This window comes from Nycticebus coucang, chromosome 3 (assembly GCF_027406575.1).
Source record: "Nycticebus coucang isolate mNycCou1 chromosome 3, mNycCou1.pri, whole genome shotgun sequence".
Taxonomy (NCBI): Eukaryota; Metazoa; Chordata; class Mammalia; order Primates; family Lorisidae; genus Nycticebus; species Nycticebus coucang.
Window position 1 is genome coordinate 6,675,873 of NC_069782.1, and position 102,531 is coordinate 6,778,403.

General features: G+C 46.6%; 3 protein-coding genes across 14 annotated transcripts; all 3 read right to left on the reverse strand.

Annotated features, from left to right (window-relative positions):
* Window positions 1-21,567: 21,567 nt before the first annotated feature.
* Window positions 21,568-51,782, reverse strand: WBP2NL (WBP2 N-terminal like; the record flags this gene model as incomplete). Its single annotated transcript, XM_053583341.1, has 7 exons — window positions 51,721-51,782; window positions 42,223-42,331; window positions 41,838-41,979; window positions 41,559-41,651; window positions 38,735-38,842; window positions 28,170-28,172; window positions 21,568-21,920 (listed from the first exon to the last, which is right to left on the reverse strand). Coding segments are annotated over exons 1-7 (870 nt in total), but the record flags the coding sequence as incomplete, so codon positions are not given.
* A 2,918-nt stretch (window positions 51,783-54,700) lies between these two features.
* On the reverse strand, window positions 54,701-77,795 carry SEPTIN3 (septin 3). 7 transcript variants are annotated; one of them, XM_053584790.1, is made up of 11 exons: window positions 76,328-77,795; window positions 69,691-69,882; window positions 66,055-66,183; window positions 65,552-65,633; window positions 65,072-65,209; window positions 63,461-63,578; window positions 62,540-62,635; window positions 60,014-60,113; window positions 58,477-58,528; window positions 58,090-58,183; window positions 54,701-56,005 (listed from the first exon to the last, which is right to left on the reverse strand). In XM_053584790.1, the coding sequence occupies exons 1-11, from the start codon at window positions 77,793-77,795 to the stop codon at window positions 55,940-55,942; spliced, it is 2,535 nt and encodes an 844-aa protein (XP_053440765.1). In that variant the 3' UTR covers window positions 54,701-55,939. The 7 variants fall into 7 exon arrangements, with proteins under 7 accessions (XP_053440765.1, XP_053440770.1, XP_053440769.1 ...); XM_053584795.1 differs by lacking the exon at window positions 76,328-77,795 and adding an exon at window positions 73,946-74,377 and having other exon boundaries at window positions 60,014-60,110; XM_053584794.1 differs by lacking the exon at window positions 76,328-77,795 and adding an exon at window positions 73,946-74,331.
* Window positions 77,796-89,558: 11,763 nt separating this feature from the next.
* SMIM45 (small integral membrane protein 45) lies at window positions 89,559-93,732 on the reverse strand. 6 transcript variants are annotated; one of them, XM_053584830.1, is made up of 4 exons: window positions 93,422-93,732; window positions 92,516-92,613; window positions 91,005-91,087; window positions 89,559-90,757 (listed from the first exon to the last, which is right to left on the reverse strand). In XM_053584830.1, exon 4 carries the CDS (start codon window positions 90,741-90,743, stop codon window positions 90,537-90,539), a length of 207 nt encoding a protein of 68 aa, XP_053440805.1. In that variant the 5' UTR covers window positions 90,744-90,757; window positions 91,005-91,087; window positions 92,516-92,613; window positions 93,422-93,732; the 3' UTR covers window positions 89,559-90,536. The 6 variants fall into 6 exon arrangements, with proteins under 6 accessions (XP_053440805.1, XP_053440801.1, XP_053440800.1 ...); XM_053584826.1 differs by lacking the exon at window positions 91,005-91,087 and adding an exon at window positions 93,207-93,260; XM_053584825.1 differs by lacking the exon at window positions 91,005-91,087 and adding an exon at window positions 93,207-93,260 and having other exon boundaries at window positions 93,410-93,732.
* Window positions 93,733-102,531: the final 8,799 nt, after the last annotated feature.

Sequence of the window (102,531 nt, forward strand, 5' to 3'; positions counted from 1 at the left end):
CAGCAGTGGCTCCTGGCCCAGCGGCACAACCCATTCTCTGGGGGCTCCATCCTCACCCCCACTTCTCTCCCTTTATTTTCTCTCAACCTGGCCACAGAGGTTCAAATTCCCCAGCTGTGTCTACAGACAAATCCAAGGGTTCATTGTGTCTTAAAATCTACTTCCCACTCCTCCCAAGGTAAAGGGTAATAGGCAAAGTGAAAGAACAACAGGTTCTTTACTTTGGCTCCTACTTCCCAAGCCCTTCTCATCCAGCCAAACCACAGGGCACCTGTCTTCCCTGGGCGCTTTCCCATCCAGAAAGCTGGTGGCAGAGCAGGCTTGAATGTGGGAGCGTCCAATGCCCCAGGCCTTACACTGTCCTGTCCTATGGGATCTCTTCTGGGTGGATCTCCCTTCCTCCCTCAGAGTTTTTAAGTCTTTCATTTATTTATTTTATTTATTTTTACTTTTGCGACAGTCTCACTCTGTTGCCCAGGCTGCAGTGCCATGGCATTAGCCTAGTTCACAGCAACCTCAAACTCCTGGGTTCAAGCACCCCTCCTGCCTCAGCCTCCTGAGTAGCTGGGACTCTAGGTACTCATCACAAAGACCAGCTAATTTTGTTTTGTGTTTAGTAGAGACAGGGTCTTACGCTTGGTCAGGCTGGTCTCGAACTCCTGAGCTTAAGTAATCTGCCTGCCTTGGCCTCCCAGAGTGCTGGGATTATGGGCATAAGCCCTATGTCTTTGCATTTAGAGGATAGTCTGAAGAACTTACAGTTGCACACTTTATAATGCTATTTAAGATTACTGGAGCTTCGCTGATTAAGTCTAGAGTCAGCAGAGAAAGCTTCCCTTCCCCAGTTGATGTCCTGAGGCTGTTGAGTGCAAGGACAGCTTATCTCATCCCTGGCACCCTGTACGTAGCTCCTGCTTTGGGTCTCACTCCTAGCACGTTTAAACTAAATGGAATAGGATGGGAAAATCTTTTCTCTTACCAGCGCCAAGAAAGAGGTCTTTCTCACCACCCTGGGATGGCGACGGAATATAAGGGTTGAGACTGTGAACTTAGGTCCATGGTTGAGCTTGGACTTAACCAATCAATGCTCTTGCTTTTTTTTGTTTGTCTGTTTTTTGAGACAGGGTCTCACTGTCATCCAGGCTTTAGCAGTAGCATCACAGCTCACTGTAACCTTGAACTCCTGGGCTTAAGCAGTTTTCCCATCTAAGTCTCCCTAGTAGCTGGGACTACGGGTGCACACCACAATGCCTGGCTAATCTCTTGCCTTTCAGACTGGGATGGCTACCATCGTTTACTTGCTATATAACTTGTCCTGGGGGTGCCCAGTGGATTCTCTCTCTTCACCTTTCATTCTTTCAACACATATGCTGCCTATCTTCCTGGGCATTGGTTAATTCCCTTCTACTAAAGGCCACATAGGAATTTAATTGATTTTTTGCCCCAGTTCAAGGCAACCTTGTTTGGACCCAAGGGTACCCCATCTCTTCTTAAATTTTTTTTTTTTTTTTGAGAGAGAATGTTATTTCGTCGCCCTCGGTAGAGTGCTGTGGCATCACAGCTCACAGCAACCTCCAGCTCTTGGGCTTAGGCGATTCTCTTGCCTCAGCCTCCCGAGTAGCTGGGACTATAGGCGCCCGCCACAACGCCTGGCTATTTTTTTGTTGCAGTTCGGCCAGGGCTGGGTTTGAACCCGCTACTCTCAGTATATGGGGCCGGCGCCCTGCTCACTGAGCCACAGGCACCACCCCTTAAAAATTTTTTGATTATAGCGGCGCCTGTGGCTCAAAGGAATAGGGCGCTGGCCTCATATGCCAGGTTCAAACCCAGCCCTGGCGAAAAACTGCAAAACAAAATTTTTTTTTAATATAAAATTTTTCAAGCACAAAAATAAAATTGTACATTGAACTTTCATGTACCCATCATCCAGTTCCAATGACCATTAATTTATGCCCTTATTTCATCTCTCTCACACACACGTTTCTGGTATGTGAGCAAGAGTATTTGAAAGCAGCTCTCAGAAAACCCCAAATGCTACTACCGGTATGTATCTCTAACAGATAAGGACTTTAAATATATATGACCTTCATGCAAATTTTCTACCAAACAATTTCAAAATAATGAATAACCAGCCTGTGTTCAGTTTTTGCCACCTGTCTCAAAAATACCTATTGTTTATTTGAATCAAGATCCAAGCAAGGGGTCAGCAAAAATGGGTCCGGTAACAATGACTAAAAGTCATGAAAAACCTGGTCCACATTATTAGAGTCAGCTTCCACAGAACTCGGGAAATTAACCAAAGGCTTGTAGCAGCCCAGACAGCTTTCAGTAGAGAAAAACAATTAAACTGCAGTAAGAACAATAAGCTTTAAATCTACTGTTTAAAATACATGCAAAGAACTAAGGGAAGCCATGTTTAAAGAAATACAGGTAAGAATAAGAATGATGTCTCAACAAATAGAGAATGACAAAGAAGAGGTAGAAATATATATATATTTTTGAGACACAGTCTCACTATGTCACCCTCAGTAGAGTGCTATGGTGTCCCAGCTCACAGCAACCTCCAACTCTTGGGCTTAAGTGATTCTCTTGCCTCAGGCCCCCAAGTAGCTGAGACTACAGGGGCCCCCCAAAATGCCTGGCTATTTTTTGTTGCAGTTGTCATTGTTCAGGTGGCTGGGGCCGCGTTCGAACCCACCAACCTTGGCGTATGTGGCTGGCACCGTAACCACTGTGCTACGGGCGCTGAGCCAAGAAGAGGTACAAATTATTTTTTAAAAAAGAAATTCTGGAGTTGGAAAGTATAATAACTGAGAAAAAATTCACTAGCAAGGTTCAATAGGAGATCTGACCGGGCAGAAAAAGCATCAGCAAACTTGAAGGTAGGTCTGTTGAAATTAATCTATCTGAGGAACAGAAAGAAACAAGAATGAAGAATAATGAACAAAACCTCAAAGACCTTTGGGATACCATCAAGTGTGTCAATATATACATAAAAAGAAGAGAAAAAGACAGGATATTTGAAAAAATAATGGTTGGAAACCTTCCACATTTGGTATATTAATCTAATGTCTAAGAAGCTCAACAAACTCCAAGTAGGATAAATTGAAAGAGCTCCATACCTAGACACATCATAAACTCAAAAACCAGAGACAGAGAATTTTTTTTTTTTGAGACAGAGTCTTACTTTGTCACCCTCGGTAGAGTACTGTGCTGTCATAGCTCACAGCAACCTCAAACTCTTAGGCTCAAGTAATCCTCTTGCCTCAGCCCCTCGAGTAGCTGGGACTACAGGCGCCTGCCACAACACCTGGCTAATTTTTAGAGATGGGGTTTCGCTCTTGCTCAGGTGATTCTCCAACTCCTGAGCTCAAGCAATCCACCTGCCTTGGCCTCCCAGAGTGCTGGGATTATAGGCCTGAGTCACCACACCTGGCAAAGACAAAGAATTTTAAAAGCACCAACACAAAAGCAGCTCTGCATGTAAAGTTCCAGCCAGAACTAGAGTGAGACCCCATCTCTAAAAACAGCTGGGCGTTGTGGCGGGCGCCTGTAGTCCCAGCTACTCGGGAGGCTGAGGCAAGAGAATCACTTGAGCCCAAGAGTTTAAAGTTGCTATGAGCTATGATGCCACAGCACTTTACTAAGGGTGACAAAGTGAGTCTCAAAAACAGAAAAAGAAAACTGTGCATATAAGGGATTCTCAGTAAGATTAACCAGGAACCTCTCATCAGAAACCACAGAAGCAGCCAGATGTAGTAGTTCGCTGCAGCCTAGACCTCCTAGGCTCAGGTGATCCTCCTGCCTCAACCTCTTGAGTAACTGGGGCTATAGATATGATGTGCTACCACGCCCAGCTAATTTTTTATTCTTTATTTATTTTTGCAGATATGGGAATCTATGTTGTTCAAGCTGCTCTTGAGCATCAGCCTTCATGCATTAGCCTCCGAAAGTGCTGAGATTACAGATGTGAGCCACCAGGCCCAGTCTGGACACATACTTTCAATTTCAAAACCTGCCCCAAAACTATAGTAATAAAAACTGTGGTACTGCCATAATGACAGACATATAGATCAATGGAATATAGTTAAGAATCCAGAAGTAGCCTCTGTGCCTACTTGTCCTGGTAGTGGAGGCCTGTTCACTGTCTATGGCCAACATATCCTGCTTTGTAAACTTTCTTACCCTGTAAGCCTATCTTTTGCATCCTCAATCTTGTTTTCATGCTTGCCTTAAAAAAAAAGAAATCCAGGAGCGGTGCCTGTGGCTCAGTGAGTAGGGCGCCGGCCCCATATGCCAAGGATGGCGGGTTCAAACCCAGCCCCGGCCAAACTGCAACAAAAAAATAGCCAGGAGTTGGGGCGGCGCCTGTGGCTCAGTGAGTGGGGCGCCGGCCCCATATGCCGAGGGTGGTGGGTTCAAACCCAGCCCCGGCCAAACTGCAACAAAAAATAGCCGGGCGTTGTGGCGGGCGCCTGTAGTCCCCGCTGCTCGGGAGGCTGAGGCAGGAGAATCGCGTAAGCCCAGGAGCTGGAGGTTGCTGTGAGCTGTGTGACACCACGGCACTCTACCGAGGGTGGTACAGTGAGACTCTGTCTCTACAAAAAAAACAAACAAACAAACAAACAAAAAAAAAAATAGCCAGGAGTTGTGGCAGGCACCTGTAGTCCCAGCTGCTCCAGAGGCTGAGGCTGGAGAATCGCGTAAGCCCAAGAGTTAGAGGTTGCTGTGAGCCGTGTGATGTCATGGCACTCTATCCGAGGGCGGTACAGTGAGACTCTGTCTCTAAAAAAAAAAAGAAAGCCAGGCTTGGCGCCTGTGGCTCAAGCGGCTAAGGCGCCAGCCACATACACCTGAGCTGGCGGGTTCGAATCCAGCCCAGGCCTGCCAAACAACAATGACGGCTGCAACCAAAAAATAGCCAGGCATTGTGGCGGGCGCCTGTAGTCCCAGCTACTTGGGAGGCTGAGGCAAGAGAATAACTTTAGCCCAAGAGTTGGAGGTTGCTGTGAGCTGTGAAGCAACGGAACTCTACCCAGGGCAACAGCTTGAGGCTCTGTCTCAAAAAAAAAAAAAAAAAAAAAGAGAAATTCAGAAGTAAACCCACATATCTATAGTTAATTGATTTTGTTCAGAAGATACTAAGTCCATTCAATGAAGAAATAGCCTTTTCAATAAATGGTGCTGGGCCAACTATATATCTACATATAAAAGAATGAATGTGAACTCCTACTTAAGCTATATTCAAAAATTTACTCAAAATGGTTAGAAAACTTAAGTGTGAGACCTAGAACCATAAAACTAAGAGAAGAAAAACACTGATGTAAATCTCAGTGACCCTGGATTATGCAAAAGTTTCTTAGATGTTACACTAAAATCACAAGCAACCAGAGAAAAAATAGATAAGTTGGATTTTATCAAAATTAAAAACTTTTGCATGCCAAAGGGCACTATCAAGAAAAAAGAGGCTTGGGGAGAGCAGAGAGAGAAAGAAAGAGGGAGGAGTGGGGGAAAGGAAGAGCAGAGAGAGGGAAGGAAGGAGGGGGGTGGGGCCTTGGTGTGTGCCACACCTTTTGGGGGCAAGACAAGATTGTAAGAGGGACTTTACCTAACAAATGCAATCAGTGTAACCTGGTTTCTTGTACCCTCAATGAATCCCCAACAATAATAAATAAATAAATATCGCTAAAAAAAAAAGAGGTTTGGCGCCTTAGGGCACCAACCACAGACACCAGTGCTGGTGGGCTAAAACCTGGCCAGGGCCTGCTAAACAACAATGACAACTACATAATCTTCGATAAACCAAACAAGAACATACCTTGGGGGAAAGACTCCCTATTCAATAAATGGTGTTGGGAGAACTGGATGTCTACATGTAAAAGACTGAAACTGGACCCACACCTTTCCCCACTCACAAAAATTGATTCAAGATGGATAAAGGACTTAAACTTAAGGCATGAAACAATAAAAATCCTCAAAGAAAGCATAGGAAAAACACTGGAAGATATTGGCCTGGGGGAAGACTTCATGAAGAAGACTGCCATGGTAATCGCAACAACAACAATAAACAAGTGGGACTTCATTAAACTGAAAAGCTTCTGTACAGCCAAGGAGACAACAACCAAAGCAAAGAGACAACCTACACAATGGGCAAGGATATTTGCATATTTTCAATCAGACAAAAGCTTGATTACTAGGATCTATAGAGAACTCAAATTAATCCACATGAAAAAAGCCAATAATCCCATGTATCAATGGGCAAGAGACATGAATAGAACCTTCTCTAAAGATGACAGACGAATGGCTAACAAACATATGAAAAAATGTTCATCATCCCTATCTATTAGAGAAATGCAAATCAAAACAACCCTGAGATATCATCTAACCCCAGTGAGAATGGCCCACATGACAAAATCTCAAAACTGCAGATGCTGGCGTGGATGTGGAGAGAAGGGAACACTTTTACACTGCTGGTGGGACTGCAAACTAGTACAACCTTTCTGGAAGGAAGTATGGAGAAACCTCAAAGCGCTCAAGCTAGACCTCCCATTTGATCCTGCAATCCCATTACTGGGCATCTACCCAGAAGGAAAAAAATCCTTTTATCATAAGGGCACTTGCACTAGACTGTTTATTACAGCTCAATTTACAATCGCCAAAATGTGGAAACAGCCTAAATGCCCACCAACCCAGGAATGGATTAACAAGATGTGGTATATGTATACCATGGAATACTATTCAGCTATTAAAAAAAGTAGAGACTTTACATCCTTCATATTAACCCGGATGGAAGTGGAAGACATTATTCTTAGTAAAGCATCACAAGAATGGAGAAGCATGAATCCTATGTACTCAATTTTGATATGAGGACAATTAAGGTTATGGGGGGGAGGAAAAGCAGAAAGAGGGACGGAGGGACGGGGGTGGGGCCTTGGTGTGTGTCACACTTTATGGGGGCAAGACATGATTGCAAGAGGGACTTTACCTAACAATTGCAATCAGTATAACCTGGCTTATTGTACCCTCAATGAATCCCCAACAATAAAAAAAAAACAAACAATGACAACTACAACAAAAAATAGCCGGGTGTTGTGGCAGGTACCTGTAGTCCCAGCTACTTGGAAGGCTGAGGCAAGAGAATCGCTTAAGCCCAAGAGTTGGAGGTTGCTGTGAGCTGTGACGCCACAGCACTCTACCAAGGATGACATAGTGCAACTCTTTCTCAAAAAAAAAACAAAACAAAAAAGAAGGGTGGTGCCTGTGGCTCAGTGAGTGGGGTGCTGGCCCCATATACTGAGGTTGGTGAGTTCAAACCCAACCCCGGCCAAACTGCAACAATAAAAAAATTAAAAAGACAAAACAAAACAAAACAAAAAAAAACAATTTTTTAAAAAAGAAAGTTAAAAGAAAACCCACAGGATGGGAGACAGCATTCACAAATCATATACTCTAATAGGGTCTAGTATGTAAAATATATAAAGAACTTGTATTGCTCAACAATAAAATGACAAAGGACCCAATTAAGAATGGGCAACAAATGAATAGATATATCTCAAAAATGATGTGTGAGTGGTCAATAAGCTCATGAAAAGATGCTCGACGTCATTGGTCACCAGTCACTGTGGAAAACTGGCAGATTTTCAGAATGTTAAACAGTTATTATATGACCCAGCAAGTCCACTCTTAGGTATATACCTAAGAGAAATGAGTAAATATGTCAATAGGAAGACTTCTATGTGAATGTTCACAGCATTTTTCGTAATAGCCAAAAAGTGGAATCAGCCCAAGTGTCTATCAATTGATAAATGGATAAATAAAATGTTTATATCCCCACAATCCACATAGTCTGTGCATACTGACACATGGGGCTATGTATTACACTAAAAGAAGGCAGACACAGAATGGCACATTGTTTCTTGTGATTTTAGTGTAATGTCTAAAAAACTGTTGCATAATCCAGTCATTATTCCATTTATATGAAATGTGTGGAGCAGGCAGCACAACAGAAACAGGCAGTGAATAAATGGTTGCGAGGGGATGGGGGAGGAGGGAATAGAAGTGATTGCTAATAGGGCGGCGCCTGTGGCTCAGTGAGTAGGGCGCCGGCCCCATATGCCGAGGGTGGCGGGTTCAAACCCAGCCCCGGCCAAACTGCAACAAAAAAATAGCCGGGCGTTGTGGCGGGCGCCTGTAGTCCCAGCTGCTCGGGAGGCTGAGGCAAGAGAATCTCTTGAGCCCAAGAGTTTGAGGTTACTGTGAGCTACGTCGCCATGGCACTCCACCGAGGGTGACAAAGTGAGACTGTCTCAAAAAAAAAAGAAGAACATGTGCTTACAGTTGCACAACTATCTCTCTCTTCCAATAACTAGTGTGGTTTCTGTCCCCTGAACAGACTCTTTTGGGTGTACAAGGAGTCTGGAACTAGCTGTTTAAGGGTCAGTGTGAGAGACAGGGAGGTGGGAACAGGGCCTGAGTGGCTGGAGGAGGGGCTGCAGAGGCAGTATGCACAGGTCAAAGACACATTGGCAAAACTAAGACAACAGTGTTGAGAGGGAGGTGTGCAAAAATACCTATTTTGCTATTGTGTCTCTAGCAACACCCTGGAGTTTCTGGAATCTCCTGGGGAAAAAAGTGGGTTCCCATTTAAAGAAACTCAGTGGCAGTTCTCAGAAACTACCACCAAGACAGTCCATGGAGAGGCTTCGCGGAGGAGTCCTGCAAAGAGAGATTTTCCAACTAAAAGAGACACTACCTCTTTTGTTCCTTTGTTGGAACAAAGCCATCTTGGGGTGTGCAGTATCATAAGACTGGATGATTTTTCTCATTAAATAAAAGACTGCCCAGTTTACAGAATGAGAATTGTAAGATGGTGACGTGTATATATACTAATACCTAAATCCCAACTCCACTGCAACTGTGCAATCTCAAGCAACCCACTTCATCTCTCTGGGTGTCTCCCTCCTCTATAAAGTGGGGGTAGGGCGATGCCTGTGGCTCAAAGGAGTAGGGCACCAGCCCCATATGCTGGAGGTGGTGGGTTCAAACCCAGCCCCGGGCAAAAACTGCAAAAAAAAAAAAAAAAAAAAGTGGGGGTAATGATATCTCCTGCTTCATAGGCTTATTGCTCAGAGATTAACTAAGCTAATTTATATAAAGCACTTAGAATGGCACCTGAGTAATTATTCAGGCCCAGGCTTTTTCTACATGGTGGTTTTTGCCACTAAGCCTGGGAGCTCTTAGGCATCTAAAGAGTAGTGAGAAATCACAGGCTCTGCCCCCAGATGGGGTCCCAGCTCTTATCCCCCACTCTAGCCTTTTGAAGAGCAGTTTTAGGTTTTCTAAACAAGCGAGCAGAAAATACAGTTCCCAGATACCTTCTCTTTCCTCTAGACCTCCTCCACTGTTTCTCCATTAACATCTTGCAGTAGGGTGGAAATTTTGTTATAATTGATGGTAATATTGATATGTTACTACTAGCTAAAGGCTGTAATTCACATTAGGGTTCACTCTTGGTGTCGTAGAGCCTATTGGTTTTCTCCAGTGTGCAATGATGTATATTCACGGTATCCTTTTTTTTTTTTTTGCAGACAGAGTCTCACTTGTCACCTTTGGTAGAGTACCGTGGTGACATAGCTCACAGCAACCTCAAATTCCTACATTTAAGTGATTCTCTTGCCTTAGCCTCCCAAGTAGCTGGGACTACAGGCGCCCACCACAACGCCCAGCTATTTTCAGAGATGAGGTCTTGCTCTGTTTCAAGCTGGTCTCAAATCTGTGAACTCAGGCAATCCACCTGCCTCAGACACCCAAGGACTGCGATTACAGGCGTGAGCCACTGCATCCAACCCCTAGTCACTGCATCCAATAGAACAGTTTATCTCCCCTAAGAATCCTCCATCCCTCTTTCTCCTCCTCCTCCTGGAAACCACTGATCTTTTCACTGTCTTCATAGTTTTGCCTTTTCCAGAATGTCAGAGAGTTTGAAACATACAGTAGATACCCTTTTTACATTGGCTTCTTTCACTTAGCAAGATGCATTTACGATTTCTCCATATCTTTTCATGGTTTGAGAATGCATTACTTTTTAAGGTGAATAATCTTCCATTGTATAGATGTATCACTGTTTATCCACTCAACTGTTCAAGGACATCTTTGTTGCTTCCGGGTTTGGGCAATTACGAATAAAGCTACTATAAACATTTGAGTGCAGATTTTTTTATGAACATAGATTTTTCAACTCATTTGGATACATAGCAAGGAGCACAATTGCTGGAGCATATGGTGAGAGTATATTTAGTTTAGTAAGAAACTGCCAGACTGTCTTCCACAGTGGCTGGACCCTTTTGTACTCCCATCAGCAATGAATGAGAGTTCCTGTTGCTCCGCATCCTCACCAGAATTTGGTGTTGTCTACTTTTGTGTTTTACCCATTCCAACAGGGGTATCTGTTGGAATCCCAGTATCTCACTGTTTTAATTTGCCATTCTCTAATGATACATGATGCTGATCAGCTTTTAATCTGATTATTTGCTATCTCTTTGTCTTCTTTAGTAATGCGTCTGTTTAGTTCTGTTGTCCATTTTTTACTTAGGTTGTTTTCTTATTGTTGAGTTGTAAGATTCTTCCTGTATTTTGAATATGAAAGGTAGCAGGACATCCCACTCTAAATATGCCGTAAGAATTAATTCAAGCTAAAGGCAACTTGAAAAACAGCACATGTAAGGAGGGAATTCTAATTTTCTCCTTTTCTTTCTGAAAACAGGAGATAAAAACCACCATATAGGGGGCAACGCCTGTGGCTCAGTCGGTAAGGTGCTGGCCCCATATACCGAGGGTGGCGGGTTCAAGCCCAGCCCCGGCCAAACTGCAACCAAAAAATAGCCGGGCGTTGTGGCGGGCGCCTGTAGTCCCAGCTGCTCGGGAGGCTGAGGCAGGAGAATCGCTTAAGCCCAGGAATTGAAGGTTGCTGTGAGCTGCGTGAGGCCACAGCACTCTACCGAGGGCCATAAAGTGAGACTCTGTCTCTACAAAAAAAAAAAAAGTTCTCCGAGAACTTTAAAAAAAAAACAACAAAAAACCATCATATAAAAAATGCCCTTCTTGGGCAGCGCCTATGGCTCAAGGAGTAGGGCGCCGGTCCCATATGCCAGAGGTGGCGGGTTCAATCCCAGCCCCGGCCAAGAAAAAAAAAAAAAGAAATATCAAGATACATTGTACCCCATGATTGCATTAATGTACAGAGCTATGATCTAATAAAAAAAATTTAAAAAAAAAATGCCCTTCTTGGCTTGGTGCCTGTAGCTCAAGCGGCTAAGGCGCCATCCACATACACCAGAGGTGGCAGGTTACAGCCTAGGCCTGCCAAACAACAATGACAACTACAACCAAAAAAATAGCTGGGCGTTGTGGCAGACGCCTGTAGTCCCAGCTACTTGAGAGGCTGAAGCAAAAGAATCACTTAAGCCCAGGAGTTGGAGGTTGCTGGGAGCTGTGATGCCACGGCATCTACCAAGGGCGACAGCTTGAGGCTCTGTCTCAAAAAAAAAAAAAAAAATGCCCTTCCAGGGCAGCGACTGTGGCTCAGCGGGTAGGGCGCCAGCCCCATATACCGAGGGTGGCGGGTTCGAACCCGGCCCCGGCCAATCTGCAACTAAAAAAATAGCCAGGTGTTGTGGCAGGCTCCTGTAGTTCCAGCTACTCAGGAGGCTGAGGCAAGAGAATCACTTAAACACAAGAGTTGGAGGTTGCTGCGAGCTGTGACACCACAGCACTCTACCAAGGGTGACATAGTGAGATTCTGTCTCTAAAAAAAAAAAAAAAGAAGAAAACCCCAACATTTGTGAGAACATGGATAAAGCCAGAGGACATTATGCTAAGTAAATGAGCAAGACACAGAGAAATACAGCATGATCTCCCTCATATGTGACATCAAAACAGTCAACCTCATAGAAGCAGAGAGTAGGATGGCATTGCCAGGGCCTGGGAAGAGGGGGAAATACAGTGATATTGGTCAAAGGGTACAAAAATGGTAACTATGCACAGGTGATAGGTTAATTAGCTAGAATATGACAGGCATTTCACACTGTATATCAAAACACCAAGTTGTACACCTTAAATCTAGGCAAGTTTCATATATCATAAAAATTAAATTGTCACAAGAAAAAGAATTTAAAAGACAAAAAGTGAATTGACTGTGCTCAATATTAACAGCTACTTATTAATATTCAATTAAATTAATATCCTATTTTACTATTTATAATAAATTCTAATTACTGAAAATATGTCAGTTTTTTATATTAGCTACTAAGTATACATCTAGATTAATCAAACTGCTGGTCATATCTATAGACCCCTTTTCCTTAGACAGAATCCCTTCTCCTTGATCCATTTAGGAAGCTTCAAAAGAAAAGTTTATTATCCAGCAGTCCATGGTCGAGTCTGCCCCACCATCTCCATTCTCCTCCAGAAGACACTCAAGGTAAAGGCCAGGATAGATGTCACATGTTTCACTTCCTACCCGGTGGCTAGGTGACCTGTGCAGCAGAATAATTTTTTGCAGTATTAATTTGGATTGGGTATCTACATTTTACATGTATACACACATGATTTTCAAGCAATCAACCAGGCACTGGGTAAGGAGAACCAACTCCATGTGAAGGCAAAGGCTTTCCATTATCTTTTGTAGGAACCTAAATCCTGGATTAGAGTTAGGACAGGTGCTCGAGATGGAGAGGATGCAGATCAACAGCCCAGAAGAGAGAGCAGAATCTGGGAATTTGGGAAAGGAACTATAAGTCTCTGAAGTAGGCACTGGGGTCTGCTCCCTAGCCCTCAAGGACAACGTGGCACATAGAGTTGGATCTGTGACACCCAGGTTGTGAGGTCACAGAAAAACAATCAAGCTCTTAGACTTGATGGGACTGCCAGGACTGGACAGTGGCTGCTTCAAACGCAGTCTGATCTTAGAATTTGGCAGGAGTTTGTCAACAAGGCAGATGATGGTTGGAGAGGGGTGGGAGGGTCTTGGTAACAGAATTATATTTAAAGAAAATGAAGCTCTGCAATACTTTTTGCACATATTTTTTTGTTGTTGTTGTAGTTTTTGGCCAGGGCCGGGTTTGAACCCATCACCTCCTGTATATGGGGCCATAGCCCTACTCCTTGAGCCACAGGTGCCACCCGACTTTTTGCACCTATTAATCTATGGACTGAAAAATCACACCAGCTGTATGGTTTCCTCCTGACACATCAGGGGAGTTAAACCAGTATAGGTCTGCTCCAGCAGGCTGGTGAGCACCCACTTACCCATGCAAAGGAGTATTTGGAGACTTACTTTGTGGGTCCACTAGCAGATAGTGCAGGACTAAAAGGCCGTCTTTCTATCCCTTTGTATTTCTAATAGGAAATAAGAAGACAGTAGACAACAGAGCACAGTTTTTATACTGCAGCTGTGAACAGACGGGAAGAAAGGTGGAATCTACCAGCTCAAGGAATGAGTCAGGAAGGAAGTTCTCAACGTGTCAGTGGGGAGCTGAGGAACTCTGTAAATGAGAGCTTTGCACATGTGGCAGGCCTGAGTAAATTCTCCTGGGATTTGATCTTGGCAAGGCAGAAACCAGGTTCCTTTGAACACACAGAACACAAAGCAGTTCTTCTAGGAAGTACTTCTTATAGCAAGAATCTGAGTCTTTAGGGGAACAGGAAGTGGGAGCTAATAGTAGGTTTGCCCCACATTGCCCTGGGAGTCCCAACTGTGGTTCTGCTTGGTCTTATCCCTATATGGTCACAGCCTTTGGTTATGTTGGGGCAGTGTGTGGACTAGGTAAACAGATACCTGTTGCAGGGGAGAACATCATGAAATTCCACTTTTGAGAGACTTGGACCTGCTACCAATTTAGGTAATTGGACCTTATCTCAAATCCATATGGTATAAGTATAACTAGAATGAAAAGTAGAAGAGAAAGCCTAGTTTCTACCCTTTAGGAGTCTAATCCCAGAATGTGTGCTAGGTAAGTTATTTACAAAACTATTCCAGTGTGAAAAAGATCTCACCTGTTGACCGTGTTCCAACTCACCGACACATTCCAGCAGACACAGAAATGCTGAATGAGGGAACCTTATTTCTGCTCTGGTTTGGAGAGACTCTCTCTTCTCTTCCTCTGCTTGTCACTTTTGTACACATACTGTGGTTTGGAAGCAAGAAAAGAAGAAAATCTCATAAGAAAAAAAATCTTGGGCGGCGCCTGTGGCTCAAGGAGTAGGGCGCCTGTCCCATACGCCAGAGGTGGCGGGTTCAAACCTAGCCTGGACCAAAAACCAAAAGAAAAAAAATCTTAGCATTTTCCTCCAAATATTTTGGAGAAAATAGCCAGATCTTGTGACCTATGTTTAAGATCCAGTATGGTATAAATTCCCTGTTTGAAATTTTTAAAAAAGTTTACATCTACATTTTACCTTTCTTTCTTTCATGCTAGTTGCTGGGGCAAGGGACCATCTCTGTGTTTTGACATTCCAGCTTCCTCTTTTTATTTTTTGAGACAGAGTCTTACTCTGTCACCCTGGGTAGAGTGTCGTGGCGTCATAGTTCAAAGCAACCTCAAGTTCTTGAGCTCAAGTGATTCTCTTGCCTTAAGCCTCCCAAGTAGCTGGGACTATAGGCACCCGCCACAACACCCATCTCGTTTTTCTATTTTTGGTAAAGAAGGGGACTCACTCTCGTTTAGCCTGGTCTTGAATTCGCGAACTTGAGTAATCCACCTGCTCTCTGCCTCCCAAAGTCCTAGGATTACAGGTGTGAGACATCACACCTAGCCAACAGTACCTACTTTCTATATTATCATATATCTTTTTCACAAAGATCTCCCATTTTCTATAAACTGGACAAAAGCTTTTGTTCTTAGAATGAGAGGAAGAATGGTCTTTAACTTGTCTTCATTTTTGGAAAGAGCTTTAAGATCTAGCATACTGCAGACACCCAAGTCCATTCTAATTCTAATATGCCATGGTTCCAAGAAGTGTTTCCCAAAGTTTATTCCACTGAATAATAGTTGGTTTCCCCAAAATGTTTACTGAATAAAATATTGTAAGATAAAACAATTTTTTAAAAGACTATGTTTTGTACCATAAGGGCATTCACACTAGAATGTTTATCGCAGCTCAATTCACAATCACCAAGATGTGGAAACAACCCAAGGTCCCATCAACTCCTGAATGGATAAATAAACTATGGTGTATATAAGCCATGGAATACTATTTAGTCATAAGGAAAGATGGAGACTTTACATCCTTTGTATTTACCTGGATGGATTTGGATAACATCCTCTTAAGTAAAGTATCACAAGACTGGAAAAGCAAGTATCCAATGTACTCAAAACCAATATGAAACCAGTAGTCACTACATACCCATATGAGAGAAAAACATAAATAAATTAAAAGTGGGGGAAGGAGGAAGGAGTTAGAGGAGAAGGGGAGGAAAGAGGAGGTCTGGTAAGCTCTCACCTAACAGGCACCATGCAGGGATCTATGGCACACCTCCAAGGGGAAGGGTCAAATACAACTTGAACTTTACCTAACAAATGCAAACAATGGAACCTAATTGTTTGTACCCTTATATTAATTTGAAATTTTACAAAAACTATATTTTAAAAATCTTTCCCTCTTAGAGATTTATGATGTTCATTAATATATTCAAGGCCCTAAGAAGTAGTAAGGTAAAGAAACCAGTTTCTTTGTTTTTTTAAATGTTATCTGACCCAGGCAGTGCCTGTACCATAGTAGGCAGGGTGCCAGCCATATATACCGAGGCTGGTGGGTTTGAACCTGGCCTAGGCCAGCTAAAACAACAATGACAAGTGCAACAAAAAATAGCCAGGCTTTGTGGTGGGCACCTACTTGGGAGGCTGAGGCAAGAGAATCCCATAAGCCCAAGAGTTAGAGGTTACTGTGAGCTGTGATGCCACGGCATTCTACCAAGGGTGACAAAGTGAGACTCTGTCTCAAAAAAAAAAAAAAAAAAAAATAGGCTCGGCCCCTGTGGCTCAAGTGGCTAAGGTGCCAGCCACATACACCTGAGCTGGCGGGTTCGAATCCAGCCTGGGCCCACCAAACAACAATGACAAATGCAACCAAAAAATAGCCGGACATTGTGGAGGGTGCCTGTAGTCCCAGCTACTTGGGAGGCTGAGGCAGGAGAATCGCTTGAGCCCAGGAGTTGAGGTTGCTGTGAGCTGTGATGCCACAGCACTCTACCCAGGGCAACAGCTTGAGGCTCTGTCTCAAAATAAATAAATAAATAAATGATATCTGACCCAGTAACTTCCTTTTCACATAACATCCATTAATATACACCTGACTTCCTTAGGAAAGGCTGTCCTTGAGAACATAGGAGTATCCGCCTTCCTCATTTTTATAATGAGAATTAATCAAAGATTCCAGCCTGTTTTAAGGAAATCATTTGACTTTTTTTTTTTTTGTTTGAGACAGAGTCTCACTTTGTTGCCCCTGGTGGAGTGCCATGGCATCATAACTCACAGCAACCTCAAACTCTTGAGTTCAAGTGATCCTCTTGCCTCACCTCCCAAGTAGTTGGGACTACAGGTGCCCACCACAACACCTGGCTATTTTTTTTTTTTTTTTTGGATTTTTGGCTGGGGCTAGGTTTGAACCCGCCACCTCTGACATATGGGATCGGCACCCTACTCCTTGAGCCACAGGCGCCGCCCAACACCTGGCTATTTTTTAGAGATGGGTTCTCGCATTCATTAGCTCAAGCAATCCACCTGCCTCAGGTTGATTATAGGTGTGAGCCACCATGACTGGCCACATTTGACATTTTTAAAAAAATCCCTGTACAAAAAGAAGTTAACCACAAAGTTGTTTGAAATAATAAACCCTGGAAACAACCCAAATACCTTAAAATAAGGATTGAGAAAAAATATATTATGATGCAACTGTGTCATAGAATATTATGCAGTTGCTAAAAATACTTAGTGGAGATCTTCAAAATCTATGAAAATGTAAAATATCTATAAACAATACATAGCATGAGTTTCAACTACATACAAAATGTGCATAGAAAAAATATTGATTTTTTTCTGGTTGGGGGACAGAGTCTCACTTCATTGCCCTTGGTAGAGTACCCTGGCATCATAGCTTACAGCAACCTCAAACTTTTGGGCTCGAGCTATCCTCTTGCCTCAGCCTCCAGAGTAACTAGGACTACAAGAGCTCACCACAACGCCTAGCTATTTTTAGAGATGGGGTTTCACTCTTGCTCAGGCTGGTCTTGAATCCCTGAGTTCAAGCACTCCACCCGCCTAGGCCTCCCAGAGTGTTAGGATTACAGGCGTGAGCCACCGCATCCAGCCTACATATTGACTTAAATGTCTTCCGGGTCCATTAATACTGTGAACTTGGAGCTCCTGAAACTCTCCTGCTATATATATCTAAAAATGCTTGATAAACTATTTTTAAAGTCTTTTAGGTGGCTTGATAAGCTGTAGTTTTTATACCTATGATAAATCTACATATTCGGGGGTGAATACTTGTTTACTTCATTATGTCTCCTAGTGTGCTGAAATGTGATTTTATATATTAAAATATTTAAAACTTTACTATGAACTACTTTTATTTCCTCATATCACACTGATGGTATTATATTAATTTTGCTTGAAATGGTATGGAATCATATGCAATCATCTACAAATGTCATTAAAGTGAAATAAAGGTGACAGTCATTATAAAATATTTGTTATAAATATACAAATGTAAACATTTGTCATAAAATATAAATATCTGTTATAAACATAAATATTTGTTATAAAAAAGAGCATTTAATCTGATAAGGATGAAAATCACTATAGTGCAGCGGTTCTCAACCTGTAGGTCATGACCCACAGGAACTGTATTAAAGGGCTGCGGCATTAGGAAGGTTGAGAACCACTGCTTAGTGTATACTCCCTACAACTTGCTTTTCTCCTTTAACAATAAGTCTTAAAGGGCGGCGCCTGTGGCTCAGTCCGTGGGGCGCTGGCCCCATATGCCAAGGGCAGCGGGTTCAAACCCAGCTCTGGCCAAACTGCAACCAAAAAATAGCCGGGCGTTGTGGCGGGCGCCTGTAGTCCCAGCTGCTTGAGAGGCTGCGGCAAGAGAATCGCTTAAGCCCAGAAGTTGGAGGTTGCTGTGAGCCATGTGATGTCATGGCACTCTACCCGAGGGCGGTACAGTGAGACTCTGTCTCTACAAAAAAAAAAAAAAAGAAAGAAAAAAAATAAGTCTTAAAAATTTTTGTGGGGCAGTGCCTGTATCTCAGTGGGTAGGGCACCAGCCACATATACCAAGGCTGGAGGGTTCAAACCCGGCTGCACCAGCTAAAACTACGACAACTGCGACAAAAAAATAGCTGGGCATTGTGGTGGGCGCCTATAATCTCAGCTACTTGGGAAGCTGAGGCAAGAGAATCACGCAAGCCCAAAAGTTTGAGGTTGTCATGAGCTGTGACACTACAGCACTCTACCAAGGGCAACATAGTGAGACTCTGTCTCCAAAAAAAAAAAGTTTTAATATTTGTAAAACTTTGGAGACAAAATTATTTTCTCATTTCAAGTTGCATTTTCCTATACTAGTTAAGCTGAACCTCTTGTTTTGTTGCTATTTTATTTGTTTGAGACAGGGTCTCACTCTATCACCATGCTAGAGGGCAATGGCATCATCAGAGCTCACTGCACCACAGTGAGCACACTACAAACTCCTAGTTGGGGCTCAAGAGATTCTCCTGTGTCAGCCTCCCTAGTAGATAAGGCTACAGGCATGTGACACCACATGACAGCTTTTTCTACTTTTTGTAGAGATCAGGTCTTGCAATGTTGCCTAGGCTGGTCTTGAACTCCTGCCCTTGAGTGATCCTCCCATCTCAGCCTCCCAAATGGCATTACACATGTGAGCCACCACACCTGGCCAAGGTGAACATTTTTTAAAATGTTTCTTGTACATGCTATGGCCTTAGTTATTTGGCAATTCATAACTTTTGTCATTTCTTTTCTTTTGAGTCAATTTGTAGTTACCCATGTATTCTAACTATAAATTATTTGTTTTTGTTTTTGTTTTTTTGTAGAGACAGAGTCTCACTTTATTGCCCTCGGTAGAGTGCCGTGGCATCACACAGCTCACAGCAACCTCCAACTCCTGGGCTGAAGCGATTCTCTTGCCTCAGCCTCCCGAGCAGCTGGGACTACAGGCGCCTGCCACAACACCCAGCTATTTTTTGGTTGCAGTTCAGCCGGGGCCGGGTTTGAACCTGCCACCCTCGGTATATGGGGCTGGCGCCCCACCGACTGAGCCACAGGTGCCGCCCTATAAATTATTTGTTTAATATTGTTGTTGAAAATTACTTTCTCCTAATCTGTTGCATATCTTTTAACTTTTGTCATATAGAAGTTTTAAATTTTATTACAAATTTATCACCCCTTTCCTTTACTGCTTCGTTGTTTTTGGCCTTCTCAAAGTAGGCATTCTCTACCTCTAAAATAATTTTCAGTGGCTGCCCAATACTCTACTGTATAGATGCACTATACTTTATAAAATTCTCTCTCACGGAGGCGCCTGTGGCTCAGTCGGTAAGGCGCCGGCCCCATATACCGAGGGTGGCGGGTTCAAACCCGGCCCCGGCCAAACTGCAACCAAAAAATAGCCGGGCATTGTGGCGAGTGCCTGTAGTCCCAGCTGCTCGGGAGGCTGAGGCAGGAGAATCGCTTAAGCCCAGGAGTTGGAGGTTGCTGTGAGTCGCGTGAGGCCACGGCACTCTACCAAGGGCCATAAAGTGAGACTCTGTCTCTACAAAAAAAAAAAAAAAATTCTCTCTCACTATTGGAAGTTTAGGTTGTTCCATCCTTTCACTAACATAAATGTTATGAAAAACAGCTAAGTGTTCAACATGCTATCAGTATTTTTAGCACGTATCTTAGTGCCTAGCAAATGGAACATAATAAATGTTTCTTGAATGGGGATAGAAAAAAGGCAGGAAGGTTTTTCCACAGTTACATTCAAGATGGTTGTTTAAAAATGCTGCCTAATGGGCACCTGTGGCTCAAAGCAGTAGGGCGCCGGCCCCATATGCCAGAGGTGGTAGGTTCAAGCCCAGCCCCGGCCAAAAACTGCAAAAAAAAAAAAAATGCTACCTAACGTCAACAAAATTATTGGGAATAAGCTCTACAATGGGACTCTTCCTTTTAGCCTGCCTAATCAAGAATTGATTCTGCTTCTAAAATCTAGGTACTTTGGGAGGCTGAGGCAGGAGGATTGCCAGAGGCCAAGAACTCAAGATCACCCTGGGTGACATCTCTGCAAAAATCTTACAAATTAGCTGGGGGTAGTGGTGTGCACCTGTAGTCCCAGGTACTAGGAAGGCTGAGGCAGAAGGATCTCTTGAACCCAGGAGTTGGAGGTTGCATTGAGCTATGACTGCATCACTGCCCTCCTAGCCTGGGCCACAGAGTGAGAACTTGTCTCTTAAAAAAAAAAAAAATTCTAGACACCGAATTAAAACTCCATCTTCAGCTCGGCGCCTGTGGCTCAAGTGGCTAGGGTACCAGCCACATACACCTGAGCTGGCAGGTTCGAATCCAGACTGGGCCCACCAAACAACAATGACAAATGCAACCAAAAAATAGCCGGGTATTGTGGCGGGTGCCTGTAGTCCCAGCTACTTGGGAGGCAGAGGCAGGAGAATCGCTTGAGCCCAGGAGTTGGAGGTTGCTGTGAGCTGTGATGCCACAGCACAGCTTGAGACTCTGTCTCAAAAAAACAAACAAAAAGAACCTCCATCTTCCCCCTAAGATGCCCTTCCAAGGGGTAGAACAACTATCTGCCAAAGGCCAAGTGCGAGATTTTAAAGGCCCACCAAAGACATTAATTAATTAAAGCAAATTATAGGAGTCTTTATTAGGTTGACCAACTGACTGTCCCCCTGCGTGGATACAGAGGGAAAGCACAGGCCATGAGAAGGGAAGGATTTATATAGGGTAAAATCAGGGGCTACATGTAATTCAGCCAGCAAGCAAGCAACCGACTTTCGTCAACTGTTTGTTACAGAAGCAAAAAGCATTACAGCACTTGCAGTTACAGCAGTCACAGATCAACAGTCACAGATCACAAGCCTGGGTAGGAAGATCACAAGTCAGGGTAAAGAAACAATTTTACTCTGAACAATGTGTCAGGCAATAATTGTAGTATCATACTGGCGGGCTCCTATTGTTTCTCAATTTTTATATTTTAGCTACTTTACTTCCTTCTCCCAAGCAAGGGCAAGGGGTTATAGGGGGTTTCTTATCTACCTCAAGACCACATACCTGAGTCCTTATCCTGACTTCAATTAAACTGAGAATATCTTTTTGCTTGGTGAGACTTCAAGGTTTACATCTTAAGAACTGGAGGCAGGCCCTGGGAAGATAAGACAGAGGAAAGAGAAGCCTTATTTTCGAGAGTGTGTACAGCCACAACTCTTTGTCGCCCGGCTACCGACTGCGCAGGCGAGCCTTCAGTTTCCAGAAGTGGGGCTCCATATCCCACAGGCAGGGCCCCGTATCGTGGAGGCGGGGCTCCCTTGCCTGGAGGCGGGGCTCCATAGCCCGCAGGCGGGGCCCCATAACCCCTAGGCGGAGCTCCATAGCTTGTAGGTGGGGCGCTGTATCCTGGAGGCGGGGCTTCCTGTCCGGGTAGCGAGGTTCCATATCCCGCAGGCGGAATGACGTTTCCTGGAGGCGGGCCTCCATATTCTTCAGGCGGGACGGCGTAGCCTGGAGGCGGGGCTTGCTGTCCCGGAGGCGGGATTCCATATCCCGGAGGCGTTACGCCATAGCCTGGAGGCGGGGCTTGCTGTCCAGGAGGCGGGAATCCGGAACCCGCAGGCGGGGCTCTGTAGACTACTGCCGGGAATTACCATCAGGAGAAAAAATAAAAAAATAAAAAGATCAGTAACCCTGCAGTCAAGAAATATGTGAGAAGAAAGAGGACCTTTAAAAATAACGTTGAGGCCGGTGGCTGTGGCTCACGCCGGTAATCCTAGCACTCTGGGAGGCCGAAGCGGGTGGATTGCTTGAGCTCACGAGTACGACGAAACCAGCCTGAACAAAAGCAAGACTCCTTCTCTACTAAAGAAAAAAACGGAGGCAAGAGGATCGCTTGAGCCTAAGAGTTTGAGGTTGCAGTGAGCTATGACTTCACGGCACTCTACCCAGGGTAACAGCTTGAGAGAATGTCTCAAAAAAAAAAAAAAGTTGAAACAGGCTGGATGCAATGGCTTACACGTGTAATCCGGAGGATTGCTTGAGACCTAGAATTTGAGTTACAGTAAGCTATAATTGGCCACTGCACTCCAGCCTGGGCCTCAGAGAGAGACTGTTGGAGAAAGACGTGTTATGCTACTACTAATGAAAAGAAAGCTGGAATAGCTATATTAATCTCAGAAAATGCAAACGAAGAAAATATCAGAATAAGGAAAATTATCTTAGGTAAAAAAGGCACTACATGATGATAAAAGGGTCAATTTTTTCAAGAACACATAATCCTTAATGTGTATGTGTCTAGAACCAAAGCGTTAAAATCAATTATCCACGCATGTTGGCAGGTACCTGTAGTTTAAGCTACTTGGGAGACTGAGGCAGGAGGCTCACTTGAGCCCACAAGTTTGTGAAGTTGCAGTGAGGTACCATGCCACCACTACACTCTAGCCAGGGCAACATAGCAAGACTCTGTCTCAAAAGAAAAAAAAACCAACAACAACAACTGGAAGAACTACAAGGAAAAACAGATGGATATGTGAATCCATTACTAGAGTTGGAGACTTCAGCATCTATCTATAAGTAATTGACAGTCCAACAGACAGGCAATCAATGAGGACATGGTTGCTCCTAAACAAACCATTTATCAAGTTGATTTAACTGACATATTTAAAATATTCTCTCCAACAACAGCAGAATACACATTCTTCTCAAGGTTGCATGGAGCATTCACCCAAGACAGATCTCATTCTGGGCCATAAAACACAAATTAACAACAACAAAAAATGTTTAATTGACATTTAAAAGAATAGGCTCAATGCTTGCAATCCTAGCACTCTGGGAGGCTGAGGAAGGTGGATTGCTTGAGCTCAGGAATTTGAGACCAGCCTGAGCAAGAATGAGACCCTGTCTCTACTAAAAATAGAAAAACTAGCTGGGCATTGAGGTAGGTTTCTGCAGTCACAACTACTCAGGAGGCTGAGGCAAAAGGATTGCCTGAGCCCAAGAGTTTTAGTTTGCTATTAGCTGACATGATGCCATGACACTCTACCCAGGTCAACAGAGTGAGACTGTCTTACAAAAAAAATTTTTTTAAAGAATAGAAATCATACAAACAGGCTCTCAGACCACAATAGAATTAGTCTAGAAACCAGTAACAGAAAGATACCTGAATAGTCCAAAAATACTTCAAGATTAAACATACTTCCAGATAACACATGAATCAAATAAGAAGTCTCAACAGAAGAAATTTTAAGATACTTTAAACCAAATGAAAATGAAAATACAGCTCATCAAAATTTGTGGGAAGCAGTGAAATTCTACAAATTTATAACCGAATGCATATATAAGGAAGGAAGAAAGATCTTAAAAAAAAATCTAAATCAATATTCTAAGCTTTCACCTTAGGAAACTATAGAAAGAAAAGTAAGCCTAGAGGTAGTAGAAGAAAATAAATAATACACGTAGAATTAGGGCAGACAACAATGAAATGAAATTGAAAACATAGAAATAATCAACAAACTCAAAAGCTGTTTCTTTGAAAAGATCAGTGAAATAAATAAACTTCTATCCAGACTAAGAAACAGAGAAGGCATAGGTCAGGCATACTGGATCATGTCTGTAAACTCAGCACTTTGGAAGGCCAAGGGGGTAGAATCACTTGAGGCCAGGAATTCAAGACCAGCCTGGGCAACATAGTGAGACCCTGTTTCAAAAAAAAAAAAAAAGGAAAAGAAAAGAAAGAAAGAAAAGAAAGGCAGAGCCCAGAGGCTCACACTGCAATCCTAGCACTCTGGGAGGCCAAGGTGGGTGGATTGAGCTCAGGAATTAAAGACCAGCTGGAGCAAGAAGGAACCCTGTCTCTACTAAAAACAGAAAAAATAGCTGGGTATTGGTGGGGGGAGTCTGTAGCCATAGCTACTGAGGAGGCAGAGGAAAGATCGCTTGAGCCCAAGAGTCTGAGGTTGCTGTGAGCTATGATTCCATGGCACTATACCCAGGATAAGGAAATGAGACTCTGTCTCAAAAAAAAAGAAAAGAAAAGAAAATATTTATTATTATTATAAAGGGAGAAAGGTAAAGGGAAATAAGATATCTATACTTTACTTGAACTGATAAAATGACAATACCAGTAGACAGAAATAAGTTAAGTTATGCATATATAATGCATGATAGCTAAAGCAACAACTAAAATAGCTATAAAAGGGACAAACTCAAAATCATGATAAAAATTAAGATGTAATTCTAAGAAGTGTTTAAATAACACAAAGGAAACAGAGAAAGCACACAAAGAATCAAATAATGAAATGGTAGACCTAAGCCCTAACATACTAAGGGGTTCAGGGCTAGGGTCAGGAGGAAGGTTCATAAGAAGGAGAGTAGGCCATTCTAAGGATTGGAAAGCCTTTATTAGGAGAGAAAAAGAGCTGAGTGAAGTCTGACCAGGAACTTGCTGTTTTCACAGTTTCAAGAGGCTTTTATTATCCCCTATCAATAGGGTTGAATGTGGGAGGGGGTTCCCAGAGGAAGTCATCCCTTCTGCATAAAGACTACTTTTTGCACTCAGGGCAAATCTAAAAGTTACTCTCTTAATTGGCAGCCGGCCAGGGCCAAAGTAAAAGTTACTGTTCAATTATTTCTCAGAAACGATTGCCTTGAAGCATTTCACGCGGTAGGGAGGGGGTATCAGAGTATCAGGATTTCTTCCCCACACATAACAGTTCTGACAATTAAGTTAGCAAACTTGCCACCATGCTCTTCTATTGGTAGCACTGTACCAACAACTCAGTAAAGTTTCATTACCTTGGTATATCAGTGTCTCACAGTTCCGTTTGTGTCAACATGTGGCAGTGTCTTGCTGAGTGGTGTTCATTATTGTTGCAAGTTTTTGTGTGCCATCACAAGAATGTCAGAGCTTAAATTAGAGCAACATTCACAAATTTCTTGCTAAACTTGGCAAGAGTAGAAGTGAAATCAGGGACTTATTAGTCCAAGTTTATGGGAACAATGCCATAAAGAAAACAGCAGGGAGGATGGGCGGAGAGGGGGTGACTGGTGGGATTACACCTGCGGTGTATCTTACAAGGGTACATGTGAAACTTAGTAAATGTAGAATATAAATGCCTAACACAATAACTAAGAAAATGCCTGGAAGACTATGTTAACCAGTGTGATGAAAATGTGTCAACGGGTCTATAAAACCAGTGTTTGGTGCCCCATGATCGCATTAATGTACACAGCTATGATTTAATAAAAAAAAAAAAAAAGAAGAAAGAAAACAGCAGTGTACAAATGGATTAAATATTTTTCTGAGAGGAGATAAAGTATCACTGATGAAGAGAGGTCAGGGTGGCCAGTTATGAGTGAACTGATAAAAACATTGTAAAAATTCATTGAATTGTGCATAAAAATCATCAGGTAACTGTGAGAAGCATACCTGACTAAGTAAACATCAGTTGAGAAAAAGGAAAATATTCACTGAAAATCTTGGCCAGTAAGTCAGGGCTCTTGTATTACAACAATGCACAGCACTGTCTGTGAGGGAATTTTTAGTGTAAACAAATAACTATATTGGAACATTCTCCCTTATCACCTAATCTGGCCCCCAATGACTTTTTTTTCACTCAAACATAGAGGAAATATTGAAAGGAAGACATTTCAACAACATTCAGAACATCAAGGGTAATATGACAATAGCTTTGATGACCATTCCAGAGTTCCAAAAATGCTGGCTGGGTATGGTGCCCCACACCCCTTTTCACCCAAGATTCTTGACAATCTTTTTTTGAGACAGAGTCTCACTTTGTCATCCTTGGTAGAGTGCTGTGACATCACAACTCACAGCAACCTCAAACTCTTGGGCTTAAGAAATTCTCTTGCCTCAGCCTTCCAAGTAGCTCGTGCCCACCACAATGCCTGGCTACTTTTTTGTTGTAGTTGTCGTTGTTTTTTTGCAAGCCCAGGCTGGGTTTGAACACACCAGCCCTGGTGTATGTGCCCAGTGCCCTAACTGCTGAACTACAGGCTCCAAGCCCCTCTTGATAATCTGATGGGGAGGTACTCAGGGACTTGCCCCATTTTCAAGTGGTGGAGCCAGGCACTGTGGATCGTGTCTGTAATCCTACCACTGTGGGAAGCTGAGGTGGGTGGATTGCCTGAACTCAGGAGTGGGAGACCAGACTGAGCAAAAGCAACACCTCATCTCTACTGAATATAGAAAAACTTAGTTGGGTGTAGTGACAGACACCTATATTCCCAGCTACTCAGAGAGGCTGAGGCAGGATGATCGCTTGAGCCCAAGAATTTGAGGTTACCGTAAGCTATGATGCCACAGCACTCTACCCAGGGTGACAGCGTGAGACTCTTATCTCAAAAAAACAAACAAAAAATTACTTTGAAGAGTGGACTAGGCACTGGCATCAGTGCATAGCTTCCCAAGAGGAGTACTTCAAAAGTGACCACAGTGATAGTTAGCAAGGAGGTATATAGTACTTTTTCTAGGATGAGTTTGCAATCTTAATTGTTGAACTGCATAGTAATAATTACATTAAATATGAAAGGTATAAATACAACAATTAAAAGAGATTGGAAGAAATTTTACAAGTGATCCAATTATATGCCCTCTCACAGAAATGTACATATATACATACATATATTTTATTGTTGGGGATTCATTGAGGGTACAATAAGCCAGGTTACACTGATTGCAATTGCTAGGTAAAGTCCCTCTTGCAATCATGTCTTGCCCCCATAAAGTGTGACACACACCAAGGCCCCACCCCCCTCCCTCCATCCCTCTTTCTGCTTTTCCTCCCCCCCATAACCTTAATTGTCATTAATTGTCCTCATATCAAAATTGAGTACATAGGATACATGCTTCTCCATTCTTGTGATGCTTTACTAAGAATAATGTCTTCCACTTCCATCCGGGTTAATACGAAGGATGTAAAGTCTCCATTTTTTTTAATGGCTGAATAGTATTCCATGGTATACATACACCACAGCTTGTTAATCCATTCCTGGGTTGGTGGGCATTTAGGCTGTTTCCACATTTTGGCGACTGTAAATTGAGCTGCAATAAACAGTCTAGAGAAATGTACATATAATACATATACATCATATATGTAAATCAGAGTGCTATATTAATATCAGATAAAACAGACCTTATGAGCAAAGAAAACTGACAGAGAAAGAGAGGGATATTATTTAATTACCAAAAGGTAACTTTGCAAAGAAGACATGTATAGAACACAGGTGTAACAAATGTATACACAACAAACAGTTCTAAAATATGTGGAACAAAAACTAATAGAGCTGAAATGAGAAATAAACTCTCAATGGCAGTTGGAGACTTCAACTATGTTCTCTCAACAATCAATACAAGAAAATCATCAGGAGCTCAACAACCCTATCAACTAACAATATCTGATTGACATTTATAGAACTCTCCACACACAATAGCAGAATATATATTATTTTCAAGTGCCCACAAAACATATATGAAGTGGTCTTGCATGCCTAGGGTCCCAGCTGCTCCGAAGGCTGACACAGGAGTTTGAGATTACAGCAAGCTATGATGACATCACTGTACTTAGCTTGGGTGGCAGAGCAAGACCCTGTCTCAAAAAAGGAGGGGAAGAAGAGAAGGAGAGGACAGGAAGGGAGGACAGGAAGGAGAGGAGAGGAAAAAATCATAGAAGAAAATGTTCAGGATCTAGGGCTAGGCAGAGTTCTTAGATTTGACACAGACAGCATAATCTATAAAAGGAAAAATTGATAAGTTTTCATTGAAATTAGGCTGGGCACAGTGGCTCAGGCCAGAACTTTGGGAAGCCAAGGCAGGAGGATGGCTTGAGCCCAGGAGTTCAAGGTTATAGTGAACTGTGATCATGTGACTCACTGGGCAACTGAGTGAGACTCTGTCTCTCAAAAATTTAATTAATTAATGGATAGATAAAATATTGTCCTTTATAAAAGACTCTGTTAAGAGGATGAAACGACAAGCTACAGAATTGGAGAAAATATTTGTAACCCTCATATCCCACAAAGGATTAGTATCTTAAATATATTAAAAAATCTCGAGGGCGGTGGCAACGGCGGCGGCGGCGGGGGAAGGGCGCGGCGTCAGCGTGTCGCCGGCTGGGGCGCGCCGGTGGCCAGGAGGGAGGGTCAAGGAGGAGGAGGAGGAGAGAAATTAAGAATCAGAAGTTTTGGGCGGCGCCTGTGGCTCAAGGAGTAGGGCGCCGGTCCCATATGCCGGAGGTGGCGGGTTCAAACCTAGCCCTGGCCAAAAAAAAAAAAAAAAAGAATCAGAAGTTTTTGGAAGAGATGGACCAAGAGCTGAATAGAACTAGTTGCCTGAATTAAACACTTTAAATATGTAATTCAAACCTCCGCGATGGATATTCATATACAAAAGTGACACTGATGATAAAAATCCAAGAATTTAGATGTGTCATCTGCAGCAGGTTCAGATCTCTCAGCCATAAGACAAACGGGATACTTCCTACGGATTGTCATCTATTATGCACTGAGCCAAACTTCGTTACTGACATTGTCTGGGTGAGGGGCCTGCTGGGTCCAGTGATGCACTAGTAGACAAAGAAGTTGAAAAAGAAGTCTGGCATGTTCCTTGGATGACTGGCAGAGTGTGACACCAATATGGCATCAAGCTCTACTGTGATTCCAAGGACTTCATGGCTAAAAAAAAAAAAAGAAGAAATTAAAAAAAAACTCAAAATTCAACAGTAAAAATGACAGTAGCCAATAATCTATTTAGAAAGTAAGCAAACAACAAGAAGAGACATTTCACTAAAGACATCTCACTATATATATATACATATACACACACACACACACACACACACATATATAGATGGCAAATAAGCACATGAAAAGATGTTCAACATTATTAGCCATTAGGGAAATTAGAAATTAGGGAAATCAAAATCAATATCATATATTACTAAACATCAAAACAACTATAAATAGTGACAACACCAAATGCTGGAGAGGATGTAGAGGAACTGGATTGCTCAGACACTGCTGTGGGGAAAGTAAAATGACACAGCTACTGTAATACCCTTGGCAGTTTCTAAAAAAATCTAAGCATCGGGGCAGCGCCTGTGGCTCACAGGGGTAGGGCGCCGGCCCCATGTGCCAGCCCCTGCCAAAAGAAAAAAAAAAACTGCAAAAAAATCTAAGCATTAGGACAGCACCTGTGGCTCAGTGGGTAGGGCACCAGCCCCATATACAAAAGGTGGCAGGTGCGAACCCAGCCCCAGCCAAATTGCAACAAAAAATAGCCAGGCGTTATGGTGGGCACCTGTAGTCCCAGCTACTTGGAAGGCTGAGGTAAGAGAATTGCTTAAGCCCAGGAGTTGGAGGTTGCTGTGAGCTGTGACACCACAGTACTCTACTGAGGGTGACAAAATGAGACCCTGTCTCAAAAAAAAAAAAAAAAAAATCTAAGCATTAGACCAGATGTGGTGGCTCATGCCTGTAGTCCTAGAAGTCTGGGAGGCCGAGGTGGGTAGATTTCTTGAGCTCAGGAGTTTGAGACCAGCCTGAGGGAGAGCAAGACCTTGTCTCTAAAACTGGCTGGGCGTTGCAGTGGATGACTATAGTCCCAGATACTTGGGAGGCTGAGGCAAGAAGATCATTTGAGCCCAAAAGTTTGAGGTTGCTGTGAGCTATGATGCTACGGCACTCTACCTAGGGCTGCAAAGTGAGACTCTGTCTCAAAAAAAAAAAAAAATTAAAACTCTAAACATACAACTACCATATGATCCAGCTGTTGTACTCCTCAGCATTTATCTGAGAGAAATGAAAACTCATGCAAAAATCTGTACCTGAATGTTTATAGCAGTTTTATTCATAGTAACCACAAAACTAGAAGAAACTCAGGTATGCTTGCATTAATGAACGGTTAAACAAAATATTGCACATCTATACCATGAAATAATACTCAACAATAAATATGAACAAACTATTGATATACACAACACCTGGATTACTTGCAGAGAATTATGCTAAGTAATAAAAGCCTATTTCAAAAGGTTACATACAGTATGATTCTACTTACAGAACATTCTTGAAGTGGCAAAATTATAGAAATGGACACAGATTAGTGATTGTCATGGGTTAAGGAGGGGAAGGCTATGGGAAGGAAGTAGGTGTAACCATAAAAAGGGATCTTTCTGATGATGGAAAAGTTCTGTATTTGAATTGTAATAATGTCAATATCTTGGCTGTAATATTACACTAGAGTTCTGCAAAAGTTACTAATAGGAGAAACTGGATAAAATAACCAAGGGATCTCTCTGTATCATTTCTTTTTTTTGTAGAGACAGAGTCTCACTTTATGGCCCTCGGTAGAGTGCCGTGGCCTCACACAGCTCACAGCAACCTCCAACTCCTGGGCTTAAGCGATTCTCTTGCCTCAGCCTCCCGAGTAGCTGGGACTACAGGCGCCTGCCACAATGCCCGGCTATTTTTTGGTTGCAGTTTGGCCGGGGCCGCGTTTGAACCCACCACCCTCGGTATATGGGGCCAGCGCCCTACCGACTGAGCCACAGGCACCGCCCATCTGTATCATTTCTTAAAACTGCATGTGATTCCATAATTATCCCAAAATAATTTTAATTTTTTTTTCTGTTGTTGTTGTTATAGAGACAGAGTATCACCCTATTGCCCTCGGTAGAGTGCTGTGGTGTCACACAGCTCACAACAATCTCTAACTCCTGGGTCTAGGCAATTCTCCTGCCTCAGCCTCCCAAGTAGCTGGGACTACAGGTGGCTGCCACAACACCTGGCTATTCCTTTGGCCAGGGCTGGGCTCGAACCCACCACCCTCGGTATATGGGGCCGGTACAACAGGTGCTGCCCCAAAATTATTTAATTTTAAAAGCCCTAGTTCCAATAATAAATTCAAAAAGGAAATTAAGAAACACTTTCATCTATAATAACATCTAAAACAGCAGTTCTCAACCTGTGCGTCACGACCCACAGGAACTGTATTAAAGGGCCACAGCATTAGGAAGGTTGAGAACCACTGATCTAAAATAATAAAATACCTAGGAATAAATGAAACCATGAAGGTCCAATATTTGTTCACTGAAAACCACAAAATATTACTGAAAGAAATTAAAGAAGACAGAAATAAATGGGAAAAAATTCCATGTTCATGTATTGAAGGTTAAGATGGCACTATTTCCTGAAGTGAAATCTCTATCAAAATTCCAATAAACTTCTTCCCAGAAATGGAAAAGCTGATCCTCACAGTTATATGGAACCACAAGAAACCATGAATGGTCAAAACAATATTGAAAAAGAAATACAAAACAGAAGGACTCACACCTATTTCAAAACTTATTATAAAGGAACAGTAATCAAAACAGTACTGGCATAAGGATAGATTTAGAGACCAGTGAAATAGAATTGAGAAAACCTACACTTCTATGACTAATTGATTTTCTACAGATAGCAAGACCATTCAGTGGGAAAAAATCGAATCTTAAACATATGATTCTGGGACAACTAGATATCTGCATGCAATGGAATGAAGTTTTTCCCTAATCTCACTGCTCAGATAAAAATAAACTTGTAAAGAATCAATGACCTTAATATAACAGCTAAAACTATAAAACTATTAGAAGAAAAAACAAGAATAAATCATCATGACATTGGATTTGGCAATAGATTCTTAAATTTGATACCAAATGCATGGGCAACAAGAGAAAAAATAGGTAGATTTGATAAAAAATAAAACTTTTGTGCATCAAAGGACATTATCAAAAATGTAAAAGATAACCTAAAAATATTTGCAAATTCTATATCGGCTAAGGGTTTAATATCGAAAATATATAAAGCATGCTTATAACCAGCCTAACAAAAGCATGCACGGGGGAAAAGAATCCCTATTTAACAAATGGTGCTAGGAGAACTGGTTAGCCACATGTGGAAGACTGAAACTGGATCGACACCTCTTGTCCAGTTTGACAAAAATAGATTCTCACTGGATAAAAGATTTAAATTTAAGACATGAAGCAATAAAAATTCTAGAAGAAAGTATGGCAAAAACGCTTGAAAATGTTGGCCTGGGAAAGATTTTTTTTTTTTGAGACAGAGCCTCAAGCTGTCACGCTGGGTAGAGTGCGGTGGCATCACAGTTCACAGCAACCTCCAATTCCTGGGCTCAAGTGATTCTCTTGCCTCTGCCTCCCAAGTAGCTGGGACCACAACACCTGGCTGTTTTTATTTTTTCTTTGGTTGCAGCCATCATTGTTGTTTGGTGGGCCCGGGCTGGATTCAAACCCACCAGCTTAGGTGTATGTGGCTGGCGCCTTAGCTGCTTGAGCCACAGGCACTGAACCTGGCCTGGGAAAGATTTTATAAGGAAGACCTCCCTGGCAATTGTAACAACCACCAAAAATAAAATAACTGGGATTTGATCAAGCTAAAAAGCTTCTGCACAGCTTAGGGTACCACAAGCAAAACAAACAGACAGCCGTCAGAATGGGAGAAGATATTGGCATGTTATGAATCTGACAAAGGCCTGATAACTAGAATCTACAGAGAACACAAATTAATCAACAAGAAAAGAGCAACCGCCCCCATTTCTATGTGGGCAAGAGAATTGAACAGAAATTTCTCTGAAGATGACAGACAAATGACCAAAAAACACACGAAAAAAATGCTCATCAAAAAAAAAAAAAAAGAAAGAAAAAAATGCTCATCGTCTGTAATCATCGCAGAAATGCAAATCAAAACTACTCTGAGATATCACCTTACTCCAGTAAGATGAGCCCACATCACAAAGTCCCAAAACTGCAGATGCTGGCATGGATGAGAAGAGAAGGGAACACTTCTACACTGCTGATGGCACTGCAAACTGAAGAAACCTTTATGGAAAGAAATATAGAGAATTCTCAAAGAACTAAAAGTTGACCTTCCATTTGATCTTGAAATCCCATTACCAGGTATCTACCCAGAAGGACAAAAATCATTTTACCGGGTGGCGCCTGTGGCTCAGTGAGTAGGGCGCTGGCCCCATATGCAGAGGGTGGCGGGTTCAAACCCAGCCCCGGCCAAACTGCAACAAAAAATAGCCGGGCGTTGTGGCGGGCGCCTGTAGTCCCAGCTGCTCGGGAGGCTGAGGCAAGAGAATTGCGTAAGCCCAAGAGTTAGAGGTTGCTGTGAGCCGTGTGACGCCACGGCACTCTACCTGAGGGTGGTACAGTGAGACTCTGTCTCTACAAAAAAAAAAAAAAATAGCCGGGCACCTGTAGTCCCAGCTACTCGGGAGGCTGAGGCAAGAGAATCGCTTAAGCGCAGGAGTTGTAGGTTGCTATGAGCTGTGTGTGGCCACGGCACTCTACCGAGGGCCATAAAGTGAGACTCTGCCTCTACAAAAAAAAAAAAAAAAAAAATCATTTTACCACAAAGATGTTGTACCAGAATGTTCATTGCAGCTCAATTCATAATTGCCAAGTCATAGAAGCAATGCAAACACCCATCAACCTGTGAATGGATTAACAAACTGTGGTATATGTATACCATGGAATACTATTCAGCCACAAAAAGATAGAGACTTCACATCTTTTATGGGTTTTGATTTTTTTTTTGAGACAGTCTCACATTTCTGCCCTTGGTAGAGTGCTGTGCCATCACAGCTCACAGCAACCTCAAACTCTTGGGCTTAAGCAATTCTCTTGCCTCAGCCTCCCAAGTAGCTGGGACTACAAGCACCTGCCACAATGTCCAGTTATTTTTAGAGACCAGGTCTCACTCTGATTCAAGCTCATCTCGAACCCCTGAGCTCAGGCAATCCGCCCACCTTGGCCTCCCAGACTGCTAGGATTACAGGCATGAACCACTATACCTGGCCCATCTTTTATGTTTTATGGATGAAGTTGAAACACATTCTTCTTAATAAAGTATCTTAAGAATGGGGAAGAAAGTATCCAATGTACCCAATACTAATATGAAACCAATACATAAACAATTACATGCTCATACAAACAATAAAACACAAATATAGTCTAGTAAGGTCCCTCCTCACCCTTCTCTCTTGCTGGGAGGGAGGACAATTCCTGGAGAGGAAGTGCATTTGGCGGAATCTCGCCTACTGTGCACAATGTGAGGGTGTTCAGCATGCCCCCTGGGTGAGAGGCTCTTCTACAACTTGAACTTTACCTTGGAAGTGAGAACAATATAACCTACAAATTTGTACCCTCATATTAATTTGAAATAAAAAAGAATGCTTATAACTCAACAACAAAAAGACAAGAAACCCAATTTAAAAATGGGAAAAGGACTTGAGCAGAAAAAGCATTCAATAAAATTCAGCATCCGTTTCTAATTAGAACTTTGAAGAAAATAGGCATAGGTGGCACATTTTTTAAACTAATTAAAGCCATCTATGACAAACCCACAGCTAATATTATACTGAATGGAGTAAAACTGAGAGCTTTTCCACTTAGAACTGGAACCAGACAAGGCTGTCCTCTATCACCACAACCATTCAACATAGTGCTGGAAGTTCTAGCCAATACAATCAGACAAGAGAAGGAAATAAAAGGTATCCAAATGAGGTCAAACTCTCCCTCTTTGCTGACGATATGATCTTGGAGAACCCCAAAGACTCAACCACAAGACTCCTGGAAGTGATCAAAAAATACAGTAATAACTCAGGATATAAAATCATTGTCTACAAATCAGAAGCCTTGGTTGTATATGCCAATAACAACCAAGATGAGAAGCTAATCAAAGACACAATTCCCTTCACAGCAGCTTCAAAGAAAATTAAATACCTAAGAATATACCTAACAAAAGAGGTAAAGGACTCCTACAAAGAAAATTACAAAACCCTAAGAAAAGAAATAGCAGAAGATATTAACAAATGGAAGAACATGCCATGATCATGGCCGGAAAGAGTCAGCATTGTTGAAATGTCTATACTTCCCAAAGCAATCTACAGATTCAATGCAATCCTCATTAAAATACCAAAATCATACTTTCAAGATTTGGAAAAAATAATTCTTTGTTTTGTATGGAAGGAAAAAAACCCCTGTGGCTCGGCTCCCTGTAGTACAGTGGTTATGGCACCAGCCACATACAACGAGGGTGGCGGGCTTGAACCCAACTCAGGCTAGCTAAAAAACAATGACAACTGCAACACACAATAGCCAGTCATTTAATAAAAAAATAAATAAATAAAATAACAAAAAAAAAAAAAAAAAAGAAAGAAAAACCCCATATAGCAAAGGGAATTCTTAGTAATAAAAACAAAGCTGGGGGCATCAGCCTACCAGACTTTAGGCTGTACTACAAGGCCATAGTGATCAAAACAGCATGGTATTGGCACAAAAATAGAGACAGACATCTGGAACTGAAGAGAAAACCATGAAATGAAACTAACATCTTACATCCACCTAATCTTTGATAAACCAAACAAGAACATACACTGGGTCAAAGAATCCCTATTCAATAAATGGTGCTGGGAGAACTGGATGTAAAAGACTGAAACTGGACCCGCACCGTTCTTCCTTCCCTAAATTGATTCAAGATGGATAAAAGATCTAAATGTAAGGCTTGAAACAATAAAAATCCTCGAAGAAACTGTGGGGAAAACATTTGAAGTTATCAGACTGGGGAAAGACTTTATCAAGAAGATTTTAGTGGCAATTGCAACAAAATAAACAAATCGGATTTAATTAAATTGAATAGCTTCTGTACAGCTAAGGAGACAACAACCAAAGCAAATAAACAGACAACCATCAGAATGGGAAAAGATATTTGCATATTATGAATCAGACAAAAGCTTAATAACTAGGATCTACAGAGAACTCAAATTAAGCAACATAAAAAAGCCAACAATCCCTTATATCAGTGGGCAAGAGAGATAACTGAAACCTCTAAAGAAGATGATGAATGGCTAAAAAACATGTGAAAAAATGCTCATTGTCCCTAATTGTCAGAGAAATGTAAATCAAAACTACCCTAAGATATCACCTAACCCCACTGAGAACGGCCCATATCACAAAATCTCAAAGCTACACATGCTGATATAGATGTGGAGAGAAGGAAACATGTTTACACTGCTGGGGGACTGCAAACTAATACAACACTTTTGGAAGGAAGAATGGAGAATGCTTAAAGAACTCAAACTAGACCTTCCATTTGATCTTACAATCCCATTACTGAGCTACCCGTCTACCCAAAAGAAAAAAAAGTCATTTTACCATAAGGACATTTGCACTAGACTGTTTATCTCATCTCAATTTACAATTACCAAACTGTGGAAACAACCTAAATGCACACCAATCCAGGGATGGATTAACAAGCTGTGGTATATGTATACCATGGAATACTATTCAGCCACTAAAAAGGATGTAGACTTTACATCTTTTATATTAATCTAGATGGAGTTGAGATACATTCTTCTTAGTAAAACCTCACAAGAATGAAGAAGCAAGAATCCAATGTACTCAATTCTGATATGAGGACAATTGATGACCTAGTACATGGTGGGGGTTGGGGGAATGGAGAAGCAGAAAGAGGCAAGGAGGGATGCGGTTGGGGGGGTGTCACCGTGTGTGACACACCTCTCAGAGGTGGGACCCAATTAATTATAAGAAGGACTTTACCTAACAAATGCAATCAGTGTAACCTGGTTCTCTGTACCCTCAATGAATCCTCAATAATAATAATAAAAAAATCTGGAACAAAAAAATGGGAAAAGGACTTGAATAGACATTTCTCCAAAGAAGATATACGAAAGAGTGACAAGGACATGAAAAGATATTCAACATCATTAGTCATTAAGGAAATGCAAATTAAAATCACAATGAGCAAGAATCTGCCTCTACAGAAAATTTTAAAAATTAGCTGGGTGTAGTGGTGCACACCTGTAGGGCTATCTACTTGGGAGGCAGAGGCAGGAGCATCTCTTGAGCCCAGGAGTTTGATGTTTCAGTGAACTATGATGATGTGACTATATTTCAGCCTGAGTGACAAAGCAAAACCCTATCCCTAAACAAACAAACAAAAAACTACAATGAGATACCACTTCACACCCACCACTAGGATGGTCTTAATACATTATTTTAAAAAGGAAAATCAAAAGTGTTGGTGAGAATGCAGAGTAAGAGGAACATGTATAGTTACACAGGAATGTAAAATAGTGCAGAAAACAGTTGGCAGTTCTTCAGAAAGTTCAATAGAATTGCTATATGAGCCCATAATTCAACCCCTAGGTATACAACCAAAAGAAATGAAAACATCATGTCCATAGAGAAACTTACATATGAATATTTATAGCCATTATTATTTATAATAGCCAAAAGGTAGAAACAAGCCAAATCTCCATCAACTAATGAACAAATAAACAAATTATGGAACGTATGATCAATGGAGCACTGTTCAGCCTCAAAAGGAGTGAAGTACTGTTACATGTGACAACTTGGAGGGACCTTGGAAACATTATCGTAAATGACAGAAGCCAAATATAAAAAGTCGCATACTGTGTGATCCCTTTTATGTGACACAGTCAGAATAGGTGAGTCCCTAAAGATAGAAAATAGATTAGAGGGTACCAGAGGATAGGGGTAGGGAATGGTGAGAGTATAGGGTGATGAAAAAGTTTTGAAACTGAAGAGAACTGCTGGTTGCCTAACATTGTAAATACACCAAATGCTACTGAATTTGACACTAAATACCACTGAATTCTAACCACTTTAAAATGGTCAATTATATGTTATGGGAATTTCACACCAATACAAAATTTTTTAAGCCCTAGCAACATTTATTTTAGATTTGAATGTTAGATTTTAATAAACTTCACAAATCAAGGTAATTATTAAGGTTATAAGTAGCCTTTAGTTACATACAAAACTAAAAGCCCACAAGATACATGCTCATCACACTCCAAGGAGAATCCAATAAAGGGCCCATATTTTGGAGTCTTGGCCGCATTAGGAGACCTTTTGCAGCCCACCATTAGGCGGTGGAACACATTTGAGAATTGCGTCCCAGAAACCTCACTTAGTAGTAGTGGACAGGCACAGCTCTTCAAGGGTCCCGGGCTTGAGTTCTCAGTGGGGTGGAAAGGCATGGCACAGCATGATGGCTATGCTAGTGGGAAATAGGAATAGGGAAGTGGGCAAGAGAATACATTTCTGTTCAGGCTGTCAGCAGGAAGTGACCTTACCCACTAATAGGACTTGCCCATGTTTGTACATATTGTTAAAAGTAAGCCTGAAACCAAAGGCCAGTCACTTGCTGACTTGCTACTGGGTTTCAGTCTGGAGACAAAGTAATGGACTCGACCATTCTCCAACTGCTCAAGCTCTGCCTCTTCTTTTGCAGATGAGTTGAAGGCCAAGCCTTCAATGAGTAGATCTTTTAGCTGCTGGCATAATTTTCTACCTCCCAGGAAGAACCTCCCTCCCGTACCTTACCTGAACAAGGCATCTGTGGACTGCACATGTTCCCCTGACCACTAACGACATAAATATGTACAGGGCCGAAGAAGTCATTCAAGGTTCTAAGTGGAGTTCCTCGGGCAGCTGAGAAGACAAGTTTGGAAAATAGGAAATCTTTTAATTCTTTTAAGTCAGAAGCATAGTAGTTATCAACTGAACATTTTGCCAGAATATTAACCACCACTTTACATGTGTGTCTAACAATGTTCATAGGATACAAGATAAAAGATAAAGATAAAAGATAAATATGAACCTTGTCCTGAAACACATGCTTTTTTTTTTTTTTTTTTGATATAGAGTCTCACTTTGTGTGGCATCACAGAGCTCACAGGCACCTCAAACTTTTTGGCTTGAGTGATTCTCTTGCCTCAGCCTACCAAGTAGCTGGGACTACAGGCACCTGCCACAATACCCAGCTACTTTTAGAGATGAGGTCTTGATCTTGTTCAGGCTGCTCTTGAACTCATGAGCTCAAGCAATCCATCTGCCTCGGCTTCCCAGAGTGGTAGGATTACAGGCATGAGCTATCATGCCCGGCTAACACATGCTTCTTAAGGACAGAGACTAATGTCTTATTTGCCTATGCTTATTCCAGGCCAAGCACAGCACCCATATAGTGGTAATAGATATTCAGAAAGAACTTCTAAGTGAGGATTCTATCAAGTTGGCAGGATACATCTATAAAGACCAGTATAAGGACAGTGTAGTACAGAAGTGGCTGTCACCCTTTATACCTCTTTTAAAGGCACACTTGTGATGGCTTTTAGGAACCACCTAGATAACACAAGGCAACCTTGCAGTTTCAAAATCCTTAATTATATCTACAAAGATCCTTTTTACAAATAAGGTAGCATTCATGGATTCTAAGGATTAGGACATGGACATACCTTTGGGATCCATTATCAGCCTACCACACTGAGCTTGGGCCTACGGCATGTGTCCAGCCGTAATGTACACAGCTTCCAGGCCTACCCCACGAAAACATCCCAGATGTGCTTCCCCTTTTAGCTAGCTGTATAAAGAGGCCTTGGAGGCTAGTGTTAAGGATGACAAAGACTCTTTTACCCTGGGTCCCTAAATAACTGTGGAACAAAGCCCCCTCCTGCCTCTGCTGATTGGCCTTTCTGTAAGCAATAATATCTACATCCTTAAGTTTTGATAATTTAGGATTTGTTTGTTTTGGCAGCTAGCATTATCCCAACAAATTCACTGTAAATCTAAAAGTTGCCCTCCTAACACCATTACCTTCCTTTTCAATATCTTATCAGTGTTCTTTACTTTCTTTCCAAGTAAGTAATTATTTTATTCACTTAACATGTTTGCTTATTTTGTACATGACTCTCACTATAAGTTTAATAAAGGCAGGGATACATATGACTTGCTCACTATTGTGTTCCCCATGATCTCACTTATCATTTGCCACACAATAGGTACTCAACATATACGTATATGAATTAAAAACATGTATCAAAGAGCTTAAACATATCAACTCTGCAGAGAGTAAGGGACTCTTTCCTGGTCAAAGAATTGAATCATGAAGCATGACTGGTGGTTAACTCCAGGGGCTTCAAGGGAGTCTATCTCACAAGCACCAGCCTTTTGTGGGAGGGGAGGACTAGGTTCCTATCCCTAAGCCACGATATAATCAGAAGATGGAGGCAGTTCCAGACACTGGACCAAATTCATATAAATTGCCAACATCTTTTTCAAGCGGCTGTGCAAATGCTGAAATTGCTGATACCTTGAACCTAGCTTTGCAGGCCAAGAAGTATATCTTAATGAAAGTACAAAGAGGAACCCCTAAAGTTGTCTGACCCTTAGTCCATCATCCTAAAAAAGAAACTCTCCTCAGTAGTGTAAGTCAAAAAATAAGAGTGAATTCAAGACCCAGTATGCAACCATCCTGAGTTCCCCAGACATCTACAGCAAAGAAAGATTGGACTTCCAAGTGTACCCTGACCCTGGATTTCCCATAACAGTACTCCTCTGTCTTCCAGGATGTTTTGTTACCTGATTTCAGGCTTCCAGATGCTGTCTGCCCTTCAGACTACCAAAGAGCTGTGGGTTGCGTACAGCTTGTGAGTTTCTTGGCCTCTCTATCTTTACCATTAAGGGCAACTATGAGACATTTTCTTACTCTTCAACCTCCTGTAATACGGTTCTTCCACTACCTTTCTTCTCCAGCACTTCACTGCAATCTCTCTTGCTATTATCTACAAACTCTAATTACCACATGCAATGCACATTTTTCAGCCTTCATTTTACCAACTATTTCTAAAGCAGCTGACACAGATGACCACCCCATATCTGTGCAATTTTCTCCTCCTTTGACTTTTGAGATGATAAATTCACTTCTTGATTCTCTCTCTATTCACCTAAGTTAGCCTCTTCTCAATCTCTGCAGAGCGCTCATTCTTGTGTCCTCCCTTAAATGTTAAGGAGCCTGGAACTCTATCCTCAGTTGACAGAGGAAGCCTATCACTCACATGGCTCCAGAGATAATTTGTGTGCTAACGATTTTCAAGTCAGTCTCTAGAGACAGCTCGCTTCATAGCTCCAAGCTGCATGTCCAGTTGCCTCTAACATCCCCAAGTACCTCACACTTAAAATGGCACAGGGGTTAAGAGTGTATTTTCAGAAGAACACAACATCATTTATGTAGAATTCCTGACAAAATGCATGACCTGAATATAATCACGAGGAAACAGAGAAACTCAAATGAAGGGAAGTAGAAATCCTGCTTTAATTCCACAAGCCTTAAAATCCCAAAGTGCTTAATATCTTTAACAGCATCACTCACCAGCAGAGGCAGCTCTCATCATCAATTGGGCGAATTCAATGGCTCCTCCCCTTCTGAAGACTAGTTTAAAAATAGCCTGCCCTTCCCAGCCACCTGGGGGGAGAAATGGCACACACTCAGAGACTTGCACAGGTGGCAACAGAAGGACTACCTCAAACACTGAGGGTCACTACCCAAAGAAACAGGGCAGCTTTTTCAATTATGAGCCAAGTCTGAATTTTAAAACCTTCTAAAAGATTTTGAGATAAAACCCCCACACTTCTGAGGGGGAACACTTACCATATGGAGCTGACTGAATAGTTCCTTTAATGTAATTTGCACCAAAGACTGGTTGTTCAATGGTACAGTTAGTCATCAGGTCAAATGGCATCATAAAGGACAACATGGGATCATGAATGGAATGTGCAGTCAAGAAAATTACCTAAGCAAGGAAAGAAACTTTGGAAAAGGAATGCAGAATTTGAGACCTACAAGAGCAAGGTCAAGGATGCTTTGGCATCCAGGCCTAGTGGAGAAACATTACCCATTTTTTTCCACAGCTCCTCAACAAGGAAAATCTCAAAAATGTAAATGTTTTAAAGCACTTTGAAAGTCAATGTTTAACTTCCCTCCATTTTGAGGAAAACAAGTGCAAAGTTAAACAGTACATTAAAGTAGAAATTACCCGATATGAAGTGAGAAACAATGTTCCCCTCTTTGTACCACTAAAAAGGTTGGTGTCCCGTGGTTGGTGTGGGAAGGAGAGCTCCACATCTGAAGTCTGCATCAAGAGACTGTGGGAAAGGACAGGCAGACAGAACACAATTTAGAAGCTATATAAATGATACACATACAGCTCTTAGCATAGTTCTTATCCTAGGGTAAACACTCAATGGATGTTAGCTGCTGGTACTGCTACTATTATTACTACTGCACTATTTTATTGAAATAAAAAGGAATTCAGGCCAGATATGGTGGCTCACATCTGCAATCCTAGCACTTTGGCAGGCTGAGGCAGGATGATTGATTGAGGCCAGGAGTTTAAGACTAGCCTGGGCAACGTAGAGAGACCCTGTCCTACAACAAAATTTTAAAAATTAGCTGGGGGCCAGGCGCGGTGGCTCATGCCTATAATCTGAGCACTCTGGGAGGCTGAGGTGGGTGGATTGCCCTGAGCTCACAGGTTCGAGACCAGCCTGAGCAAGAGGGAGACCCCCATCTCTAAAAATAGCCAGGTGTTATGGCAGGCACCTGTAGTCCCAGCTACTTGGGAGCCTGAGGCAAGAGAATCTCTTGAGCCCAAGAGTTGGAGGATGCTGTGAGCTATGATGCCACAGCACTCTACTGAGGGTGACAAAGGGTGTAAGACTCTGTCTCAAATAAATAAATAAATAAAAAGAAATAAAAATTAGTTGGGTATGGTGGCATACACCTGTAGTACCACCTACTCAGGAGTGAGATCTTGTCTCAATAAATAAAGAATTAAAAAAAAGTTTTTTTTTTTTTTCTGACAGAGTCACGCTTTGTAGCCCTTGGTAGAGTGCTGTGGCATCACAGCTCACAGCAACCTCTAACTCTTGACCTTAAGCGATTCTCTTCCTTCAGCCTCCCAAGTAGTTGTGACTATAGGTGCCCACCACAACGCCCGGCTATTTTTAGAGATGAGGTCTTGCTCTGGCTCCGGCTGGTCTCAAATCTGTGAGCTCAGGCAATCCACCCATCTTGACCTCCCAAGTGCATGAGCCACCGTGCCTGGCAAAATCATTTTTAAAAAGGAATTCAAATAATCCTATTCTCTAATAGTTCGCTCTTCTTCTTCTCTCTCTTTATTATTGACTTTCTTTTTTCTTGTCACACCTACACTTATTCTCCAGGTTTGCTCATTAATTCTTATGCTTCTTGTGCAGTAGGTATAATGGAAATATTTCCTTGACTCTGGTAAGGCATGAAGACTGCCCTAGCACCCTCTGACATGTTCCCTCAGCCTGTTGTGTTTTCCCCTCACTCTTGGGCCCTGGAAAACTTGGACTCATTTTATTTTCAATCATAGAATTTTGTAGGGTTTTTTTTCTTTCTTAATAATGATATATATTTGTTCAATGTATTCCCTAATGATTATTATGGACATTTACTGCCTTCTTTGCTACTGTAGTCTTGGCAAATAGCATCCAATTCAGTGGGTTTTGCTGAATTATTTATTGAAAGCATAAATAAGGCCAGGCATGGGGATTCACACCTGTAGTCTCAGCTCCTTGGGAGGGTGAAGTTGGAAGATAACCTGAGTTCAATAGTTTGAGGGTACAGTGAGCTATGATTATGCCACTGCACTCCAACTTGGAAACAGAGTGAGACAGAGTCATATATTGCTTGCATTATGTTTTCATTTGAAAACAGAAAAAACATGTTTTTAAATGAAAACAGATCATAATGCAAGCAATATATGACATACATAATTTAAATAGTACAAAACTATCATAACAATTTAATGGAAGGAGAAATTAGTTTTGGTTGAAATAATTAGAAGTGACCTTCTTGGGAGGCGCCTGTGCCTCAAAGGAGTAGGGCGCCGGCCCCATATGCCGGAGGTGACAGGTTCAAACCCAGCCCTGGCCAGAAACTGCAAAAAAAAGAAGAAGTGACCTTCTAGAAAGGCTGTAATGTCAGCTGATTCTTAAGTGATGGGTGATACGGTCCAGCAGGCAGAGGTGAGGGCAGAGGACACTCCAGATGGGGAGCAAACACATTAATGGAGGTATAGCAGCAGATAATGGAAATCAAACTGAATACTTTCGAAAAGTCTATTGATGTGGCAATGTCAAAACATAGGGTGGGAGGTGGTGCCCGTAGCTCAGTGGGTAGGGTGCCGGCCACATACATCGAGGTTGGTGAGTTCAAACCTGGCCCAGGCCAGCTAAAACAACAATGACAACTGTAACAAAAAAAATAGCCAGGCATTGTGGCTGGTGCCTGTAGTCCCACCTACTTGGGAGGCTGAGGCAAGAGAATTGCTTAAGTCCAAGAGTTTGAGGTTGCTGTGAGCTGTGATACCATAGCACTCTACTGAGGGCAACATAGTAAAACTCTGTCTCGGAAAAAAAAAACAAAAACAAAAACAAAAAAAACAGTGTGGGAATGCGGTTAGGAGAGACAGTGAGATGAAGTTGGAAAGCCAAGCTGGGACTACAGCCAACATTTGATATGCAAGGAACTTTAGATAATGAACTTCAGATTTCTCAGCAGGGAAGTCACATGATTAAGAAAGTGGTGGTATACTGGAGAGATCAGTTTAAGAGTTGCTAAAATAGTCCTGATGTAAGGTAATAAGACTGGAACAGAGTGACAGTATGTAAATATAAAGGGAATGATTTTTTTTAAGACCATGAACATACAGGACATCACAAAAAATAGCAAAATAGGGAATTCTGTCACTCTAATAACAAAGCAATGAATAAACTGGCAAAAACTGTCAGAATCAACTTTTTCAGAACTCTAGAATCTAATCAAAAGACTATAGAAACTTGGAAAATGTTTAAACAATTAAAAAAAAAAAAAGCTGAATCTCAGTAAGTGAGCTTTAACATACCCTGGGATCATCCCCCACTGCCCAATGTGGCAGGTGCTTTGAAGACAACAATCTACATTCCCAGTATAGGTACCAAGTACTGGAGGGAGCAGAACAGATCTAGTCTCAAAAATTGGGTTGTTTATTTTAACCTGTTTGGTGGCTCCTTGAAAGACTGGTTCAAAGGACATGTGACTAATTTGAAATTCTGTCAGGACTGACAAAGCTACCCAGGGACATTTGTCAAAAACATTTCGAGGCATATATATTATTTGCTGCTATCTGGGACAAGGGATAACTGTTGGGGCAAACAATAAACAAACTAAACTTTTAGAGGAAAGGCTGAGGAATTAGATGCTTTGAGGAATTAAAGGCTATGAAAAGCTCACATGTTCCAGGGAATCTAGAAAGCCACACACATACTTGTCTAGGGCTAGATACATGTCCAACACCCCCCCCCCCCCCGCCCAAAACTGAAGAAGTCCTAAGCTTTCACCTCTGGCTGACAATGAGGCTCTACACAAACAAGAAGTAAAGCCTCGCGGTGCCAGTGGCTCAGTGAGTAGGGCGCCGGCCCCATATGCTGAGGGTGGTGGGTTCAAACCCAGCCCCGGCCAAACTGCAACAAAAAAATAGCCGGGCGTTGTGGTGGGCGCCTGTAGTCCCAGCTGCTTGGGAGGCTGAGGCAAGAGAATCGCTTAAGCCAAAGAGTTAGTTTGTTGTGATGTTGTGAGCTGTGATGCCACAGCACTCTACCCAGGGTGACAGCTTGAGACTCTGTCTCAAAAAAAAAAAAAAAAAGAAAAGAGGGCAGCGCCTGTGGCTCAGTGAGTAGGGCGCCGGCCCCATATACCAAGGGTGGCGGGTTCAAATCTGGCCCCAGCCAAACTGCAACAACAACAACAAAAAATAGCCGGGTGTTGTGGCGGGCACCTGTAATCCCAGCTACTCGGGAAGCTGAGACAAGAGAATCACCTAAGCCCAACAGCTGGAGGTTGCTGTGAGCTGTGCTGCCAGGGAACTCTACCCAGGGCAATAAAGTGAGACTCTGTCTCAAAAAAAAAAAAAAACAAAAAAAAAAAACAGAAAAGAAAAGAAAAAGAATGAAGAAAAAATGAATAGAATCTAAGAGATCTGTGTACAACATCAACTATACCAATATATCTACAATGGGAATTCCAGAAGGAAAGGAGAGAGAGAACAAGGAATAAAGTCTATTTGAAAAATAGTGGCTAAAACTCTGTACATTTAATGAAAGACATGAATCTATATATCCAAGTTTGGCAAATTCAGATCCACACTGCGACATATTATAATTAAATCACTGAAAGCCAAATACAGGGAATCTGGAAAACAGCAAGAGAAGTGACACATCATGCATAAGGAATCTTCAATGGGAATATCAGTTGACTTTTCATCAGAAACCACAGAGGACAGGAGGCAGTGGGATGACATATTCAAAATGCTAAAAAGAGGAGGGAACCCCTAAAAACTCTTAACCAAGAATTCTATATCTGGCAAAAACTATCCTTCCAAAACTAAGGAGAAATTGAGACATTACTACGTAAACAAAAACTGAGAGAGTTCATCACTAGTAGACTTGAAGTATAAGAAATGATAAAGGGTTCTTCAGCCTCAAATTAAAAGACATTAGACAGTAAATCAAATCCACACAAAGAAATAAAGAACATCAGTAAAGGTTACTATTTAAGTAAATATAAAAGTTAGTATCGGTGGCACCTGTGGCTCAAGGAGTAGGGCATCGGTCCCATATGCCCGAGGTGGCGGGTTGAAACCTAGCCCAGGCCAAAAACCACAAAAAAAAAAAAAAAAAAGTTAGTATCAATGCATTTTTGCTTTGTAACTCTTTTGCTCCTACATGACTCAAAAGACAATTGTATAAGACAATAATTGTACATCTATTATGATAAGCATACAACGTATAAAGATGTAATTTGTGACAGTACAAATATAAGAGAGAGCAGAGCTATACAGAACCAAAGTTTTTGTGTATTACTGAAACTAAGTTGGTATTCTTTTTTTTTTTTTTTTTCTTTTTTTGAGACAGAGCCTCAAGCTGTCACCCTAGGTAGAGTGCCATGGCATTACAGCTCACAGCAACCTCCAACTCCTGGGCTCAAGCGATTCTCCTGCCTCCATCTCCCAAGTAGCTGGGCCTACAGGCACCTGCCACAACACCCGGCTATTTTTTGGTTGCAGCTGTCATTGTTGTTTGGCGGACCCGGGCTGGATTCGAACCTGCCAGCTCAGGTGTATGTGGCTGGTGCCTTAGCTGCTTGAGCCACAGGTGCCAAACCAAGTTGGTATTCATTTTAATTCAATTACTATAAAAGTGTAAATGTTATCTGCAGGGCAACCACAAACAAAACAACTAAAATATACATACTAAAATAAATGAGAACGGTGGCGCTGTGGCTCAGTGAGTAGGGCACAGCCCTGGCCAAACTGCAACAAAAAAATAGCCGGGCATTATGGCAGGTGTCTGTAGTTCCAGCCACTTGGGAGGCTGAGGCAAGAGAATCACCTAAGCCCAAGAGCTGGAGGTTGCGGTGAGCTGTGATGCCACAGCCCTCTACCAAGGGCAACAAAGTGAGACTCTGTCTCAAAAAAATAAATAAATAAGAAGCAAATCAAAGTGGTACACTAGAAATCATCTATTAGGGCAGCGCCTGTGGCTCAGTGAGTAGGGTGCCGGCCCCATATACCAAGGGTGGCGGGTTCAAACCCAGCACCGGCCAAACTGAAACAAAAAAATAACCGAGCATTGTGGTGGGCACCTGTAGTCCCAGCTGCTTGGGAGGCTGAGGCAGGAGAATCGCATAGGCCCAAGAGCTGGAGGTTGCTGTGAGTCCTGTGATGTCATGGCACTCTACCGAGGGTAGAGTACAAAAAAAAAAAAAAATTAAAAAAAAAACACAAATCATCTATTAAATATAAAAGAGATGGAGAATGGGGGACTGTCTTGTTCTTGCTCAAGCTGGTCTCCAACTCCTGAGCTCAAGCAATCTACCCACCTTGGCCTCCCAGAATCTAAGATTTCTGCTTTTGTTTTGTCTAGTCCACTTTCACCTCAATCAAAGCCATTGCTTTGATGGTGTTTTGTCTTCAGGATAGTACTAGAAGAGCCATGTTTCTCTCTTTTCTTTTCTTTTTCTTTTTTGAGACAGAGTCTCAAGCAGCTGCCCTGAGTAGAGTGCCATAGCATCACAGATCACAGCAACCTCAAACTCTTGGGCTTAAGTGATTCTCTTGCCTCAGCCTCCAAGTAGCTGGGACTATAGGCACCCTCCACAAAAGCCCAGCTAATTTTTGGTTGCGGATGTACATTGTTGTTTTAGCTGGCAAAGGCAAGGTTTGAACCTGCCAGCCTCAGTGTATGTGTCCGGTGCCCTATCCACTGAGCAACAGGCGCCACCAGAGAGCCATGTTTCATCTACTATGACAATTATTTAACAAAATTAGGCGGCGCCTGTGGCTCAGTGGGTGGAGCGCTGGCCCCATATGCCAAGGGTGATGGGTTTGAACCCGGCCCCGGCCAAACTGCAACAACAAAAAAAATATCCGGGCGTTGTGGCAGGCGCCTGTAGTCCCAGCTACTTGGGAGGCTGAGGCAAGAGAATCGCCTAAACTCAGGAGTTGGAGGTTGCTGTGAGCTGTGATGCCACAGCACTCTACCGAGGGTGACAAAGTGAGACTCTGTCTCTACAAAAAAAAAAAAAATGCTTGAGGCTCTTCATCCCACTTTAAAATTTTCCATTGAAAGCTCTGCTCTTGTCTTCAGCTCATCAGGGCACAATGGCTTTAGCTCCTTTTTAGTGCAAAATTCTTTAGTGGAAAGTTTGCGCAATCTTTCAGTCAGAATTGTGTAAACTGAACCAATTGAGACGTCTATGGTGTTGGCCATGGTTTCTGCTGTTAATCACAATTCTCTTCAATTAGGGCAGATGAAGAATGAATTTTCATTCAGATGAATTTTTCCTTGCAAAGTGATATGGTCTGCTGCTGGAGGCTACATATTGAATACTTTCCCCTCCCTTCTTAAAATGAGTTATCCATTTGTAAACCACTGATTTCTTTGAGGCATCATCCCCGTAAACTTTTCATAAAGGTTTTTATTTTTTAATTTTTGGCACCATTCACCCACACCACCCATTTTACCATTCTCCCACCCAAATTTCACTACAAATTTGATCTTTGTTCTTGCTTTAATTTTATCAGAATACATGTTGCTCTGATAGGAGTTTCTTTTCAAACTGGTGTCTTATCCGTCTTAGTGTCTCAAACTAGATCCTGTTCAAACATGTTATAACAATTTAGTTCAAGTTTATGTTGGTGGGAAAAGATTTCGAAATACTTAGTTTTTTCATAACATGCATTTTGAAGACCCCTCATAGAACCAATCTTATTTCTCCTATTTTATTTATTTATGCGAAAGAGTCTCACTATGTTGCCCTCAGTAGAGTGCTGTGGCATCACAGCTCACAGCAACCTCTAACTCCTGGGTTTAAGTGATTCTCTTATCTCAGCCTCCCAAGTAGCTGGGACTACAGGCACCCACCACAACACCCAGCTATTTTTTGTTGCAGTTTGTTGTTGTTTAGCAGCCCGGGGCCAGGTTCCAATCTGCCAGCCCCAGTGTATGTGGCCGGTGCCCTAGCCACTGAGCTCCAGGTGCCAAGCCAAGATATTTCTTTAGAGTAGTTTCTTCTCTGGTGATGAGAAAGCAGAAAAACAGTCCTATTCTTTTGGGGGGGACAGCAAAAGTAGAAGTGTGAATGCACAGTACCTAAGTTCAAATCCAAATCCAAGCTCTACTACATGCACCCCGTCCTAATGATTTTCAACAAATAACTTCTTTGTTTCAGCTTTCCCACCTGTGATATGAGGGAAATACTGACCCTCATTGTAGATAGAGTGGTTATGAGCACAGTATAAAGCTCTTAGAATAGTATGAGGCATATTTCAGTGTGTAATAAATGCTATTATTAAGTATTCAGGAACACAGAACGGACCCCATAAAGATAATTCAGAGGACCATAAAATCAGCTTTTCTGCTATAGTTAATTCTATAAAAGCATGCTTCATTCACTGTCTCCAGCACACAAACAGCAAAGCAGAAAGACACATGTAGCCACAGGGAGAAGACCCTGAAACACCAAGTTAGAAAAGGCTTCACAGGACAAATTGACATGTGCACGGGTCAAAGTCTTTTTTTTTTTTTTTTTTGTAAAGACAGAGTCTCACTGTACCGCCCTTGGGTAGAGTGCCGTGGCGTCACACGGCTCACAGCAACCTCTAACTCTCGGGCTTACACGATTCTCTTGCCTCAGCCTCCCAAGCAGCTGGACTACAGGCGCCCACCACAACACCCGGCTATTTTTTGTTGCAGTTTGGCCGGGGCTGGGTTTGGGTCAAAGTCTTTTTAGTCAGGGTGCCAAGAGATACCGCAGTCAGAGGGGTGAACATTTATCTCCTACTCCCTAGGTAAAAAAAATCAAAAGGTACTTCAGCAGAAAGGGAGAATGTACAACAGATTTAACGCCCCAGTATGAATCTGTCAAGAAAAGATTCTGGGGAAAGGAAGCATAGGAAAAAGATCTGGACATCAGCATTTGTAAATGTCTTCTTGATTCTTCCTGACAAATTTATTCAAACTGACCTGGGTATGCTGGAGCTCACCAGAGCACAGCATTAGCCTTGAGAGTCTCACTCTAAGAAGGAGAAAAGGGAAATGAGGGCAAGTTAAGAGCAAAAAGAGGAGCACAGCTCAGAACTGCACAAGACTGAAAGACTGAAAATGACCATAGGGGAATGGGGCATGTGCGGAATGGAAGGAGGCATTCATGTGCATGAATGTGCCTCAGAAGAGAAGTTGGCTGCCCCCGTGCCCCATCCCCACCCGCACTGAGCCAGACCCAGGCAGGAGGTGAGGAGGTAGCAGCAGGCACCACAGCACAGTGACCCGGCAAGCCCCGCAGCACCGGGCCAGGCCCAGCTGGCATTGCTCTGCCCAGGCATCCCTCCTTTTGGTCCCGATCTCCGTTCAGTCCTGTCAGAAATAAGAGCAGCTATCTCCCTCATTGGGGCAGAGGAAAGGAGGCTTTGGAGAGTTCCACTGGCCAGGGAGAGGCCCTTACAGTAGCTTGAGATCTTTCCAGAATGATCCACACTCCACCTCTTCATCCCTCTTCAGTTTGCCCAAAGCTCCAGACCTTGTTCCTAGGGCTGCCGTCACCCTACAAAGTCGCACGCTCCCAACGGCAGCCGCATCGCGAGCCAGACGGAAGGCTGACTCCTCAGGACCGCCCGTTCGCGTCGACCTTGCTTCTGAGGAGACACCCGCCTTCTGCCCGCGCTCCCGCGAAAAGGCGCGCTCCTGCTCCAGCTCGCCTCCTTCACTCGCGCGAGAGCGCACGCTCCCGCTTCCGCGACCTCTGGGTCCCCGAACATCCAGGCGGGGACGCGCTCTCTAAGCGTGCCACGCCCCAAACAGGCGGGAAAGTTCCTGATTCGCTAAGTGCTTGAGAGCCGATAGGTCCACTCATCTCCTCCCTCCCCTCCCTCCTCGGACCACAACCCGGGCTTTCTATTTTCAGGCACCTTTCACCAGTGGGGATGATGGCTCCACTACGGTTCTCGGTGTGGCTCTGATTCACCGCCATCTTGCTACGGGGCCCCTTCCCACCTCCTTCCCACCTCCCAGCAGATGGGAAGGGGCGGAGCCTGCCCCAAGCCATGGGGCGGGGCTCTGAAGAGGACAGAGATTATGGCGCAAGGAAGAGTGAATGAGCTAGGTGGCTGGTCACGTGAGGGGGTAGTGGTCAGAGGGCCAGGCGGAGTCAGGGCAGAGACACGCCCCTGACGGGGAAAGGGGCGGGTCCAGAGAATTGGCTCCGCCCCTAGGGAGCCGGGTGTTGTGGTGGATGAGTGGCCCTCCTGGCCTCCGCCTTGGCACCCGAGCTTGGCTGCCCGCTGCTGCGGGTGTGGACTTGGATTGGTCCTGTTAGGAATCGAAGTTTAAGGCAGCCATCACCAGCCTCCCTGCCAGGGTTTCCTTGCGTCCTCCCTGCCCCATCAGGAGCTGCTGTCTTTCAGAGAAAGGGTCCACAACATTTCCTCGCCTCTTCCAAGGCCAACAGGACTTTCTTCCATCAGAGAAGGCCTGGAATGAATTAAGAGTGGATTGTCTTGTGAGGTAACATTGAGGAAAGCACAGGTGAGCGAGGTCAGGAAATTAAAGGGGAATTTCGATTCTGAGAGCGTCCCTGACAGTTCCAAGATCCAGACAGCCTTTGTCTCTGGGTCTACCCAGTGTACCTGCCCTGCCTGCTCCAAAGAGCGATTGTGAGGATCCTGTGGAATGTTTCCCCGAATTGCTTTGAAGACTAAAATGTGGTATATGAAGGGTCAATTAAGTTCAAGAACTCATCCTAGAAAAAGTGCTATATGGCTCAGTGCCCATAGCTCAGTGAGTAGGGCGCCAGCCACATACACTGAAGGTGGCGGGTTCAAGCCCGGCCCCGGCCTGCTAAATAACAATGACAACTGCAACAACAACAAAAATAGCCAGGCATTGTGGCAGGCGCTGTAGTCCCAGTTACTTGGGAGGCTGAGGCAAGAGAATTGCTTAAGTCCAAGAGTTTGAGGTTGCTGTGAGCTGCGACGCCACCACACTCTACTCAGTGCGACATAGTAAGACTGTCTCAAAAAAAAAAAGAAAAAGAAAAAGTGCTACATACCTCATTGCTGAATATCACCTTCAAAGTACTCCATTGGGCAGGGAGGCACTGACACCAGCACCTAGTCCACCCTTAAAGCACTTTTTCTAGGCTAAGTTCATGAACTTGTCAGAACTTCCATATTCTTTTATTTTATTTTTTGGATTCTTTTTTTGAGACAGAGTCTCACTATGTCACCTCAGTAGAGTGCTGTGGTGTCACAGCTTACAGCAACCTCCAGCTCTTGGGCTTAAGTGATTCTCTTGCCTCAGCCTCCCAAGTAGCTGGAACTACAGGCACATGCCACAACGCCTGGCTATAGAGCTTGCATATTCTTACTTCCTTTAATCTTCACAAATAACACCAGAGATCCTCAAAGGATGTTAACATCCTCATGACTCTTGTATTTCATTGAATTTAAGATGCTGTTAAGTGTAAGATGCATTTACCACTGAGAAAAAAGATGCCAAATAAAGGTTCATGTCATGGGTTGTAAATTGTATCCTGACTTCAGAATATTTGTTTCAAAATACAGTACTTACTAGACCAAATTAATTACATTAAGAATAGTGTAAAACAGTGGAACAAATATTGGGATCTATTTCCTATCCTGGCATGGCAGCTAAAGACAACCTTTGGCAAGGCGATTAAGTTCTCTGGACTTCCGTTTCCATGTCTATATGAAGGCATTAGACTAGATGAACTCTTAGGTTTCTTTTCTTTTCTTTTGCAGTTTTTGGCTGGGGCTGGATTTGAACCCACCACCTCCAGCATATGGGGCCAACGCCCTACTCTTTGAGCCACAGGCACTGCCCTTACGTTTCTTTTAGCCATGACATTTCATGTTCACCGAACTGCTTTGTCACTCATACCTCACTTCTCTTCATCTCAGTGTCAAGACGCCACTCCAGTTCCTCCTCTCATCACTTTACTTGAGTGACTCCAAGAGCCTCCTCATCTCCCCCAGATTTCTCATCAAGATCTCCCATCTCCTGGGTGGCACCTGTGGCTCAGTGAGTAGGGCGCCGGCCCCATATACCAAGGGTGGCGGGTTCAAACCCTAGCCCCGGCTGAACTGCAACCAAAAAATAGCCGGGCATTGTGGAGGGCGCCTGTAGTCCCAGCTGCTCGGGAGCCTGAGGCAGGAGAATCGCTGAAGCCCAAGAGCTAGAGGTTGCTGTGAGTCCTGTGACATCATGGCACTCTACTGAAGGCAGTAAAGTGAGACTCTGTCTCTACAAAAAAAAAAAAAAAAGATCTCCCATCTCCTCCAACTTTGACCCCTCCAAACCACTTCCCATCATTCACCTTGCACTCACCCTACAGAATATTGAGGCCTCAAACATAATTGTTATCACAGAGAAATAATACACAGGTGAAAGTTGTGTTATTTGTTGGCTTCAAAGGAGAGTGCACCTCAAAGAGAGGAAAGATTGAGTCCAAGGAAGTCACAAGCTTAAGTTTAAATTCTTAAAATATGCACTGTAAAACAAGCAGTTCTCTAGGCAAGATGGATCCACTCCTTTCATTGACTTAGTCCTTAGGCCTTCAGGAAAAAGCAGAGGGAAATCTAGGAAGTTAATGGAATGAAAATAAACATTTTCACTGGAGACAGACTATGCAAAGCACAGCATCCCTTAAGATCAGGTGTGATAGCTCTATCAACTCATTTTGGATATAAAACCCTAGGAAATGATGACTGGTGTCCAACCTCATGACAATTCTGACCTCACAAAGTATTCCCATCTCTAATATCTGTGGCTACTTCTTACCAAGATGGTCTCTGTCTCAACCTCCACACATGGATGAGATGATATAATGGCTGATTTGGTCAAGGAGCACAAATAAGGTAGGCCAGGCAGTTACTGTTCAAACAGCAATGTTTAGTTGTACAACACATAAAGTCTAGCAACACTTACAGGACAACTTTGAGTGTCTGTTGGCTTGTCTTCAACTGGGAAATTGAACCATAATGTCATAAGATTGGCTGGGACCAGTAATATTTAAGAAATGGGTTGTTCTTGCATCCCCTAGGCTTGGGCCTCTTGCTCCATCAGAACTTGGTTGTAGATGAATGGCCCACAAGTCACCAGCCTTTAGCAAGTTGTGTCCAGGTGGAGGGGCAGGAGGGGTGGGCAAGGAAGGATTTTATAAAGACACAGTGTGTGGGGCAGTGGCAGCCGACATTCGCAAACATTCATGCATCTGATGGGGGCTTTGCCCTTCGCGGGGTGTTTTCCATTAGCCTGTTGCAACCATCTATAGGGAGACTAATTCAGTATTCGCAGTAATGGGGTGGGGTGAGGTGGGAGTAGGCAGGGTAGTGGGGAAGAGATCTCTCTTATTGCTAAGTGGACAGGAGGGTGCTATTTTTCTTCCTAGGGTATTTATCTCATGGGTTTCTGGGTGTGTTGTGTGTTGTTATTTTTATAAGTTTGGGGATAAGGAAGTAGATTCCAGTACTGTCTTTTCAGAAAAACCACTCTTCCTATGTGGTTGCCTTATGGGGAGGGGAGGGTATGTAACCTCACTCTGGGCCAGCCACAAGTGGTGATTTTTAAAAAGTGATCCTAGCCCTTGCTCCCCAATATTTGTAGTAACCTACCCTGATGAACACTTTTAAGAAATGAAGAAGACACCCTTGTCCCACATTATGGCTCACACTGCTGACCTCAATGAATCTGACAAGCAGAGAAGTTGCTTTCTTGACCCTCTCAGGAAGCCAAGAGTAGTTCATGCAGATGAATGGATACAGAGCAATGCTATTGCCCTTGGAGATGGTTACAAGTAGCTGGTGTGGGTTTACAAGGGCAGAAGAAGCTCTGGATGAGTTCCTTCATTCTACAGATGGACTGGGGCCGGCTGACACAGACGATGGAGTACGGCAGTGATGGAGGAACTCCATTCCACTGGGAGGAGGGGAGTTGGGTTGGAAAAATGGAGGAAGCAACTGTCCTAAGGAGGCAGCTGGCTCCTCCCACCTGCTGAGGGCTGAGAGGGGCTGTGGTGGTGGGCTGGACAAGCATAGCACTAAAAAGGGCTTGGCCCTGCGGCAGCACAGCTGAGAGGGATGGAGGGAGAAGCAGCGCTTGAAATGGCCTTCATTCAGCAGTGGGGCAGGGGGTGGCTGGCACAGGAGGAAGGACAGTGCCCAGGAGGCCTTCTCCCTGCAGGGGAGTTGAGAACAGTTGAGGGTGTGGAGACCAGAGGCTGGCAGCAGACATATAAAACAGTTCATCCAAGGCGGGCCGAAATCAAGGTTCAGGGGTGCCATGCACCATTCTATCGGCCTCTCCAATGCCCACCACCCACACCCCTAGATCTTCCCCTGCTGGTCCCAGGTGTTCAGTGCCACGTATCCACACAAGACTGCTCACTGGAGCAGCCAGGGATGCCTTTTCTGTTGAAATGTAGCAACCACTGTGCTACAGCTCTACTACCCTGACAGGGGCCTACCCTATAACTCTGTGAACAAAGGAGGATGAAGGCTGGGTAAACAAGCCTCCAGGAACATATGAGACCATGACTTTTGGCTCCCTGGTGATCCGATCACCCCACCTCTTTTTCTCCTGGTCCATTAAATCTTGGGTCTTAAGTCTATGTTTTTTCCTAGCACCTGAGTGATAAAGGACTATGATTATAAACACTGGGATTCATAGAGGACCAGTTAAATACCTAGGCTGGACCAGGAGATGGGACGGGAGGTTGTATGAGGTTATTGTAAACAGTATCACTCGATCTTTTCCCTTTCCTAAGGCTAAATTGTTTCCCTAGCCCCGAATTTCAGCAACCTTACAGATGAAGGGAAAAAAGTAACTTATTCGTACAACAAACGGGAAATATATGCATTCATAAATACAGGGCTTTGGGGAAAGGCTAAATGTAGGGTGGTGGGGGATCACCAGGAATGTCTACAGTAGTCAGGAAGGGGGAAATCAGAGAAAAGCGGAGAAAGACAAACATGAATGTAATTAGCTTCACAAAAGTGGGGGAGAATAGAAGAGCAGCAAAATGGATGGCAGGTATGTATGAGACAGAGGGAACAACACAGAAGCCACCTTAGGATAGAGAGGGGTCCAAAGGAGAGAAGGGAGGTGTGGTCTGAAATTTGTCTCTGAAAGCAAACCACCAATAAAGACAAATATTGTCTATTTCCTCTGATGCTTCTTTAGAATTAGTTCTCCTAGAACTTAATGGCACCATAAGCGGTTCTCACTTGACCAGCCCTGAAGCTTCCTGTAACCAGACCCTGGGAACCAGATACTCACTGGGTTTCCCTCTTTGCCTTGGCTGCCCACAAACTCAGGGCCCATGTCAACGCTTGACTGCAGAAACTTTCTTTCCAATTCCTCTCTATGGCTCTGATTTCTCTGGTAATTCAGTTTGTACTGTCCCGTGCTTTTAGTGGTGATCTTATTTGAAGGTGGCCTAAAAGTCATTTTTGGAAGTAGACTGGGCATGAATTCTAAATACAGAAATGAAGATAAAGTGGATTAATCTAATGGGCAGGAGAGAGGGAAGGGGAATGCATGAAGAAAGGAGGGGGAGGGAAAAAGAAGACAAAGTGAGAAGCAGAGGCAGCAACTGGCCCAGAAGCAGTCTGCAATGGAGACAGGTGGTAGCTTTTGGACGGTGAACATGACACAGACCGAAGGGTGGAGCTCCACGTCCTAGGGTCTGGCCTACTTCTCTGCTCTCCCATGATTTTCCTGTTCCCAGGAAGTCCTAGCCTTACCCTAGACCACCCCAACTTACACGGAGGGTTATCCTGAACTCCCCACCCCCACCCATGTCTAGCTCTGCTGTACCAGTCCTTAGTCTCTGAGCCCCTGTTTGTGGGCAGGCTCAGAGATAGTTGACTGTGGCTCACCTGCTCCCACCATTTCTAAGAGAACTCCCCACCCCAGCCCTCTTGAGTGAAGCACACGGCCTAGTTCTGAGACAGAAGGAAAGGAGACAGATTAACAGTCACGGAGGATCCAAACGTACAAGGGACTTCGCAGGAAGGGCAATGAAAATACCTCACCCCTGCGTGCACACACACACGCACACTCTCTCCCTCTCTCACACACACAATGTAGACAAGATGCTCCACAAATACCAGACAGGCCTGTGGGACAGAGTTGAAGGGAAAAGGTGGTGGGTGATGGGGTTTGGGATTTGTGTGTGTGGAGAAGTGGCTATGTGTGATGACACAGAGAAGGGGTCGTCAGGGGTTACTCTCGTGGCTTTCCTCTGTGTCCACGCTCACCGGAGGGAGGCCGCCATTGTCATTGAGCCTCTTGGCCCTGTAAGTCTCATAGTGGATGTTGTGTGTCACTTCCTTGAGGTCCTGGAGGTGGGTCCTGAAGGACACAGGGTGAGAAGGAGGAGGATGCAATTAGGGAAGGAAAAGGCAGTGGTGACAAACATCTGAGGCTACTATGTTGCTCTGATGGACCTGGACCCGACGATTAGGACCCACTCCCGGGAGCCAGTGATACTTCACATGCCCTTCTGCTCCAAGACAGGAGTTGGAACTGGGCAGAAAGCTCTGTCAAAAAGATTCAGAGACTCAGAAAGTGAATCTGAGCAGATGGTCCTTGTCCCAAAATAATTCAATGTGCTATCTAGGCTGAGGGTTGGGGAGGCATCTTACCTGATGACAAAGTCTCGAAGCAAGGCAAACTCACAGTGGTTGAGGTTTTCCACTATGAAGAAAACAAAACAAAACAGGTGGCCATTTCATTAATGCAGTAATACCCAGGCGGTGAACTTCTGTTCAGATCATGGAGGCATTTTGGAGAGAACCAAGGGTTATTCTGTAACCCTTCCAGAAGTTTGCTCGCTTTCATGCACTGGATTTTATTCACTGAACTAATGTTTACTAAGTAGCTACACTGGGCACCATGCTATTCTACACTCTAGAATTATAGCTAAGAGGGACTATTATTTTTCCCATTTTTATAGAAAAGAAAACTAAAGCACAGGGAGTGTAAGAAATTTGCCACAGTCTAAGAGGAGTCTATAATTCCTTAAGGAGATTATAATCTGACTGGAAGAAAGTAACACACATAGAAAATAACAACTGAGTCATCTTAAAAAGGTCATGCACTAGGTAGATTAAGTACCTAGTATTAGGGAAATCACTTGTCAGGGATTGTGGGAGCAGAACAAGGATTAAGACATGAACCCTCTAAACTCGTAATCTAATGAGACAGACAGACATTCTCAGAGGTAATTCCAATTTAAGGCAGATGTTAAGAAAATGCCATTAAAAAAAATCCCAATAGGCTCGGCGCCTGTGGCTCAAACAGCTAAGGCACCAGCCACATACACCTGAGCTGGTGGGTTCGAATCCAGCCTGGGCCTGCCAAACGACAATGATGGCTGCAACCAAAAAATAGCCAGGCGTTGTGGTGGGAGCCTGTAGTCCCTGCTACTTGGGAAGTGGAGGCAGGAGAATCGCTTGAGCCTAAGAGTTAGAGGTTGCTGTGGGCTGTGATGCCATTGCACTCTACCCAGGGCAACAGCTTGAGGCTCTGTCTCAAAAAAAAAAAAACAAATCCCAACAAAGAGTAAAAAGAAAATGAGACACTGTTAGCCCACAGGATGATCTTTGGTCTGGGAATCAAAATATCTGAGTCTAAAATCCAAGTCTCACCACTAAAAAGTTATGCAACCTTGGGCAAGGCACCTAACCTGTATGGAGATTCCAGGGCCTCAGCGACTTATAGGCTTACATTCTGAGCACAGGAACCTGTGCTCCGCTCCCCTTATAAGGTTATCATAGTGAATGAGATCATTAAAGTGATTCTTTGACAACTTTCAGAACATTAATAACTGCCCAAGGTCACATCCATTTATAACAAAATGGAAATGGCAACATCTGAACAACCCTTCAGATCACAACCCCCTTTTCTGGTTTTCTCAGTCCCTACTAATTTCTCTGTGTTCTAAATTCCTTTGAATCGCCAAGTCAGTGCTAAATTGATCTCATTGCTTTCTGCCCATATCATCTTCTCAATGAGACTGTAAGCTCCATAAAGGCAGAATCTGTCTGGCATTCGCGTTTATATCACATGTCTATAGGTGCTCTGACCATTATTAAGATGCTTAATAAATGGTCACTGGATAATGGATCAGTAACCATTATGTGGCCAGTATGTGTTCATCCAGAGGATGCACTGAATTACCTTCAATGATCCCCCAGGGAGTTTTTCTGCCGAGGACCCTCTTGCCATTCACTTGGTACTCCTTGTCACTTCCCACCACAGCGAAGGGCATACTCTCCTGCTGTACAGGGGCAGAAACATAAACCAGACACATGTGCACAGTCATCCTCTTACAACCTGGGCATCCCAGGGCAGGGCAGCATACAGTCCTCCCACCTTGACTAACACATTTCTTTTCTTCTTCATTTTTTTTTTTTTTTTTTTGAGACAGTCTCTACTCTGTCGCCCTCTGTAGAGTACAGTAGCATCATAGCTCACAGCAACTTCAAACTCTTGGGCTCAAGCAATCCTCATGCCTCAGCCTCCCAAGTAGCTGGAACTACAGGCACACGCCACAACATCTGGCTATTTTTTAGAGATGGGGTCTCACTCCTGCTCAGGCTGGTCTCAAACTTGTGAGGTCAAGCAATCCACCTGCCTTGGCCTTAAAAGTATAAGCCACTGTGCCTGGCCCCGAGCCACACATTTCTGACGCTCACTCAGTGATACCACTGATGGCAAGACTCTGCCTCTTGAAAACAGCACTGGACAGGGAGTCAGGAGGTCAGGAGGTCAGGAAGCCAAAGCAGACTGCTTAGCTCCAGTTAAATCAGCTTCCCTGCAACTGTAGAGCATTTCATACTTTCACAGTGCTGCAACACACAACTTTTTGTTGGTGTTGTAGTTGTACAGATGGGAGGTCACTGTGCTACCCAGGCACTTCTAGGTTCAAGTGATCCTCCTGCCTCAGCCTCCCTAGCAGCTGAGACTAAAGGTGCCTGCCACTGTACCCAGCTCACGTGTCTTGCTTGATTTGGAACCACCCTGAACTAGCTAGGACAGGCAGACCTCTCTCAAACAATACCCACCCAAGTAACAGCCAGACCCACTAATGCTTTACACCTGCAGTCCTCATCTCCCAGTCTGTACAACATCACCATGTGAGCTCCGTCTTATTCCATCTCTGCCCCCCTCCCGCCCTCATCATGAAACCAGTCCCTGAAGCCAAAAAGTTTCTGTCTGTTCAGTGCCTATTAGGAACCAGGACATACTGCAGGAGATGAGCAGTGGGCAAGCAAGCAAAGCTTCAGTTGTATTTATAGGTCCCCATGGCTTGCACCTGAGCTCTTCCACCTGTCCCATTACCCTGCCACCCCCACTCACTATCTGTGGTAAAATTGTCTTCTAAGAAACTGGTCCCGGCTGCCAAAAAGGTTGGGGACCACTACTTTATACCATTTCCCATGAAACCTACTGGCAGATACCCACACCCACCAAACTCCCAGAGCTCGAGGCCACTTTATGAAATGTGTGGGCCCCTCCGCTATTTCTATTCACTCACCGTAACCAAACAGCTCACTTTAGCCTTGAACTCCTGGGTTCAAGCCATCCTCTCAAGTAGCTGGAACTACAGGGGCATACCCACCACGTCTATCTAATTTTTAAAAAGTATTTTGTAGAGATGGGATCTTGCTGTTGCCCAGGCCAGTCCTGAACTCCTAGTCTCATGAAATCCTCCTGTCTTGGCTTCCCAAAGTTTTGGAATTATGAGTGTGAGCCATCACACCTGGCCAGACTATCCATTCCTGATGGAGGTGGAGACTCAAGACTCAAAACAGTGAGTGATTCATCTCAAGTTACAGTGGATTAATAGAAAAGCCCAAACTAGATACAAGGATTCTGATGTGGAATCACAGAATCGTAGGAATTTAGAATTGAGAGAGAACTTAGAAATCACGTAGGCTGATCCTTTCCAACCCAGATTCATGGAGCCTTAAGATCCCTAGCAGGAGGCCTAGAGGCTGCTGGGAGGGCAGAGAAAGCAGCTCTGTTTGTATATTTTGTATACTGGAGTTCTGAGATTTAATCTTTTAAAAACAGTTCTTTTGAGGAGGAAAAACGCCTATAAACCACTCCCCTAGACTAACTCCTACATTTTATAGAGAGGAAACTGAGGCAGAGTCTGACTAGAGCATAGATTTCCCTAGACCCCAGCCTGATGCTTTTCCTGCCTGGTACCCCTTCCATCACCCCACATTCTGGTTTTGCCAGACCCTGTGAAGGAAGTGGAGGCTTTTGTGGGTCAGACAAGGTAGGGCAGGCAATGCAGAAAGAGATAAGCACATAGGCCATGTGTAGTGGCTCAACCTGTAATCCTCTGGGAGGCCATGCAGGAGGATCAATTGAACTCATAAGTTCAAGACCAGCCTGAGCAAGAGCAAGACCCTGATTCTACTAAAAATAGGAAAAATGATCTGGACATGGTGACACATGCCTATAGTCTCAGCTACTCAGGAGACTGAGGCACGAGGACCACTTGAGCCCAGGAGTTTGAAGTTGCTGTCAGCTAGGCTGACACCATGGCATTGTAGCCTGGGTGAAAGAGTGAGACTGTCTCAAAAAATAAAAAAGAAAAGAAAAAAGCAAAACATCAGCAGGTAGACAGAGAAGGTTCATGAATCAGTCCCAGACAGCCTCTGTGTGATAAGCGGAGCACCAGGCGCCTACCCTGATTTTGTCATTCTCCGTCTTGTCCTCCAAATCTTCATCAAATTCCTTCTGGGGGTAGAATTCAATGCCATTTACTTCAAGCTCCTTGCGAACCTAGAGGCAGGGAGGAGATGCAAGGTAGCCAAGTGATGAGCTGAAGTCAGCCATTGATAATCTGAACTCCGAGACCCAGGGCAGCAGGAAGGTCCTGAATAAATGCAAGGTCCAATTGTACGATTCCCACAGCTCAGCCCAAGAACAGACCCAGTCTAAGGCTTCAGGCCTCTGCTCCTCACAACAGCTCACTTATCTCAGGGTCCTTAAGACTAAGGTTTAGACAAGCAGCACAGCTGAGTCCGGATCCCACTGGGCAGAGCTCATGCTTCTATGGGTTATGTTCCTATTTGGAAGGAAAAGAGGTAAGGTTCCCCCCCAACCCCAAGCCTCTCAGTCTGTCCTCTGGCTTAAGTCTCACCTCCTTTAGGAAGCCATCCAGGACCCCTTAATTGCTCTATCTGATTGCAAATTTATTCAAGGCAGCATCTCCCTCCTCCCCTAACCCCCTATTCCCATGCATCCAGCACAGGGTTGAGCTTATAGAAGATGCCAGTAAGGAATGGACAGCAATCGACTGACTGACTAGTTCAGTCCTTCAAGTAACCTCACTTTTGAAGAGTGATCCTTATGTTCATGGTGGTCTCTACAGGTAGGACTAGAGGGTGGGAAGAAAGCAGCCTGGAGCTATACCCTCCTCTTCATCATGGGTGTGCAGATACCACCAGCCTCAGCCTCCTTAATGGTTAAGTCGGAGCTGGGGTGGAGTGATGGGCGTGTCAGGGTTGGGGTGAAAGAAGAATGACAAGGGCTAGGAGAAGGCTTGGACGCAGTGGCAGGGAAGGAAGGGATGGAGACAGGGAAAGGAGAAAGAAGGCTTCTTACCCTTTGCTTGAATTCAGACTTCTCCTCCAGGGTCATGGTGTCAGCCTTAGCAATGACAGGGATGATGTTCACAACTTTGCTGAGGTGTTTCATGAATTCAAGATCAAGAGGTCGCAAGCTGGGGCCCAGAGAAAGTGAGATGTCAGAGCCATCTTGCCCTTCCGCAGTCAACCACCACCAGTGCTCTAGGGCACCCTCAGAGAAGAGGACTGGGCTGGCCATCTGGCTGAAGCCAAGAGGCTGCTCCCTCTCCTGACCCATATCCATTGCCTCAGAGTCTGCAGAGTGGTTGCGCCATCTTCATTTTTCTTCCTCAGCCCTCCACACAAGTGCTGCCTCTATGCAAGCCCCCCTCAGATCACCCCTCCATGACATCAGTTCTGACCTAGGGATTTCTTTCTCCTGGGAACATCTGTGGACTGTCAGCCCCACTCATATGTCCCTATGTCATGGTTGCTGGAGTGTGTCCTATTCTACCTCTGCCCAGCCCCCACAGTTAGTCCTTCTCGGCCTGGCTGGGAGCCTTGCCCTGCTTCCAACCTGAGGGCCTAGCCTATGTCCCACCCCAGGTTTGGGGGCCATAGTCTGGCTCTATTTTTTTTTTTTTGAGACAGAGTCTAAAGCTGTTGCCCTGGGTAGAGTGCCGTGGCGTCATAGTGCACAGCAACCTCCAACTCTTAGACACAAGTGATCCTCTTGCCTCAGTTTTTCTATTTTTAGTAGACATGGGGTCTTGCTGTTGCTCAGGCCAATCTTGAATCTGTGAGCTCAAGCAATCCACCTGCCTCAGCCTCCCAGAGTGTTAGGTTTATGGGTGTGAGCCACCACACCCAGCCAATCTGGCTCTATTTTGCAATTAGATTAAGTCTGGCTGCCTGATGGTTCACTCTGACCAGCGTCAAAGCCTAGGGAGAGACCTTTAATTGAGTCCTTGGGCCCAGCCCAGACTTCTCATTTCATATCCTTCCTCACCTGCTGAGTGCCTGGTTCCTACAAAATTTGGGGCCCTCCATGCATGTGCCACCCTCTCAAGCACTGAACTCGGGCCCAGTAGCTGGCTTAGTAGTAAGTTATGAGATACCCTCCCTTCCCCCTACAGGAAGGTCGCCTGCCCACTGGGATCTCCATCCTCTGCCTGGTCCTGGCATGTCCTTCACGGAGCCCACCCATCACTCTGATCGGAGTTCTCCCACATGCTCTGCTTGTGGTCAGCCTTTATCTCTAGACACCTGGCTCCTCATACAGAATTGGCCACCCTCCATGTACATGCAGCTGGGTTCCACACCCCACCAAAACACCAGCCCAGCCTGGTAGCCCTGCCCCTGCCTCCTCGGGCCTTGTCCAAGTTCTCTCTGCTGATGCACTTATGCTATAGTGCTGGGACACCAGTGGGCAGGAGGGTGGCTGGCATTGGTCAGCTTTAACCTCCTAGCAAGAAAGCCAGATTTTCTTGTGAGAGGACTGCGGAATCCCAAGGTCACAGGGCCATGACTATGTTCCAGCCCATCTGGCCCTCCAGGGCTGAGTCAAGGAATGGGTTATTCAATCCAGAATGGGGACAGATGATGCAAACTAGAGCCAGGCCTAGCAACGAGTGGGGTTGGTACATACGAGTGCCCCGTGGGGGAGATGAAGTAGAGGCAGCAGTGGACGCGGGTGTCAGGGATGCGCTTCTTCCTAGCGATGTTCACCTCCTCCTTTAGGAACTTCTCGTACTGCTCATTGATGTACTTCTCAATGGGCTCCCAGCTGAGGGGCAGGAAAAAGTAGATGGCCGCATCAGAAAGACAGGACCTGGGGACTCAGCTTGGGCAGGGTCCAGGTAGCAATTGCCTCACACCCATCTCGTTTCCTGCCTTCCCTGGTGGCTCTAGGATACCTGCGGACCAGTTCTCCCTCAGCACCCCCTCCTGGGTGATTAGAGAGCAAGAGTAGAACTCTCCTGGGATCTAGCTTCTGCGTGGGCTATAGGAATCTGCAGAGTGAGGAGGAACAAATTCCTGTTCATTCTCAATGTGCATGAAACTGCACCACATTAAGTATCTCCCTAAGAGAGTCTTAAGGGTGAAAATCTCAGAAGCAGACAGATACCAATTTTCATTGTTGATCTGGTCTCCAAAGCCTGGGGTGTCGATGACTGTCAGCTTCATTTTGACACCTCCTTCCTCAATCACTGGGGGATGAAAAAGAAAAGTACCAGAGAGGTCAGTCCTGTAGCTGACCCCACGTTCCCTGCAGCCTGCTAGCTAGTGAGTCCCAGGCCTCTTCTTTTCTTCACGACCAATAATTGGAAAAGTCAAGTTTAGGTTCTTCCCCGCCTCCACACCTTTTCTCATGCTGTTCCCTGCACCTCCTTCTTTCTGCCCAAATCCTGCGCTTTATCATCCAGCTCAAGTCCCCCTTCTTTGCATTCTAGTCCCCTCCCCTTGCTGAACCAGCAGTCTAAGGAGTCTGCTTCATAGACCGTAGTGCTCAGTCCTGTTGTCTTAAGGTTGCCTTTCCTTTGTCTTATTCCCAACAAGCCCCATTATTTCCCCTTTCTGGCAGAGGCCCCCTCTGAACAAAGCCTAGCTGGGTCCCTGCCTGGTCCTCACCATGCCCAATTGCTTTGATCTCCACCGTCTTGGGGATCTTCTCCTCCCGGTTCCAGCTGGAGGCCTTGCGGCTCACTTGGGATTTGAAGAGTGTGTTGACCAGTGTTGACTTGCCCAGTCCACTTTGGCCTGCAGCAAATCAGGAGGAGGAGGAGGTAGGGAAGTCCATATCCACCTCTCAAGCCTAACAGCTCCCCATGAGCTTACAGAATTCTAGAACTGTGATTCAGGCCAGCGCTTGTTTGACCACTCCCTGGGGGGATGGAGAGGCTGAGCGTGGAGAGCTGGCAGGTGGGAATGGCTTCCAGCTTACTGCGAAGGCCATGGGACAGTGTCAACTGGATTCTCTCTTTCCTGGAGCCCCAGAACCCCTGGGAAAGGGGACAATCCCTGCATCTGTCTGGCACAGTGGTTTTTGTTTTTTTGCTTAGGTTTTCACTCTTTAATAATATTAAAAGTAAAAACAGAAGTGCTTTGCATTCTGACACTGCATAACGCACATACACAACTGTTAGCAAAATTTATCTTTACATCCACCCCGTGAGGCCTGCAGCAGAGCCATCTTTACCCCCAGTTGAGATGGTCCTAGAGAGACTAAGCCTCTTCTAACATAAAATACGTGCAAGGCAACAGCACCGATAAGAGTGACACCAGGAACCTGAACCAAAGAGTCTCTGGCTCTGTGTCCACTCTCAGTTCTAGTGTAGCAGAGAGGGCACTGCGTGAGGAGGGGGACAGGCAGCGGCACCACGGCATCTCTACTTTCCTCACGCTGGCATTCTTTTCTCCTGTTTCCCACATGCAATTCTACAGGAGATTTCATTTCAAGGAGAATTTTCACAGCTAAAAATCATTTGAAAACCACAGGTCTAGGCAGTGTTTCTCAAACTGTAACGTGCACAAGAATCCCACAAGAAAGCCTTACAACTGACAACAGCGTCAGAATTGCCTGGACACTCTTAGGAAATGCAGAATAGATGCCACCCTGGATCTATGATTCAGAATCTGCATTTTAACTGGGCTTCCAGAGGAATCATGTGGATGCTCACGTATGAGAAATGCTGGTCTAGAGCATTCTTGTGGAATGTTAGAAAAGGAACCAGGCTGGGGTATAAAGGCCTCGGGTTCTAGACTCTACATGTCTGTTCCCCTGAATGCCTTTGCATTAGTCGTGTTAGCTGCTCTGGGCCTCAGTTTCCTTATTGATAGATTGGTGGGGAGAGAGGGAATTGGATGAGACCAGGGATGATAAATAAGGTGCATTTCTTGTCACAGCTGATCAGCTGGTGGTAGCCATCTAGACTGTTATGTAAAAAGGCTAGATCTGGGCTCAGGACTGAACATGTGCCATGACTGCCCAGCAATGTCTGTCACAGGCACCAAAGGGAGAAGAAGTGGCCCACAGGTTTCAGAGTCACCATTCTTGATCTGGGATGTTTTCCAAGGTCATCTGTTATGGCCAGATGCGTTGGCTGACGCCTGTAAGCCCAGCACTCCGGGAGGCTGAAGCAGGTGGATCACTTGCGCTCATGAGTTTGAGACCAGCCTGAGCAAGAGCGGGATCCCGTCTCTACTAAAACTGAAAAACTGAGGCAAGAGAATTAGTTGAGCACAGGAGTTTGAGGTTGTTGTGAGCTATGATGCCATGGCATTCTACCAAGAGTGACAAAGTGAGACTCTGTCTCAAAAAAAAAAAAAAAAAGTCATTTGTTAACTAAGGGTTTTTTTTGTTTTTTTGTTTTGTTTTATTTTGTTTTGAGACAGAATCTCCACTCTGTTGCCTTCAGTAGAGTGCCATGAAGTCATCACAGCTCACAGCAACCCCAGTCTCTTGGGCTCAAGTAATCCTCTTGCCTCAGCCTTCCAAGTAGCTAGAACTACAGGCACCACTACAATGCCCAGCTAGTTTTCTAAGTGTAGTAGAGACAGGGTCTCGGTCTTGCTCAGGCTTGTCTCAAACTCATGAGCTCAAGTGATCCACCTGCCTCGGCCTCCCAGGGTGTAATCCCAGAAGATTACAGGTGTGAGCCACCTTACCCAACCCTTATTCATTAAGTATTCTTGAGTGCCAAGTGCTGTTCTAGAACTGGAGGCACAGTAGTGAACAAGACATCATTCTTACCCTCAAGAAGTCATTCTGTGTGAGAGAAACCAAAACATAAGCCGACAGTTACAATATGTTGTAATAACCACTGTGAAAGTGATAACCACAAGATATTGTGACTCCAGCCTCTCTGGGATCCAAAACACTTCTAGGAAGATGCAATAACTAAGCTGAAACCTGAAAGATGACTTCAAATGAGCCATAAGAAGCAGGAAGGGAGTTCTAGACAGAGGGAACAGCAAATACAAAGACTCAGAGGTAGGAAAGAGTGTGGCAAGTTGAGGAGACCTGTTCCTTGAGAGTGAGGAGTAGAATGCCAGGTGGGAAGTGGTCAGGGACAAGTTAGAGGGGTAGAGCCAGGGCAAACCAGGTATTTAAACTTATCCTGAGGTTAAAAGAGAGTTATTGGAGGGTTTTAGGTAGGATGGGTGACTTGAGTTTTGCAAGTTGGAAAGATTATTCAGTCACTGGTGGACAATGGATTGGTGAGAAAAGGAGGACAGAGAAGGAGTGGGGTCAGTGTCATCCCCAAGTGCAGCCTGTAGCCCAGCTAACAGGGTCCTTGAACCGCCTACTACCAGTTCCTATGATAAAAAGTTTGCACCTGGACGTAAATCAACTATGTCACTGAGCACATTGCTCAGTTCAGCTGATGTTTTTTTTTTGTTTTTTTTTTTGCAGTTTTTATGGCCGGGGCTAGGTTTGAACCCGCCACCTCCAGCATATGGGGCCAGTGCCCTACTCCTTTGAGCCACAGGCGCTGCCCACCAGCTGATGTTTTTTATAGTGAGATTTTCCGGGCGATCTGCGCTCTGGCCCAAGCTCCACCTGAGCTTATCTTGCTGCAGGTTGGCACTTTGTGCAGCATGGAGTCAGGTGGCCGTGGCAATCCAGGTGAGAGACCTAGCTTGGCCTAGGGTGGAAGCTGGGGAGACAGAAGGAAGTGGGCAGACACGAGAAATACTAATGAGATAAAATGAATAGGACTTTTTTTTTTGGACTTGATGACTGATCGGATTGGAGGATAAAGAGGAGGAGCGAAGGATGGTGCCTATGTCTCTGTTTCAGCACTGAGGGGGCAAAGGTCCCTTCCTGCTCTCACGTTCTGTGGCGCTACTCAGTAACCAAGTCCCTGGAAATTCTCTCAGAGTTCTAAAGCACTACAGCAGATCAAAAAAATACCACCCTTCATCCCTTTCTCCCACTAGCTCTTGAAGGTAGAAAAGGACATTGATGACTCTCTGGTGTCCCAAACCTGAAAACAGGCTCAGGCAATGTACTATGTACAACTGCCTATGTACACCCAGCTGGTGATGGGTTCAGGCTGACTATGCACCCAAAGCTCCCACCCCTGGATCAGCAAGTCCTGAGGGGAGAAGGCGGTCAAGTCTCTGTGATCAGCATGGTGAAATACTCTCTTCTAGAAAAAGTGCACTCCAGAGAAGCCAGCACTTAGGCTCTTCTGGGGAACGAAATGGGATTTTTAGGGCTGCCTGCCGCCAGGCCTCCAGTGACCCCATGGCCCTCCATACCAACAACCATGATGTTGAAGTCGAAACCGGTCTTCATGGTCTTCTTGCGCATCTGCTCGATGATAGTGTCAATGCCGATGTAGCCCAGCAGGTTGGAGTTGATGCTGACGGGCTTCATGGGCACTGCCGGCTTAGGCCTGGGCTCAGGCACCAGCTCTGACATGGCTGCGTCCGTCCTGGTCTCTGGGAACCCTGCAAACCCAAGATGGGAGGAGTTAGAGGGGCAGGCAGGAGGAGAGCAGGGGTCATGTGGAAGCCACAGTATGTTTCCCTTGACAAAGCATCATACAGACTTGGGACTAGAGGGGACCAGGTCCTTCATTCCATAGACGAAGAGACTTTGGTCCAGAGGAGAAAAGACCTGCCTAAGAACACAGAGCAGTCAGGAGCAAAATCTGGACCAGCACCAGGTTCTCTAGTTGCAGAACACTTTCCAATGCCCTTCTGTCCTCCAAAGCCCACACCTGAGGGTCCAGCCCAGGGGTTTCTCCACCTTGGCACTGCTGACATTTGGATAAATCCTTTCTGTAGGGGTGCTGGCCTCTACTAGATGCCAGTCATAGCCCCCCAGTTGTGACAATCCAATGTAGACAGCGCAAAATGTCCCCTGGGGGGACATCATCACCCCAGTTGAGAACCACTACTCTAAGAAATGTCTAGGGTCATTCAGACCAGAATCCTGACTCACCAAATAAAGGGCAATAACCCCTTAGCATCCCGGACTGACAGCTATTGACTGTCACTGACTTCAGCTGCTTCCTCTTTTAGAAGCACACAGGACTACCCTTCTCTGTAGAGCAGGCAACACTCCTGTCTCCCAGCCTCGATGTCCTCTCTGTTCCATGAGCACCAATGCAAAGTGGGGGGGGGGGGGGGAGTATACGCAGAAGAGCATCAGACACCCTCCCATAGTTTTCAGTCTGTGGGACCAGGGACCAGCAGGAAGGAGACAGGAACCTGAGAGAGCCATCACTTGCCTCAGATGACAGAGTGTGCCCCTGGAATGGTGGGTAGCAAAAGAAAGGGGAAGGTGAAGAACCAGTCCCTCTCCAGTGGGGAAAGGCAAGTCACGGGTATGTTCACACACAGGAGGAATCTCTGGGCTTCCTTATCAGACCACTGCCCACAAGGTAGGTTCCAGGATAGAGCCTTCCATCTCCCCACCCATAGAATGGGAGTTTGGGGTGAAGCAGAAAGAGCCTGACTCTGCCACTCATCAGCTTTGTGGGTTTGGCAGACCCCCTCCCCCTATGAGCCAGCACTCCCTCTGTAATGCTAGGATTGTGATTAGGGCTGTGGTGAGCATTACACGAATAATGCTTAGGAGCACTGGACATGGTCACTCACAATCCCAGATCCTCTAGCCCCTGCCCCTTCCAAGTTCACAGGAGGGACTTGTCTAGAGGGGAAATTAAATAGGGCATGTTAAAGCACTTGTTAAAGGGAGGTGCCACCAGATGCTAATGACACAAGCAGAGTTACCAGACTCTATTCTCTCAAGGACGCCTTCCAGCTTTGCCATTCTAGAATCCTGAGGTTCATGACTATAGCCCTGCAGAGTCTCAGCCTCATAGGGAGGCCTGATGGAGCAGCAGATGGGTAGGAGGAAGAGGGGACAGGAGTGCCCTTGTTCCCCACCACCCGGTCCTTCCACCAGTACTGGCAAGACTCTCTCTCCTGATGGGAAACTTCTTTCCTTTGTCACTGTCAGGCACAGCCAAATCTCACAGAGCCTCAGACCTCCCCAGGGCCTGGCGTGGCTCTCTCGCACTTCCCAGGAAGCTGTTGCCAGCCAGGCGGCTCCAGACGGCAGCAAGATTGGCTCAGCGTGGCAGCAGCTGACTCTCAGCAGCCTGGCCCTGCTTCTCCACTCCCGCACATGGCTCGAGGCCCCCCTCAGCACACCTGCACTGGGGCCAATGCCCCACTTTTCCTACTCAGCTGGCTATTTCCATTGCCCTCATGCCTCTGCAGCTGTGCTCAGGCTCCACAACTTGTGTTGTGAGAAACACGTAGGGTGGAGGGTCTTATTCCCATTTTACAGACCTGGAAAGTGAGTCCGGTATTCTTATAAAGTGCATGTCCTCACCACAGCTGCTCAGACCTAGCCTATGAACTGCAGTGGTCTAATAGAGCACTCCCAAAAGACAGATGCTGAGTAAGAGGAGGGCATCCAGATTCCCAAGCAACCCTGGGGGCTACAGCCAGCCTGCTGCCCAGCATGGACAGGGCCACTCTCGCTTTCATTCTTCCAGAAAGCATGTACGACCACCCATCGTGTGTACTACATGGAGCATGTGCTGGCAAGTCAGCCCCTCCAACTACATGCCAATTACATGGCAGTCCCATGCCAACAACAGCCACCCATCAGTAACATATACTGCAAACATGCTGCTGGTCACTATGCCACAGCTTTACTGGAAGATTCTGTGCCCGCTTCTGTCCCTGGCTGTCCCCTGCTCCTCCTTCACCATCCAGCTCAAGTGCTACCCCAGGAAAGCTACTGCTTTCCCATCTCCCATGGATGCCTCAGCCCCTGTGCGTACACTGGTATTCACCACATGCAGTCGTCCTTTCATTCATTCCATCCATCCCATCAAGGCCACTTCATATACTGTCAAATGGGCATCTATCCCAACAAAGCTTGAGATTAAATGCCAAGGACACTTTGGTACTCCAGACAAGGTCACTTTCCCCAAGGGCCCACTGTCTGGTGAGGTTGCCTGGCAGGTACATGAAGACCTCCAGGGCATGGAACAAATGCTGCCCTAGAATTGGACTCTGTACACTTACAGTTCTCCTGTCCTACCAGGCCAACTAAAGACAGGCAGCTAAGCCAGGCGTGGATACCGGCTGGGTGACCTCTGGGACCCTCAGTTTTCTCCCAGAAAAGTGGGAATGGTACCTACGGAGGTTATACAAAATCATGGACGTAAATTACCTGGCACTGCATGTGTCCTAGTTCCCACCCTTCTTTAGGGCAAGAGCTATGTCTTATTGATCTCCGTGCCCCAATGGTCCCAACAGCATACCTTAGGCACTCAGCAGCGAATGAAGGAATCAATGTGCCCACCCCAGGGTGAGGCAGGTGTCACTTCAGAGCTATCACTTTTCTCTTCCCTCAGACCTTTCTCACTGTGCAGAGCAGCCCACCCCTGGCCAGCAAATGGCTGTTGTGTAGGCCACAGGCTCAAGTTGAGAGAGCCCTCCTCCCTCCCTGCAACAAGGATAGGAGTGGGACTCCCCCATGCCAGGTAAAAGCTCAGGATGGGGTCATAGCAAGATGCAGCTCAAGCATGCCATCCTGGCTAGCTGGTCCTTACTGCCCCTCCTAAGTTCCCAGATCTCCCAGGGTCCCTGCAGAAGAGGGGATCTGTCTACAGTAACTTCTGCCAGGAGCTACCTGCCCCATCAGTGCTCCAGGGAGAGGCACTGTCTACCTGACTCGGCTATGGTGGGGTCACCCACAGAACCACCACCTCATTCCCATTATGAGCAAGGGCCCTGGTGCTTTCTTTTACAGGAAAATCAATGGCTTTGTCTTTGTCTGGCTCAGAGACCCCACCCCTCTATTGAGAAGGTGGCCATTGGGGGAGGGGACCTTTCCAAAATAACACCTACCAGGCTGGCTTAGTGCTGGCCCCTTCTTCCTTCCCTCCTGATCTGGGGATCTCCCCCAACCCTCAGCAGCCTTCAGGACCTCACCTCCACCCACAGATGCAGGTCCAGTCCTCCCCAGCCTAGGCTCTCGGAAAAGGAATCACAAAAAATATCTTAGTCTTTTCCCATTTCAGGAGCAAAAGACCCCCCCCTCCTTCTTCCCCTATCCTAGTCCTCTGGAGGCCCTCGGGTTCCCTTGGAGACCACCAGCTGGTGCCTGTCTCAGCGTGTGCCTGGGGGAGGAGGGAAGCCGGGATTTATGTGTCAGCGCACAGGTCTCTTATCTGGCTGTACGGGACCTGGTACCTGTGCGTGGTGTGTGTGTGAGCGTCAGTGTATTCCAGTGTGGGGCTTTCTATGCGCATCCGAGTCCCTGCTGGCGTGTCCGTGGGTCGCTGAATCTCCCCGCGTCCTGTGTGTGCCTTTCTCCAAGATTTTATCTCGAGGTATCTGTCACCGTGTGTATGTCCGTGCATATGTCACCGCGCGTGGGCTCCTCAGCGCATCAACCCTCCCCCTTGGAGCACCTCGGCCGCGCTCGCCGGGGCCACAACCTCCTCCTGGCGGGTGCCGGTGGCCGGACCGGCCGCCCTACCTTTGGACATGAATCCTCCTTTGTCTCTGTTCCTCTGAGAAGATGCTTAGGGCGCGGGGTTGCAAGGCTGAGCGGGGCGCGGGCTCCCCCCGGGCCGAGCGGCCCCTGCAGCCGGGCCTCGCCCCTCGGCGCTCTCCGCCCACCCGCCCGGCCCGCGGCCCCGTCGCGCCGCCCCTGCGCCCCGCGCCGCCGCGCCCGCCCGGGTCCTCGCCTCGGCTCGCTCGGCTCCGCGCTGCCCCCGTCCGCGCGCACCGAAGCCGCCGCCGCCGCCGCCGCCAGCAGCCGCCGCTGCCACCCGCATCACGTGACCGCGCGCCCGCCGGCTCCGCGGAGGGCCCCTCCCCCTCCCGCAGCGCCCGCACGCCGGAGCCGGCGCTAGGTCCGGGCTGCGGCGGCCCAGGAGGCGCGCGGGACGCCGTTCCCGGGGGCTCCGGGCGCCCGGCAAGGAGGGTGTCCGAGTCTCAGGCCCGGCCCCTTACCCTCTGGGCTGGGACCGGCGCGGGGGGCGCAGGGCACCAGTGGCAGCTGCTGGCGGCCGGGCGCGCGCGCGAGTCACGCGGTGGTTGGGATGTTGCGCTGGCTCATCGCGGTTCTGCCCAGGCCCGGCGCTTGTAGAGCCCTGAGTCGGGGCCCGGTTTCTAGGCCCTGTTCAGGGCTGAGCCCTCTAATGTTGGGCTAGTCAGGAACTTTCCCCAGCCTCAATTTACCCACTAGAAACATCATCCTTCGTGCATTCAGTCAACATTAGTGGACAGCATGTTGCCAGGCCCCATGGGGCACAGGGAGGAGGATGACCATCCTTGCCATCAAAGGTTCTGGGTCTAGCGGAGGAGACAGGAAGCTAGATTTTCGTAATGAAGGGGTTTGCACAGGGTACTGTGGGTGCAGGCAGGTGGGCATCCTGGGGAGGGAGGGGTTGTGGAAGATGTTTTTGGAGAAGGTGGGGGCGAAGAGGGAGAGGCCAACGGAGGCAAGAGGGAAGAATGAAACGGCATCCTACACAGAGGTGAGAGCTGCATGGTGCTGGCAGTCAACACAGGGCTCTTAGGTACGGCTGAAGCGCAGAAAATTCCAGACAGTTGTATAGCACTAAGAGGCTGGAGAAGTCTGCAGCCTTGGAAGCAAGGCTAGGGAGCCAGACTGTAAGGGAAGGTAAGGGTGAGTCATGGAGGATATTAAGCCAAAAGTGCAGCCGTCCAGTATGTGAGTCCCTATGGCAGCTGTGTGGAAGAGGAGGGAGGTGACCTCACATGGGCAGAAGGATGGAAAGGAGGGGACAGACAGCTGGATAGCTGGATCAAGTTTCAAGAGAAAGATGAGGGAAAGGAGGATACTCAGGATTCTCATCAGGAGACAGAAAGTAGGTGCTGCCTGCCACAGAGGGAGTGAGGTCAGGGGGCAGGAGGCAGTTTAAGAAGAGAAGAGAAGGCTGCCTCCCACCAGGCCCAAGAGATGTCTGGGTGGAGGAGTTTAGCAGGCCTGGCTGTCATGTCTGCCTCTCAAGGGAGAGGGCTGGGCTATGAGAGGGAGAGCTGAGGGTGCTCAGGGAGACCAGAGCCTGGGTGAGGTCTCCTGTTCGGGTGTGCAGAGCAGGATCAAAGGGATCCAACAGCCTAAAGACCCCATTCAGGCCCTGGACTGGATACTTTCCATGGACCTTCCAGACCCAGAACCTCCCAGCATTTGAAATGTTCAAAATGAGGCTGCCCAAAACAGGCTCCCAAGATCTGGGTTCCATTCTGCTTACTGCCACCAGTGGCTTTAGGCATGTCACAGATTCTAAGACCAAATGAACATGTGGCCCTTGTGTTGACCTGTTTATAGTTCCATGGAAGACTTCTGGATATACATGTCTTCAACTTACCTTTCAGGACCAAAGGGCTGTGGGTGAGGGGCCAAGAAAGAGCCTCCCAGATAAGTCTCCTTCTAAGCAATAGATACCTTCCTAAAAGGCTGAGGGTGAATGGATTTAGGTCACAGGTGCAGACATTATCTCACACTCAGGGGAGCGAGGCAGTGGCAACTTATTCCAGTGCCAGTCAGTATTTTCACAGAGGTTTGCCTTAAAAACTGGACTCACCATTTGAGCACCTGATGATTCCAGCTCTTCAGGAAACAAGCAACAAAAAAAACCCAAGCCTGAGAGATACTATAGGGAGGAGGACTCACATAACTGCTGCTAAGTTAGGAACCAGCTCAGGCACACCCCCTATGTTCAACCCTCCACCCTCTATTCCCTTCCCCCCCAAAACCCATTCAACTCTGACCTTAGAGTCCTCCCTCCTTTCCCCAACTATCCAAGCACGACCCATTTCCAGGCTCATACCGCTCCCATGCCCTTCAGCAGCCCAGGACATCCCCAACCAAGCTCTTTGCATTTACCTTTGCATTCTCTGGCCAGGTCCAGCATGGCATGCTCTGTGGCTTGGTCTGTGGCAGCATCTGTTGCAGGGTGGCCCAGGGCTGGTTCTGTGCTTGAAATCATTGGGCAGGTAGCAGTGTCTGATGCGGCCAGGTTATTAGCACTATCCAGTGTGGTCTGCCCAGTGGCTGGGTCTGGGGTGAATGGCACGACTGAATCCATAGGTGTGCCCAGCCTGGCTCCATTTGCTTTAGCCAAAGCCATGGCTGTTTCCAACCTGGTTGTGCCCAGTTTGACTGGATCTGGTATTGCCAGCTCCATGGCAGTGCCCCCTGTAGTCATATCTGGCTTGGTTGTGCCTGTTGTAGTCAAGCTAATGGTTTTGTCCAACTTGCCCCTGTCTGGTGTAGCCATGTCTTTGCTCAGCTTGTCTGTGTCTGGGGTTATCAAATCCATCACCGTGCCTGGCTTGGTTGTCCCCACTGTAGTCAAATTCTTGATTGTGCCTACTGTAGACAACTTGATGGCTTTGCCTGATTTGACTGTGGCTGCTGTAGATAGGTCCATGGCTGTCCCCAGTTTGGTTTTCAGACTGGGTAACTCTGTGCCTGTGTCCAATCTGGGTGTGTTTGGTGTTACCAAATTGGTAGCCAAACTAGGTCTATTGGTGGCCATTGTGGTTAAATATCTGGCTGTACCTGCCCTTGTATCCACAGCAGTCAAATTCACAATAGCATTGGCCCTTTGGAGACGCACCCGGGGCCTGGGGATACCCCTGGACCGGGACTTGCCTCTTGCTGTAGAAGCTCTGGTAGGCATATGGGTAGTCATTGGGACAGGGTGCCCCTGACCCGCTGGGCCTGGCCCCACAAAGACTGGCTCACTCTTGGCTAAATGGGATTGGAAAGGTAAGGCCAGGTATGAAGTCACCAGGGGCTTCTCCACCGTGGGCATTCTGCTGGATTTGGTCAGACTTGGATTCACTGGGCCCTCAATGTGGACCCTGCCCCCTGGCATCAGGGTCACAGGTGGTGAGTCTGAAGCAGATGGCCTCCCTTCCGCATGGGTAGCAGGCTTCTTTCCTGGGGTGGACAACTCTTCCCAGTGAGAAAGTAAGGGCTCCCGGGGCCATGCCTGGCTGTTCTGACGGAGCGTTAAGGAGATGGAGCTGAGTTTCCTGGGCATGAGGGTGTTGGCAGGCAGCGGGCTCAGGGAAGCCCCTCGGGCTGTGCCAGTCTCTTGTGGGGGCACACTTTGGGCCCTGGCTCCAAGTCCTGGTCGGCGGGAAGTCTGTGGGGTATGGCTTGGGGGGAAGGCATCCAGACGGATAGTCTTCCTGAGGACAGGGATGAGGGGGGACACCCCACCAGGGAGCCTGGAGGGACGAGTTGAGCACCCTAGCACAGGACTATGGGAGAAGGAGCTTCCAGGGCCTGGGCCTCTGTGCAGCTGCATCTCTGGAGGAGCAGGTGCCAAGCTGTGGTCCATCCAGCTTGTTCTTTCCCTGAGGCGATCAACAGAGAGAAAGTGCCAGGCAAGGGTGAGCTGTGCAGGCCTGCAGGTCTGAACCCTGTGCCTCCTGACCAGCAGAACACTGCCCATTGTGACGGGGCTTTATTTTAATGATTGTCCAGTCTCCTTAGTGGGTACACAGGTATCTCCCTCCAGTCCTCCTACAGCTCCTACCTGCTGCACAACTACACACTCTTACACACACCTACACACTCCTACACATGCACACAACCAGCCCAAAAGGGAGGAACCTGATGCGTCCAAGAATAGGCTGTTTCTGGCAGGAGGGAAGTTGGGTGGGTTGGGCACCTCTCCTTTGCCTGGGCCTGAGCCTGGCTCCTCTCTGTGAACAGCTCTGTGGAGGCCACATACATGTTAAGGGACTCTGGAGGAGGCCAGTGGTTACTAGAGGCCTATCTGCCTCTCTTTTCCAGAAAGAGCCAAAGGGCTCTGGGTTCTCATCAACTGCATCCAAAGTAGGAGTACAGGCATCCAGGAAGGAGGCCAAGAGATGACTGATTTGGCTTGAGAACAGAGTCTAGACCTGCAGCTCCTGCCCAGAACCAGGAAAGAGCCCTGGAAGAGCCTGGTGCCAAAGCCAGAGTCAGAGCCAGAGCCAGAGCTGGAGAGGGCCTGGAGAAGGCAAGGCCTGGGAGTAACAAGTTTTCAAGAAGGGCACTTATCCAGTGAGCAAGCCACAGTCCCCTCCCTTGAAGAGCCTGCCATCCCTGGGGTGCAGGCCAAGGAAGTAGGTGGCTATGCCGAGTTAAGCGTTAGGGGTAGGCACTGCCTCCATCCCTGGTTTTGGAAGGAGGCTCAGCCTGAGCTTTGGGCTATTCGTATAGAAGGCCCAAAGAGGAGGAAATGTGGCATCTTTCTAGAGATCCAGTGTGGGGCTCCTGGGCTAAGGAGGGAGACAAGGCTGCAGGTGAGCTGGGGACCAAGCCAGGTGACAACAGTGCTCAGGCCTTGGAAGATGACCCAGTCAGATCTACAGGTCAGGGACAGTGTGACAGAGGGATCAGAAAGGACCAGAACTGAGGCAAGGAGACCTGTGAGGACATAGTTGAAAGCTCCATGAGCTGTGGAGGTAGGGTGGGTTGGGGCAGCCTGCCTGGCACTAGGGAACCAGAGGAGGTGAAGAGTGGGGCAAGGGGAGGGGGTGTTGAGGATGCTGCACAGGACTCTGTAGATGGGCCGTTCCCTGAGGTGGGCGCCAGAGCCCCCAGATGACCAGCTTGTGTCCACCCAGGGCTCCCTATAACTCACCCTCTGGTACAGAGTTGTTTCTTGGAGGAAACAATTATTGCTCAGGCTGAGGCTGGCAGGAGGGGTTAGTTCTGAACATAACAGGCTCATGGGGGAGGGAATGATCTTACGGCCAGGTTCCTAAGGCCTGGAGCAGGCACAGGGAAGGCAGGACACCAGGTGCCCTTCATCCCTCCCCAGCCACATATTTGCACCCAAGACTGTCTCAGCCTCCGTCCCTTTCCCACCTGACCTAGCCCTACAGCCCTGCTCTCCTGCATGCTCAGTCATAACCACACACATCTGGATACACACACTCTGTACTTAGCCACAGACACACAAACATCCACTCTCAGTGTGCACACCCACGCACAGAGAGCAGGCCAGAGGGCAGGGTTTCTGGGACTGATTTGTTCTAACATCCTCAGATCCCCCATGCTCTCCCTGAGTCCCCAACCCTCCACAGATGAGTCTGATCACTCACCCACTGATATACAAGCACCCACTTACCTTAATCAGAAGACAAGAGGTGTCCAATGAGTCTGGGAAGCTGAGGCAAGTCCTCACCTTTTCTGTGCCCAGACTCTGGTCATAGGGACTGACTAAGGGGCCTGGTCCCTCTGTTTCCCCTCATGGGCTCCCATTCCTTCGAGGCCACACTCCCCAGGTGCAGAGCCCAGCTCTCTTCTGACATGTCCCACCAGTTACATCCCCAATGGCTGGGCTGGGCTGGGCTCTGCCGCAGGGAGGGGCTCACTTCCCAGGAGTGGGCGTCAGTGAATGGCTGCTCTGAGCCTCTGGAATCCTAAAGGGACAAGGGAGGCTGGCAATGGCCAGGCTGAGCTGCCCTAGATTCAGGACCCCTAGCGGGGGACCCTGTAGCCTGCCTGCCTTCCCCAAACCTTCCCTGTCTCCCCTGGGGAGCTGTCTCCAGTAAGGGATACTATAAATATGGCCTCACTTTGGTGGTCTCAGCACCAGCCACACTTCTGCTTTCCCTCTGCAGCCCCCCATACTCTGTTTAGTTCTGGGACCCTCAGGGGATCCTGCCCATCCTGCCTACTACCCACCTCACCTTTCCTCAAGCAAGCTGGGGTTGCTGGAGGCTAGAGCTTGGGTCCATCCCCTTCAACAGCCCCAGCATGCTCCAGCTGGACCCTGTATGAAGACCCTCAGGGAGTGAAGACGGCCCAGCCTTGAGCCTACCCTTGAAGAGAGCTACTGAGCCACCCAGCCTGACTCTGGCAATGCAGGCCCTCAGCAGCCCCAGACCCTTGGGTTGGTGGCTTTGTCTGTGTTCTGATATGCCCTGGGCTGCCTCTGTCACAGCACTGTGATAATGATGGCAATAAGTATAGCTCCCGTTTACTGAGCACTTACTACATGGCAGGCACCATGCCAGGGCTGGGAGGTGCTCACAGCCTGTTCAGGATGACAAATACGTAAACAGGTCCTTACAGTGTCCACCCACAGCAGTGACAGTAGACACCATCCCAGCTCACCCTGAGTCAGGAACTAGGCTCACCATTCTCCCAGCATCTCAGTTAATCTTCACCTTGTCACCTGCTTTTTACCGATGAGAACATTGCAGCCCACGCACCACTGCGTCATCTGGTCTGTTTTCCTGTGTGTCACTCTCTTTAAGTGAATGAGCTTCTGGAGCCACACTGGCCAATAGAACTTTCTGTGATAATGGATGTGTTCTATGTCTGTGCTGCCCAATACGGTAGCCACTAGCCACAGATAGCTACTTAAGCACTTCTTTGGCTACAGTGACCAAAGAACTGTATTTTTAATTTTATTTGCCTTTAATTTGTGACTGCCATATTAGCTCAGTCTGAAGGGCCTGGATTTTATTCTCCTCTGGGTCCCAGGGCCTAAGGGAAGAATCAGCCTCAGCATGTTTCTGTAGAACAACTGAATGAATAAAATGATTGAATGGCAAGTGTATGGACACAAGGCCCTTCCCTCTTCTTTTCCATTCTCTTCCTTTCCAGCTTTAAGTTTTCAAACTTGACTGAGCTCTGGTTACCAGGGCAACCTGTTGGAAGTTACCAGTGGGTGGGGGAAGGGAGATGTCTGGATTCCCCCCTGCTCTCCTCCTTGCTTTGAGGCCCTGAGGACCAGCTGACTTGAAGAAGAACAGTGGCCGAGAAAGCAGATGGCACAGTTCTGCCCAGACAGACTGGGTAGGGGGAATCCTGACTGGGCCCAGCCCCGCTGGATTACATCATCTGTGGGAGACAAAGCTGAAGGCAAGGTCTCTGGGTTCTCTCCTCACTTTAGCCAACAACTTATATCACTTGCCCTTCTAGGACAGAGTTGCCTTTTCAAATAGGGATCAGATGCCCTCCTGTGGTCTCTTCTAGCTGAAGATCTAGAATTCTTCCATCTTGCTCCCTGCCAAGCTGTTAGGACCTTGAGAGCAAGGCCTGAGTATCTTTCCTCTCTCTGTTCTTCCTGCCTATCTTCTGCTCTCTCCAAGGCTGAGTGGCTTGAAGGACACTGCCTGTCCAGTAACTACAAGCCTGTGTTCAGCTGACCTCTAGTGGTCCAAAGTGACAATGAACTCCCCGTGTCTATGCACATTGTTCCTTCCCACCAAAGGAAAGACTGATAGAGCTGGAGGTGGCCTCAGAAGACAGAGACCTCCACTCAAGTACAAAATCATTGTGGTGGCCTCCCAGACAACTGGCATAGGTTCTGAGGTCTTTCAAATCTTGGTTTGTTGCAGCTATGGGTCACTAAACAGGTCACTAAATCTCCCTGAGCTCCACTTTCATCTGTAAAGTGGAGATTATATCAGACAGGAGGGATCATATGCAGTAATAAGCCATTCCAAAATCCCAGTGGTTTGTAGTAATAAAGGTGATTTCTCCTTCATGTGTCCACTACAATTTGGACCAGCTAAGGTTCTGCTCCATGCTCTTTACTCTGGGACCCAGGCTATTGGAGCAGTGGCCTTCTTGTGCACTGCTGGTCATTGTAGCAGAAAGAAGGACAGAGTAATAAATCATGTACTGACTATTAAATGTTTTTGAATCCTAAAGTGATAAGGGAGGCTTCTAATTACAACTAATTGGCTAGAACTAGTTGTATAGCCCCCCAAACAACTCGTATCACAAGGAGGAAGGGAGCTATAATGTGCAGAGAGCTGGAGAGCCAGAAATATTAGGTGAACAGTGCTGAGGACCCACATGCATGGCTGCCCTAAGATTGCAGTGAGAAGGCACCAGAGAGGTAGCAGTTGTCCAATAAGCTCAATCCATATTAGCCCTGGAATTCCAATTTCCTTTTTTATTTACCCTCTATGATTTCTTCTGTCTTCCTCATCAGTTCCAGCTGTTTACAGCTGCACAAACAGAGCAGGAAATGGACTTGTCAAGGTTCATACAGTGAATCAGTCAGTAGCTGGGCCTCCAGGTCTCCAGGCTCCAAATTCTGAGCTCCTCCCATCTTATGGGAAAGGGGGAGCTCTGCCTACTGGTGCTTTCTGTGAGGGTTGTTGACTGAGATTGTGACAGTCTTGACTGTGACATCTTTTGAGAGAGCCTGCAGCCTATGCCCTGCTCCCAAAGCTGGTCTCTCGGCCTTCTCAAGCTGAGGGGGTGGAACAATGAGGAGTCTATGCCGCCCTCCGGGGCCAGAGTCCGAACATTGCAGCCATTCCTACCCTGCACCCTGCACATTCCCGCCTCCTGTACTGTTCTAGGTCAAGCCCAGACACACTCGTCCTTCCCCATCCTGACAGCTCTCAGATGGTGAGAAAACTCCAGACTTTGCAAAGCCTCCCAAAGCATTCTATTTTATTTATTTATTTATTTTTTGAGAGAGTCTCACTTTTGTCCCCCTCAGTAGAGTGTCATAGTGTCACAGCTCACAGCAACCTCAAACTCTTGGGCTCAAGCTATTCTCTTGCCTCAGCCTCTCAAGTAGCTGGGACTACAGGCGCCCACCACAACACCTGGCTGTTTTTATTTAGAGATGAGGTCTTGCTCTGGCTCAGGCTGGTCTTGAACCTGTGAGCTCAGACAATCTGCCTGCTCCCAAGTGCTAGGATTACAGGTGTGAGCCACTGCACCCCACCTCCCAAAGCATTTAAAAAACCTGCACATAGCCCGACCCCCAGGAAGCCTCTAAGCCTCTCTAAAATCTTGGTCTCTAAGGAAACAGGCAACCCTGGCAAGACTTCCAAAGACACTGGCCCCATTTAAGCTTTCAAAGAGGCCCTGCCTGTGCCAAGCAGGCTGCAGGCAGAGATGAGAAGAGGCAGTCACTTCTCTCCACTGATAGGTGAACAAAACCCAGAGCAAGATTAGGGCTGTCATGGGAAAAGCTGCTAGTGGGGTCAGGGAAGGCTTCCTAGAGGAGGTGGTAACTAGAAGATCATCAGGTTCTCTCCCTGGGTCTAAGCCTTACTTGGAAAGCCACTTTCCCAATGTTCAGTCTCCCCACCCATCACTTGCTTGCTGGCTTTCTGTGTTTCAGCCATACCAAGTTCTCAAGAATGACTGGGTTCTTTCTGGCCTCCATGGCTGTGCACTTGAAGGCTTCTTTTCCTTTACAGGGAAAACTCTTATGCAACCTTCAGAACCCAGGTTAGTAGAAATACCTTCCAGGAAGCCTTCCTTGACAACCTTCTTCTCCAAGAGTAAGGCGCTTATTCAGTTGTGTTTTTGGTTTCCCCATACATCCTCCTCAAGCTGCAGTTTCAGTTTATAATGTATTTGTTTACACATCTGTTTACCTCTCCAGCTGGTGAGCTCTTTTGATTTGGGGGCTACATCATGGCTTTGCATTGTTGGTGCTAGGCCTAGTGCTGGGGCAGAGCAGTACTTAACATGCCTCTGTGGCATTTGAGAGGACAGCTACATGATACACAGCATGTCCATGTATACAGTGCTTTCTCCCTACTCTCTCCTTTGACACTGGCCACCACCCAGTGGACAGGCAGGGCAGGAGTGATAGGAAACTAAGCAGATCCCTGCTTACAGAGAACCTGACATGAGCTGAGCACAATGCCAGGCACTGGCAGGGGACATTTTTGTGGGCTTTAATCATCTGTGATTTTCAGTGCCTGGCACACAAAATGTTTGGTAGATTGAGCTGTGCTTCTGAGAACTCAGGAAAATTGCCCAAGGATATGCAATTTGTACTTCTTTTTTGCAGTTTTTGGCCGGGGCTGGGTTTGAACCTGCCACCTCTGGCATATGGGACTGGCGCCCTACCCCTTTGAGCCACAGGCGCCACCCCCTAAGGATATGCAATTTAAATTAACAGTTTTATGGGCTTTATTATAACCAGACCTTGACATCAAGTTGCTCCTAGTCCAGTCCACTGGCATGCCCTGGCAAATAAAAAAAATCCCACTTCCATGGCAATTGGCCTGTTTTCTGTAGGCTCTGCCATATGGGTCAACCTCTCCTATCCTCACTGCTTTGCTTTTATTATCCCATCTGAGATATTTATTTTTAGTATTTAGAACCAGAAAATTTGCCTTTCATGAGGAGTCAATCTCTCCCTTCCATCACATAATAAGAATAAAATTATCTTTTTGTGTTTCCCTTTTCCCTCTGACTGCCAGGAAGCTCAGACACAAGTATTAATAATTATAACAAAAGGTTGGGCATGGTAGCTCATGACTACAATCCAAGCACTCTGAGAGCCAAAGCAGGAGGATTTCTTTTTTTTTTTTTTCTTTTAGAGACAGAGTCTCACTTTATCACCCTTGGTAGAGTGCCATGGTGTCACAACTCACAGCAACCTCCAACTCCTGGACCTAGGCAATTCTCTTGCCTCAGCCTCCCAAGTAGCTGGGATTACAGGCACCCACCACAACGCCTGGCTATTTTTTTGTTGCAGTTTGGCCGGGGCCAGGTTTGAACACTCCACCCTCCGTATGTGGGGCTGGCACCCTACCCACTGAGCCACAGGCGCCACCCCAGGAGGATTTCTTGAGCTCAGGAGTTCAAGACCAGCCTGAGCAAAGTAAGGCTCTGTCTCTACTAAAAATTGAAAAATTAGCTGGGTATAGTGGCGTGTGCCCACAGTCCTAGCTACTTGGGAAACTGAAGGAGGAGAATCACTTGACCCAGGGAGTTTGAGGTTGCTGTGAGCTAGGCTGAGGCCATGGCACTTTAGCTGGACAAGAGAGAGAGAGATTCTGTCTCAAAAAATAATTAGGCTTGGTGTCTTAGCTCAGTGGTTTGGGTGCGAGCCACATGCACCAGGGCTGGTGGGTTTGAACTCGGCCAGGGCCTGCTAAAACAATAACAACAATAATAAAAAAAAATATCCAGGCATTGTGGCAGGCACCTGTAGTCCCAGCTACTTTAGGAGGCTGAGGCAAGAGAATTGCTTAAGCCTAAGAGTTTGAGGTTGCTGTGAGCTGTGACACTACAGTACTCTTCCAAAGGTGACATGGTGAGACTCGTCTCAAAAAAAAATTAAATAATAATAATAACAACAACAACAACACTATGGTACGAGTCAGAGTAAGATTATTTTCTTCTCTGTGTATGTGGCTTCTTCAGCTGAAACCTTTTAGGTCCTTTCTGGGAAGACCAAGTATAAATAATTAATTCCTGGGGTGAAGACCAAGTTTGAGAATTGAGGAATTGGGTGAATCCCTCACACTCTCTGAGCCCCAAACTCCTTGTCAGCAGCCCTAGGATGGAAGCAGATCTCCTGTAAGGACTGGCCACTTCGAGTTTTCAGGCAGAGTCACCGTGAACACCCTTCCTGCCAAGCCTGTTCATAATCAAAAACACTTCAGACTATTTGGCTAGAAATTTTATTTTTAAGGAATCAGAAAGGGAGATTCTAGTGTAAAATCTCCTGACTTGTAAATGTTGGCAACATAATTTGCATTTTTTTCAAAACAGTGTGTGAAACATACCAAATTTGGCTGAAGGCCAGATCTAGCCTGCCGCCCTTCCCAGCTCAGCCAGTCAAGCCTAATCTACCTCCAAAAGGGTCAGTTTGGTGTCAGGCTGTGGGGTGGGGAGAGGTTTACATAATTTCCCTTTCCCTCCCACAACATCCCAAGAGATAGGCCTTGTTCTGAGATGACCCAATCCTAGGTCATCTTGACCACTCCATGTGGGTCCTGACCCAAACTGGACCATACATAGAACACTGCTCCCGCCTTGGACACTTAAACTAAGATGAGCCAAGGAATACCTCCCCTGAGATATTTGCACTTGAGGCAGAGGGAGGGACAGCTGACTCTACAGTGGCCAAAGAGGTATGAAGGTTGTGGCTAAAAAGCAGGCACACAGAAACAGGAACAAAAAAGTGAGTGAAAGAATCCTAAGAGGGTCTGTGTACCTGACTCCAGCTGTCCTAAGGTACCCTCCTGTCCTTAAGGGCCAAACAACGTAGTGTCCCCATGGTAACTGGTCTTCTTGCTCAAAGAAGGCTAGTCGGGTTTCTGTTCCTTGCAATCATCACTCCAACCTAATGTATGTGGGCCCTTTCCAGTCCTGCCACCCATCACCGCTGGGGATCAGTTCTCTGAGAAACAGGAGCAGCACTGAGCTTCTAGTCCTGGCCTCACACCCCTACTCACCCAGACACTGAGGCGGGGTACAGCTAGCCAAGGGGTGGTTTGGTCCCCTCCCATTCTTGCGCGGGGTGATATGAAAGGCAGTAGAAGGGCCCCATGCTCTGATGAGTCCTTAGAGAACCCACCTACTTCTGCCATATCCTGCCTTCCCAGGCCTTCTGGACTCAGAGCCCCAACTCACAGGTTCACCAAACTGCGAGTTCCCGTCCACCTTCCCCGGCTCAGACTTTCAGACTCAAACCCAGGTGGCAGTTCTGCTTCGGTAGCCCTAGATGTATCACTTCCCTCCAAACTTCTTTCCTCCTGTACAAAACAGTGGCCTCAAATCCTCCCGTTTTCTCACTCAGCATCCTTACCTTGGGTGACAGCCACCACCAGCCCAGTCAACCCAAAGTCCACAAGGTTTGCAGAGCTGGACTCCGCCCCTGTCTGCAGGGGTAGGTACGAGAGCTGCCTGGCCAATCAGGATGCGCCATGCCCTGGGCGCATGCGCTGTGAGGACCAATGAGAGTGCACCCAAGCTCGCAAGGCGCTGAGGCTGTGTAAGCCTGGGATTCTCCAGGCCACTTTAGACCACGTGGAGAAAGTCGACCTACACAAAGGAAAGCAGGCCTAAGGGATTCGCACGGAGAGGGGGAGGGTCCCGTGACATCCTCGAGCCCTTAAGTCCAGCCAAGCCTGGGTCCAAAACCAAACTCCCTATTAACTAACTCTATTTTCAGTTTGGTCTTTGTCACTTGGCAGGAAGAGCCCTGGGTGGTAGTGTTGAGAAGACGGTTCTGACCTGGCAGCCGCCTGGTGTGGGAAGTGGTAGGGCAGGCAAAGAGGTACAAAATGCCCTGCTGGGTGAGAGGTTCTGGTGGTGAGGCCTGGTGAGGCCAGAGAGGGGCCTGGAGCACAAAATTTAAGGAAGCGGTGTGACCCTCTCTGGCCTCACCCTAGTCTTAGCCTGCCCAATAGCTCAGGCAGTCCCTGGGTTTGCCCCATGGAGGAGAAGTAGCCCTGCTCCTCGAGGTGAGAGAAGCCAGGCTTTCCCCTCACTGACGTCCAAGATGGGACAGGTGCAAGACCCTTGGTCTGAGGTCAGGAGCTCTGGTCTAAATCTCAGCCCCTTGCCCTGTGACCATGGGCAAATCGCCAGTAAAATAAAATGGTAGCTGTTTCCACGTGTTCTCTGTCCTTTAAAGGAATGGGCTTTTTTAATGGACACAAGGCCACTCAGCTAAAGGCTGTATTTTTCAGCTGTGCTAGCAGCTAGAGGTAGCCATGTGACTAAGTATTGACTGGGGGAAAGTAATGGGTGCACCATCAGAAAGTATCCCTCTAGCCGGCGTTGTGGTGGGCGCCTGTAGTCCCAGCTACTCGGGAGGCTGTGGCAAGAGAATCACTTGAGGTTCTGTCTCAAAAAATAAAAATAAAAAGTAAAACATGTCCCTCAAGGAAAGGAGCACTCCTTGCACCCTCCCTCCACGATAATGCTTAAGATGCAGAGGAGCTATCTGGGATCATGCCAGCCAGGGCAACAGCCCAAGAAGGGCAAAGCAACAAGAGGGGCAGCATCTTGCATGGAACTGGCCACCAAACCAGCTCAGGACAACTTCCCTGTGACCTGCACCATGAGAAAGGAATAAATTCTATTTGGTTTAAGATGCTGTTGTTTTCTTTTCTTTCTTTCTTCTTTTTTTTTTTTTTTTGAGACAGAGCCTCAAGCTGTAGCCCTGGCATCACAGCTCACAGCAAACTCCAACTCCTGGGCTCAAGCGATTCTCCTGCTTCCTCCTCCAAAGTAGTTGGGACTACAGGTGCCTACCACAACACCTGGCTATTTTTTCTTTGGTTGCAGCTATCGTTGTTTGGCAGGCCCGGGCTGGATTCGAACCCACAAGCTCAGGTGTATGTGGCTGGTGCCTTAGCCACTTGAGCCACAGGCGTTGAGCCAAGATGCTGTTGTTTTCTGTAATCTTAGCACTATGGGAGGCCTAGGCAGGTGGATTGCCTGAGCTTGGGAGTTCGAGATCAGCCTGAGCAAGAGTGAGACCCTGTCTCTAGAAAAATAGCCAGGCAGGCTCAGCGCCCATACCACATACTCTGAGGCTGGCAGGTTCCAGCCTGGCCCGGGCCTGCTAAACAACAATGACAACTGCAACAAAAAAATAGCTGGGTGTTGTGGTGGGCACCTATAGTCCCAGCTACTTGGGAGGCTGAGGCAAGAGAATCACTTAAGCCCAAGAGTTGGGGTTGCTGTAAGCTATGATGCACTCTACCAAGGTCGGCAAAACAGTGAGACTCTGTCTCAAAAAAAAAAAAAAATAGCCAGACATTGTGGTGGGTGCCTGTAGTCCCAGCTACTCAGGAGGCTGAGGCAAGACAGAATCACTTGAGCCCCTGAGTTTGAGGTTGCTGTGAGACATGACAACAGGGCACTCTGCTAAGGGTAATAAGGTGAGACTCCATCTCAAAAAAAAAGATTCTGTTATTTTGCATCTTGGTTGGTGCCTGAATTTATATCCTACCTGGCACTTTACCTCAGGGATTCAGGTTAGCATTTTGTTTTTTTTTTTTTTTTTTGCAGTTTCTGTCTGGGGCTGGGTTTGAACCCACCACCTCCAGCACGTGGAGCCAGTGCCCTACTTCTTTGAGCCACAGGCGCTGCCCCAGGTTAGCATTTTTGATTGCCCTAGTGAGAGAAGGTGAGTGCTAAGAATAGAGGTGCTGAACATCCTACAAGGCACAGGACAGCCCGCCACACCAAAAATGATCTGGTCCAAAATAGCAATACTGCTGCTGTTTCTCTGCTCCACCTTCTCTGGGAGCTAGTGTTCCTATCCTTAAAATGGGTACTATTGAGCCATCATATTTTTCATAAAGACCCAGCAAGTTGACAGACATGATCCTACTTTCAGGAAAGGAGACAGTCCTGCAAAGACAGTCATGAAGTCTTTATTATTGCGAATAAGTTAAAAGGGAAGCCCCAGCAGAGGTGAGGCAGCGTGCTAGTTTGCATCCAGTGTGAGACAACGGAAACTCCACGCAGGAGCAGGCTCCAGGGTAGGCCTGAGGGTTTGAAGGGGTCTGGCTCCCAGGGGGCTGGGCTTGGCCTTGGAAGTGTGGCACAAGGCAGGGAGGGAGAGCAGGAGCTCTGCCAGCTGCCTCAGCCCAGAGGAAGGAGGAGGGGATAGTAAAGTCCTGGAGAGGGAGGGGTATTGGGCCATACGGTGGACAGTCCTTGCTGCCTGTAGAGCTCACCCTGTCCCCACTACCTCCTGCTTTGTCTAGGGACCCCACTCTCTCTCACACAATCATTTCCTCAGGTCCCCATGACTGCCCTCCCCGCAGACTCTCTCTCTTTCTCTCCTCCTGTCCCCTCCTCTTCCCTTTGGCCTCACCCCCACCACACACCCTCACCAATTCCAAGCTTGAGGGGTGGGGCTGGGTCAGCTTTGAAGCCTGTCAGGGGAAGCTGCAGGGCTGGTGCCCCAGGGTAGGGTGGGGAGCTGACAGTACCTGGGCATTCTGTAGGGAAATGGGGGAGCCAGAGGCTCAGGACAGGCAGAGGCAGCCGTGCCTGACTCCAGGTGGAGGGCCAAAATGCTAAGTGGCACAAAGGCACTAGGAGTCGGGGAAGATGTCCCCTGAGCTGGGTGGGCGGGCGTGGGTGAGTTGGCTTGACAGGAAGAGCAAAACCTGGGCCAGCAGCAGCAATTGATGAAAGCACCCAGGTGTCCCACCTCCACAGCCATGGCCCTCCCAGAGCCCTGGGGGCCTGTACGGAGGGCCCGGGCAGCAGAGGGATGTCCTGGAGGACCAAGAAGAGGTCGTACTCCCTCTACCTCGAGAGTCTCCAGGCTGGGCGCCTGGGGAGGGCGACCGGTGCCTGCCGCCCCCCACCCCGGCACGAAGCCTCAGACCTCAGGGCCGCCAAAGGCGAGGTTGTCCCGCACCATCAGCGTCTTGCGGAGGTCACGGTCCACCAGGGGGCGCTGCACGCGCCACTTGTGCGCCTCCTGCAGCCCCGGCTCGAAGTAGTAGATGCAGGCGCCGAAGCCCACCAGGATGAGGACAGAGATGACCAGGTAGACAGGCACGAACCAGTCCAGGAAGTGCGGCATCGCGGTGGCCTTGGCTGCCGAGACACAGGCCGTGAGGGCAGTGGAAGTGCCCCTTGTCCCCCCAACCCAGAGGGAGTCCTGCAGGTTTCACAGAGCTAGGGCCCCAAGGAGACTGAGGCCAGGAGAGTGGAGAGCTGGGCTGCGGCTGTGGCAGATTAGGGCCTTATGGTGATTCAGCGTCTCAGGCCTCCTGACCAACACGGAGCTGTCCCCATCACACGGAGACCCAGCTCCTATTTGTCTTTTAAGAAGGAGACTTACAGCCAAGAGCCACTCTGGCTCAGTCTCTCTCCAGGGTGCCCTTGGGCAAGTTGCCTAAGCACTCAAGGCTCCAGCTTCCTCCCCTGTGGAAGAAATACAGCCTCAACACAGGTCCTAGTGAGGATTCAGTGAGGTAACTAATCCCCGGATGGGCCATTGAGGGGCACTCAGTAAAGGGGTGGGCAATGCCTCTAGCTCCCCTGTTCCCCTGAGCCACTGAGCCCAGCTCTGACTGTGCAGTTGCAGTGACCGCTGCTTCCAGTGCCCTGCCCACCCAACTGCCCCACCAAACTGAGTGGATCCCCAGCCACCTACACACACTGGCCAAGTGCCCCCCGTGAAAGTGTAGTGAACAAACACTCATCGCAGGGGACCTGGTTGATATCAATAAAGTTTATACAAGCCAAATTTCATAATTACAAGGACATGAATGCTAGCAGCCGAAAACTGGGGCAACGGGAACTTGAGGTTGCAGTGAGCTATGATGATGCCACTGTACTCCAGCCCAGGGAGCAGAGCAAGACCCTTTCTTCCTCCACTCCCCAAAATGGGACAAGATACTCAGAGGCTTGGTTTCTATATCTAGGAATAATAATAGTCAGAAAAGTAGGGCTTTTCTGACTGCTGAATGAGTAATTCAGCAATTGCTCAAAACTGGTACCTGGAACAGGGTAAGTGCTGAGTCTCAGTTTCCTTATCTGTAAAACAGGCATAGAAAAAGGACCCCCTTCTCAGTGCATTGTGGATTTTTTACAAGACAATGCCTAAAGAGCACTTCACATCATGCTGCCTGGCAAAGAATCACACTCAACAAATATTAGCTATCGTTATCTCCAGAATCCGAGGTGGAGAGAGCAGGGATGTGGAAAGCAGTAGGTGTGAGGTGTTTCACAAACGTTGCACACACTCAGACTCCTTCAGAATTGTCCAAATGTGTTCCCATCTGCTCCCCACCAAGCTTACCACCCTGTTTGTCAACTGCTTGTCGGTCACCTAAGTGTTACGCAGTTCCTTTCTCTGCATATGCTTTCATTGTCCCTGAAGTGTTCTTTGCATTCTTGTTCATTTGGCAAACTCCTATTCACACTTCAAAAGCCAGTTCATCTCCTCCACAGATGGGACAATGTAAGGCCAATTTAACCTACTCCTAAACCTTCCCTAGGTATTAGAAAGGTACAGAGTAAGGAGCCCACCTCTGCTTTTCTGGCAGGTAGAGCACTTCCACAAACCTCACAACAGACCAGCCTTCCCCCCCCTGCCCCAGATGAGTGGGCCTCTGGCCACCTGCACACCGTCCAATGTTGTATCACTGTCAACATTTTACAGATGACAGAACTGAAGTCTAAGCACTAACTTGCCCTGGGTTACCCTGGGAAGTGGCACAGCTAGACCCCACGCCACAGTGCTGAGGCTTGAGTCCTCCAGGGCAGGGAAAGACGAGCAAGATGAAGTGAAATGAGCAGAGAGCCACTTGCTTCTGAGGGAGGAAGCAGTGGGATGCATGAAAATACCTCTAGAGCAAGTTGGAGAGAAGCCCCAGCTCTGTCTCCAAACCTCGGCTCTTCCTGTGCCCCTACTCCCAGGTGGGTCTGTGAGGTGAGCTGTGACCCTAGAGAAAGAAGAGATACTGCTTCCTGGTCCTGCACCCATCCACAGCCCGTCTCCTGACCCCCAAGGTCCCTACTGGCTGTTTGAAGGCACAGAGAGTGTCTCAAGGTGCCCTATTTGTGTAGGAATAATATGAAGATTGGGCACTAATTGCCCAAGTCACGGCTGGCACAGCCAGGTACTGGGAGCAGGGACAGGACCCAGCACCCTTATAACCATCTGCCTTTCTGGAGAGCCCAAGAGGAAGAGCTTAGAACTCCCTGGTACTGCCAGAGTTAGTAAATGGGGGACCCCTGGCAGGAAGGTTTCTTCAAACTGGCTTGAGCAAGGCCAATGTGATTTGTGCCCCTTCCCCAGGCCCAGCCAGGAGCCCAGTTTCCTTCCAGCTTAAACATGAGAATGGGAGGCTGGGGCAGAACAGAAGCCATTTCAGCTGCAATGCTGTGGGCTATGTATGGAGTAGAGTTCAGGGTCCTCCAACTTCTCCAACCCTGTGTATAAAATCGCAGGCATTCTGGGGCAGACTGAGGACCCCCAGACCTTTTCCTGACTTCTCAGGGCACTGGGGCCTAGGTGAAAAAACAGAGCACTCACTGGCCTTCTGTGTGACCTTGGACCATTCCTCACTCTCTCTGGGCCTCAGGGTCCCTGTGCACAGTGACAGGATAGAGATGGAGGCTACTAGATGATCTTTCAGCCCCATTTCAGACAAGGTTCTGTCCAGGACAGTGTGAGGGTGGCAGAGCCCCTCTCCCTGCCTCCCAAGCCATTGGCCCCACTCAGTGCCCCCTGCATACCTGCAAACCCACCTCATACCCTGCAGATGCCTGTTCCAGGGGCTCTGTGCTGAGCACACCGCCTCAGCCTGAGCAGCTCAGCGTCGACCCATGGACTCAGTTGCAGCTGCTGTCCCCAGAGACGCTGCCATCTGTGACGCCCTAGGTGCTGGAAGCAGAAATAGGGCGAGGCCAATACCCCTCACAGCAGACAGAGCTTCTCAAAGTCAGGGGCTCTGAGTGGGCCAGGTGGGGGCAGTCCCGGGCTGGCCTAGTACCCCGGGTCCTCTCTCTGCCAAGGAAGACCCTTCCCTCTACCACCTTATTCTCCCCCATTCTCAGGATGCCAGGAGGCGGGACCTGTCTCAGCCAATCAGCAGCTTGGCAGAGCTAGGGCTTTATCCTCTGTTGCCCTGGCAACCAGTCTTCTCTTCTGGATCCCTGGTGCTGTGCACGTGGTACAGCAGATGACAGGGAGGGCAGGGTTCGGGGATGCAGGGAGGGAATCACTCAGCAGGCCTCTGGGCCCCAAGCCTGGTGGAGAGGACCCCGGTTGATAACTGCAAAGGTTTGGCAGTTGGCGTTTGGGAGCAGGGAGAGATTGGAGTCCCTGGCAAGTGAATGGGGACAAAGAAGCAGTGACCAGTAGAGCCAATGAAGGAAGAGAGTCTGAACATATTGGCTCAATGTAGCATCTACTACGTGCCAGACACTGTCTTCAGGGCTTTGTTTATATTAACTCATTTAATTCTTATCCAAGGAAACACAGCAAAAAGTAGCAATGCCAGGGTCAGAGCCCTAGCCTGCCTCGGCAGCCCTGACTAAGGTACAGAAAGTACCCTACAAGCCAGGCACAGCCCCCACACATCACTTCCTGCAGTCTTCCCAGCCAGGTGGCTGTGGAGAGCCCATCTTGGGATGAGCTACAGCTTGGAGAGGTGAAGCTGCTTGCCTTATGCTTCCAGGTCACCCAGCTCCTCCGTGACTAGGCTGGAGGTTGGGGGTCAGGGGTCCACCTTGCATGCCTGGATCCTCCCCGCATCCCCTGTCCAAGAGATGGAGTGTCTTCAAAGTGTCAAGTGCCCAGCCAGCCATATAGAGCAGTGGCTATTGTCTCAGGAGGAGAGAGCAGCCCCAGGTGCCCACACTGTGGAGAAGAGGCTTCAAAGAACCACCTCCCAGGAGAGTCCATTTCTAAAAAGCTGAAGGAGGGAAAGGCCCTGGGTGAGGTAGGTTTAAAACCCTAGGTCCTAACCTCCCAGACACCTTGCCAGCACGGGGACCATCTAGAGGCTCTGCAAGTCTTCAGCATATGTGGGACAAGGAGAGTGATTTTGAGTTCACAGAGGGATTTTTTTTTATAGGGAGACATATGGTGCATAGAACAAAACACACAAATCTTAAGTGATGAACTTTTTGTATAAAAAGTTTTGAACTGTGCAACCACTGTTGCGATCAAGATAGATACCTCCATCACCCCAGACAGTTCCCAATTACTCCAATCAATACCCCTCACCAAAGACACTCACTGACCTGACTCCTCTTTCCGGAGATTAGTTTTGACCATCTTTGGACTTCATAGCAATGAACTCATGCGGTACCCATGCTTTGTGTCTGGGTTCTGTTGCTCAGCATGATGCTTTTGAGATTTGCTGCGTGTGTCTGTATGCCACAGTTTCTTTATTGGTTCACCACTGAAGGACATCTGGGTTGTTTCCAACATGGGGCTATTATGAGCAAAGATTCCAAAGTGCTTTTAAGAGTTTGAGGTGGGGGCGGCGCCTGTGGCTCAAGGAGTAGGGTGCGAGTTCAAGCCCGGCCCCGGCTAAAACTGCAAAAAAAAAAACCCAGAACGTTGGGCGGCGCCTGTGGCTCAGTGGGTAAAGGGGCCATCCCCACATACTGAGGGTGGCGGGTTCAAACCCGGCCCCGGCCAAACTATGACCAAAAAATAGCTGGGCGTTGTGGCAGGCGCCTGTAGTCCCAGCTACTCGGGAGGCTGAGGCAAGAGAATTGCTTAAGCCCGGGAGTTGGAGGTTGCTGTGAGCTGTGTGAGGCCACAGCACTCTACCGAGGGCCATAAAGTGAGACTCTGTCTCTACAAAAAAAAAAAAAAAGAGTTTGAGGTGGGAGGCCAGAGAGGAGCCGGGGAAGGATTATGACCAGGCAGGAAAAAACAGTTGGGGGTGATAGCTATGTTCACTATCTTGATTGTGATGGTGGCTTCTTGGGTATAAACATATGTCAAAAGTTATTAAGTTATTTATTTTTTTTTTTGAGACAAAGTCTCACTTTCTTGTCCCCAGTAGAGTGCCAGTAGGTTGCTCACAGCAACCTCAACTCTTGGGCTCAAGTGATTCTCAGCCTCTCAAGTAGCTGGGACAACAGGCAACCGCCACAATGCCCGGCTATTTTTTAGAAATGGGGTCTCGCTCTTGCTCAACCTGGTCTCAAACTTGTGAGCTCAAGAAATCCACTGGCTTTGGCCTCCCAGAGTGCTAGGACCACTACAGGGCTAAGCCTCCACACCCATCCTAAGTTGTATGCTTTAAATGTGGATAATATGTATCAATTATACTTCAATAAATCTGTTAAAAAATGTGATCAATGGCCTGCAGGTATTATTTTAGCCACTGATTCTTTATTCATACAAAGCTTATGGGAAGCTCAATACATAATAGAGAGAAAGCCAGAGTTACTTCTGTTTTTGTTTTCTGGTTTTTTTTTTTTTTTAGAGACAGTCTCATTTTGTTGCCCTTAGTAGAGTGCCATGGTCTCACAGCTCAAAGCAACCTCCAGCTTTTGGGCTTAGATGATTCTCTTGCCTCAGCCTCCCAAGTAGCTGGGACTACAGGCGCCTGCCACAATGCCCCGCTATTTTTTTGCTGCAGTTTGGCCGGGGCCGGGTTTGAACCCACCACCCTCGGTAAATGGGGCCGGCACCCTACTCACTGAGCCACAGGCACTGCCCTGCTTTTTATTTTTTTAAGACAGAGTCTTGCTCTATCACCCAGGAGTGCCATGACATCATAGCTCCCAACAACATCGAAGTCCTGGGCTCAAGTGATCCTCTTGTCTCAGCCTCCAGAGTAGCTGGAACTATAAGCACCCACCACAACGCTCAGCTCGTTTTTCCATGCTTAGTAGAGGCATGGTCTCACTCTTGCTCAGGCTGGTCTCTAACTTCTGAACTCAAGCGATATACCGGGCTTGGCCTCCCAGGGTGCAAGGATTACAGGCGTGAGCTACTGTGCCCGGCCTGGAGTTACTTCTATTAACTCTGAGGTGAGTTTCAGGGAGGTAGGGTGGCATTTCTGGATGCCACCCACTCAGATTCTGGAGTCCCTCCCAGTGTCCTAAAGCATCTCTCCAAGGCTCCACAGAAGCCAATTTGAAAAACACTTTCCAGGCAGTGCCTGTGGCTCAGTGAATAAGGCACCGGCTCCATACACCCATATTGCAGTATGGATCCTGCACACAGCTGGTTTCTATCCCACTGCCCACATGACAAACATCAGCTCACCTTTAGCATCTCAGCCAATGATCATCTCCCCAACATGGTGTAGTGTGGGCTCCCCAGAGATTAATGCACGGATTAATGCACCTTAATCCGTTGCTACCTGGCTTCTCCCCAGATACTCCCCTGTCACATACTGTATGGCCTTTATTTTTTATGTTATCTGCCCAGCTGCCACTGGTAACTCCCTGAAGCAGGATGAACACTCAGGTACCTGTGTCCCCAGTACCCAGCAGGAGGCCTGGCCTGAGGCAGGCACCCAGCAGGTAGATGGAATGGATCTCAGCCCTCCTGGAAAGTCCTGACCCAGGTCCAGAGTCTCTCCATGGCCCCTGCTCTCTAGGCCTGGCCTCCTGGCCCTCAGTCACACCTCTGGCCTCATCTCCTCCCACATTCTCCTTACTCTTAACTGCTTAAGCCACTGGCCTCTTAGCGAGTCCCCAGAAGTGCCAGGAATGCTCCCCACTCAGGGTCTTTGCACTACAGCTCCTTCTGCCGAAAGCGTCTTCTTCAATATACATTTTTTGTTGGTCTGTTTTGGTGACAGAGTGTCACCCTGGGTAAAGTGCTATGGCGTCATAGCTCACAGCAACCTCAAACTCTTGGGCTCAAGCAATCTTCTTGCTTCAGCCTCCTGAGTAGCTGGGGCCATAGACGCCTGCCACAAGGCCCAGCTAAATTATATATATTTTTTTTCAGTAGAGAAGGGGGTCTCAGTCTTGCTCATACTGGTCTTAAACTCCTGAGCTCAAGCAATCCACCCACCTTGGCCTCCCAGAGTGCTGGGATTGCAGGCGTGAGCCACCACACCTGGCCTCTTCTTTAATGGACTTAATGGACTCCTCCTGAATTCAGGCATCACCTTCTTGGAAGACACCTTTCCTGACCTAAAGTAGCTTCTTCCCTTCCATTGCCTCTCCCAGCCTGCTTTACTTTGTCTTCACAGTACTTACTACAGCCTGACTTTCAGGAAATCTGCTCCACAAACCCCAGGCCATGAGGAATCAAAGCCCCATCTTGTGCCAAGGGCAGGGGCTCTCTGAAGTCATTTATATTTCTTGCTCTTTCTGAGCATGACATAATTAATCTGCAGGAGGAAGGATTTAGGTTAGACAGGGAGTATGCCTCTGCTCTCCCAGCTGTCACAACAATGATCACACTGTCATCATTGTCTCTGTCTCCCTGTCACACTAAGTTGGTCATTAATGTCTGGTTCCTCTGTGTTTCCCGGGTGGAGCATTGGATCTGGCCGTAGGAAATGAATGATGACTGCTGAGAATGAATAAATAGATGTAAATCAATCCAGTCATTCAACCAATATTTATTGATCAACTATGATGTTCTCAGGCATTTTTTAGAGGGCTAGACATGCAAAGTGACAAAGTTTCTGGCCTCATGTTTCTCACATTCTAGTTGGAGAGACAGACAATGAACATGTAATTATATAATTGTTGGGAGAAGCACCTGCTACGGGCACGGAGCATCCCAGTATGTCCTTGCTGACTACACTGAGAAAGCATGACCCCAACAGCTCTTTAGCCAGGCCATCTCTCAGGATTGTGTTTGCTGCCAGGAACCTTGAGGGATGAGGTAAAACAAAGAACAAGCCTGCTAACCATGTACTATAGAGGCAGGGACTCTCCCATCCCCATGTGCCTCTCCCACTAGGTGTTCAGGCATCTGGCACTTTGTGGAGCTTGGGAGACATGGGGAACTCACACAAACAAACATGAAGCTTTAGCTACTGATTTTATTTTATTTTGGTTTGGGTTTTTGAGACGGTCTTACTCTGTCACCCTGGGTAGAGTGCCATGGCATCATCATAGGTCACATCAACCTCAAACTCCTGGATTCAAACAATCCTCTTGGCTGGGACTACAGGGACTACAGGGACTACAGTCCCAAGTAGCTGGGACTACAGGAGTGAGCCACCATGCCTGGCTAATTTTTCCATGTTTACCAGAGACAGGGTCTCGATCTTGCTCAGGCTGGTCTTGAACTCCTGAGCTCAAGCAATCCACCCACCTTGGCCTCCCAGAGTGCTGGGATTACAGGTTTGAGCCACCAGGACTGGCCTTTAGTTTCTGCTTTTATAAAGTAAATAAAGTAACAATGTCCTTTGTCTCTTACAAAGTTTGGTGTATTCTGCCAGTATCCATGAAATAGTAACAGACTGGTTTATTAGTTTGCAAATAGGACAAAATCCCTGAGGCTGCACAGTTCTTGACAACACATGCAATAGAGATTATGGCTAAGGAGAAAACAGAGCTGAGGGCAGCGCCTGTAGCTCAGTGGGTAGAGCGCCGGCCCCATATACCGAGGGTGGTGGGTTCGAACCCGACCCCGGCCAAACTGCAACAAAAAAATAGCTGGGCATTGTGGCCGGCACCTGTCGTCCCAGCTACTCGGGAGGCTGAGGCAAGAGAATCGCCTAAGCCCAAGAGCTGGAGGTTGCTATGAGCTGTGACGCTATGGCACTCTACTGAGGGTGACAAAGTGAAACTGTCTCTAAACAAACAAACAAACAAAAAAAAAACAGAGCTGAAACAGAGAAAGGGATGGGGAGTATGGGGACATGCTACTTTAATAGAGTCATTAGGAAAGGCCCTTTCAGGCTTGGGGCCTGTAGCTCAGTGAGTAGGGCACCAGGTGGCGTTGTGGTGGGCACCTATAATCCTAGCTATCTGGAAGGCTGAGGCAAGAGAATCACCTAAACCCAGGTGTTGGAGGCTGCTGTGAGCTGTGACACCATAGCACTCTACTGAGGGTGACAAAGTAACACTCTGTCTCTAAAAAAAAAAACACCCTTTCAGCCTGGCTCAGAACCTGTGCTCAGTGGTTAGGGTGCTGGCCACATACACCAGGGATGGTAGGTTTGAACAGGCCTGCTAAAATAACAATGACAACTAAAACAACAACAAAATAGGCATTGTGGCAGGCACCTATAGTCCCAGATACTTGGGAGGCTGAGGCAAGAGAATCACTTAAGCCCAAGAGTTTGAGGTTGCTGTGAGCACTGATGTCATGGCACTTTACCAAGGGGGACATAGTGAGATTATGTTTCAAAAAAAAAAATAATAATAATCCCGCTTGGTACCTGTAGCTCAAGTGGCTAGGGCACCAGCCACATATACCAGAGCTGATGGATTCGAATCCAGCCCAGGCTGGCCAAACAACGACAACCATAACAAAAAAAAATACCTGGGTGTTGTGGCGATGCCTGTAGTCCTGGCTGCCTGGGAGGCTGAGGCAAGAGGATCACTTAAGCTCAAGAGTTTGACGTTGCTGTGAGCTGTGATGCACTCTACCAAGGGCACAGATTGAGACTCCGTCTCAAAAAAAAAAAAAGAAAATCCTAGCACTCTGGGAGGCCAAGGTGGGTGGATTGATTGAGGCCAGGAATTTGAGTCCAGCCTGAGCAAGATGAAGACCCATCTCTACTAAAAATAGAAAGACTAGCCAGGTAGATAGACACCTGTAGTCCCAGATACTCAGGTGGGTGAGGCAGGAGAATCGCTCGAACCCAAGAGTTTCAGGTTGCTATGAACTACGATGATGCCACCACACTCTAGCCTTGGGCAAGAGAGTGAGACTCTGTCTCAAACAAAAAAAATAAAATAAAAAGTAAATTATCCGGGTGGCGCCTGTGGCTCAGTGAGTAGGGCGCTGGCCCCATATGCCAAGGGTGGCGGGTTCAAACCCAGCCCCGGCCAAACTGCAACCAAAAAATAGAAGGGCGTTGTGGCAGGCGCCTGTAGTCCCAGCTGCTCGGGAGGCTGAGGCAAGAGAATCGCGTAAGCCCAAGAGTTAGAGGTTGCTGTGAGCCGTGTGACGCCACGGCACTCTACCCAATGGTGGTACAGTGAGACTCTGTCTCTACAAAAAAAAAAAAAAAGTAAATTATCCAAGCTGTTAGCTCAGCTACTCAGGAGGCTGAGGCAGGAGGATGGCTTGAGGCCAGGAGCTAGAGGCTGCAGTGAACTATTTGCACCACTTCACAGTCTAGCCTGGGTGACAGGGTGAGACCCTGTCTTAAAAGAAAAAGAAAGGGGGCAGCGCCTGTGGCTCAGCGGGTAGGGCGCCGGTCCCATATGCCGGAGGTGGCGGGTTCAAACCCAGCCCCGGCCAAAAAAAAAGAAAAAGAAAGGCCCCTTTTTTTTTTTTTTTTTTTTTTGTAGAGACAGAGTCTCACTTTATGGCCCTCAGTAGAGTGCCGTGGCCTCACACAGCTCACAGCAACCTCCAACTCCTGGGCTTAGGCGATTCTCTTGCCTCAGCCTCCCGAGTAGCTGGGACTACAGGCGAAAGGCCCTTTTGATAAGGTGACATTGGAACAGAGGCACAAATAAAAGACAGGAAACAAGCCATGGAACTATTTGAGAGAACAACATTTCAGACAGTGGGGACAGCAGAAGAAATGTCCTGGGGTAGGAGGACTTTTGGAATATTTGACGGAAAGCCTAGTGGCTCGTGTGTGTGGCTCGAGTGGGTGTCAAAGGGAGAAGAGCAGAAGATAAGGTCAGGGAGATTATCAGGGACCAGAACACACAGGGGCTCAGAGGTCATGTAGGACTATTTAGTGCCCTGAGATGGGAACCATTGGTGGGTTTTGATCAGAGACAAGGTCTGCTCTTATTTCCGCTTTAAAAGAATGACTCTCATTACTGTGTGAATAACTGGTAGCGTTGGGGACCATGGTGAAAGCAGCTAGCCAGGAAGTGTTACAATGGTCCAGGTGACAGAAGACTGTGGCTTGTCCTGGTTGTGGCAGTGGAAGTGGCAGTTACTGGATATACAGTAGAGCCTCTGTAATGTGACCACTCAAGGGACTGTAACAAATTGGTCAACATACAGAGGTGGTCAATCGTACTGATAGTTCTGTCTATGAAAATTAGGTTAACTGGGCTTGGTGCCTTTGGCTCAAATGGCTGAGGCGCCAGCCACATACACCTGAGTTGGTGGGTTCAAATCTAGCCTGGGCCGCCAAACAACAACGATGGCTGCAACCAAAAACTAGCCAGGTGTTGTGATAGGCGCTTGTAGTTCCAGCTACTTGGTAGGCGGAGGCAGGAGAATCGCTTGAGTCCAGGAGTTGGAGGTTGCTGTGAGCTGTGATGTCACAGCACTCAACCCAGGGCAACAGCTTGAGGCTCTGTCTCAAAAAAAAAAAGAAAGAAAGAAAGAAAATTAGGTTAACTGGCCAGGCGAGGTGGCTCAAACCTGTAATCCTAGCATTCTGGGAGGCTGAGGCGGGTGGATTGCTTGAGCTCACCAGTTTGAGACCAGCCTGAGCAAGAGTGAGATCCCCATTTCTACTAAAAAAAAAAAGAAAGAAAGAAAATTTAGCTGAGCGTTGTGCCAGGCACCTGTAGTCCCATCTACTTGGGAGGCTGAGACCAGAGAATTGCTTGAGCCCAAGAGTTTGAGGTTGCTGTGAGCTGTGATGCCAGAGCACTCTACTGGGGGTAACAAAGTGAAAGAGTGTCTCAAAAAAAAAAAAAAATTGACTCCGTGCCTGTGGCTCAAGGCCACATACACTTGAACTGGCAGGTTTGAATTCAGCCTGGGCCTGCCAAACAACAATGACAGCTGCAACCAAAAAATAGATGGGTGTTGTGAACGGCCA

What these genes read in the sequence shown, in the direction of transcription:
- SMIM45 (XM_053584826.1), bottom strand. Translation starts at nt 93,232, where the DNA reads ATGGTCCAAGGTCACACAGAAGGCCA. An exon ending in CAAGGTCACACAGAAGGCCA is followed by an intron (nt 92,614 to 93,206) that starts GTGAGTGCTCTG and finishes TTCTTTCTCTAG; the next exon opens with GGTCACAGCTCACCTCACAG. An exon ending in CTCTCCAACTTGCTCTAGAG is followed by an intron (nt 90,758 to 92,515) that starts GTATTTTCATGC and finishes GTGTCTCGGCAG; the next exon opens with CCAAGGCCACCGCGATGCCG.
- SEPTIN3 (XM_053584790.1), bottom strand. Translation starts at nt 77,795, where the DNA reads ATGGACCACAGCTTGGCACCTGCTCCTCCAGAGATGCAGCTGCACAGA. An exon ending in ATCTCCCCCACGGGGCACTC is followed by an intron (nt 63,579 to 65,071) that starts GTATGTACCAAC and finishes TCTGGGCCCCAG; the next exon opens with CTTGCGACCTCTTGATCTTG. An exon ending in ACAATGGCGGCCTCCCTCCG is followed by an intron (nt 56,006 to 58,089) that starts GTGAGCGTGGAC and finishes ACTCCCCTGCAG; the next exon opens with GGAGAAGGCCTCCTGGGCAC.